At 43.4% G+C, this 144,179-nt stretch overlaps 3 protein-coding genes, 1 non-coding gene and 1 pseudogene across 6 annotated transcripts; 3 read left to right on the top strand and 2 right to left on the bottom strand.

The window, feature by feature from the left end:
• Window positions 1–27,851: 27,851 nt before the first annotated feature.
• On the bottom strand, window positions 27,852–104,888 carry SMC1A (structural maintenance of chromosomes 1A). The gene is made up of 25 exons (XM_056130021.1): window positions 104,694–104,888; window positions 91,961–92,149; window positions 91,736–91,848; window positions 89,054–89,257; window positions 88,724–88,962; window positions 86,965–87,223; window positions 86,705–86,845; window positions 84,164–84,246; window positions 83,810–84,017; window positions 80,831–81,016; window positions 80,560–80,739; window positions 80,312–80,458; window positions 80,080–80,217; window positions 78,876–78,992; window positions 78,660–78,766; window positions 75,485–75,626; window positions 69,394–69,539; window positions 69,152–69,305; window positions 67,905–68,015; window positions 36,491–36,647; window positions 35,974–36,128; window positions 35,706–35,857; window positions 34,511–34,580; window positions 34,116–34,226; window positions 27,852–33,684 (listed from the first exon to the last, which is right to left on the bottom strand). Exons 1-25 carry the CDS (start codon window positions 104,800–104,802, stop codon window positions 33,601–33,603), a joined length of 3,702 nt encoding a protein of 1,233 aa, XP_055985996.1. The 5' UTR covers window positions 104,803–104,888; the 3' UTR covers window positions 27,852–33,600.
• Window positions 77,090–77,222, top strand: LOC130038269 (small nucleolar RNA SNORA36 family). Its single transcript, XR_008794644.1, has one exon. It is a non-coding gene; the product is annotated as a small nucleolar RNA SNORA36 family (small nucleolar RNA).
• On the top strand, window positions 86,348–86,460 carry LOC130038267 (uncharacterized; annotated as a pseudogene).
• Window positions 104,889–104,955: 67 nt separating the features above from the next.
• On the top strand, window positions 104,956–113,951 carry RIBC1 (RIB43A domain with coiled-coils 1). Of its 2 annotated transcripts, none has more exons than XM_056130145.1 (7): window positions 104,956–104,990; window positions 107,920–108,036; window positions 110,520–110,601; window positions 110,803–111,147; window positions 112,790–112,908; window positions 113,286–113,680; window positions 113,800–113,951. In XM_056130145.1, exons 2-7 carry the CDS (start codon window positions 107,920–107,922, stop codon window positions 113,879–113,881), a joined length of 1,140 nt encoding a protein of 379 aa, XP_055986120.1. In that variant the 5' UTR covers window positions 104,956–104,990; the 3' UTR covers window positions 113,882–113,951. The 2 variants fall into 2 exon arrangements, with proteins under 2 accessions (XP_055986120.1, XP_055986119.1); XM_056130144.1 differs by lacking the exon at window positions 104,956–104,990 and adding an exon at window positions 105,063–105,194.
• A 228-nt stretch (window positions 113,952–114,179) lies between these two features.
• Window positions 114,180–116,205, bottom strand: HSD17B10 (hydroxysteroid 17-beta dehydrogenase 10). 2 transcript variants are annotated; one of them, XM_056130123.1, is made up of 6 exons: window positions 116,136–116,205; window positions 115,587–115,751; window positions 115,126–115,290; window positions 114,878–115,006; window positions 114,688–114,796; window positions 114,180–114,507 (listed from the first exon to the last, which is right to left on the bottom strand). In XM_056130123.1, the coding sequence occupies exons 1-6, from the start codon at window positions 116,160–116,162 to the stop codon at window positions 114,317–114,319; spliced, it is 786 nt and encodes a 261-aa protein (XP_055986098.1). In that variant the 5' UTR covers window positions 116,163–116,205; the 3' UTR covers window positions 114,180–114,316. The 2 variants fall into 2 exon arrangements, with proteins under 2 accessions (XP_055986098.1, XP_055986099.1); XM_056130124.1 differs by lacking the exon at window positions 116,136–116,205 and adding an exon at window positions 115,854–115,960.
• Window positions 116,206–144,179: the final 27,974 nt, after the last annotated feature.

Genomic DNA, 144,179 nt, shown 5'->3' with positions numbered 1-144,179 from the left:
TAGTGGTGATAAAATATTTTACCCCTGTATGTAGGGTCTCTTTTTAATTTCAGTTAACATTCCTTTACAGTACATAAGATGTTAATTTAATTTAATCTCATTTGTAATTTTTTGCTTCTGTTTTCTTGGCCATTGGTTTGAGTCACTGAAAATGCCTATAGATTCAATGTCATTAAGGGTTCTCCCTATGATTTCTTCAATATAATTTACGGAGTCAGGTCTGATATCAAAGTGTCTGATCTATTTAAATTGACTTTTGTGTATGGTATGAGATTTGGGTGTGGGTTCATTTGCTTTTGCATATGACTGGCCAATTTTCCCAGCACCATTTGTTGAAGAGACTGTCCTTGTTCCACTTATTACACCTAGATCCTTTGCCAAAGATTAGTTGTCTTTATATATGAGGGTCTGTTTCAGTACTCTCAATTCCATTTCATCGTTCTGAGAGTCTTTATTTCATTACAATGCTTTCTTACAATATTGTCACAGTACAATTTAAAGTTGGGGAAAGAAACATCTCCCATATTCTTTCCCCCTAGAATTATTTTGGCTATTGGAGGTGGGCATTTTTCCATTTAATTTTTTTGCTTTTGGATCACATCCAGTGGTATTCAGGGCTTACTCCTTGCTCTGAACTCAGGGATCACTTGTAGTAGGACTTGGAAGACTATATGGGGTGCAAACAATCTAACCCGAGTTAGATTGTGTGTAAGACAAATGTCCTACCCACTATACTATCAGTTTGGCCCCTACAGCTCATATAAATTTTAATAATATTTGTTCTATGTCCCTAAAAATGCCATAGGGATGCACTAAATCTGTATCGTGCTTTAGGTAAAATGGCCATTTGAACAATATTAATCATTCCAATCCATGACAGGGAATGTGTTTCCATTTCCTTGTGTGTCCTATTTCTTTTACTAGCAACGTATAGTTCTCTATCTTAATACATAAAACTACTTCTTGGGGTCAGAGTGATAGTCCAGTGGAAAGGGTGTTTGCCTTGAACATGGCCAACCCGGGTTCGATCCCCAGCATCCCATATGGTCTGCCAAGCACCACCAGGAGTAATTCCTGAGTGCAGAGCCAGGATTAAGCCTTTATCTCTGTTTTGGGGATTCTAAAAGGTGCCAGGAATTGAACTCAGGTCAGCTGCATTTAAGTACCCTACCTACTTAGTGGGCTGGAGCGATAGCACAGTGTGTAAAGTATTTACCTTGTATACGGCTTACCCGGGTTCAATTCCTTGCCCCTCTGGGAGAGCAAAGCAAGATACCAAGAGTATCCCGCCAGCATGGCAGAGCCTGGCAAGCTCCCCATGGTGTATTTTATATGCCAAAAACAGTAACAAGTCTCACAATGGAGATGTTACTGGTGTCCGCTCGAGCAAATTGATGAACAACAGGAGGACAGTGCTACAGTGCTACCTACTGTACTATAACTCTGGTCCCCATCAGTGGAATATTTTAAGCCACTTATAATTGTAAGTGGGCTGGAGCAATAGCACAGCAGGTAGGGCGTTTGCCTTGCAAGTAGCCAACATGGCCGACCCAAGTTTGATTCCTCCGCCCCTCTTGGAGAGCCCAGCAAGCTACCGAGAGTATCTCACCCACACGGCAAAGTCTGGCAAGCTACCCGTGACATATTTGATATGCCAAACACAGTAACAATTGTTACAATGGAGACGTTACTGGTGCCTGCTTGAGCAAATCGATGAACAACGGGAGGACAGTGACAGTGATATTTGTAAATAATTTAATGGAAAATGTTTGTGGAAATGAAAATGTATAATTGAATATACAGCATTATCTCAAATAATTTATGCCTGGAATAGAGCTTAAATATGTCAGGGTGCTAACACTGTTGTGTTTGGTAGAACTGTGGGTTTTTTGTTTTTTTTTTAAATTTTTATTAGTGAGACACCATGAGGTACAGTTGTAGACTTACAAATTTTTGTGCTTGGGTTTCAATTATACAATGATCAAATACCCATCCCTTCACCAGTGCCCATTTTCCACCACCATGGATCCCAGTATCCCTCCTACCCCCCATCCCCCCCATCCCATCCTGCCTCTGTGGCAGGGCATTCCCCTTTGTTCTCTCTCTCCTATTGGGTGTTGTGGTTTGCAAAAGAGGCAATGGGTATCAATCATGTTTGGTCTATAGTCTACTTTCAGCATGCTTCTCCCATCCTGGGAGGATCCTCCCAACACCCTTTATTTGGTGCTCTCTTCTCTATCTGAGCTCCCTTTTCCCCTAGCATATGTGGCTGGCCTCCAAGCCATGGAGTAAAATTCCTGGTACTAATCTTGGCCATTCTTGGGTGTTAGTCTCCTATTTTGTTACTTTATGTTCCCCATATTTTTTTAACCTTAATTTTTTCTTTATCCATGAATGTGTTAATTTTGAAGGAAGGAACATTTACTTGGTTTGGGGAGTTCCGGGTAAAATATGAGGTTACTCATGCCTTCACATCAAATACATTATCATTAGATCCATTAAGTTTCTTCTCTTAATTGTACATATTTATTCTTCATAATTTACACACCTCACTGTTATTATCCTTCCCTCAAAGATAAACATTTAAATTTTTTTAGTAAGTTCTACTTTCAATATCAGAAAAATTTTACTCTCAAATGAAGAACATTATATATAACAAATATACATATATTAACATCACTATCACTGTCACCGTCCTCCCATTGTTCATTGATTTGCTTGAGCGGGCCCAGTAACATTGTGGGACTTGTTACTGTGTTTGGCATATTGAATATGCCATGGGTAGCTTGCCAGGTTTTGCCGTGCGAGTGAGACACTCTCGGTAGCTTGCCAGGCTCTCCGAGAGGGGTGGAGAAATCGAACTCGGGTCAGCCATGTTGGCAAGGCAAAAGTCATACCCGCTGTGCTATGGCTCCAGCCCATATATTAACACACACACACACACATATGTTCCATGTTAATATGTATAAAAGATGTAAAACTAGTGCCTTTTGAGATCTGACATTCCTTCCAGAGCAGATACACACCAATACCTCCTGCCAGGCAGGCCACTTTTAGTCTGCCCTTCTCGTCCTAGATCCTTGCAGACGTTCCAGGAGCCTGATACTTATTCAAGTCTTGTTCTTGCTGCCTATTAGGTACACAGACTCTCGTAAGTCATTTCCTCTCTAGAAGACTTCATTGTTAAGAAATGAAATGGAGAAAAATTTCTATGCAAAACTACTACTTTAGGTGTTGAAGTTATGTATGTGGAGGTCCTAAACTAAAAGGCAACAGACACTGAATAAATGTTCAAGTCCCACCCACCTCTTCCTACCCCTCTTGGCATTCTCTCGGCACAAGGTCCTAATTAGATAAATTAGAAGATAACTTATTTCCTCTCTTCTTCCTTGACAACTGTTTCTTGGAGACCCAGGTTTGAAGCATAATTCCACCATTAACCACCTCAGATCTGTGGTCAAAAGGGAGTGCTGGAAAGGCAAAGATAATGTAGAAAGTGAATCAGAGTTCATTAGAGTTGGAGACTGAACATGACTTCCTTTAACCTGATGACTTTGGCAAGTCCTCCCCATCTCCGTTCTCCAATAGAGAACTGTTAGAAGAATAGTATTTTTCCTTCCCTTAATATAAAATTATTATGGAAAGGAGATATAATAACACCTACCTCCGTGGGCACCCTCACTCTTCTCTTCCACTACATTTCACCTCAATGCTTATGGCTTGGCTCTCTTTATCAACTGGCCTAAGCCAGGTCCCTTCCCGACAGGGTCCTCTCTCTTCTGGGAGAGTCACAAATGTCAACATGGAATCCCTTTGTATTAGGCATGTGCAGTTATTAGTGATGAACTCCAATTTCATTCCTTATCCAATCTTTTGTGCTCCTGAATCCATATGATGATATTCACAGACCCTTCCTCTGAGACTGGCCATGTGTTGTCCTTTGTTAGAGGCAAAGTCCCTGCTCTCAGGGAACTTCCAGCCTTCTGAAATAGAAGAGAATGCCAGACAGCCATTTCACACAGGAAAGGGTGAAAAATGAAGTTTTGTGGACTATGGAGTCCAGAGAACAGGATAGAACCACCTTGAAAATCTAGGGAGGCTTCAATGTCGTGAAGGGTTTTGCTGACCTTTACTTCAATGTACCTTATGTATTCTGGTCTGATGTTGAGGTCTTTAATCCATTTTGATCTGACTTTTATGCATGGTGTTAGGTAGAGGTCTAAGCCCATTTTTTGCAGATAGCTGTTCAGTTTTCCCAGCACCATTTGTTAAAGGTATCTTCGAAGACAAAACACCACTGACCAAGCAAGTGGAAACAGAGATAAACAAATGGGACTATCTTAAACTAAGAAGCTTCTGCATTTCAAAGAAACGGTGACCAGAATACAAAGTCTATAGAATAGGAAAGGATATTCACCCAATACCCTTCTGATAAGGAGTTAATATCAAAAATATACAAGGCACTAGTTGAACTCTACAAGAAAACATCCAATACCATCAGAAAATGGGGCGATGAAATGAACAGAAACTTTCTCAAAGAAGAAATCTGAATGGCCAAAAGGCACATAAAAATGCTCTTCATCACTAATCATCAGGGAGATGCAGATCAAAACAATAAGATTATCATCCACACCACAGAGACTGGCATACATCCAAAAGCAACTGGTGTTGGCGTGGATGTGGGGAGAAGGGGACTCTCCCTCACTGCTGGTGGTATGCCGACTGGTTCAGCCTTTTTTGAAAACAATATGGACATTTTGCAAAAAACTATAAAGTGAGTTCCCATTTGACACAGCAATATCACTTCTGGGAATATATCCCGGAGATGCAAAAAAATACAGTAGAAATGACTTCTGTACTTGTATGTTTATTGCAGCACTATTTACAATAGCCAGAATTTAAAAAAAAAAAACGAGTGCCAATAACAGATGACTGGTTAAAGAAACTTTGGTACATATACACAAAGTAATACTATGCAGCTGTTAGAAAATATGAAATAATAAAATTTGCATATAAGTGGATCAACATGGAGAGTATCGTGCTAAGTGAAATGAGTCAGAGAGGGGAATAGACATAGAATGACTGCACTCATTTGTGGAATATGAATTAACAATATGGGAGACTAACACCAAAGGATAATATAGATAAGGGCCAGAAGGATAACTCCAGGGCATGGAAGCCTGCCTCACATGCTTGGGGGAAAAGGCATCTAGGATGGAGAAGGGAACACTAAGTGAATGATGCTCGGAGGGCTCGTTCGAGATGGGAGATGCATGCTGAAAGGAGACTACAGACCAAACAAGTGGCCACTTACTACCTGTATTGCAAACCACAATACCCAAAAGGAGAAAGAGAGATAGAAAGTAAAAGGGACTGTGTCTGCCACTGAGGAGGGGCAGGGGGACGGGGGATGGGGGGTTGGAAGGGTTCCTGGGAACATTGGTGGTGGAGAATGGGCACTCATGGAGGCATGGTTACTTGATCATGGTATGACTGAAATGTAATCACGAAAGTATGAAGTCTGCAACTATCTCACAGTGATTCATTACATTTTTTAAAAAAAATTTAAGTTTTAAAAAATAAAGAAAAGAAAAGAAAAAAAGTCTAGGTAGCCTGCTTGGATGAAGTGACACTTGGGGCTGCATTATCAGGTTTGGAGTGCAATGTAAAGGATTTTCCATGGAGAAGATTTTGCAGAATCACCTAGACAAGACAGAGTCTCATACAATTTCGGAACCACATGTATTCAGTTAAGTGACTAAGAGTGACAGGAGATGAGACTTGAGAGGTTTGGCTGGGGTCAGAACTGTGCATGACCTTCATCGCCAAATAACTACAGTTTTTTTGTGTGCGTGTTGATGAGACATTGCTGATTAAAGCAATGTGTTGGCTTTGAGTCAGTACCCTTTCTCTGCTGGTGTGCAAAATGATAGGTTGAAGACAGCCTCTATGGAACCTCAGAGCTAAGGAGGAGATAAGGGGCTTCTCTCATGAGAGCTGTTAAGGTTGGAGCAGAGAAGATGCAGAGGATGAAGTAATAAGGTGAATTTGAGTGACAGAAGGTAGTATCAGAGGCTGGAGCAATAGCACAATGGGTAGGGCATTTGCATTGCACGTGACCAACCCGGGTTTGATTCCCAGCATCCTATATGGTCCCCCGAGCACTGCCAGGAGTAATTCCTGAGTGCATGAGCCAGGAGTAACCCCTGTGAATCACCAGGTGTGACCCAAAAAGAAAAAAAAGTAGTATCAGCTGGACATATACTTCTCTTCCACTATAGTAGAAGAGAAGAGGAGTTGGGGTTATACACAAGGAAGAGAACACAGAGGAAACATATTGCACAAGTGCCAAGGGGATCAAAACAAAGATGATTGCATAAGGAATTCTAAAGCTTAAGTTAATGTAGGAGACAAAGTACAGAAACACCTTCTGGGAGAAGGGGAATTCGGCTAAGACTAGTAGTGAAACCCATTGAACATTCACTTTGCTCCCTCTGTCCTTTAGATTTTCACCTCCAAAACTGTGAGGCAAAGAATGACTTTGAGACATGAATCATATTAAAGAATCCCAGAGGCTAGAGAGATAATTCAACAAACTGCATGCTCTGTTCACAGAAGGACTGGGTTCAATTTCAGCACTGCCAGCAGAAAACCCCAAGCACAGAGTCAGGAGTAGTCACTGATAACTGCCAAGTGTGGCCCCCAAAACTGAAAAAAAAATTTCAGGAGATTCCTAGAACTTGTGTGTGATTTGTAAGGAAAAGGGAGACATGTATAATTGTTCCATGCTGCGATGGGCCCAGAGAACATTCATGTAACAGTATAGCCATTGTCACTGGAAAACATACCTACAGAAGAAAGAGATATGTGGGGAAGAAGTGTGTGAGAGATATATATGCACATTGAATTTGATGAGGTTAAAGGCCAGTCAAGTCCATATTTTCCCAGGATAATCTTGTCAGTTAGCAGTGAGAGGGTTCCTGAATGTTAACTTCCACTCCCAGAGGTCTCTGACTTGTTCTCTACTCAGCATTTAAGTTGCTGTGTTAGTTCTAACCTACCCATAGTCCTAGGTTTCCGATGTAAATAACCAAAGCATGTATATGTTGGTGGAGAGGTGTATGAAATGTTTGCAAAGGTACTGTTTACTGTGTTTCAGCTATGTGGTCCTGAGTCCTTTCATTTTTAAAAACATCTAGTACATCTGTCCACTCCAAATGAACCCCCCGTGGCCACAAACTTCCAGAAGAAAAACCCATATATGTGAGACCAGACACTGAAGACTCCAGGCCACAAGGCGATGGCGGGGATGGGCCACCCCTTCCCATCTCCCCACTTCTCCAGAGTCCTGGCTGTCAGGCCTACAAACTGCCTCCAGGTGCCATTTAAGCACATTGATGGCCTTAATTCAGGGAATCACAAATAAATCTCAAAATGGATTAGCTCCCTACAGAGATCTCTCTGGACCCCAATCATTTACAATTTTAGAATTCCAGGAGCACATGGCAACTTTTGCAGCCACGTGACCTCTCATGATATTCATAAGAAATAGAAAATAAATTATCTAGCATCTGCCTGTGGCAGGCAGGTTGAATGGTGGTGGGAAAATTTGAAATAATAGTGTGGGAAGGTGTAATGGTGGTGAGATTGGTGTTTAAATATTGAATGTAATCAATTAATTTGAACAACCTTATGAATATAAAATTTAAAAATTTAAAAAATATGTCTGGTATAGTCTCTGTCCCCAATTTGCTATCTGATCTTGAGTTTGGTGCAGAGCTTCTCTGGGTCTCTGTTCACAACTGGCATATCAGAAGATGGAGCAGGAGAGTTTCCAGTATCCAATTATTTCCCCTGGAGAATGCTCACTCTTATCTCCAACTAAATAGTTCAGACAAATCAGAGGAAGTGAGGTGCTGATCACAGCCAACCGCCCCCCCCCACACACACACACACCCGCAGCAAATCTTCCATCTTCTCCCACTGCCCTCCCCTTCCTACTGTCAGGAGCTTGCAGCACTGGCTGGCTTGCCAAACTTGTTGCCATGACAACGGGTTACAAATAACTCAGATGCAGAGCAAGATTTTAACTCAAGAGCTGCTGGTCCAAGTGCTTATTGCTCGCTCACCACACCACACTAATTTGGGAGGAACTGAGTCATTACCCTGCTCAAAAATGTGTTAAAAGAACAAGTCCTGGTATTTAAGGTCCTCCTAAAACCTGATCCAACTCTTTCCAATCATATTTCCCACTTCCTCCCATTAGAATGTGATCACATCTAGGTAAGAGAAATAACTCAATGGGATGAGTACATGTTTTGCATGTGGGATGCTGGAACTCGATCCCTGGCATCACATGCTCCCTCTTCAGGTAATGGTCACTAGCACAGAACTGAATAGATTCTGAGTACTGTCAGGTGTGGCTCCAAAACAAAAAATGTGATCACCTCTAATCTTTTTAGAATCCATTGTATGTCTAGCCTGTGTTGGATCCTTTAAATACAGTATCTATGAAAATCTTCTGAGAATTGCAGCAGAGAGACATTATTATTCTCAGTTTGTAAGGGAGAAAATTAAGGTCCACAGAGGTTACTTGAATAAGGAAGTCAAAGAGTCATAACTAAAAGTCAATCTACCAGATTTCCAAAACCCAGGTCTTTTTTTAAATTAATTTTTATTAGTGAAACACCATGAGGCACAGTTGTAGACTTACAAATTTTTGTGCTTGAGTTTCGAGTATACAATGATCAAATACCCATCCCTTCACCAGTGCCCATTTTCCACCACCTGGATCCCAGTATCCCTCCCACACCCATTCCCCCCATCCCACACTGCCTCTGTGGCAGGGCATTACCTTTTGTTCTCTCTCTCCTTTTGGGTGTTGTGGTTTGCAAAAGAGGCATTGAGTGGCAATCATGTTCGGTCCATAGTCTACTTTCAACATGCATCTCCCATCCTGGGAGGATCCTCCAAACACACTTTATTTGGTGCTCCCTTCTCTATCTGAGCTCCCTTTCCCCTAGAATGCCCGGCTGGCCTCTAAGCCATGGAGTAATCCTCCTGGTACTGATCTCGGCTATTCTTGGGTATTAATCTCCTATTTTGTTACTCTATGTCCCCCAGATGAATTCAATCTTTTTATGTCTATCTCTCTCTTTCTGACTCATTTCGCTTAGCATGGTCCGGCCCGGATGGATTCACTAGTGAATTCTTCCAAATCTTTAAAGAGGACTCACTCCCAATCCTCTTTAAGCTTTTCCACGAAATTGAAATATCAAACACACTTCCGAAGTGTTTCTACGAAGCAAACATTACCCTGATACCAAAATCAGACAGAGATACCACAAAGAGAATTACAGGCCGATATCCCTGATGAACACAGATGCAAAGATCCTCAACAAACTACTAGCAAATAGAATCCAACGACTCATCAAAAAGATCATACACCATGACCAAGTAGGATTCATCCCGGGGATGCAAGGATGGTTTAACGTTAGGAAATCAATCAACATAATCCATCATATCAACAAAAGAAAAGATAAAAAGCATATGATCATATCAATAGATGCAGAGAAAGCATTTGACAAGATCCAGCACCCCTTTATGATGAAAACCCTAGCCAAAATGGGTATAGAGGGTACTTTCCTCAATATAGTTAAAGCCATCTACCACAAGCCTACAGCAAGCATCATCCTCAATGGGGAAAAACTGAGAACCTTCCCTCTAAGATCAGGGACCAGACAAGGATGCCCACTCTCTCCACTGCTGTTCAATATAGTACTGGAAGTACTTGCAATAGCGATTAGGCAAGAAAAAGATATTAAGGGCATTCAGGTAGGAAAGGAAGAAATCAAGCTCTCACTATTCGCAAATGATATGATACTATACTTAGAGAACCTTATAACCTCTACCAGGTCTTTTTTATTGCCAGTGGTTCATAAATGTTGTTCTACACATTTAGGGACATAACCAGATAATCTGGAGCATTTAAAATTCAGATTATAGGGTGTGGGGAGATGGCACAGTAGGTACGGCACTTTTCTTGCACATGGCTGACCCAGATTAGACCACTAGCATACCATATAGTTCCCCAAATCTGCCAGGAGTTATTCTTAAGCACAAAGTCAGGAGTCATCCCTGAGCATCACTGGGTGTGGCCCCCAAAGTCAATTTTTTTAAAGTACAAAAGGAATCAAGTGCACAGAACCACAATCTTAAAGAAAATTTGGAAAAGTCCTATGAACAGGGAAAATTGTTCAACAGAGGCTAGAGTGATAGTAACTAGAAAATCAAGGTCTGGAAGGAAGAGGCATAGTCAACACATGGCAGTTGACTGGCGTAGAAAACACTATTCTACCTACAAAATCTTGGTGAGGCTCTGATACAGAACTGGGGATGAGGTGTAGAGCAAAGTTTGGGGGAGAACTGAATTTACGTGTCCCATCATTTTATTTCCCCATTCTCCTTTTGCCCTGTACCATGCTCACATTATATTAGTTAATTCTGCAGCAACAACTTATTTACTAGAATTATGCCATCGGGATAATAAAATAATGAAGGGAGGGAACACAAAGGTGTTTTGTAGACGAAGTTGATGAGGTAAATTGTCTATTAAATGAGATGTTAAGAGATAGTGCTCTGGATGAGGACTGGGTGATGAAAGGAGGTAAAAGTATATACATGGTACCCTATTAGTAACACTATTGTAAACCACAATGCCAAATGAGGGTAGGAAACAATAAAAATTAAAATGGGGAGACAGGTAGGAAGGAAAGTGTGAACACTGGTGGAGGGAAGTGGACAATGGTGATGAGATTGGTGTTGCAACATTATACACCTAAAATTCAATCATGAAAACACTGTCACTTTGTAATTCATAATGATTCAATTAAATAAAATTTTTTTAAAAACTTTTAAACTCTCCTTAGAGTCTGGGAGAGTTTAAGGGACATGAAATGTTTTGCATGCAAAAAGCTGAAGTTCAATAATGCACTGCACAGGCCCCAGAATACCACTGAGAAAAACTCCTGATCAATATTCTGGGAGTAGTCCCTGAGAATCACTGAGTGTGGCCCACAAAGAGAGAGGGAGAGAGAGACTGTCTCCAACTGCAAGAAATAGTAATAGAAGCATATTTTGTAGAAACATAATGATCCATTAGTTAAAAATCCTATCAACTACAAGTAACAAAAAATCCATTGACATGGGTTTATGGCTTAAACACATATGGCATTATTTATTTTGGGGGGAAGTTAATTTATTATTAATGGAAGTGTGGCATTAGTTCAGTTGCTCAATGATGTGATCAAGGAACGAGGCTCTAACTTTTTCTTCCTTAATATGTTGACTTTTCATCTTCATGCCCATTTTATCAGTCACAATAACTGCTGCTGAAGATGCAGGCAGCACAATTATAATCAAGGCAGCACAAAGGAAAGGACAGTGTCAGCCATGTGTATCTAAGGAAAGCAAAAGCTTAGAAAGGCCTTGGCAAACAACTCATGGCATACACAGAGCCATTTCTAGCTGCAAGGAAGGCTAAGAATTTAACTAACTCTTCTGTCTCTGAGTGGTATATGCCAAGGGAGAAGAAGGCTGGGGATTGTAAATGCCAGAAAAAAAAGTCCAAGTAAACAAAAAAGGGCTTAAAATTGTTGCCTCTAAGGAGCAAGACTTACAGTGGGAAGGAGTAGGAAGAATATTGCTGGGTTTTGTTATGAGCTCATTTGCAACTTACACTATGTTGAAAATAAAAATGAGGGGCCAGAGCGAAAGCACAGCAGGTAGGGCATTTGCCTTGCACGCAGCCGACCTGGTTTTGATCCTTGACATCCCATATGGTCCCCCGAGCATCGCCAGGAGTAATTCCTGAGTGCAAAGCCAGAAGTAACCCCTGAGCATCGCCGGGTGTGACCCCAAAAAAACAAAAATAACAACAACAACAAAATAAAAAGGAATAAGATAGTGGACCAGGAAGACACATTAAAGGGCTAGAGTACATGAAGGATAGGATCATTCCTCAGCACTGCATGGTCCCTGGAGTACAGAGCTGGGCGAAGCCCCTGATGTCCCCTGAGTGTGGCCCCAAAAGGAAAAATTTAAGCGTTGGGGCTGGGCAGATAGGAGGGCAGGTAAGGAGTGTACCTTGCATGTGGTCAATCCTGTTTCAATCTTTGGCACCCCATATGGTCCCTTGAGTCCCACCAGGAGTGATTCATGAGTACAGAGCTACAAATAAACACTGAGTACAGTTGGGTATGGTCCCAAAACAAAAAAAAATTAAATGTTACAGCTTCTATAAAAAAATAATTTTTTCTTTGGTTTGAAAGGTCGCAATCCATGGTGCTTAGGGGCTATTCCCAGCTATGACTGGAGATTACTGCAGGCAGTATTTAGGGAATAGTGCAATGCAGAGGATTGAATCTGAAGTTTCTGCATGCAAAGCATGCACTCAGGCCATTGAGCTATCTTTCCAAATATATTTTTTTGAAAAAATGCTTTAGGGGCTGGAGTGATAGTACAGTGGATAAGGTGTTTACTTTGCACGCAGCTGACCTGGGTTCAATTCCCAGCAACCCATATGGTCCCCCGAGCACTGCCAGGAGTAATTCCTGAGTGGAAAGCCAGGAGTAACCCCTGTGCATCGCCGGGTGTGACCCAAAAAGCAAAAAAAAAAAAAAAAAAAAAAAAAAAAAAAGAATGAAAGAAAAAAAAACTTTAAATGTGAAGGTTAGTTTGGGTTTCTTTGTGGTTTTATTGGGAGGAAGACACCTGGAAGTGCTCAGGGGTTATTCCTGGCTCTGCATATATGGGATGCAGGGTATCAAACCCAGGTCAGTCATGTGCAAGGAAAGCGCTCTACTCACTCTACTACTCTGGCCACTGTTTTTGTTTTTCAGAAACCATGATCAGCAGTGCTCAGAGCTCACTCCTGGCTCTTGCTCAGGGATCATTTCTGATGGTGCTCAGGGAACCATATGGAGTTCTGGGGATGAAATCCAGGTCAGCCCCATGCAAGGCAAGCACCTTACCCACTATACTATCATGTCAATCCATAAACAAAAGTTGTTAGTTTTCTGCCTCCAGAGTAAGGGAATTTAATCCATCATTCAAGTGAAATTAACAAAATATTCTTTCACTTACCCGCTCGAGCAAATGAAGATATCTCACTATGCTCTTCACTTGGATGAAAGTGTGGTGACATTTGATCTTAGAGAAAAATGTACTTTCACTTTTAACCTGAACGTAACTGGTGGAAATCACTGCATTTCTATAGTGTTTGAGTTGAGAACTGGTAGACAGTTTTGATGCAATTTCCCACATGTCACTTGTTAGCTCTGTGACCCTGGTCAAGTGACATCTAAGAGCCTTGCTTTATTAAATGAAGTTTATTTAAATACCTGCACACACACAGTAAGCACTGAAACAATATCCACTCTGATTGAAAGTTTAAGTGTTCTGTGTAATGACATAATTGAAGTGTTTTTACACTATAATGCTTCAACTGAATTGATTTTTTATACTAAACATAATTTTGGAATGGAATGTACCTAAAAATATTTTGTTTTGAGGGATATATATGAAAGAAATGTCTTCCCAGGTCTTTGCTCAGAAGATACTCAGTTTGGATCACATCATGAGATGTACAGATTTGGATTGCTATTGATTTCTATAAAGAAAATACTGAAAAGGAACTAGACTGAATTTTTTTTCCTAGTATGAATGTTGTTATTTAACATTTCAAATATCTCAGGGGACAAGGAGATAGCTCAAAGGGGCATAGTAAATGCCAGTCCCACCAAGCCAATCACCAAACTATCTAGCCCACAGAGTATTACTGGGAGAGGCCTTATAAAAATAAACTTAAAAAATCTAGGGAAATGGGAATTAATGGCTTAGAGCAGTGGTCTTCAACCACTGGTCCACAGACTGGGATGAATATTACAGGTGCAATATGGTTGAAAACCACTGGTTTACCACCTCAGTTATAAGTGCCAGTCGGCAGGTTGAAGAACACTGACTTAGAGTACTCTTCTAAGAAAGAGTCTGTGAGTTCTATCCCCAGTTCTGCCATAAGAACTGAATATAGTCCCAATAGCTCTGCTGTTTAAGCCTAGCTGCTCTACTATCTGTGATCCCTAGCACCACAAGAAATTTCCAGGTGGGCATGCACAAGTCCCACAAATAAAGGAATGCAATCTACATGAAGCCCTGCATTTCATTCCTGGAACTGAAAAATCTACTCTGTAAAATGTACTGCTGTATCCTTGACTGCCTTATGGGCCAATGGGAACAGATCACTGTGAGAGGCAGATGTGAAAATGTCCAAGACACAAAATGAGTATGAGTACTGTTATGCTACAAAAGGAAAAATGGTTGGCCTGGGACTGGAGAACAGAACAGTGACCTCCTCCTTCTGATATCAAGGTGAAAGCTAGAGATATGGGCCCCAGATAAAGAGTACATAGCTCTAAACCATAAAATTAATTAATAATCATCTTTTTTATTTGTTTTGGGGCAACATCCAGCAATGCTCAGGGGTTACTCCTGTCTCTGCACTCAGGAATCACTTCTACCAGTCATCAGGAGACCATATAGAGTGCTAAGGATCAAATCCTGATGGGTCACATGCATGGCAAGTACAATCATTTTGGCTCCTGTTTAATAACCATATTCACCACATATGCTATCTGATTAGGGGTATAGACAGGAACACGCCTCTTCAAGAGTAAGCAGTCTCTTCAAGGGGCAAGGCCAATATTTTCTTAGAGAGATAACATCTGGTATTTATTAAAATAGTTCCCTTCTTGTTTTGTAATTGTGTTATCCCCAAGAATTCAATTAAGTTCTGTTAAGTATACAAACACAGAAAATAGTGCATACATTTTTTAAAAAGATGCTATGAAAAACGCACCTTCAGAGAATAAGAATGCCTAAAAATAAAAAAAGACTTCCAAAATAAAGAAATCCAATATAAAGAATATAAAAAAATCACAGAATAATTGCAAAATTATTGAAAATCTGAAAGATAAAGACAATCTTTAACCCCAAATCCAACTAGGGTCCTGGGTACTCAAGGTGCTGGAGCGAACATCTGGCATGCACGTCGTCCAGATTCAATCCCCAGAACTGCATGGCCCGAGAGCACAACTGGATGTATCTTTAGAACTGCTGTGGAGACCCCCAAACACCAGAAACACTACCCGGTGGACTTAGGGACTGCTGTGGAAGCCCACAAACAACAAAATCAAACAAAATTAAACTAACAATTGATCATGAATAGAGAACAGAGAAAATAAAGAAGAGAAAATTAGCAAAAGTAACTGATTTCTCAGAGAGGGACAAGACACAAGATCAAAAGGATCCACCCACCAAATACCCAACAAAAGACACAGGAAAAACATTCTTCTGGCCAGAGCCCTATGATATTTACTCCCCCAACCCTGTCCTTTTCCTGTGTTACAGTATCTGGGGATGACATACATCCCTAGCCCTCTTCATGTCACACTCTTCAGTTACGGTGTTTGCTCACCAGGGAATTAACATCAAGTTGTGGCACTTGCATACTTGGCTTCAGAGCTTACCAAAGTTACAATCCTTTAAATGTAGTGCTGGTCACATGCTCAAAAGGGTTGACTAGTTATGGTGCTCATGCGCATTCTGGTTGTAGTGCTTAAAGAGTGCTACTTTGTGCTTACAAACATGCTGGCAAGAGGCTGTGTATCTTGACTACATTGCTTACACATCTTTTAATGGTATTCACATGCCTTCTGTTGTGTACACACACCTGGCTAGTGACACCAGGGATCCACTGTCAGGATTACAGAGATGGGTACACATGACAACACCAGGAACTAAACTCATGGACTTATGCTTGCAAGCTAGGTATTCTGAGTCTCTGAGCTAACCCCTGGACACCTTGTCATGGTGTTTATTTACTTTATGTAATTTTGTTGCTATTTCTGAGACATGCCTAGCTATGCTCAGGGCTTGCTGCTGGCTCTGTGCTCAGGATCACTCCTGGCTATGCTTGTAGCACCATATGTAGTGCTAGGGATAAAACCAGGGTCAGCCATGTGCAAGGGAAGCACCATACAATCTTTCTGGCTCCTGTTGTGATATTTAAAAACACAAAGTATAAGGGGGGAAATGTAACCTTCCAGTGGTGAGGAAAATAATTAGCCAACAATGTAGTGAGAATAATGGCCCATCTCCATATTAAAAGCAATACTTCCAAAATTCAGTCACAGTCACACAGTGTCACAGGTCCTCCCGTTGTTCATTGATTTGCTCGAGCGGGCCCAGTAACGTCTCCATTGTGAGACTTAATTGTTATTGTGTTTGGCATATCGAATATGTCATGGGTAGCTTGCCAGGCTCTGCCATGCGGGCCAGATACTCTTAGTAGCTTGCTGGGCTCAGAAGACAAATATTTTAAGGGGCTAAGAGATGGCTTAAAGGGCCAGAGTATATGCTTTGCATGCAAGTACCCCTACCATGCAAGTTCAATCCCTGGCACCCAAGCACCACTTCAGTGTGGGCCCAAATATGTATATTGGGCCATACTTGCCAGTGATTGAGGGACCATGTAGTGTTGAGGACCAATGTGGACTTCTTGTATGCAAAGCACATGCTCAGCCTTTGAGCTATTTCTATACCTTTTAAAAACAATTCAAATGCTGATTCAAATATGAAGATACTATATACTTGGACATGCAAAGACACCCAAATTTACCTTTAGTTTGTATTTTGATATCACTGGCTGTTCTCAGAACTTACTCTTGGCTCTGTACTCACAGATGAATTCTGACAATGTTCTAGGGAACATATGCAGTGCTGAGATAGAACTCAGGTTGGCTGTGGGCAAGACAAGAGCCCTATCTACTGTACTCTATCTCCCGAAAATTACTTTTCTTTTTTTTTGTTTCGGTTTGGAGGCCACATCTGGCAGTGTTCCGGGCTTACTCATGGTTGTTTTTTTTTGTTTTGGGGTCATACCAATAATGCTCAGAAGTTACTCCTGACTCTGTGCTCAGGAATCAGTCTTGTGGGCTTGTGGGACCATATGAAGTACTGAAGATCAAACCCCGTGGGCTACATGCCTGACCAACTGTACGAGGCTGTACTCTCCAGCCTAACTCCTGGCTCTCTGATCAGGGATTACTTCTGGCAGATCTTGGGAGATCATATAGGGTACTAGGCATTGAACCTGTGTCGGCTTCATGCATTTTATGGTTTGTTTTTATTATTTTGTAAATTTACCTTTCGGAGAGCCCGGCAAGCTACCGAGAGTATTCGATATGCCAGACACAGTAACAACAAAGTCTCCAATGGAGACGTTACTGGGCCCGCTCGAGTAAATCGACGATCAACGGGAGGGCCTTTACCTTTACCTTTCTTAAGATGTTACTTGCAGACTTGGGAGAGATAACATCAGGTAGGGCACATGTCTCTCACACAGCCAACCCGGATTCCTGGAGTTCCACCAGGAGTAATTCCTGAGTGCAGAACCAGAAGTAACCCCTGAGTATCACTGGGTAAGACCCCAAAACAACAACAAAAGAGGTTACTTGAGGATATTGTTCAACAAAACATGTGATATAGCAGTCAATATTCTTGAACATTAGTAACAGGAACTGCTCATTGTGTAGAAAAAGAATTTATTACAAATTATGTAGCTCACAGAAGTCTGGAGGAGAGGCAGAAAGAGCCACAAAAAGGCAACACAGTGGAAACAGAGGAACAGAATACACTGCTATGGCTATTCCCAGTATGGGCTTCTGGTTGTCTTCCTAACACCAAGTGGCTATAATTGAATTCTAACCATCCTCTTTTCATTCTCATTCACTGGTAGCTAAATTTCAGGATTGTACTAATCATGTTCTTCAATCCAAGGCACATTATTTTCATCAGTCCATTTAACCATTCAAGTCTTCTCTCGTCTTATTTCATTTTTGGCATTTTTGCTGCCAAACCCCATATTCATTTTCTTGCCCACCTTAGTAAACTTAGTAAACTAGCACCATAGAGTGCTGGGATCAAACCGTGGTCAGCTGCATGCAAGACAAGTGCCTTAACCATGTACATGTACTATCTCTTCAGCCTCCTATCACTTAATTATATATTCCTGTTTCCTTTATGTTGCTGACTCTGGATTCAAAGTCATGATCAGAATATTCAGTCATTTTGCCCAGTGGAGCAGAGAAATGAAATTTTAACCACCTTCAATTCCAGCCTTAACTTTAAGACTGATGCAGGAGGAAATACTCTAGAACAAGATGGGAATTTTTATATGCAAGGCAGCTATGAGAGTCCATTGTTTTGGTTTTCTACCACCCGCATATACTCTTCTCCCTATTCTTTAAAAAAGTGCTCCACTTATTATAGTGCTTCATCAAACTAAAAATGTGGTCATTATCCCTCTAAAGCAAAAGAGCAAAAAGTGTAAGTTAAAATATTTTCAAGCACATGCAATTAAAAAAAACCCTCAAACTGGATTAAATGGGGGCTGGAGTGATAGCACAGCAGGTAGTGTTTGCCTTGCATGTGGCCATCCCTGTTTTGATTCCCAATATCCCTTATGGTCCCCCGAGCAGTGCCAGGAGTAATTCCTGAGGGCATGAGCCAGGAGTAACCCCTGTGCATCGCTGGGTGTGACCCCCCAAAAAAACAAAACAAAACAACAACAACTGGATTAAATGATAATTGCAATTTATTGGCTCACTTAATTTGCAGTAGGGCAGATTGTAGGCTTAGCACTGTCAGGAATATAGTTCCATTTTTTCCATGATTCTCTTGGTTCTGCCTCTTTAATTTGTCAGCTACATCTTCTTCCACATCTTCACAAGATTGCTAACATCAACAATCAGACTACATGCTTCTTTGTTCATAACCAAGGGAAGACAAACCATCTCTTACTCATAAACTGAATTAAAGTCTTAAGTCTCAAACTGGGATAATGTCTGAACCATTAATCATTGTAGCAAGGGGCTGAGATCAGTCAGATCAGTGTAAACCAATAAAGTCCTATACCTAGAGCTGGTCGTGAGGTCAATCCCATTCAAATTGCATAGTTGTTATAAAATAAGAAAAGAGTAAAATAGGTGTTGGAGAACAACTACCAAGTCCACTGAAAAGGAATAAAAAAAGAGGAAGATATTAGGGTGAAGGAAAGATTGGGTCCAACCCAGAAGAGTAATGAAGGGACATCGCAGGATGACAGTTGTGTTGCAGGCCTACAGAGCAATCAGACCAAATTGGAACAGGAAGACAAAAGGCTCCAGGAAGAATGGATCTGAGAGAAAGGGGGATTCAAATAATTTTATACTTTCCTTGAGAATGTGGAACAACTTGAGAAGCAGATAAAGTCAGACAACGTAAGGAAAAGTGACAGGCAATTTGAAACTCCAGGAGGAAAAAAATATATAATTAGAAATGAATTAAAAATATATAATTAGTAAATGAATTAGAGCTTTAGGGAACAATATTTATATCACAACAATGTAAACATTTTATTGACTAAACTCATAGAATGACCTGTCAGCAAATTATAGATGACTTAATCAGGGTTACAGAACAGAATGTAAATACTATTAATCATGTTAATATAAAAGGACAAGTGACAGAAGTTGAGGTATTTAAAAAAAGGAGCACAGCTCTGTTTTTTAAAAGTATAAAGGTAAGGAACAGAGGCTTTATCATTAGATGGCCATACTGGGGGTATTAGAGGTAGACAATTGGGTGGTATTTAGCAGGGAGTCAACAGATAATGTCTGGAAATGATTAAGTTGACAAATGTAGGTAAGTTGAAAATATGCCATTAGAGATATGAAGACAGTTACCAGAAAAATATAAAGTTACAAGCAGACTAGTAGATTCCCAGGTCAACATGGTTGACTTACCATATGCTTACCTCCACTCTCACTGAAGACCCTGCTAAAATGATAGCAAAGAAATTTTTTAAGTATAAAATACAATGATGAAGGAAATGAGAGTGGTCGGTCGTTTAGCAAAAGAGAGAATTCCACAAATTAGAAGATAGGAAGTCAAAGGAGGGATGGTGATGAAGCACAGTAGAGGAAGTCATGGCCTGGTGTATGCATGGAGTCAATGCCACTGGGGAAGGAGCTGATGTTTCTCTGTAGAAGTCTGGAGTGTCTGGGGTCTTAACAATACCAGGCATGATGTAAAGTGGGAGTGAGATATAGCACTGAAAGCAGAGAGATTAACCAGAAAGCTGCATATTGAACCACTCCCTTGTCCAGAATTCATAGTAAAGCCATTCAGCAAAAAATCAAAATGTACTTATATAAGTAAAGTGAACAATCTCAGAGAAAATATCTTTGCATTCTGGTATTCAGAGATTTTTCTGCATAGCAGTCAGTTCTTCAATCATTCTAAAAGAAATCCACTAGTCAACTAGTCACAGTCCCCATATACAACAGAGAATCCAATCATATTTTTACTGCTACATTCTTAAATATAAATTAAAAAACATGGCTCACCAGGCATGATGGGGAAAAAAACCCTTCAAAATGAAAAAAGAGGGGGTATGGTGCCGCCAGCAGGTCTATCTGTACCTGTGAGGCAAGTGCATCAGCAGACTGATGGTGCCTTCAGACTTCCAGATACCCCAAAATTGCTGCTGTGCCTTTGGCCAGACCTCAAAAACTTGGGGCAAAGTTTACCAAGAAAGTAAATGGCCAAAAGTTAGGTATGTGGGAAACACACCCACAAACCACCTCCGGCACAGCTATTTACTTGGAGGCATGGCCTCTCTGGTTCCTGATTGAACTACTTAACGGCCATGATCCCAGAGACTCAGAAACAAATTTGAAACCCAACGGCTTTTGGCAGAAATGCGTCTGGTCCCTGCAGTAGGTCACCGGTGCTGGGCCAACCCAGGTGGGAATAGGTTTTGTGCCTTGGCCTGTTCCCCCTGGTGGCCCAGTGGCCGCCATCCTTCAGAGGCCACTCGAAGTCAGGTTTGGGCCCCCAGTGATGAGATATGCAGGGCCTCACGGGATGGGGTGGAGCCGGTCCTGTCCTCCCCACCCCAATGAGACCCCAAGTCATCACCCACAAACACCCTCTCTGGCTCCTGATCAAGCAGTTTAACAGCCATGATCCCAGAGACTCAGAAACAAATCTTGAAACCCAGTGGATTTTCATAGAAATGCGTCTGGACCCCACAGTACGTTACTGTCGCCAGGCCACACCAGGGGGAAAGGGTGTTGTCCCTCCGCCTGCTACCCCTTGGCGGCTCAGTGGCTGTGATCCTCCAGAGGCCATTGGACAGTCAGGTCTGGGCCTGCAGTGACGAAACCTGTTGGGTCTCATGGGATGGGGGTGGAGCCAGGCCTGTCCTCCCCATTCCAACGAGACCCCAAGTCATCACCCATGAACGACCTCTCTGACCCCTGATCAAGCTGCTTAATGGCCATGATCCCAGAGACTCAGAAACAGATCTCAAAACCCAGCGGTTTTTGGCAGAAATGCGTCCAGACCACACAGTAGGTTACTGTCGCAGGGCCACACCAGGGGGGAAAGGGTGCTGTCCCTCCGCCTGCTTCCTCCTGGCGGCTCGGTGGCCATCATCCTCCAGAGGCCATTGGACAGTCAGGCTTGGGCCCACAGTGACGAAACTTGTTGGGCCCCACGGGGTGGAGCCGGGCCTGTCCTCCCCACCCCAACGAGACCCCAAGTCATCGCCCACAAACGGCCTCTCTGACTCCTGATCAAGCTGCTCAACAGCCATGATCCCAGAGACTGAGGAGCAAATCTCGAAACCCAGTGGCTTTTGGCAGAAATCCCTCCAGATTTAAGTGTTAAAATTTTGGAATTTCAAAATCACATGGCCCTACTGCAGCCACGCGACATCATATGTTATTCATAACCAGCAATAGAACACAAATTGTCTACTATTGCCTTTTCAGCAGATCCTAGTGTGGGGGTAAAATCTCAAATAATAATGGTGGGTCTGGTGTCAAAATATTGAATGTGTTCAAAGTAGAGAGAAATGTGGAAATCATCTGCCCCACAGGTAGGGGGAGGGTATGGGATGGGGGTATACTGGGGTTTTTGGTGGTGGAAAATGGGCACTGGTGAAGGTATGGGTGTTTCATTGTATGACCGAAACTTAGACCCAAAAGCTTTGTAACTGCTCTCATGGTGATTCAATAAATAAAATTATTAAAAAAATAAAAAAAAGTAAGGTGAAGTTCATGCACAATTCAATCAGCTAATCAGTGGCTGAAAAAATAGCAGTACTCCTACATTAAAAAAAATGAAAAAAGAGAGACTAAAATAAACAGACAGGAAAATGAATCCCAAAGGAAATAGGTATTTTAAAATAATTATTATTTTCAGAGAGGTTCAATAGTTCACCCATTAAACAAGAACAGGGTGTTAAGAAAGAGAACATGAGTGGAAATTCTAAAATTTTAAAATGCAATTGTCAAAATGAAAACAAATGCAATCAAAGAGTTGTAATACAATGTTAAATCTTACCCAGTAAGTAAACCAAATCAAAAGAGAGGGTGAGAGCTCGGAATGGAGGTTATAGGAAAATCTACTAGGTTTATATATGTGTGTGTGTTATATAAAATCTACAAAAGATCAATTTAGAAGGCATAACGTCCAAATTTAAGGAGTTCTTAGGTGAGAACAAAAAGAAAAGGAGAGGAACACATCAAAGAATAAGGAATTTTCCAGCATTAAATGACGTCAAAATGTAGGGACTTAACAAATGAATGACCAACCCCAAAACCTAAACAGATAATTAAGAGTTTCCAGAACACTGAAGAATAAAATTTTTACAATGACTCTTTAAAGTGAGGGTAGATGGAATAAAATTATTATTCCTACCTGAGTTCGATTCCTCTGCCCCTCTCGGAGCACCTGGCAAGCCACCAAGAGTATCTTGCCCGCACAGCAGAACCTGGCAAGCTATCCGTGATGTATTCGATATGCCAAACACAGTAACAACAAAGTCTCCAATGGAGAGGTTACTGGGCCCGCTCGAGCAAATCGATGAACAATGGGAGAACCGTGACCGTGAATTCCATTCACAGCTAAAATCTTGGGACATCATAAACTACATGTAAATTATGTACTTGTATATAGCATAAAGACTTTGAATGGTAGAATACAAACTTGCTGAGGAACTCAGCAGCAGTAGAGCAACAATATGGTGAGTTCTCTGGGTTTGCTTTTTGTACTCACATACCCCACCCCTAGTCAACTTAATGCTTTAGATGTCAATTAGATAATATCCACTCTACTCCAAACACTACAGAAAAAACAGTGGCCCCACAAGTAAAAGTAAGAGACCTAAACTTCTATCCTCACTAGGTGTAAAGTATCATATCTTTCTCACTGGGCTTACGTTAAAGGTTGGAATGTGGAGCTCTGTACCCTCACTCAGAAATAATGAGGAAACCCTCCCTGAGGAGTCAAGAGAAAACTAAGTGGAGTTCCTGGCTTCCCATTACCAGCTAGCAGTAACAAAGCAGTGCCCATCCTTACAATGCTAGCACAATGTCTGAGGAAGTAAACTAAGCCAGAATATTTAAATAAAATCTAGAATCTTTCTGGGGCTGGGGAGATTAGTGCAGTGGGTAGGGCATTTGCGTTGTATGCAGCCACGCCAGATTTGATCCACAGCATATGGTCCCCCTGAGCACTGCCAGGGGTGATTCCTAAGTGCAGAGCCAAGAGATCACTGGGTGTGGAACAAAAACCACACACACAAAAGATCTAGAGTCTCACAGCACAATATGTGAAACACCTTTTTCAACAAAAAATCATTCACCATACCAAGAAAACTTGAATTAAAAAATTAAAAACCCTTAACTCCAATACCTAGATAAGAGGGATTTTAAAATTATTTGACAAGGGTTTTGAAGGAACCGTTAGAGATGTGTTTCACTGAACAATTAGGAACATGCTTAAAACAAATAGAAATCAGGGGCTGGAGTAATAGCACAGTGGGTAGGGCATTTGCCAACCCGGGTTCAATTCCCAGCATCCCACATGGTCCCCTGAGCACTGCCAGGAGTAATTCCTGAGTGCAGAACCAGGAAGAACCCCTAAGCATCACCGGGTGTGACCCAAAAAGAAAAAAAATAGAAACCATCAACAAAGAAATAGAAGATACAAAGAATTAAATGAAAATTTTAGAACCAAAAAAGACAGTAACTGCAAAATGGAGAGGACAAAGGAAAGAACTGGTGAACTTGAAAATAGACAGAAATTATACAATATGGAAGACAAAAAATAAAATGGGGAAAAACATAAATAGAGCCTTAAGGATCATAACAAGAAATCTAACATTCATGTCACTGAGGTCACACAAAGAGAAGAAAAAGAGACACTATAGAGGAACAAAATTCAGACCATTATCAGATTTATCATCAAAATATCAAAACTGGATGTGAGACAAAAGTGGAACAATATCATCAGAGTTCTGTGGTAAAATGACTTTTTTTAATTTTTATTTTTTTGCTTTTTGGGTCACACCCGGCGATGCACAGGGGTCACTCCTGTCTCTGCACTCAGGAATTATCCCTGGCGGTGCTCAGGGGACCATATGGTATGCTGGGAACCTGCATATGGTATTGAACCTGGGTCGGCCGCGTGCAAGGCAAACGCCCTACCTGCTGTGCTATCACTCCAACCCCGAGAAAATGACTTTTAACCTCTAAACTTTATAGACAAATCTAAGGATATATTACAGATATGCAAAGACTCAGGACTTCTATCTCCTATACAACCCTTCTGTGAAAGGATGTGTGTCATCCAAACAATGGAAATATCAAGCTAAAGTAAGAACTTTAAGAAGCAATAAGTAATGGACTATAACCAAGGAAAGTAGTAAAGGAAAGTCCCCATATGACACCCATGTATCAAGGTTTGGTAGCAACTACTCCAGATTTGAGAAATAGGAAGGGCTCCAGAGAGTGTCTTGAAGGAGTGCGGGATGGTGAAGGGGATGGAATACTTAATGTAATAAAGATTTTGAAAAGAAAAACAAGTGGAATATATGATAAAATAGTGAAATAAAAATAAAAATTTCAAGAAAGAAACATCGCAACAAGGAAAAAACATTATTCACTGACTACTGAACAGTCATATTAACAAAATTGCTCACTGCTTTTCAACTTTTACAATCAAACTACCAAACTATAGGCAAAATATATGCACATAAAATTGTTGTTAACTTTTATGAGTCTTTTGTAAGACTAGATGACATAAGCTGGGAGGCTAACAGATGAGAAAAAAGAAAAATATTTTCTCATTTAACAAAGTTCTGATCAAGAATGAGCCAAGAGATAGCTAAAAGTGCTAGTATGCATGCTTTGCAAGCAACAGGCCTGGGTTCAATTCCTAGCACCACATGGTCTCTCCCCCCCTCCATCCCCCCTATCCCCCCCCCCCGTTCCTCTCTCCTTTTCCCTGTCCAAGCACCATTGAGAAGTCTTGAGCAAGGCACTGGGAGCAATCCCTTAGCACCATGGATTGTGGCCCCCAAACAAACAACACCCCTCCCCCCAAAACAGGCATACTGTTTCTATGAAACAGAAAATAAAGGTATCAGAAAGGTACCTAATGAAGACATTATTAACATCAGGAAGGACAGGAGTTTAATGTTTAAAAAATCTAAATTTTGGGGTCAGGGAGATAGTTTAAAGGATTGTAGCACATAATTTGCATGTGGAAGGCCTGGGGATTGCAGTTCTGATCCCTAGTACTGCATGGTCCAAAGAACTACCAAAAGCAACCACTAAGCTGCTGTGGCCTAAAAACCCAAAACACACAAATAGCTGAGGGACAGTTTAAAGTGTTATGTGCATGTTTTCCAAGCAGGAGGCTATGGTTTGTTTGTTGGCACTGCACATGGTCCCCCAGCACTGCCAGGAGTGATCCACAGCACTGAGCCAGGAGTAATGAGTATCATCAGGTGTGGTCCAGAAACAAAAGCATCTAAATCCCCATCTGTCATAGTAGAACAGGTAATGTCTGAATTTGGTAAAAGATAAATGCTCACATAGCATATTATCTAGGTATCAAAAAATAAACTAAAAGCAGTTGATAAAGTGAGTGTGGGTAGAAGTGTGAGGCAGCACTCTTGCTTTTCATCATGTCCTTTTCTGTCGATTTTTAAGTTCACTGGTGTTTTCTAAATATTGTGTATATGTTACTTATTTTATTATTTTGGGCATTTGAGCCCAAAATACCCAGTGGTGTTCTGGACCCCTCCTAGAGGTGCCAAGGATTAAATCAGGGTCAGCTGCATGTAAACCAAGTGCCTCAAGCCCTGTATTCTCTCTCTTCTATTCTAAAATGAGCATGTTAATTTTTAAAAGCAAACAGTAGGGGGCCTGAGAAATAGTCAAAGGGCTGAACACATGCTTTGCATGTGGGAGCCCTTGGTTCAATCCTCAGCATCACGTGGGTCCTCCATCACAAGAAGCATCCAGCCCAGGGCAGTCTCCAAGCACCACTGGGTGTGCCCCCAAACAAAATAAATAAACAGTAAAGATAATCCTGTTAACCATGTAATAGTTTCCCTCAATTTCCCATCTCTGCAGACCTATCTACTACAGCAGAACATACTTCTGGAAACCTTGCAGTTTCATTCACTTCCTCCTTCTCCTGTACATGCAGTTCTGCTCCAAAGTGGAATATCTGTTAGCCCAAATTTACCATACTGACAGCACCCCCTCCTTGTTTTCATGTCTGCCAGGCTTGGAAAGCCTTCCTCATCTCCACCAGATGGAATCCACCTTCAAGGCTCAGTCAAATTTCACATTCTCAAAGTCTTCCTAAGATCCCCGAACATAACTTTCCCCTCAGGAATTCCTTCATGCCTTTAATTATCCCTTCATGCCCGTATGATACATATAAGTACTTTATCAAAGTAGATTGCTTAAGTTTCATGCCCCCAGTTTTCACACCAGCTCCTTAAGTAAACTTTCTATAATGCCAACCTGCCACTCCCCTCCCTCAAACCTTTCAGGATTGTTTTGGATTGTTCGTGGCCCCACCTGGTGGTGTTCAGGGATCACTCCTGGCACCAGATCAGGAAACCATACGTGGTGCCAGGGATTGAACCCAGATCCACCATGTGTGCAAAACAAATACACTGCTACACTCACTCCAGTTCTCCTCAAACCTTTTCTGAACTTCCCATTGCCCATTGAGTCATAAGTGATCATTCAACTTCTGCCTCTCTCACCTTATGGCAATAATGCCCACTACTCCACAAATCCATTATTTTCAGTTTTCATATGAATTTGTGTAGAGCAGCTTGTCTGCTTGGTTAGTTCCTGGAGTTGAAGTACACTTTATCTTGGGATCAAAGGGATAGTACAAGCAGGTAGATTGCCTGCCTTGCATGCGGTTGACCCAGGTTTGATCCTCAGCACCAGAAACGGTCCCTGAGTACACCGGGAGTGATTTCTCAGTACACAGCTGGGAGTGGCGAAAAAAACAAACAAAAAGGCATACTTTATCTCAGCAACCTAGGACAGGGCCTAGCATACACCAGGATCCCAATGTGTGCTATAAACAAATACACAGAAGTGATGAGTCAGTGAATACAGGAAGAAGCAAATGACCAAATGTTTATATTAATGCATGAATGAATGTTAAAGGTGAAGGATTCATGCCTAGTTGAATAAATGAATGAGAGTAAGTGTCCATGAGAGTGAAGGTATGAGAAATAATGAGTTGAATGAATTCCCACCTTTGTGTCCAGTTCCAACCTACTTGGAATATAGCAGTCTAAAGTGCATATGTACCTCCATATTAACTTCCTTTATATTACAAGGAACAGACACACTCATGTTAATGATGAAGATTTATTGAAGCATTTACAGGGAAATAAGGAAGACAAAAACAGCTACATAGGCAGCCTCATGAAAGAACAGAAACTTGAAAACAGTTCATGATCCAAAAGCAGCTCTAGAGCCTGGTTTATCTTGTCACCCCCTCAGCTGCAGGCATCTGTTGCTCTCCTCTCTAGTGAGTCCCAAAATGGTGACTCAACTTCTTTCTGGCTGTATTTATACTCCTACTGCTGACTACCATTATTTCTGCTCTCCTCTTTCATAGCCAAGCCTTCAGGGCCTCCAGGCTCTTGCAACTTCTTGGCTCTTAGAGAGTCAGTTCCTGTTAATCCAGGTCTTTTGTTACTTCTTTGTACCTTTTCATTCCTGCAGTTTTGATTCCTATAGTCTTTCTACCACATGGTTTCAGCTACCTTGCAGCTCTGCTCTTGCTCATTTCTATCACTTCTCAGATCTTGTCTGTTCAAGTCTTTTGCTGCTTCATGGATCTCAGTTTCAGTTTCCTTTCATGATTTCTGTTCCTTGTGGCTTTTGCTACATTGTGGCTTCTATAGCTTCATGGCTTCTGTGTTTTTGGCCCATTGCTATCTTGTTGCTTCATGGCTTCATGGTACATACATTTCATGGTTTCTACACCTTTCTCCTTGCTTTTGTTGCTTAGTTTCCGGTACCCCTCATTCGCCATTTCTGCCTCACTAAATTCTAATTAACTGCTCATTTCTGAAAAGTATCACATTCAGTCTCCCTAAAAAACAATCTGAGTGTTTTAAATATTTGCCATTTGATACAGGCCATCTCCCTATGACATTCTTACATCAGTCCACCTAATAGGGGCTCACCAGCCTGGAGACTAGCTATCTTTGAATGAGATACAATTCCAATCTAACCATCTGTAGTCAGGATTGAGGTCACTTGGTACAGAGCATAACACGTCATGCTTAAGGAACCCCTAAGAAAGGACTATGGACATGGCAGGTTTTACTGAGGGTATACAGAACAGGGCGGTAACTGACATGCTTTTTGGCCTATCAGTACATCAACCTTCAAGGCTCAACTTGAGTCCCACCTTCTCCCTGGCCACCTCTGTCATTCCTGCTCTGGAATGAGAATTCAAGGCTCTAGGAATAATGTGGAGAAAGGACTTGTTGTTCTAGCTTCAACAATTCCTACTAGTGGAACCTTGGGCAAATTCCTTCCCCCACCAAAAGCCTCCGGAGGGGAAGTTAGACAATGCCTGCAAGTTTCCTTACAGGTCTGATATATGGGTATCTCCCTTTAGGTTATTTATAAAGGATGTAACTCTTAGCTAGGGAAGCCCTCAAAAAATTCTCTAGAGGTAGGAAAAAGGGAGTCAAATACTGGCTTGAGAGAGACTCACTGAATACAGGAGGTACTTAGCCAAGATTATTGAACCGGATGAATAGATCAATGGCCAGGGAAATGGGAGACCACACAACACACACAGAATGTGGAAGGAATTTCAGCTGCTGAAGAGGCTGGAATATTCTTATTGAGAGGGATGAGGAAAAGTGACTGGGATAAGGTAGGAATCTTGGCTATTAATGGGTACTCATTCTATCTTCTCAGTCACCCTCTACATCCAATCAACAGACACCAAGTCTTTAGTTCATCAGTTTTCCTCAACAACTCATAATTTGTGACCTCTAATTATTCCCGCTGCCTCTGTCCTAGAGAAGACCTCCTGGTCTTTATTCAATAGTTTTTACAACTGATCTCCATCTCTAATCTCTCCCTCATAAATGCATTCAGTAAGTTACATTCACTCAAAAACAATTAATTGGCTGCCTATTTTGTTACGCACTATGCTTTTTCCTAGGGGTATACCAGCAGCAAGATAACATCAAGCTCACCCTTCTGGTGCTTACTGCTTATTCAGAGACAAAACAAGCAAATATATAATATAGTAACCTGCTTAACCTACTTCTATAAAGGTAGGCCAGAAAAGAAAGGGTTTGTTGAAATTCATATGTGAGTTTAAAAAGGTGTCTCCCCTGCTTAAAATCATTCTATGGTTCCCCTATTGCCTTCTGGCTATAGTTCTCAAACCTACCTGCACCCTAAAGTCATATGCTGACATTTACAAATTCAAGATCCCAAGGCCCCATCCAAGTTGCAGAAACTGGACCTTTAGAGGCTGGGGACCCAGGATGCCCAGTTTCCTGTGAATAGCTCATTCAGTATTTACATAAAGTAAATCTGAACTTTTTAACTGGTCCCTCAGAACCCCTTCAAAATATGGTCCTTCATCACCTCTCCAGCTTCAGGTTTTGTTGCTCTTCCCACCTCAAGAATACTGGTGTTCAGTATTTCTTAACTGGTTTGGTACATCTGGCCTTCAGGTCTTTGTGCATACTGTTCTCAATACCTGGTAATTCCTGTACCTTACCTAATTCCTTCCAGTTCCTTAAGATTCACCTCCTAGGTGAGATGATGCCTTCCCTGAACTTCTGGCTAAGCAAAAAAGTGATCCTCCTTATTCTGTGCTCCTATCAAAGTGCTGATCACTCTGTATGCTCAATGGCTCTTTAAAGAATGAATTGCCCTCCCAACTAGACAGTGAACTCCTCAAAAGGAAGATAAATATTTGAATTATTTCATGACTCTTGTGTACATGACTCATAGAGTCAGATGCCCAATTAAAGTTATAGATTGTTGGGGCTGAAGCAATAGCACAGCGGGTAGGATGTTTGCCTTGCACACGACCTACCCGGGTTCAATTCCCAGCATCCCATATGGTCCCCCGAGCACCGCCAGGAGTAATTCCTGAGTGCATGAGCCAGAAGTAACCCTGTGCATCGCCAGTTATGACCCAAAAAGCCAAAAAATGATATAGACTTTTCTGGGTATTCTTTGATTACCAAGAGCAAGGTTAATGGTCCAGAGTTTAAGAAAGTCAACCTTAGTGTCTTTCGGCAAACTGAAGATTCTACTTGCTCAGCTTACTTGCAAAAATATACCATAGTGATTGCTTACCTATGAACACAGCCTTCCTTAAATATGTGATGATTCACGGTAGTGTGGCACAAAGGAAATCCAAGATGAAGTCAAAGTTCTGCCACTGAACCACTGGGATATTGATCATCTACGCTCTGATCCTCAAGACCTCAATCACATTCCTATGTGCCATGGCCTTAAGTCCAGATATATAATGTAATCCTTTCCATCCCTGTGAGGTAGGGATTAGTTATTCCAATTACTATCCACACCCACTGAATTAAGATTCCCAGACATGTGACCAGCACAAGGAGAACCAAATCCTTTGGATGCGGGGATGCCACAGAAATTGCTGCTTTTCATTACAAGCCCTTATTTACTATTTTATTCTTTAACCTGTATTTGTATTGCTTTAATTTTTAAAAAAGGAAAAAGAAAATACTTAACAAGCTATTTCTTGGTGCAAAATCAAGATAACTACTTCTTACAGTGGAGAAAGCACATGAATGGAGAGTCTGGGTTCAAACACTCACTGTTTTTCACTATTATCTGATAGTTGGGTCATTTAACTTTCCTAGACCTTATCTGTCAAGTAGGGGGAATAGCAATCACTGCCTTTAAAGCCTCTGATGAGCTAGGTGCCAAATTGCTTCAAACATATTTCATCTGTACTCTTACAAAGTAGGCATATACTATATCCCTTTCTACGTGAGGAAACAAAGTATCTGAGAGGAAGTAATGGGGTTCAAGTTCTTACAGCTAGGATCTGAACCACAGCTGACTCCCAAACTGCTCTTCCATTCATGCCAGCAGTTTTCAAACTATAACCGTGGTGGTATGTGACTTCTTTGGTTGAATATGGACAAGTTTATTTTGTTCTGAGACTTGGGACTTTTACTATATACAAAATACATAATTAGAATATAAAAGCCATGGTTTCACTATAACATTACTTAGGCTAAAACTAAAGTAGACAACAATGGTAGACCTTAGAAATACTAAGAGTACAAGAAGGTAATTTAGAAGTATCTATTAAAAAATATATAATATCCTATGACACCGTGATTCAACTTTTAAGAATGAACTCTAGGAACTCTAAGTAAACTTACATACACATGCATGCACACACATGGTACTCCTGTGTAGTATTCTGTCATACTAAAGTTGAAAAAAGACACTATCACTACTAGAGAAATGGGAAGTAAAATGTAGCAGAATCATATGAAGGTCTTTAAATCTACATTTAGCAACATGCATAGATCTCAAAAACAATAAGAAAGCAAAATCAATTTGTCATTTGCTTTAAACATGATATTTTCAATGATTTCATATATCTGTAAAATTTTTAATTTTAGATGAAAATACAATAAAAAGGAGGAAGAGATTAATAATGAAGCTAGCTTTATCTGTAAAATATAATCTCTAAAGAAAATGAATTTATGTGTTGAATTTTTGGGTAATTAGTATGGATTCAACATTTTAAAAACAAAAATGTAATATACACAATCAGGATAGGGTCTGACAGTATGTCAGTAGGCTGTGCTGCTTCAGTACGGTTCCTACAGCTAATGTGGTTAGTTCCCAAAAGGAACATCACATGCAGTCAGCCAAATGTGGCCCAGGGTACCTCTTCTTTATTTCCTCAAACCCAAGCTGGGGCCCAGGCACCAGTTACCATAATGCTGAAGCTACAGGCTTCCTTAGGCCCTCTATTTATTACCTAAACACCATCAGTGCCCTGGAACCTTTCCAATAATCAAGGCATTGGGCATCTCACAGATTTAGGATCAGAAACCTTCAGGGGTCCAAGCACAAGACGTCATAGATTGAGAGGTTGGCACCTGATGAGCTCCAAGCAGGACTAAGGCCTCCAGTAATGAACTTGACATCATTAAATTCTATGAGGTAGGTAATATTGTTAACCCCATTTTACAGATGAGGAAACTGAGGCACAGAAAGATCAAATGATTTGCCCAATGCCAAGAACCCACAACTGTCTGTCCCACGCTCCCTAGTGCCTGAGCAAATCCTACCAATCTGTCATGGTTCAACTCCAATGTGACCTTTCCCAGGAAGCCTGCAGATTATCATCTCTTCAAAGTACCTATACACATGACATTAATATAACCACAGAAACTCATGAACTCACTGTATCTCTGAGGAAGGTGGAGATAGTGTCTGATTCGGCACTGTATTTCTAGCATAGAGCCTGACAATAGAGCATGTTCAGAACGTGTTTGATGAATACACAAATGAGTGAAAACACAGATTAGTGAATGAGGGTAATTTTCATGTGACTGCCTGTCCCTTAAGAGGTCCTAAATAGCTGTGCCTAAGCTCTGGGGTACTATCATACTAAGCTCTCTTTGAATCAAATTCATCTAGGCTTCTTCTAAAATCAGTCTCCATCATCTTTATTAGTTTTCGAACACATCCACATGCACACATGTGCACACATACATACCCACACACAAGCAATGCAAGTGGGCCCAAGGGACCCATGGCTATGGGTGATTAAGAGGTCTGAAGGGTGAGGAGGGAGAACAGACAGATGGCCCTGTGCAGCTCAGTTCAGCTCAGCACCTTCCAGAGGCCAGGATGCTCCCTGTAGTTCAGAAATTTTGCTCCAGACCTAACATCACCTCTGTTCCTCTTCGTGCTTGATAGCAGTGCTTAAATCCCATACCTAAACCTAACAGGGACAGGAGGTAGGGGAAAGCTGGGAGTCAAATATCCAGAGGGTGAAAGGGGGAGAACATTAGGGATCCAGACAGGGTAGAAGGGCAAATTACTGCTACTGTTCATTGGGGTTGGGGTTGGCATCAGGGTACTTGGTGAGGTCGAAGGTCAGGACTTTGCTGATCACACAGTCCCCTTGCTGAAGGAGGAGGGAGAAAAAGAAAAATAAAATCGTAAGGAGAGAATTAATAGGGATCTAGTGCCCCAGGACTTGGGGCCTCAAACCCGTCATCCTACCTATCTGCCCAAAGCCCAAGCAATGGTTTTTTCTGGGTTTGAGAGCATGTACTTAGTCCCAGGTGCCTTCTCTCCTTGCCTATCTCTGCACTATCCTCCTTTTTTCTCTGCTGTGGCTGCCTCCGCCTGGCCTTTCCAAATGTCACCAAATGCAATGGCAGTGCCCAGCTGGCTGGCTAAGCCTCCGGGGAGGGGCGCTCCAACAAATCCAGATGGCCATTCAAGACCTAAGTTGTGATTCTCCCACCCCCATACCCCTCCACTGTAGTCTACCCTTCCTGCCCTGGGGAGTCAGGCAGAGGTGGGATTGCTACTGAACTAGGTCTGCCCTACCTCAGGGTAGACTCCAATGAGGCTCTCAGCCTTGGTGTAGAACTCCTCCTTAAGAGAGATGACAATGGCCTGGAAGTTGCAAGTTGATTGCTCCTTGATGTAATTCGCCACCTGTGGGAAAGTCCGCAGGGCACTTAGTAGGGCTGAAGATCTCAGACTCCCCCTTGTCTCTTTCAGTCAAAACCAGAAGCAAAGGGAGTGGGCTAGAGGATGGAGGACAGGGCAACAAAAGATGAGAGAACACTAACTAGCATAGTATTGATGGTCCTGGGCCCAGCCTCCCAGGCACAGAGAGCAGGCAGCAGGAACAGCTAAGGCACACTCAGGAATTGCTACCTGAAACCCAGCCCCCACCTGGGGGCCTCCCTCCATAGTCCCACTTTCCTTGCACCCACCTTGCCAATGTTGGTGTTATCCAGGGCAGCATCAATCTCATCCAGGACGAAGAAGGGAGCTGGCTTGTAGCTGAGAGGGAACCAGTAAGTGAGCTGACACTGATGGGGGTGGGGAGGGAAGCAAGGCTGGGCAGGGCAGGGCAGGACAGCCCCAAGGCCCATCATACAGGACAATTTCCCTCTCTACTTCTTCAGAGACTAGGACACCCAGGTATTAATGCTGCCTGAGCCCCTATACACCAACACAACAACTAAGCCTTACTCTGCATCTTCTAGTAGCCTATATAATGAAAAGATATGGCTCTCTCTGGAGCCTTCAGACTGGATGGGGAGTTAAATTTTGTCCTAAATCCTAGCCATACAATTAAGGAGATCCACACCACCCACCCATACTGTCCTATTTCCCTGCATCAGTACAGGCCACACCCTCTACCTGATCTACTCATCCTTTGTGCATCACTGCTTGAGTGCTACTTCCCCTCAAAACCTTTCCTGACAACCCACAGCCTCTTCCAGATTGGGCTAGTTGTCCCCCTTCTGTGTATCCACAGTACCCATGCTCACCCAGCTGCAACAGTTTGTTCACTCTCTATTTACATGTATGGTTTCCACAAAATGATGAGTATCTCAAAGACAGTGATAATGTCTGACTATCTGTGTCCTTAATCCCCCAACATGGTCTCTACAGAGTAACCCTCAAAAAATGCTCACTTCATGACGCTTCACCCTCAAGAAATGCTCACTGCATGACAATGTACAATCAAACACTAAGTATGGAGGTCAAATTCAAGTAATATTGGCGGTCGTGAGGGGGAGATCAGGGTAAGTCACAGTGGTCAATGTGAGTCTCCTAGAAGAACAGGAAGAGAGTAAGATGTGAAGGGATGGAAGGTGACTGTTAAACTATTTGCATAGAAAGGGCTTATTACCCAGCAACTATGTAAGCAAAAGCCTGGTGGCAGGACTGAATACATGCAGAAGTCAATGAAGACATGCTGAGTGGATGTAGATGAATGAGAAAACAGGTTCCAGGAAACCAAGGTCAGCTCTGCTGCAATACAGATTCCAAAAGAACACCTTCATCTCCACAGATCTCCAAATATCCAGGGACTCCAGAGCCACAATTCAGAGGAATCAGTTCAGTATCTCCGCCAACTGTCCTAGGGAGTGGGTAGGACACAGGGTATTGTCTTACCTGTGGATAGCAAACAATAGGGCCAGAGCTGCCACTGTTTTCTCCCCCCCTGACAAGTTATCCATTGGCCGGAAGCGTTTGCCAGGAGCCACACAATTGTAGTTGATACCATCCAAGTAAGGCTCCTCAGGGTTCTCAGGGCCCAAAAATGCCTAGAGGGAAGGTAAATAGGTCAGAATCTGGGTCAGGATGAGGATGGTACAGGAAGCCTAGATGAACGGACATATGAGGATGTTAGGGGCTGACTGAAGAAGGGGCTCCAGCCTACCTGGGCACTGCTGTTGCGGGAGAGGGCCTTGTAGATCTCATCAATGTTGGTAGCCACAGATTCAAAACAAGCATTGAAGCGATCAAAACGCTCCTTCTTGATCTGTTCAAATGCCTGCTTGGCCTTCTTGGCTCGCTTACGAGCAGCCTCAAATTCTGCCACAAGGGAAAGACAGGTGCCCCCTCAATACCCAGACTTGTCAACAGCTGACAGTCTGACGAGAATGACATGAAAATGACAATGCATAGTGGGGACATTGCAGAGGAAGAAGAATGCCTGAGGTGGATCCCACAACCAGCTGTGTCTAACAGGTCAGTCACACCATGCAGAAGGAAAGGCTTGGAGACACATAAAGACACATTCCCTAGGCTCTACCAGCAACCTGCAACTATTATTAGAGCTCTTGGGAATCAAATAATAAAGCTCATAAAACAGGAGTTATTGTGATGTGTAATGAGAAACCCTTAGCATTTCTCTGGTCTTTACCTTAGACCCAAGTAAAAAAGAGGAACTTTACCATCTGAGGTCTCCTGGAACTTGTCTCGGACACTTTCCAGCTTTTCCATGGCCTTCATATTGGGAGCAGCAATACGTTGGAGTACACTCTGCTGCTCATTTAGTTTTTGCTGCAGTGTGTTCATCTCCTGTTTGATCTCCTCCTCAGCCTGAGCATCCTATAAATGCGAGGGCAAGTAACATAAATAGCCAGGACCCTGAGCCCAGGATCTCATAGAGATGCTTGATCAAGTAGCAGCCTGGCTGCCCAATTCTATTCAAACAGGGTCTCTTCCTCAGTTCAACTCCACTTACCAGGTACTGCCCAGAGTACTCATTTCCACCATCCCTGGAAATTACAGCATAATCCCACTTTTCCCAGGCCCTGCCATTTTTTGTCTCACAGGAAGAACAGCTGGTAGTACCCATCTTTGATTCTCAGGCCCAAGCCATATACCAGCATCAATACAAGATAATCTAGAACTCCCAGGGAGGCTGATCTGGACTCAACTTACAGTTTCATAATGAATAAGGTAACTTATGATCACATCACTGTCACTGTCACTGTCCTCCCGTTGTTCATAGATTTGCTCGAGCGGGCCCAGTAATGTCTCCATTGTGAGACTTGTTGTTACTGTGTTTGGCATATCAAAGAAGTCATGGGTAGCTTGCCAGGCTTCGCCGTGAAGGAGAGATACTCTCAGTAGCTTGATGGGCTCTCCAAGAGGGGCAGAGGAATTGAACCCGGGTCGGTCGGGTTGGCTGCATGCAAGGCAAACGCCCTGCCACTGTGCTATCACTCCAGCCCCCCGATATCTGTCTTATTCCTTATACATTGTTATTATCTGTTTTTGGTCCTTGTAGAACTCAGGATTCATAGATGTTGGACATCTGAGGAGGGACAGTGTTATGGACCCTCAGGTGAACCATGAGTGCTGAGCTGCGGCTGAAGGCCTTCCCACAGTCACTGCACTTGTAGGCTTTTCCCCTGTGTGGATTCTCTGATGCTCAATGAGGGAAGAACTCTGTGCAAAGACCTTCAGGCACATCTTACACTGATATGGCTTCTCTCCTGAGTGGTTTCTCAAATGTCGGATGAGTGCTGAGCAGTCACTTAAGGCTCTCTTCAGTGACTTCTCAGATCACATCATCAGAGCAAATTCCACTTGAGTGTGGTTTTATGTCATGCACACTGCAATACATGTCTGGTTTGTGCTTTTCTCCCAATTTTAGTCCACAATGCTTTCTAAGTGCCAGGAACTGGGGGTCTCACATCTTGTGAGCCATGGTTCCTATGCTCACAGAGCACAGACTAACAGAAATGTATATAGGTAAACAGTCTGAACACTGCATGATGAATGCCAAAACAATGATAAGCAGAGACTCTTGGGTTAGTATATGAGGACATTAGACTCAGACTCTGAAACATGGCTTCCAAAAATGTTTTTAAGTTCTAGTTTATATATATATAATAAATTGTGAATACAGAGAGAAAGTACAATCTTCTATGCAGACAGAAGTAACAAGCAAAACAAGGGTAATGCTCATGATTTATTCAAGGAAATGAAGCAATTCAAGAGTAATAGTCTATAATAAACTCCAAAAGTCAAAACTCCTACAAAACCGACAATTCAATATGACAACAGTAACAAATACGTGTACATACATGTACATACACTAAGAGAAGATGAAAGGTGAAAGGCACACAAAGAAGCCCAATGGTAAAAGATCTTTATTACCTTGTTAAAAAGGTTTGGATTTGGGACTAAGTAATAGTACAATCTGTAGAGAGCTTGTCTTGCACATAGCTGACCCAGGTTCAAACCCTGGCACCGCATATGGTGTCACCATCCCCGCCAGGAGTGATCCCTAAGCACAGTCAGGAGCACTGTTAAGTGTAGCTCAAAAACAAACCAAAAAAGATTTGGACTTTAACACAGGGGAGGCGAAGTACCAATGAACAACTTCAGTCCAAAAGGTTCATAACTATTTGAACATTTTAAAAGAGCCCTATTGATGAAGTCATGAAATCTGCATATAAATGGATCAACATGGAGTATCATGCTAAGTGAAATGAGTCAGAAAGAGAGAGACAGACATAGACTGCACTCATTTGTGGAATATAAAGTGACAGAATGGGAGACTAACACCCACGGATAGTAGAGATTAAGGACCAAGAGGATTGCTCCACGGCTTGGAAGCTGGCCTCACATGCTGGGAGAAAAGGCAGCTCAGATAGAGAAGGGACCACCAAGTAAAGGATGGTTGGAGACGGCTAGTGATAACACAGTGGGTAGGGAGTTTGCCTTGCACGCGGCCGACCCAGAATTGATTCCCAGCATCCTATATGGTTCCCTGAGCACCACTAGGAGTAATTCCTGAGTGCACAAGCCAGGAGTAAACCCTGTGCATTGCCAGGTGTGACCCAAAAAGAAGAAAAAAAAAAGGATGCTTGGAGGGCCCGCTAAGGATGGGAAATGTGTGCTGAAAATAAACTGTAAACCGAACATGATGGCCACTTAATACCTGTATTGCAAACCACAACACCAAAAAAAGGAGAGAAAGTAAAAGGGAATGAGCCTGCCACAGAGGTGGGTGGGGGACAGGCAATGGAGGAGGGGGATTGGGAGAGATACTGGGAATATTGGTGATGGTGAATGGGCACTTGTAGAGGGATGGGTGCTTGATCGTTGTATGACTGAAATGTAAGCATAAAAGTTTGTAAGTTTGTAACTGAACCTCATGGTGATTCATTAATAAAAAAAAAGAAGAGCCCTATTGAAGATCTCTACATACTGGTATGGAGGAATGTCCAGGATCTGCTGTAACTGAAATATAGAAAGTGCACACAATGCTTTTTGAGTCACACCCGGTGATACACAGGGGTTATTCCTGGCTTTGAACTCATCAATTACTCCTGGTGGTGCTCAGGGAACCATATGGGATGCTTGGAATCAAATCCGGGTCGGCCGTGTGCAAGGCAAATGCCCTACCCGCTGTACTATCACTCCAGCCCCAAAATGTACAAAATGGAAGGTGATCTTTTCCTAAGAAAGGGTACAAATCTCGGAACCCAGCAGGTTTTGGCACTTGCCTTGTGACCGCATGTTCCAGAGGCCATTGGACAGTCATGTTTGGGCCCGCAGTGACGAGACATGCAGGGCCTCACGGGATGGGGGTACAGCCAGCCCTTTCCTCCCCGCCCGAACAAGACCCCGAGTTGCTGCCCACGAACGGCCTCTCTGGCTCCTGACCAAGCTGCTTAACGGTCATGATCCAAGAGACTCAGGAACAAATCTTGGAACCCAGTACATTTTGGCAGAAATCCCTCCAGATTTAATTGTTAAAATTTCAAAATTCCAAAGTCGTGCAGCCATAGGACATCATATGTTATTCATAACCAGCAACAGAAAACAAATTGTCTATGGTTGCCTTTTTAGCAGATCTGAGTGTTGGGGTAGAATACCAACTAATAATGGTGGGTTTGGTGTCAAAATATTGAATGTAATCAAAGTAGAGAGAGAGAGTAATGTGGAAATCATCTGCCCCAAAGGTAGGGGGAGGGTGTAGGATGGGGGGTATAGTGGGGTTTTTGGGGTGGAAAATGGGCACTGGTGAAGGGATGGGTGTTTCATTGTATGACCGAGACTTATACCCAAAAGCTCTGTAACTGCTCTCACAGTGATCCAATAAATAAAATTATCACAAATCACAAATCATCCTGTTATTCGTCAATTGCCTCGAGCAGGCCCCAGTAAGGACTCTTTCATCCTAGCCCCGAGATTATAATCAAGGCTCTTTAGGAGAATGAGACCCATCATTGTTACTGGTATTTGGCATATTGGGTACGCCACGGGGAGTTTGCCAGACTCTGCCGTGAAATAAAATTATAAAAAAGGGAAAAAAAGTAAGGTGGAGTTCATGCCCAATTCAATCAGCCTAATCAATGGCTGAATAAATAGCAAAACTCCTACATAATAAAACAAAACAAAAAAAAAGAAGTTGAAGACATGGAAAACTACCTCTCAAGACCAAGTTAATTTAACATAAAAATACAAATAGAAATGAAATGCAAAGGGTGAAATCACCAATGAACCCTATTCTCTGTAGCTTCCTTGATTCCAATTTGCATGGGAGAGGTATTATTATCTAACCCACAGACTGGTTCACTGAGATGGTACTGATTTAGGGGCTGAGCAAATGTTTGTGTGGCTTTCTTAAACCAGCTCTTGTAATATCACAGTGTACTGATTATTAGAATAAAGTGACTTTTCTCTCATAAAAAGAAAGTCTACAACAACTCCTTTCAAATGGTTAACCAACAACAAAATTGAGTAGTGTGGAGGGAGGAAAGAAGGGAGAAAGCGAAATCAATAGAGATCAGACCAAATAATATTCACTGGTGAGGTAAAGTGAAATGAGGGGCTGGAGTGATAGCACAGTGGGTAGGGCATTTGCCTTGCACGTGGCCAACCCTGGTTTGATTCCCAGCATCCCATATGGTCCCCCAAGCACTCCCAGGAGTAATTCCTGAGTGCAGAGCCAGGAGTAACCTCGGTGCATCACCGAATGTGAAGGAAAAAATGTTAAATGAATAAAAGGGTTTTTTTTAAGCAGAAAACAAAACAGACACATCAAAAACTACGAGAGCTGAGTAAAAATGGTTCAGAAACCAACCTGAATGAGTTCCCATATAGTTCAGCTACTTATCAATTTGATCAACAAGAAGGTAATAAAATAGAGTGCAACACACCAAATTAAATCCATAAATCCAAAATGATATGTAAACTCAGTGGGTAAATCTTGAAAATGCCAAAAAGTCAACTCATTATTGTATTTATTTTTAAAAGGTAGGAGAGACTCCTCACATGGTGCCCATCTTGTCCCAAACCCAGGTCAGCTCTGCCACTGGTTCTTGATCCCGGGACTTCCATCTCTCCCTTCAAGACCCCAAGCGTCCCCCCAGACACCTGGAGAAAAGCAGTTCTGAGCGTCTGTCCTCCCCTCTTCACTCCTCACGCGACGCCCATCTCGTCCCAAACCCAGGTTTCCGTAGAGGCGTGGCCTCTTCACAAGTGGGCGTGGCCTATTTTCCTGAGGGAGGGCAGGTTGTTTACTCATACTGAGGAATCTAGTCCCCAACCTACTCAGCAATATGAAGGCCCTCCCGTTGTTCATCGATTTGCTGAAGCGGGCCCAGTAACGTCTCCATTGGAGGTTTTGTTGTTACTGTGTTTGGCATATCGAATACATCACAGGTGGCTAGCCAGGCTCTGCCGTGAGGGCGAGATACTCTCGGCAGCTTGCCGGGTTCTCCGAGAGGGGCGGAGGAATCAAACTCGGGTCGGCCATGTTGGCTGCGTGCAAGGCAAATGCCCTACCGCTGTGCTATCGCTCTAGCCCAATATGAAGAAACAAAGAAAATCCCCACCACAAGGGGAGGACAACGAAAACAATCTAGAAGATTCTGTCGATACCACTCACCTAAGGGACCTCTCTGACATAGAATTCAGATACCAAGTCATGAAGATGTTCAATCAACTTAATGAAACAGTCAGACAGCCAGCCAGTAACACCACAGAAAAAAATCGATCAATTACGCGAAGAAATGAGAGCAGAAAAGTCACGAGTAAAAGATTCCATAGATGAAATGAGAAACTCAGTCTCTTCTCTTAAAAATGGAATGACCGCAGCTGAAGAGAGAATCAGTGAGATGGAAGATCAGCTGCACCAAGCCAACATGTAACAACAAACAGTGGCAAGGGACCTCAAAATAGCTCAACAACATTAGAATCATGGAACTACCTGAAGCTCAGGGAAACAATCCCAAGGAAAAAAACACCGTCAAACAAATCATTGCTGAAAAATTCCCAGAGCTCCACAATGCAGCCATTCAGGTTCAAGGAGCCTGAAGGGTGCCAGCTAAAAGAGACCCGAACAAAAACACTCCAAGACATATCATAGTTAGAATGATCGATGCTACCGATAGAGACACAATACTGCAAGCAGCAAGGGCAAAGAAGGAAATCACATACAAAGGAGCACCCCTTCGATTCACAGCAGACCTATCAGAGGAAACCCTCCAAGCCCAAAGGCAGTAGCGAGATATAGTGAAAAAACTCACTGAAATGAATGCTTCACCAAGAATACTCTATCCGGCTAAACTCTCACTCAAAATCGAAGGAACGCTACACTATTTTCTAGATAAACAGCAGCTCAGGAACTTCATAGACTCAAAATCAAACCTAAAACAAGGGCTAAAGGGGCTACTATAAGACAAGACAAACCCTACAACCACAACACACCCTTACAGAAAGATGACACAAAACCCCATAACCATACTCTCTCTCAATGTCAATGGTCTAAATTCACCATTTAAGAGACACAAAGTGGCAAAATGGATACAGAGACAGAACCCAACATTCTGCTGCCTACAAGAAACTCATCTCAACAGTCAGAGCAAACACAGACTCAAAGTCAAAGGATGGAAAACAATCCTACAAGCAAACAGCTCCTTCAAAAAAGCTGGGGTGGCCATACTAGTATTCGACAACATTAATTTCACCTTGAAAAAGATTAGAAGGGACAGTGAAGGCTATTTTTTTTCATCAAGGGATACGTACAACAGGAAGAAATCACACTCTTAAATGTATACGCACCTAATGAGGGAACAGCTAAATATTTAAAACAACTGCTAACAGATTTTAAGGAGGACATTGCTACCAACACAATAGTACTTGGAGACTTCAACATCGCCTTATCACCTCTGGAGAGATCAATAAGAACAAAACCCAGCAAGGAATCATTGGCTTTGAAAGAAGAAATAGAAGAGAAAGTGCTTATAGACCTATACAGGGCTTTACACCCCCAAAAGAAAGAACACACATTCTTCTCCAGTGCGCACGAAAGAATTTTCCAAAATAGACCATGTGCTAGGACATAAAACATACCTCAACTGAATCAGGAAGATAGAAATAGTATCAGTCATCTTTTCAGACCATGATGCACTGAGGATAGAAGTGAATCACACACAGACATGGAGAACCAAATCAAACACCTGGAAATTAAACAACTTGATGCTGAACAACGAGCAGGTCAGGAACAAAGTCAAGGACGAAATCAAAATATACCTGGAAACAAATGAGAATGAAGACACAAACTACCAGAATTTATGGGATGCAGCGAAAGTCGAATCAAGGGGAAAATTTATAGCTCTGCAAGCATATCTTAGGTCTGTAGAAACGATGCACATAAACAACCTGACCTCACAGCTCAAGACCTTAGAAAAGGATCAACAGAAAGAGCCTAAATCAGGCAGAAGGAAAGAGATCATAAAACTTAGAGCAGAAATCAACGACATGGAAAACAAAGAAACAATCCAAAAGATCAATGAAACCAAGAGCTGGTTCTTCGAGAAAATAAATAAGATAGATAAACCACCAGCAACACTCAAAAAGAAACAGAGAGAGAGAGAGCCCTAATAAATCGAATCAGAAATAAGAATGGGGATATCACAACAGAAACTAAAGAAATTCAAGAGATCATCAGAGACTACTTTGAAAGTCTGTATGCCACGAAACAAGAGAATCTAGAAGAAATGGATGAATTCCTGGATTCCTATCATCTCCCAAAGCTGAATCAAGAAGATACAGAGCCCTAATAAATCAAATCAGAAATAGGAATGGAAATATCACAACAGAAACTAAAGAAATTCAAGAGATCATCAGAGACTACTTTGACAGTCTGTATGCCACGAAACAAGAGAACCTAGAAGAAATGCATAAATTCCTGAATTCCCATCATCTCCCAAAGCTGAATCAAGAAGATCTAGAGTACCTGAATAGACATATTAACATCAAGGAAATTGAAACTATAATCAAAAGTCTTCCCAAAAACAAAAGCCCAGGTACGGATGGATTTACTAGCGAATTTTTCCAAACATTTAAAGAGGACCTAATGCCAGTTTTTCTCAAGCTTTTCCAGGAAATTGAAAAAACAGAAACTCTCCCAAGCAGTTTCTATGAAGCCCATATCTCTCTAATACCAAAAGAAAACAAAGACACCACAAGAAAAGAAAACTACAGGCCGATATCCCTGATGAACACGGATGCGAAGATTCTCAACAAAATACTAGCCGATAGAATTCAACAACTCATCAAAAAGATCATACATCATGACCAAGTAGGATTCATCCCAGGGATGCAAGGATGGTTCAACATTCGGAAATCAATCCACATAATCCATCGTATCAACAAAAGAAAAGATAAAAATCATATGATTATATCAATAGATACAGAGAAAGCATTTGACAAGATCCAGCACCCATTCATGATGAAAACCCTTGCCAAAATGGGGATAGAGGGGACTTTCATCAATATAGTTAAAGCCATCTACCACAAACTTACAGCAAACATCATCCTCAATGGGGAAAAACTGAGACCCTTCCCCCTAAGGTCAGGGACGAGACAAGGATGACCACTCTCTCCACTACGGTTCAGTACAGTACTAGAAGTACTTGCAATAGCGATTAGGCAAGAAAAAGGTATTAAAGACATCCAGATAGGAAAAGAAGAAATTAATTTCTCACTATTTGCAGATGATATGATACTATACTTAGAGAACCCTAAAACCTCTACCAAGAAACTCCTAGAAACAATAGGCTTGTATAGTAAAGTGGCAGGCTATAAAATCAATACCCAAAAATCCATGGCTTTCCTATATGCAAATAGTGAAAGAGAAGAAAATGACATGAAGAAAACAATCCCATTCACAATTGTGCCCCAGAAAATCAGGTACCTGGGAATCAGCTTAACTAAGGAAGTAAAGGACCTGTACAAAGAAAACCACAAAACGCTACTTCAGGAAATAAAAGAGGACACGAGGAAATGGAAAAATATCCCCTGTTCATGGATGGGGAGAATCAACCTTGTCAAAATGGCAATAGTTCCCAAAGCACTGTACAAATTCAATGCCATCCCTATAAGGATACCCATGACATTCTTCAAAGAAATGGAGCAAACACTCCTGAAATTTATATGGAACAATAAGCCCCCACGAATAGCTAAAGCAATTCTTGGGGAAAAGAAAATGGGAGGAATCAACCTACCTAACTTCAAGCTCTACTACAAAGCAGTAATAATTAAAACAGCATGGTACTGGAACAAAGGCAGAGCTGCAGACCAATGGAACAGAGTTGAATATACTGACATCTCCTACCAAGCATATAATCATCTAATCTTCGATAAGCGGGCAAGAAAAATGAAATGGAGCAGGGAAAGCCTCTTTAATAAATTGTGCTGGCAAAACTGGACGGCTACATGCAAAAAAGTGGGCTCAGATCTCTGCGTAATGCCATGCACAAAAGTAAGATCAAAATGGATTTATGACCTCAACATCAGACCGTAATCCATAATGTTTATTGAAGACAAAGTTGGCAAAACTCTCCATGATATTGAAGCTAATGGTATCTTCAAAGATATCATGCCACTGGCTGAGCAAGTGAAAACAGAGATAGACAAATGGGACTATCTTAAACTAAGAAGCTTCTGCACCTCCAAAGAAACAGTGACCAAAATACAAAGACAGCCTACAGAATGGGAAAAGTCATTCACCAAATACACATCCAACAAGGGGTTGATATCAAGGATATACAAGGTACTGGTTGAACTCCATAAGAAGAAATCACCCAATCCCATCAAAAAATGGGGCGAGGAAATGAACAGAAACTTTCGCAAAGAAGAAATACGAATGGCAAAAGGCACATGAGAAAATGCTCTACATCAGTAATCATCAGAGAGATGCAGATCAAAACAACAATGAGATATCATTTCACACCACAGAGACTGGCCCACATCCGCAAGAACAAAAGCAACCGGTGCTGGTGTGGATGTGGCGAGAAAGGAACCCTCCTTCACTGCTAGTGGGAATGCTGGCTGGTCCAACCCTTTTGGAAAACAGTATGGATGATTCTCAAAAAATTAGAATTTGATCTCCCATTTGACCCAGCAATACCACTCCTGGGAATATATCCCAGAGAGGCAAAAAAGGTATAGTCAAAGTGACATCTGCAATTGTTTGTTCATTGCAACACTCTTTACAATAGCCAGAATCTGGAAAAAACCCGAGTGCCCGAGAACAGATGACTGGGTAAAGAAACTTTGGTACATTTACACAATGGAGTACTATGTAGCTATTAAAAAAGATGAAGTTATGAAATTTACATACAATTGGTACTACATGGAAAGTATCATGTTAAGCGAAATGAGTCAGAAAGAGATGGACAGACACAGAAAGACTGCATTCACTTGGGAAACATAAAGCAATAAAACGGGAGACTAACACCCAGGAATGGCCATGATTAGTACCAGGAATTTTCCTACATGACTTGAAGGCCAGCCACACGTGGTAGGGGAAAAGGAAGTTCAGATAGAGAAGAGAGCACCAAATAAAGGGTGTTTGGAGGATCCTCCCAGGGTGGGAGAAGCATGCTGTAAGTAGTCTATAGACCAAACATGATTGCCACTCAATGCCTCTCTTGCAAAACACAGTACCCAAAAGAAGAGAGAGAGAATAAGGGGGAATGCCCTGCCACAGAGGTAGGGTGGGATGGGGGTTGGGGGGTGGGAGGGATGTTGGGCCTCATGGTGGTGGAGGATGGGCACTGGTGGAGGGATGGGTGCTTGATCATTGTATAACTGATACCCAAGCACAAAAATTTATAAGTCTATAACTGTACCTCATGGTGTTTCACTAATAAAAAAAATAAATAAAAATAAATAAAAGGTAGGAGAGAGAGATAATATAAAAGGTAAATCACTTGCATTGCATGTGGCTGCCGTGCCCACAGCCCTGGTTCATATCTCTAGCACTACGTACTGTCCCCTGAGCACTGTCAGGGATCATTCCTGCACACAGAGCCAAGAAGAACCCCTGAGCACTCTCAGATGGTGCCCACCTCCTAGAAAAGGTAGAGGGAGCAGATACTTATATTCTGCCCTTCGTATACAAACTATACCTCAGGGCAACCAAAAAAAGAGAGGAAATTTCTTTAAAACATTTCAGAGGAGACACAGTACAGAAGTTAAGGCACTTGCCTAGTTCAATCCCTAGCCTGAGCATTACTGGGAGTGACTCCTTAACCCAGAGCCAGTAGTAGTCATTAAGCACTGCTGGGTGTGGCCCCAAGTGCCCCATAAATTATTTATTCTAACTAGGGATTCAGGAAGATAGTTCAAAGGACTGGAGCATATGCCTTGCATGTACTAGGCCCTGGGTTTAATCCCTGGCACTCCAAGTACTACCAAGTGTAGCTCTGGTGACCCCCAAGAATTTCCCAGGTCCACTGAGGCTAGGAAGCCTCAAAAATAAAACATTTAAGCTAATAAAGAGTAAATGGAAGAATCAATAAGATCATTCTATGGCTCCTCCCAAATTAATTAAGCAAAGATTATCATGGTTGCAAAGTCCTACAACTACGAGACACTACAAAAAATACCCAAAGGAAAATTATAAAAAAATTATAAAAAAGATTTATGAATTAATGACCAAAACAACCCCAAACTTTCATTGTTTAGACATTCGCAGATGTGTTGGAGACCATGTGTTGTTGGGTGTCAAAATCAGGACCCTGCGCCTTTAAAGTCTTTTCAGCTATCTCCCTAGCCCATAAAGCCAAAACTTGAATCTAATCAAATCTTTAGGTCTGAGCTGTTAATTTCAGTAGCTACAAGGTAAAAATAGTTAGTATGACTGAAAAGGTACATTTTATATTTCATCCAATTTTGGCTAATTTTATTATTTGGGAGGGGGGCAGTGGGATTCACACCCTGCTATGCTCAGGGGTTACTCCTGGCTCTGCACTCAGGAATCACTCCTAGAGGTGCTTGAGGGACCATTTGAGGTGTGAAGGAATTGAACCCGGGTTGGCTGCTTGCAAGGCAAGTGCCTTACCCATTGTACTGTCACTCCAACCCCTAATTTTACTTCAAAAACTAAAACTTCCATTACTAGACAATTTTGAAGCATATTCTTTTTCTTTTTTTTTCTTTGTGGGTCACACCCAGCCGATGCTCAGGGGTTACTCCTGGCTCTGCACTCAGGAATCACTCCTGACGGTGCTTGGGGGACCATATGGGATGCTGGGAATCGAACCCGGATCAGCCGCGTGCAAGGCAAACACCCGACCCACTGTGCTATTGCTCCAGCCCCTGAAGCATATTCTTTTTCAATTGTTAATTTTATGATATAAAAAATTTGTTGGTGCTGGAGCAATGATAGCACACCGGGGAGGGCATTGTTTGCCTTGCGTGAGGCTGACCCTGGTTCAATTCCCAGCATCCCATATGATCCCCCGAGCACCGCCAGGAGCGATTCCTGAGTGCATGGGCCAGGAGTAACCCCTGTGCATCGCTGGGTATGACCCAAAAAAAGCAAAAAAAAATTAGTTTTTCTTTGGAATCCGTCAGGCAGTGCTGTGAGGCTACACCTGCTCTGTGCTCAAGGAACCATCTACAGTGCTGGGATTCGAACCAGTGTGCCCACAGTTAAGCACCTTAATCATTTAAGAACCTTAATCATCCCCAGATAAGGAATTTCTGAGGAAAACGTAGCATTCAAATTTATTTAACTTTGGGGCTACACCCAGCGATGCTCAGGAGTTATGCATGGCTTTGCCCTCAGGAATCACTCCTGGTATGGCTTGGGGGACCATATGGGATGCTGGGGATTGAACTGAGGTCAGCTGCATGCAAGACAAGCAACCTACCTATTTTACTATCGCATAGACCAAGCATTCAAATTTAGATGTGCTATAAGTATAAAATATATAATGCACTCTGAACTCAATTAACAAAAAGACTGTTAAATATCTCATCAATTACTTGCATATTGTTTACAAATGAAATAATCCTTTTGGGTAGACTGGGTTAAACTGTAACTTAATCCCACCATTTCAAAATTATACATGTGAGATGTGCAACAGTTTTGCTCACTTGTTTTTGTTTTAGGGTAACACCCAGCAGTACTCAGGGATCACTACTCTAGGGGCTCAGGGGAACATATGAAATGCTAAGGATCAAACCCAGATCACCCACATGCAAGACAAGTGCCCTAACCACTGTACTATCTCTCCAACCTCTTGAATATTTTGTTTTGTTTTGTTGCCACACCTGGCAATGCTCAGGGCTTATTCCTAGCTCTGCACTCAGGAATCACTCCTGGAGGACCATATGGGATGCTGAGGACTGAACTTAGGTCAGCCGAATGCTAGGCAAGCACCCTAACCATACTATCATTTTTGCCTCTGTATGACATATTTTGTCCCTACTGAACAGCACTATTCTACAGAAATAATTGTTTTGACTAGGAATTTAGCTCAATGGTTGACTATATGTGTCACATATGTGTCCTTGTGGGATAACCCCCCCCAAAAAAAGGGAAAGAAAATGAACAAACCCTTTGGCTTTGTTCCAAGAAGAGTACTTTTGAAAAAAATAGCAGGTTAAGGCCAGACAGACAGCACAGTGGGTATGGCACTTGCCCTCCACATGGCCATCTCGGGTTCAATTCCTGGCACTACCAGAAGCGATCCCTGAGCATAGAGCTAGAAGCAACTCTGAGTATGACTGGGTGTGACCCTCAAAAAAAATCACAGGACACAATCAATCTAGGACACAATAGAATGCACTGCATATGGTTCCTTAAGCACCCCCAAGAGTGAACCCTGAATATAGGCAGGAATAAATACTGAGAAACTATACCTATGCCTCCCCCCACATACAAAAGGGACTTGGGGCTGGAGAGAGATGATAGGAGTAAAGGTGCTTGCCTTGCATGCAGGTGAACCTGGTTTGATCCCTGGCACTTCATATCATACCCCCAAGGACCCCTGGAGTGACACCGAGCAACAGAGCCATGAGAAAGCACTGGGCAATGCAGCCCCAAACCCAAAATATAGTAATTAAAAACTTATGACATGTTATTCAAGAACAAAACTGCGTGCATGTGAATTAAAAGTATATACTATTCCTCATATTAATATTGATGAATTATTATATGATTAATATTAAGGATTACTGGTTTTGGTATGAAAATGGTTCTACTAAATATTTTATCTTATAAATATTGGGGTGGGGTGATAGTACAGCAGGTGAGGCATTTGCCTTGCACATGGCTGCCCCGGTTCGATCCCCAACATCCCATATGGTACCCCCAGTACCACCAGAGGTAATTCCTGAGTGCAAAGCCAGGAATAACACCTGAGCACTGCCAGGTGTGGTCAAAAAAACAAAACAAATCTTTTTTTGCTGTGGTTTGCTCTTCAAGCTCATGTTCTCCCTTGAACAGGTATCCTGCTTGCTTGTCACTATGGGTTTTTGCTTACATATTTCCACTTTGCTGAAGACTATGTTCTCTTGAACACACAATTCTCCATTTCCCACCCTTCACATCTTTCTAAATAACTTTCAGTTAAAAACTATCTTGGCCCACCTCCCACAGCCACTACTATGTTGATTCCCCCACGGTCCTGCTCTACAGGTTTCCTACTAAATCTCCCAGGAAGTACATGCCAAGTAGCTAAGATTTATGGAATTGTCTGGCCGGCAGCTGAAAAATTCAGGGCACCGTCAGGAGTGGGCAGGACAAATATTCACCCAGTTGAAGCTTGGCTGCCAAATCCACACTCCACCACTATAGTCAAGCCAAGGACTCAACTCCACCTCTTCAAGAATAACCTCTGCAGAGACACCAAACTGCAAATTATTTCAGGTTCCTGGTGCCCAGGCAGAGAATTCTGGTGTTTTTTTGGAGTTGGGGTGGGCAGCCTCCTTCCAACCGCCCCCATACTTCCAGAAGCCACACCCACCTCCCACAGCTACCACCATGCCAACTCCTTGCCAAAACCATAATTCTGAAATCTCTGGACCATGTGGCCATGTATGACAACTCCTAAAGCAGCAACCAGCTTAATAAATAAATTCTTGGAATTTATATACAAGTGGTACTACATGGAAAGTATCATGCTAAGCAAAATGAGTCAGAGAGGGACAGACATAGAAAGACTGCATTCATCTGGGGAACATAAAGTAACAAAATAGGAAACTAATACCCAAGAATAGTAGAGATAAGTACCAGGAGGTTTACTCCATGGCTTGGAGGCCAGCTGCACACGCTAGGGGAAAAGGCAGCTCAGATAGAGAAGGGAGGATCAAATAAAGGGTGTTGGGAGGATCCTCCCAGAATGGGAGATACATGCTGAGAGTAGACTTTAGACCGAACATGATTGCCACTCAATGACTCTTTTGCAAACCACAGCACCCAAAAGGAGAGAGAGAGACCAAAGGGAAATACCCTGCCACAGAGGCAGGGTGGGATGAGGGGACGGGAGGTGGGAGGGATAATGGGATCATTGGTGGTGGAGAATGGGCACTGGTGGAGGGATGGGTATTCGAACATTGTATAATTGAAACCCAAGCACAAAAATTTGTAAATCTACAACTGTACCTCATGGTGTTTCACTAATAAAAAATCTAAAAAAAAATTCTTGGACAAGGACTTAACAATCCTGTGATCAAAATTTAAATTTTCACATGAACTTATTTTCTACCCTTACTGATTTTAATATTGGAGCTTTGTTACCTAATCAATTTTCATTCTACAATTATATCAACAGTTGTGGCTTTTTCTACATTAAAATTAATCTTATAAAAAAGTTTTAAAAAAGGGCCAAAGCTATAATACAGTGGGGAGGGTGCTTGCCTTGGATGCGGCTGACCCGGGTTCAATCCCATATGATCCCTGAACACTGCTAGGAGTAATTTCTGAGTACTGAGCCAGCAGTAACCCTTGAGCAGGTATGGACCCAAACCCCCAAAAATTTAGTTAAAAAATTAAAATTATTTTGTTTTGAGAACAGAAGTGATGACCAAAAGTGATCCCTGAGCACAAAGCCAAGAATAAGCCCTGAGCCTGGCACAGTGTGTTCCCACCCCCCCAAAAAAATCAAAACTAAAATTGTTGGTTCTTAACAAAAAATAAACTATCTTGTTTCACACAAAAAATAAAAACTTTTGTTTTGGGGCTACATCAACTTTTTCCAGGGATCACTACTGGCTGTGCTCAGGGGAACATATGTGGTACCAGGGATTAAACTGGTAAATCACATGCAAGGTAACCAAGTGCCTTATCCACTGTCTTATCCCTCCACACCCTAAAAAATTTTTTGGTGGGGATTGGATTTGGATATATACCCAGCAGTGCTTAAGGTCTATGAATATCTTTGTGTTCAGAGAATCATTCCCAGAGCTGTCAAGAGACCATGTTAGGAATCAAACCAGGATTGGCTTGGTTCAAAGGAAATGCCACATAGGACAGGTAGGGGCCAAGAGGATAGTATAGAGGTTAAGGCACTTGCCTTACAATGTGGGCAGTACTGGTTCAACTCCCATAACCATATATATTCCAACAAGCACCACTAGGAGTGATTTTTGAGCACAGGACCAGGAGAAAGACCTGAGCACCATCAGGTATGGCCCCAAAACCAACCAAACAAAAAACAATGACTTCAATATAGACTAAAACACACTTTTTTTGATTGATTGATTTTTGGTTTGGGGGCCATACACAGCAATACTCTGGGGATACTCCTGGCTCTAGACTCAAAAATCACTCCTGGCAGTGCTCAGGGGTCCATATAGGGATGTCAGGGATCAAACCCAGATTGGCTGTGTGCAAGGCAAATGCTGTATCTGCTGTACTATCACTCCATCCCCTGAAACACACATTTAAACACTTTCTGTTTTGTTTTAGGGCCACATCTAGTGGTGCTTACAACTTTCTCTTAGCTTAGAGCTCAGGAATCACTCCTGGCAAGATCAGGTGACCATACAAGAACCATATGGGTGCCAGTGATCAAAACCAGGTCAGCCATATGTAAGGCAAGTCCCTATCTGCTGTACTATCTTTCTGGCTTAACACTTTTAAAAATGCTTAATAAATAAGTTAAAAATCTCATTGAGGGGCCTGAGATAGTACAGCGAGTAGGCCATTTGCTTGTACTCCAGCAACCCAGGTTCAATCCCTGGCATCCCATATGGTTCCCCCAAGCACCACCAGGAGTGATTCCTGAGTGCAGAGCCAGGAGTAACCCTTTAGCATCACTGGGTGTGATCCAAAAACAAAAAAGAAAGGAAAATAATCTCATTGAGGGGCCCAAAGCAATAGTACAGGAGGTAGGGTGTTTGCCTTGCACACAGCCAACTGGGTTTGATCCCCAGCTTCCCATATGGTCACCCACACATTGCTAGGAGTAATATTTGAATGCAGAGCCAGGAGTAAGCCGTGAGCATCACCGAGTGTGACCCAATAACCAAAATTTAAAAAAAAACTCTCTAGTTACCTTTACAAGGTACAAGGGCTATAATTCTGCAAACTGTGTTAATAAAGGAAACAAATTATTTATCCTGCCTTTTCTATACTATTTCAAGCAACTAAATAGTTGTTTTAAATAAGTTTTCAGAATTCTAATTATAAAGTGGAAATAAAATGAAAAAAACTGGAAAATTACCACTAACAATTTAGGCAACTATCTAATGATAGTTGCTAAAAGTATCTTACATGAGGACCATGAAAGTGACTCAGTCGCAGAGCACATGCCTTACATGTGTAATGCACTATTACTGGATCCTAGGCAATATCAAAAAAGCAATTCACAAAAGACTAATATGGAACTATAAAAATCAACATGGAGTCAATGTCAGAGAGGTAGTACAGAGGGAGGTGCTTGTCATGCATGCGACCTACCCAATTTGATCCCAGCATATCATATTGTCTCCCAAGAACCAGAAGGAATGACCCCTGTGTGCAGAGCCTGGAGTTAGACTTGAGCACTGCCAGATGTGGCCTCCCAAAAGCAAAAACAACAACAACAACAACAAAAAACCAATGTAGGGCTAAAGGGATGATAAAATAGTGCAGGTTAAGGTACTCGCCTTGCATGAAGGTGTCAATAATGGTATATGAATCCCAGCACTGCATCTGGTCTCCCAGAACACCAGATATATTAGCCCCTGAGTACTCCTGGGTATGCCTTTCCCTGCCAACCAAAATGAGACCCTGATTGTGCCATCAACAGCTAAGCCTAATGACCATGGTTATTTTTAAATTTATATTGTATTGTTTCAAATATAAGTGAAATTGCATATATAATGAATGCACCACCATACCTATTACCCAGCCTCAATAATTACAACTCATCCATGGTTAAAATTCTATCATCTATACTAGATAAATAGCTTAAGAGGCTGAGAGAATGCTTTGCATACATGAGGCCTGGGTTCAATCTCTGGTACCACAAATTCTCCAAGCAACCAACCCCTGAGCAGAGAGCCAGAAGTAGCCCCAAGTACCACTCTTCGTATGGTCCCAAGCTCCCCACCCCCAAAACAACAAAATACTCCACTTCATTATCTTTCATTATCTTTCTAAATTTAATTACTTACAAACACAAATCAGACACAGTAGTTCATCTATACTCCATTATGTATCTCTAACGCAAGGTTTCTAAATCTATGCACTATCGACACTCTGGATTAGCTGATTCACTGCTTTGGGGGCTGTTCTTTATGAGCTACAGGATATTTAGCAGTATCCCTGGGATCTACCACAAGATCAGAGGTTCACAGACTACTTATTTTGGCCTATTACCCCCTCTACAGAAGCGAAATTAATCAATGCCTCCTGGAAAGCTATCTTTTTATAGGCAAAGAGAAAGCATCCCCAAGTGTACCCCCTACATTACTGCTGCCCTCTTGGGCCATTCTAGAGACCTCCTCCCCTATCCAAGGTAGAGTATCACCCATTTTAGAAAACTGTTTTGGTAGTAACCTTGACACAGTTATACCACAGGTGTAACAACAGTTTCCAGACAATACCCAATGCACCCTGGGGAGGCAAAAGTCATGCCACACTGAACTACTGAGAACCCCATACTGACCCAATGAGAATCATAAATGACAAGAACATTTTAAATATAAAACCACAGGGCTAGAGAGATAGTACAGCAGGTAAGGTCTTGCATGCAGTTGACCCAGATTCCATCCTTGGCACCCTAGATGGTCCCCCAAGCCCACCTGGAGTAAGCTCTGAATACCACCAGGTATGGCGCCAAAACCAAAAAATAAAATTTCAAACAAATAACTGTCACTGTCCTCCCGTTGTTCATTGATTTGCTCGAGCGGGCCCAGTAACGTCTCCACGCGAGACTTTGTTGTTACTGTGTTTGGCATATTGAATATGTCACAGGTAGCTTGCCAGGCTTTGCCTTGTGGGAGATACTCTCGGTAGCTTGCCGGGCTCTCTGAGAGGGGCGGAGGAATCGAACTCGGGTAGGCCATGTTGGCTGTGTGCAAGGCAAACGCCCTACCTGCTGTGCTATCACTCCAGCCCATAAAAACCACAGTATCATTGCTACATCTAAAAATAAGTAACAGCAATTCCTAAACATCGTAGATTATCTGGTCAGTGATTTTTCTGATTTAATGTGCTTTTTTGGTTTTTGTTTGGTATTTGGGCCACAACTGGCTATGCTTAAGGATCACTCCTGAAAGGACTCAAGATCACTCCTGGAAGGGTTCAGGGCACCATACTGGAAGGACTCAGGGAACCATATGGAGTGCCAGGAACTGAACCTGGGTCGGCCGTGTGCAAGGAAAGCACCCTACCTGCTATACTCTGTACTCTGGCCCCTCTGATTGTTTTAATTTACTAAATTGCAGGTTTTGTGCTGGAGATATGCGATAAAGGTCAGAACACATACTTTGCATATACGAGCCCTGGGTTTAACCCTCAGCAGCACTGAGCACATGGAGAGTGGCACCAAGCACTGCAGGTTACATTCCCCACCACAAAATATTTTTTTCAGGTTTTTCAAAGTAAGTTTTTTTGTGTTTATTTTTTGTTTTTGAGCAAATTCAGCAGTGCTCAGTGTTTACTTCTGGCTCTATGCTCAGGATTCATTTCTCATAGACTTGGGAGACCATATAGGGTGCCAGGGATCAAACATACCTGCTGTACTATTGCGCCAGACCCCTCAAAACAGGTTTTCTACGGTGAACAAACTGTGACTGACTGATGTGATCTTAAGTCATTAAATTTGTAAGCTCCCCTTCCTCTCTTTGCTTTGCAACAGACTGTTGAGTGCCAAAAATTCAAACTGGTAGATTTGTCTTACAAGTTCTCACTCTAAATCCTTGTACTTATTTATTTATGTAAAACACTAAATCTTCCTGTCCTTTTAGAGCAGTGGTTTTCAACCTCTTTATAACTGTGGACCAGCACAGGTTCACAGACTGGCATTTAAAAAATATGCTAGACCAGTGGTTTTCAATCTTTCATACCTGTGCAAAGGCACCAGCTCGTGGGTCAGCAGTTACAAATGCTGTCTTAGTGTCTTACAATCTAGATTTAGCTAACTGTATCCCTATGCTTTTATTTAACACATTTCTCTGGGACTGGTATGTTATATAACTGATCGATCTAAAATTCTTGCCTGAATTTTTGCAAGAATAGTTCAAAGGTAATGTTCAACACTGATAAATCTTACTCCAAACATACAAAGAATTTAAATTTAGCATCTACCAACGTGATAGAATAGGAAGTTCACAAGTACAATGCACCACCTATGAAACAGTCTTGCCAAAAATAAAAAATAAGCCTGAATCCAGTGAACCCTTATCACTAACTACCAGTTTACAGGAAATACAGGAAATGGAAGAGCTACATTCACAATGCAGAAAATTTTTCAGGACCAACGACCCAGTTTCCTCCATAAGCAGGAGAACAATATTAAAAAGAGATAAAAAAATGTTACAGATTAGAAGAGATTGATTTTAACATATGGACCTCCACTGAATCCTGATTTAAACATACAAATTTGGGGGTTGGAAATATGTTTGAGTAATAGAGCACATGTAGTGCATGTGTAAGGTCTGTTTCATTCCTAGTACCACATGTCCTACCTCCAGCACACCTAGAAAATCATGGAGGTCCCAAGATAGCTGCCACTTGTGGGGGTGGCCCAACAACAACAACAAAAAATTAAAAACTGAACACATGAGTAACATAAATATGCAAAGATGACTATTTCCCACAAGGTTCTGTGCCTGGTTGCCTGATGCTTTGTTTTAAGTTTGGTTGATAGAGGTGATAAGCCTTTCTACCCTGATATCCTAAGATGGATGGAATCTTGTCTGTAAACAGTGATAATCATCTGGAATCCATCTTTTGAGATCATGATTAGACCAACTAAAAAGATACTCTGTGGATACAAAGATAATCTACAGAATGGGAAAGGATATTCACTCAATACCCATCTCATAAGGTGTTGATACCAAGGATATACAAGGCACTGGTTGAACTCTACATGAAGAAAATATCCAACCCCATCTGAAAATAGGGCGATGAAATGAACAGAAACTTTCTCAAAGAAGAAATCAGAATGGCTAAAAGGCACATGAGAAAATGCTCTACATCACTAATCATAAGAGAGATGCAGCAAAACAACAATGATATATCTCACACCACAGAGACTGGCCCACATCCGAAAGAACAAAAGCAACCGGTGTTGGCATGGATGTGATGAGAAAGGTACTCTCCTTCACTGCTGGTGGGAATGCCAACTGGTTCAGCCCTTTTGGAAAACAGTATGGACGATTCTCAAAAAATTAGAAATTGAGCTCCCATTTGACCTCGCAATACCACTTCTGGGAATATATCCCGGAGAGGCAAAAAAGTATAGTAAAAATGATACCTGCACTTGTATGTTCATTGCTGCACTGTTTACAATAGCCAAAATCTGGGGGGAAAAAACGGAGTGCCTGAGAACAGATGACTGGTTCAAGAAACTCTGGTACATCTACACAATGGAATACTATATAGCTGTTCGAAAAGATGAAGTTATGAAATTTTCATATAAGTGGATCAACATGGAAAGTATCATGTTAAGTGAAATGAGTCAGAAAGAGAGGGACAGACATAGAAAGATTGCACTCATCTGTGGAATATAAAGTAACAGAATAGGAGACCAACACCTAAGAATAGTAGAGATAAGGACCAGTAGCTTTGCCCCACGGCTTGGGAGCCGGCCTTACATGCTGGAGGAAAATGCAGCGCAGACAGAGAAAGGAACACCAAGTAAAGGATGCTGGGAAGACCCATTCGGGTTGGGAGATGTGTGCTGAAAGTAGACTATGGACCGAACATGATGGCCACTTCACACCTGCATTGTAACTACAACACCCTAAAGGAGAGAGAGAGTAAAAGGGAATGCCCTCAGAGGCAGGAGTGGGTGGGGGATGAGGTGGGGGTGGTGGGAGGGATACTGGGAACATTGGTGGTGGAGAATGGGCACTGGTGGAGGGATGGGTATTCGATCAATGTATGACTGAAACATAAGCACAAAAGTTTGTAAGTCTGTAACTGTACCTCACAATGATTCATTTAAAAAAAAGAAACAGCTAGAAACACTGAAATTAAGAAAAAAGATATTCTGGGGCCTGGAGCAATAACATAGTGGGTAGGTCTTTTACCTTGCACACAGACGATCCGGGTTGGATTCTCAGCATCCCTTATGATCCCTCAAGCACCGCGAGGAGTAATTACTGAGTGCAGAACCCGGAGTGTGCATCGCCTGTGCATAGCTGAGTGTGACCCAAAAACAACAACAGCAACAAAAACATACTCCGCAGGGGCCCGAGAGGATAGTACAGGAGGGTAGAGTGCTTCCCTTGCATGCAGTTGACCCAGGTCCTATCCCTCGCATCCCATTTGGTCCCCTGATCCTGCCAGGAGTGTTTCCTGGGTATAGATCCAGAAGTAAGCCCTCAGTACCACCATAAGTGGCCCCAAAACAAAAACAAAATATTTTCTGCATGCAGACATATGCTTTTGAGAAGAGCTATTGGCATTTATAGGTTTTAGCAGGTCACAAAATGGATACCACTAAATCTTTTACAGCAACACTCCAGAACCCATCATAAAGATAACAGCTTTCAGATCAAAACAACAACGAGATATCATTTCACACCACAGAGACTGGCCCACATCCACAAGAACAAAAGCAACCAGTGCTGGTGCGGATGTGGCAAGAAAGGGACCCTCCTTCACTGTTGGTGGGAATGCCGACTGGTTCAGCCCTTTTGGAAAACAGTATGGACGATTCTCAAAAAATTAGAATTTGATCTCCCATTTGACCCAGCAATACCACTCCTGGGAATATATCCCAGAGAGGTAAAAAAATATAGTCGAAGTGACATCTGCAATTGTTTGTTCATTGCAGCACTCTTTACAATAGCCAGAATCTGGAAAAAAAACCTGAGTGCCCGAGAACAGATGACTGGTTAAAGAAGTTTTGGTACATTTACACAATGGAGTACTATGTAGCTGTTAGAAAAGATGAAGTCATGAAATTTACATACAAGTGGTACTACATGGAAAGTATCATGTTAAGCGAAATGAGTCAGAAAGAGATGGATAGACACAGAAAGATTGCATTCATCTGGGGAACATAAAGCAACAAAATGGGAGAATAACACCCAGGAGTGGCTGAGATTAGTACCAGGAATTTTGCTCCATGACTTGGAGGCCAGCCACACGTGGTAGGGGAAAAGGAAGCTCAGATAGAGAAGAGAGCACCAAATAAAGAGTATTGGGAGGATCCTCCCACGGTGGGAGAAGCATGCTGAAAGTAGACTATAAACCAAACATGACTGCCACTCAATGCCTCTCTTGCAAAACACAGGACCCAAAAGAAGAGAGAGAACAAGGGGGAATGTCCTGCCAGAGGCAGGGTGGGATGGGGGGACGGAGGGGAGGGGCAGGAGGGATGCTGGGACCCGTGGTGGTGGAGGATGGGCACTGGTGGAGGGATGGGTACTTGATCATTGTATAACTGAAACCCAAGCACAAAAATTTGTAAGTCTATAACTGTACCTCATGGCGTTTAACTAATAAAAAAAATTTTTACAAAAGTAACAGCTTTCATCCACTAAAACAATTCTGAGCAATCATTAGTTGCGCTTCAGCTACTAAAAATCTTCCTTTAGCCTGGCATCTCTATAACCTACCTTCTCCATCATCTTCTCTGCAAGCTACTTCCATATCTCCCTAATCTCTGATTGCTCCTCCAACCCTCCAGGAGGATAATCTGACTTCTCCAGAGCCTTTATGGAACCAGAAGTGGATTCTAATGCTAGAGCATTAGTACAGTGGGTAGGGTGCCTGCCTTGCACACAGTCAACCCAGACTTGATCCCCAGCATCCCATATACTCCTCTGAGCCCTCCAGGAGTGATCCCTATGCACAGAGCCAGAAAGTCCTGGGAACCGACATGTGTGGCCCAGAAGACAAGGGGAAAAAAAAGAGTTCCCACCATTTCAGCCTCCATTCCAGCTCTCTTCATCATGCCTCACATAATTCAACTTCTATTTCCTGTCACTCGGTGAAGTCAGGTAGGGAAGGAACCTAATCCCTCAGTTAGCCTCACCGATGAGGTCAAATATAAAGATTCACCCTCAGCAAAATAGGAACATAGCAAACACATATGAGATGATGTGTAGAATCTGACCAAGTGCAATGAGTGAAAATAATAATCCTACCGGTACCAACCAGCTCTGTAAACTCTCAGACAGCAACTTTAGTGATACTATATTGCGGATGCTTAATGTGCTCAAAGAAACCATGTAACAGGAAAAGAACATGATGCCACCAAATCTTCCCAAGTTGAACAGCCCAGGCTGAAATCTCTGGGGACTTCTCAGAACAGGGATGCGCAGATTTCCCTTTCTGCCTGAAGGCACAGCAGCCCGAAGCAACACAAGACATCTTCCAACATAGAAAGGACCCAGCTGTTCTACAACTGACCCTCATCAAGCTTCCAAGCCACCAAACTGCAACTGTGCAACACCTCCAAATTTCACAGTACTGTCATCCCAGTAGTATCATAAGAAAATCTAATGGAAAAGTTGTGTAGAAAACAAGCTCAACAAGTGAAAACGATAACAAAGACGGCTCAAAGAGCAGCAACTAGCCCAGTATATTCTCAGACAATAACTTCACCCTTGTGAGATGTAACATTTACCATAAACTAACTTTTATTGACCTAAGTTTTGATAATTACATTTGCCTTTGTGTTGAAAAAATGTGAAGTAAATTGGTTTGTGCCCACTACAGGGGCAGGCAGGCTGGGTGTGGGTGGGAAACTGGGGACATTGGTGGAGGGAAGGTCACACTGGTGAAGGGACTGGTGTTTGAATATTTAATGCCTAAAACAACTGTATTATGAACAAGTGGGTAAATCATGGTGTCAACTAATAATTTTTTTGAATAAAAATAAAAATGCCTCGAAAACTGCTATCAGATTTAATTACATGGAACTGAAGGAATTAATAGACTGATAGATTTTTTTTCAAAAAAAAGAAAAAGAAACAACGGCACAGGAATTCAGCAGAGCACAAGAAAATGTGAGAACAGAAATGAGAAAACTGCATTCAGAAGTATAGAAATGAGTATGGTTCATGATATAAAAAATTTAATAGAGGGTCTGAGCAACAGAGTAACAGCAGCTGAGGAAAAGATCATGAAGTTCCAAAATGAGATGCAGGAAATATCTAGAAAACAACACAAGATGGAAAAAATTGAAAGAAAATGAACAGCACACCAGAGAACTATGAGATGAAGTCAAGAGGAACAATATATAAGAATCATTGCAATCCTAGCACAGGGAGATAGTACAGAGGCAGGGAGTTTGTCTTGCATGCATCTGACATGGGTTCAATTCCCGGCCCCATATGGTTCCCAAACACCAGTATCAATTTCTGGCATAGAGCACTCTAGCACTGCTGAGTGTGGCCCAAAACCTTCAAAAAATCATATCATCGGAGTTCCAAAGGAACAGAAAGACGAATTTGATGGAAAAACCAATAAAGAAATCATTGCTTAACATTTCCCAGAATTGAGGAGTGCAGGCACCAAGATCCAAGAGGGCCCCAGACCCAAGTATAAGTACTCCAAGACATTATGAATGAAATGATCAAAATGATGAAAGCCAAAGACAGAGAACAATTAAAGAACTTACAAAAAGGAAAAATTACATAAAAGGTTCACAACATATCTATCAAATGAAACTCTACAAGCCTTAAGCAGAAGGTGGAATAGAGTAAAACACACATACACACATATACAACCTAACAATTCAATGAAATGAACATCGCAACAATCATCTAACTTGATTATTATTTAAGATCTGAAGGAATGATACGGAGCTTTATGAACAGGCAACAGCTTAGGGAATTCATAGCCTTGAAAACAGTTTTGCAAGAGTTAGGAGTTTCTGTAAAAGACAAGACAAACTTCTGGGCATCTTGCCACAGAGTATGGCATTCACTAATATGCTTTTGGTTTCCCTCACAAATTTAAGGTCTGCTTATTCCTAGCTTGCTAAGGGATTTTATACTTTTTAAATAATGAATTAATTTTTCATTTATACTGAATGTTCTATGTCTACTTCTGTGATTTTTTTGGTTTTGGGTCGCACCCAGCAGTGCTCAGGGTTTACTTCTGGCACTGTGTTGAGGAATCACTGCTGGCAGTGCTTGGGGAACCATATGGAATGATGGGGATTGAAACCGAATTGGATACTTGCAAGACAAGCTCCCTGTTCACTGTGCTCTCTCGTGACCCTATTCAGGTGATTTTGTAGAATCTATAGATTTTTGTTACAATTTTGTACTTATTAATGCAGATACTTAAACATTTACAACATATTATTTTCTTTTTTTTGACAGTATCATATTTTTTCTTTCACTCAACTTTTATTATAATTATCTATTTTTATTTCCAAATAAGTGATCAAGGGGACTGGGTAAAATTGTGCACTAGTATGCCAGCCATCACACATTAAAAATCAACACTTCGCCTTGACTTGAAATGCTTTCTTTCCAAGTCCACAAAACCATGTTTTCCAAATCACCCTTTTCATAAGTATATCCTTTGGTTGTAGCCTCCAAAGACTGTCTGGTGGTCCGGCATCAGCAGTTTCCCCACAGAGTCACTGGCACAGACATCAGGTTTGACTCAAGTGGCTTTTCAACCCTTCTCTCTCCCCAAATTCTGCGGTTCTCCCTTTGCACCCGAACATCCCAGGCGACAGCTCCACTCCGGCATCGGGAGCCACCATCCCCCGCGAGCCATGTCTCAGTCTGCCCCTGCAGCAGCCGACCCTCACAGCGCCCCCTGGGTCCGGCCCTGTAGCTCGGGTGCCACTCAGGCCCTCGGCCGCCGCAAAAGGCGACAGTATCATATTTTTAAAAAATTTTTATTAGTGAAACACCATGAGGTACAGTTGTAGACTTACAAATTTTTGTGCTTGGGTTTCAGTTATACAATGATCAAGTACCCATCCCTCTAATAGTGCCCATTCTCCACCACCACTAATCCCAGTATCCCTCCCAGCCCCCCACCCTCCTATCCCACCCCACCTCTGTGGCAGGGCATTCCCTTTTGTTCTCTCTCTCCTTTTGGGTGTTGTGGTTTGCAAAAGAGGCATTGAGTGGCAATCATGCTTGGTCTATAGTCTACTTTCAGCATGCATCTCCCATCCTGGGAGGATCCTCCCAACACCCTTTACTTGGTGCTCCCTTCTATATCTGAGCTGCCTTTTCCCCTAGCGTGTGTGGCTGGCCTCCAAGTCATGAAGTAAACCTCCTGGTACTTATTTCGGCTGTTCTTGGGTGTTAGTCTCCTATTTTGTTACTTTATATTCCCCAGATGAATGCAATCGTTCTATGTAACATATTATTTTCTAACATAAATTCTATATTCCCTTTTTAGGGAAAAAAACTTTCATATACTATTCATATTTTCCCTTAAATTTTTCTTATTTCTCGTTACAGCATTATTTTGGGGGGAAGGGCCACACTCAGCAGTGATCAGGGCTTACTCCAGGCTCTGTACTCAGGGGTCATTCCTAGAGGGGCTCTTTATGGGATGTCAGGAATTGAACTCAAGTATGCTGTGTGCAAGCAAGTGTCCTACTGATTGCACTATCACTCCAGTCACTACTATTATTCTTGAATTGAACTGAGTAATTTTTTCTTTTTTGGGGTCACACCCAGAAATGCACTGGGGTTACTCCTAGCTCTGCATTAGGAATTACCCCTGGCGGTGCTATGGGGACCATATGGGATGCTGAAAATCTAACCCGGGTTGGTCATGTGCAAGGCAAATGCCCTACCTGCTGTGCTATTGCTCCAGCCCTGAATTGAGTATTTGTAGGATTCGTCTATTTCCTTTAGATGTAGGATTTATTTATCTATTTCATTTAGATGTCACTGACACATACTACTGATTTTTTATCTAACTATAAAAAGATAAAATTGTTTTTCAACAAGTGATTTACAATGTTATTAAATTTCAACTTATGGGACATTCATGATAAATCTAAATATCTGTGAATATTTGATATATATTTAAATACAGTTGCTATTATCATCTTAGTTTTAGGGCATTTGCCTTGCATGCGGCTGGCCCGGCTGACCGGGTTTGATTCCTCTCCCCTCTCGGAAAGCCCGGCAAGCTACCAAGAGTATCTCGCCCACACGGCAAAGCCTGGCAAGTTACCGTGACGTATTCGATATGCCAAACACAGTAACAAATTTCACAATGGAGACGTTACTGGTGCCCACTCAAGGAAATCGATGAACAACAAGAGGACAGTGCTATAGTACAGTGCTATAGTTGCTATTAAAATGTGAGGGGTATGATGCTGTATACTTTTCTAAGAGTCCTTATAGTCTATACTAAGGATGTGGCTCAGTGTATGGTTAAGACTTGGATTTGATCCCAAGCACCATGATATTTTTTTAAATGCTAGCATCTAAAGAAATATATGCTAGGATTTATCTGGAATTTGAATGTACTGAAAAGAATTTGATTTAAAACATTCTAATTGGGATAGAGACAAGTATAAAAACAAGATTGACCATAATGTCGCTTTGGTTTTTGGGCTACACCCGGTTCCTGGCTCTGTGCTCTGTAATCACTCCTAGCGGGGCTCGGGCATCATATAGCATGCTGGAAATTTAACCGGGCTTGGCTGTGTGCAAGCAGTGCAAGTGCACTACTCAATCTACTATCTGTTCGGTCACTCATATGTCATACATTGTTCAAGCTGGGTTTTGGGTACCTGGGGTTATTCTATCACACTCTATTTCTGTGTTTGAAATTTCAACAATAGAGCATTTTTCAAAATGTAATGTCCTCACTATAATTATGGATAGGAAAGTATCAGAAACTATTGAGGGGGGCAGAAGTATAGCTCAGCAGCCCTGTGAAGCCCTGAGACAGACCCCCAGAACCACAAAGAAAGAAAAAACTATTTAGGAATCTCCTGCAGTCATCCATGTAAGAGGTAAATAAAGTCGCACTAGAGACAACAAAACAGAACTCAGCAACTATTCAGGAGGAAGGAAGAATAGTGCTTAGTAACTCTTCAACTATGCAAAGTGAGAAAAGTCCAGGATAAAGCTCAGATTCTGAAGTCAAGGATAAATTTCAAATTATGAACCTAGGGATAGCAGTGAGAAGGGACAAAAGGAGAAAAGGCTGGTGTCTGAGGTGAGGTAGCTGATCCTCACCTTCAGTGGAGTCCAGCACAAAGAGAGCAACTGAAGCCAAGGAGAAAAAGAGGTACCCAGGATGAGGAAATGCCATGAAAAGTGTACATAGAGAGGGTATGTATGGTGCCGCCTAGCTGGTCAACCTGTACCTGCATCAGCAGCCTGGTGGTGCCTTCAGACTCCCTGATATCTCAAAATTGCTGCTGTGCCTTTGGCCGAACCCTAACAATTTGGGACCAAGTTTATCAAGAAATTAAACAGCCAAAAATTAGGTATGTGAGAGCCATGCCCACAAACCACCTCCAGCTCAGCTATACAAAGCTCATTTATCAGCCTTGTTTCAGAGACCAATAAATAAATCTCCAAAGAGATCAAAAGCTTCAGTTAATCTCATACCTGCGAATGGCTGAACAAACCAGGGTAAATCAGAGGGGGGCAGGTTAGTCTGGTGCCCACCCAAGCAGAGTGAGTCCCTGGCAACTGTTTGCTTCCACAACCCAAAATTGCCACTATATTCCCAATTTGACTCCACCATCTCAGGCCAAACCTCACCAAGTTATAATCTGCTGAAAATTCGGGTATGTGGGTTTTGCGAGTGAAATCTTCAGGCTTTCTTGTAGTTGGGATGGGCTACCTCCCCTCACTTCCCAATACTCTGGAAAGTACTGGCAGTCACCCCCACGAACCAACCCCAGCACCACCATATCAGCTCTTCTATCAGCGTTGTTCCAGAGCCCCATAAATAAATTTCAAAAGAGATCAAAAGCCACAGTTAATCTAGAACTCATGCATGGCTGAACAGACCAAGTTAAATCGGGGGGGGGGGGGGGCAGTTGAGCCTGGTGTCTTTGTAAGCAGAGCCCCTGGCAACCACTTGCTTCCACAATCCAAAATCACCACCATAGCCCCGGGCTGATTCCACAGTGTCAGGACGAACCTTACCAAGATATAATCTGCTGAAAATTCTGTTATGTGGGTTTTGTGACTGAAATCTCCAGGCTTTCTTGGGGTCAGAATGGGCTACCTGCCCCCACTTCCTGTACTTCCTGAAGCTTTGGCAGTCACATCCACACCCCCAAACTGCCACCCAGTTAAAAACCTACTCCAGCCTACCGTCCCGATAAAAATACTGAATGCCCTGAACAAACACTATAACCTCTTAGTTCCTGTACTGCAAACCATAATGCACAAAAGGAAAGGAGAGAGAGCAAGAAGGGGGTGGAGGGTGGGGTGTTGGAGGATGGTGGGAGGGAAACAGGGGACACTGGTGGTGGTAAATGTACACTGATGGAGGGATGGGTGCTGGATGGTATGACTGAAAACCAATTCTGAACAGCTTTGTAATTGTCTATCTCATGGATATTCTATTAAAAACATTTTAAAAACAGTAATGTGAAGTTTATGCCCACTTCAATCAGCTTATTCAGTGGCTGAATAGTACTCCTACATCTTAAAATAAATAAATTAATAAAAGTATGCATAGAACAGAATTCAGAGGAATACAATAGGTCTATTATTTGCTGCAAAGGAGTCCACTTTCCCTGTGTATCTGGGATGAGACATGTGTAGCAGGAACTAGGGGTGGAGAGCCTGTGTCAATGTGTGCCTATGGAAAAAAACCCTAGATTACAACTCAATTCCCTGTCCCATGCCAGCTCTCCCTTCTTTCTAACCCTGGTATCCAGAGGGCCCCCCAAGGCTGACCCCCTCTTAGAACAACAAGGAAGATTTTCCTACCCCACCACCGCCCCAGCAGCTGATCCTCACCTTCAGATCCTCACACAGGTCGCCATAGTCGATCTCAATGAGGGCCTCTCGTGCATAGATACTTGATGTTCGCTGGGAACCACTCACTGAATCTTCTCCCTGGGAACTACCCTGTAGTGGCAAGATGGGGAGTCTAAGTAAGCAGACTAGCCATGCCAGCACCCTTCTAAGATGGGGGCTGCAAACTGCTTTGTAGCCTTCAATGTCTTTGAGAAAAGCCCCTTAAAGAAAACACTTATGACAGAACAGCGGCTTTGAAGCTATAAAATATCTGAGATGAAAACTGGGTTCTATTGCTCACTAATGGCATGGTCCAGGGCAAGCCAGGTTGTCAGATCCAGGGTTCCCCCATCTGTAACATGAGCTGATAACTGAATGACAAAACTGTGATCAAGATTAGGAATAATTCATTACACCACATGCTACCTAGCAGTTTTGCTGTTAAATTTTTTTGTAAAATTAAACTGAAATACTATTTAGGGAGGGGAAGGAAATGTGGATTAAGATTAACTGCGAACCTGTCATGTGACATGTGGATTAAGATTAACTGAAAAGGGACTGGAGCACTAGCACAGCAGGTAGGGCATTTGCCTTGCACACGGCTGACCCGGGTTCGATTCCTAGCATCCCATATGGTCCCCTGAGCACTGCCAGGAGTAACTCCTGAGTGCAGAGCCAGGAGTAACTCCTGTGCATCGCCAGGTGTGACCCAAAAAGAAAAAAAAAGATTAACTGTAAACCTGTCAGTTAATATTCCCCCACATTCCACTACAAATCTCCACTTCCAGTTGATAAGATGTCAACTCCTCTATTAGCCAGTGTCCCTCTCTTTCTTATAACTAAGCATTTTTACCTCTATATCGCTCAACTGTCTCCTAGCCAACCTCCCTCATTGCAGCTATCATCTCTTCAGTTCCTGTCTTCCTTTTCTCTTGGACTAATGTCCCTCAATTCCCACTCCTACCAATAGCCACTAATACCTGCCAGAGCTAACATAATTCAAATCCCTAAGCTTAATAAGTAATTTCCTGTTCTCGTTTACATCTGTCACCACTTAATGACAAACAACTCTATCCACAATTCAATTTCCCTTTCACAAAACCTGTCTACATCCTGCCTTATGTCTCCTATATCCCTTCAGGCCCTCACTATCCCCTGCTACACCATCTTCTTTTCTAGACAATTTTAGCCCCTATCTGCAGTTAAAGTTGTTCTCAAATCACCCCAATACCAGCCATAATACTCACCTCCTCCTGACTAATATCATCCATGGTACCCTTAGACAGTGGCAGCTTAATGTCTTGCATCTTGCAGGCCTGCAGCAGGTTGTGGCGGTCACTGCGCTTCTGTTCAAGCTTGGTCTCAATAGCTGTCACCTCCTTCTGTAAATGGGTCATTTCCCTAAGATGCAAGGAACCAAGTAAGATACAAATCCAGAAGACTGCCTATTGTACCCACTTCCCCCAACCCTAGGTTTGAGTCCACTCACTTGTTGGCGCCCCCCAGTTTCTTACGAATCTCCTCCATTTCATGATTCTTGTCATTCACCTCTGACTTCTTGGCCAGGTGCTGATTCTTCAGGTCTTGTAGCTGGGCCATGGTCTCATCTATGATCTTCATGTGTCTTTGCTCCTCCTGGTCCCAGCAAGGGGAACAGGATGAGGTGAAGAGTTTGCCCATCTCACAGATCTCCACATACCCCACCACCCTTTCCATAAAGCAGCTTGCTGTAGCCTCTCTTAAATGAGCCTGTTTTTACAAATCCCCACCACCCTTTAAGCTTCATTCAACCTGCAAGCTGCAACCTTCAAGATTCATTCAACCTTTTCGAAATTACATGATTGTCATCCACAGCACATACCCATTATAAAAGTTGTCTACTGGGCCTGGAGAGATAGTAGCATGGGTAGGGTGTGTTCCTTAGACACAGCAGACCCAGGTTCAAACTTTGCCACATATGGTCGCCCAAGAGTTAAGAAGTGAGTTCTGAACAGAGAGCCAGGAAACCCTTGAGTACTGCTGTGTGTGGTCCAAAAACAAACAAACAAAAGCTGTCTGCTATAGAAAAAGTATAAACCAGGCGATGTGGGGCAGAATCACTCAGTATTTCATCAGATATAAGCAATTAACATTTTAGCCTATTTTCCCCTGGTACTACTTATCAACACTTCTACAAAAAGAAGACTGGACTGCAAACTATAGATTTGGTGAAGGGATACTGGTACTTTGGTGATGGATGTGATACACTGTATATAAAAGCATAAACATTAATACTATTACAAACCATATTACCTTAATAACAACAAAAATAATGTAGTTGGACATGTAGTTCAGTGGTAAAGCATTTGCCTTGCATGTGTGAGGCCCTGGGTTCAATCCCCAACACCAAGAAAATTAAAAGTAGGGGCTAGAGAGATAGCACAGCGGGTAGGGCATTTGCCTTGCACATGGCTGACCCAGGTTCGATTCCCAGCATCCCATATAGTCCCCTGAGCACCGCTAGGAGTAACACCTGAATGCAGAGCATAGAGTAACCCCTGTGCATCACCGGGTATGACCCAAAGGAGCAAAAAAAAAAAAAAAGAAAATTAAAAGTATATTACCACACCACACACATAGGCAAAATATAACCTCTACATGCTGATTTTGGGCTGGAGCGATAGCACAGCAGGTAGGGCATTTGCCTTGCATGCAGCCAACCCGAGTTCGATTCCTCCACCCCTCTTGGAGAGCCTGACAAGCTACCGAGAGTATCTTGCACACATGGCAAAGCCTGACAAGCTACCTGTGACATATTCGATATGCAAAAACAGTGACTACAAGTCTCACAATTTGTTGTGAGATGTTACTGGTGCCCGCTCAAGCAAATTGATAAACAACGGGAGGACAGTGCTACAATGCTACTTTCTGTTTTGTGATATTTTAGCACCTTTTCTACATTGACTCTACTTTCATGAGCAATATAATTTTTAAAACTTTAGAGCCACTAATGTGGTTCAGTATATCCTGAAAGCATGAAATCTGGGTTTGATCCCTGAAACTTCAAAAAAATTTAGCCCACACAGTGCTGAAGAGATAATTCAAACTCAAAGGGCTGGATGCACAAAAGCCTAGGTTTGATTCCTAGTACCATAGGCCCCAGATAAAAGCAAAACAGCACAAATACTACTATTTTTTAGGAATACACATAAAGTATAAAAGTATTTTATTCTTCTAGAACAAGATCTGGAAAAAATACACAGTACATGGAATTAGTGCTTGAAAGAGTAAGGAAACTAAAACCAAGAGTAGTCACTCAAAGGGGATTGTAGTCTTATTTTTAATATTCTAACTTTTAAAGAATTCTTTGCTTTCACTTTGTTTTTAAAGTACCATAAAGGGGATATATCTAGCCACTCACAAATTAAAGGATCAAGAAGATTGCTCAAAAAATTGAAGCATATGCATCCATGTATGCATGCAAAGAGTCCTAGGATCAACATGCATGGTCCCCTGAGCACTGCCAGGCACAAGGTGTGCCTCCTTCAAAAACGGATAAAGATGGGCCACACCGCTCTCCACAGGCTCAGACAAACCTCACCTATGGGGGAACCTGCAGAAAAACCTAGGTATGCTGGACCTGTGACTGAGATCTTAGAGCTTGCTTGGAATGGGACTGGGCCTTGTACCCCCAACTCCCCAGTTTTCCAGAAGCTTCGCAGTCACACCCACAAACTGCCTCTGGCGCCATATAATCTCATCAATGGCCAAGATCCAGAGACTATGACATAAAGTTCCCGGAAGAGTGACACAGAATGTCCTGGAGCATGTGGCCACATGTGCAGTCGCAGGACCTCTTACACTCTAGCCACTACTACCAAAAGTAGCACACATTTGTTTGGGTTTTAACATATATGTTTGTAATTGCTTATACAAAGGCTTAAATGGCTCCTGGATGAAATACAACAATCTTCACACACTTTCCTCTTATGGTGGTGGGAAGGTGCACGGTGATGGGATTGGAGTTTGAATATTATCTGTATTGTGAACAACTTTATAAAAATTTTTTTAAAAGATGGGCCACAGAGATAACACAGAGGATGGGGGCTTGCCTTTCATGTGGCTGACCTGAATTCAATCCCTGGCATGACATATGGTCCCCCGGGCACCACCAGGAGTAAATCCTGAGTGCAGAACCAAGAGAAATCCCTGGACATCCACCAGGTATGGCCCAAAAGCCAAAAATAAATAAATGCATGAAGAATATAAAACTAAGAACATTAACATATAGGACCCGAGAGATAGTACAGCATGTAGGGCACTTTTCTTCCATGCAGCCACCCCGGGTTCAATCCCCAGCATCCCATATAGTTCCCTGAGTACCACCAGGAATAATTCCTGGGTGCAGAGCCAGGAATAAGCCCTGAGCATTGCCAGGTGTTGCCCCCAAACAATAAAACCAAAAAATAAATGCAACAATCAATTTTGTATCAGTGATCGGCAGATGAAGTTCTTAGTACTACTCTTACAACTTAGTGTTACGTTTAAAATGATTTTAAAAAAGGAAAAATCATAAATATAATTCTGAATTCTAACTATCTACACCAAGCACTGCCCAAAATGATCTGTACTTGCATTTAAGATCCCAGTGATACCTTACTCAACAGAGCCTAACAGGAGAAAAACCCACACCTATCAACATTATAAGCAGGCATATATAATCTCATCAACGGCCATGATCCTGATCTCTCATTATAAATCTCTCCAAAGAAAGCACAACACAAGATGCCATAGCCATGCCGCCAGACCTTGCGCCAGGCTGATTTATTCAGGGTAACCCAGAGGGAGGCAGGTGAGGTCCCTCCCCACCCCAACATAACCTGCCCCTGCAGCCGAAAACTTCCAGAACTCAAGCACCACCATACTCATGGCCGCTCTCCACAAGCTCAGATCTAGCCTTACCCACGAGTGAACCTATTCCTGGATCATGCAGCTGCATTTGCAACCACACAACATCCCATACCTCACACCACTAATATTCCAAGAATAGCACACCACATTTGATGGGGTTTAAAGTAGAAGGCAACCAATCTTTGGGGAAAATATATTTTTACAGATACACACACATATGTGTGTGTAAACATGTATATGTAAGCAAACAAGTATCAACCTTTAATAAAATGTTAGTAGTCTGTTATAGAAGGGCTTAATGGCTCCTGGGTTAAATACAACAACCCTCACACAATTTTCCTCTAAGAAACCTTTTTTGGATCATTTTCAGCAGATTACTCATAACAAACAATACAAAATAAATTATTTCGGTTCTGCTTTGGGGCAAGGGTTGACATTCAGGATGGAAACATCCGAAATACGGTGGTGGGAAGGTGTAATGGTGATAGGACTGGTGTTCAAATATTAAATGCAATCAAATATTGTGAACTACTTTATAAAAAAATAAAATATAAGGAGACTTAAAAATCAAGTTCTCTGTTCAAATCAAGTGAAGACCAAATCTCAGGAGGGATGCTATGATAAATAGGCTTCATTACAATTTAAGGAAAAGGGATGTGGGACACTAAATCATCAAATACCCAGTGATATAGAGGTACCTGACCTGATACTCAAAACCAGAACTGTCAAAAACACAGGTGCAGGGCCTTGAGACATTATGGTAGTTAAGGTAATTGCCTTACACTCAACTGACCTGGGTTCAATCCCCACCACTGCATACGATGCCAAGTCCTACCAGGAATGATCCTTGAGCACTGAGCCAGAATAAACCCTGAGCACACTCAGGTGTGGTCCAAAACAACAAGAAGAGCACAGGTACACTGTAAAATGAATTTGTTTTCAGCAAAACATCACGGTCTGAGGCTAAAAAGATGGCTCAAATGAGCTTGGAGCATACTCTGTATGATGGAGGTCCAGATTAAACCCTAAGACCATATGGTTCCCCCCCAAACACTGAGCTGGGATCTGAGGGTGTGCCCTTCTCCCTAAAAACAAACAAACAAACAAACAAAAAACAAAAAAAAAACCCACCATGGTCTGCCGCACTAAATTAACATGGTTAATTACAAATTTCAATTTGTAATTTTTTTTTGGCACCTAGGTCCTAATTTGTAACACAGTTTTGCTTTTTGGTTTCAAAGTACATATTTGCATATGCCATACTAAGAATTTTTTAAACACAGGAGATTTAATACACACACATATATGTATACATATGTTCTTGGACAACAACCAGCAGTTCTCAGGGATTATTTCTGGCAGGGCTCAGAAGACCATATGGGGTGCCAGAGATTACTACCCAGGGCAGACGGGTACAATGTCCTACATACTATACTGTCATTCCAGTTTCAGGAATATTATTTCTTTAAAAAGGGGAGGGCCGGGTGATAGAACAGTCAATAGGGCTTTTGTCTTGCATGTGGCTAACTCCAATTTGATCCCTGGCACCACTGATATAGCCCCAGAAGACCGCCAGGAATGATCCCTGAGTAAGCCCTGAATACTCTAAGTGTGGCCCCAAAACAATAGACATCACTGTAGCACTGTCCTCCCGTTGTTTATCAATTTGCTCCAGCGGGTACCAGAAACGTTTCCACTGTGAAACTTGTTACTGTTTTGGCATATTGAACATGCCACAGGGAGCTTGCCATGTGGGCGGGATACTCTCGGTAGCTTGCCGGGCTCTCCGAGAGGGGCAGAGAAATCGAACCCGGGTCAGCCGCATGCAAGGCAAATGCCTTACCCTCTGTGCTATCACTCCAGCCCTATCTACGTATCTATCAAAATAACAGACAGATAAATAAGTAAATAATGTTTAGGGGGCCTGAGTGATAGTATAAGCAGGGCACTTGCATTGCACATGCCTAACCCAGGTTCAATCCCCGGAATCCCAGATATTCTCTAAACCCCTCTAGGAATGATCCCTGAATTCAGAGTCAGGAGTAAGTCCTGAGCACTACTGGATTTGACCAAAAAACAAATAGCAGTCAGGGGTCAGGGAGATAGCTCAAAAGCCTGGAGTACAGGCATCATTAAGTGAGTATCCAACATTATAAAGATTTCCTTATAAAGCTGGAATATCTTACACAAGGTCCACCAAGCATTGCCAGGTGTAGACCAACACAAAATACGACAAAAAAGGGTTTCATGTCATTACTAAAATTTAAGGACCAGTAAATTATATAAATATTTGTATAAATTTAACGTAAATTGCTAAACTCCAATTCCACAGGGTACTGGATACTTTCAAATTTAGAACTGCAATGACTGGAATAAACATCAACTGTGTGCACAAACTGCCAACATAGGTGCTTAGGTGAGCACATGTCTTGCATTTCTGTGGCCCTGGGTTATCACTAGCATCACACACACACACAAAATTCTTTGATTTCTAGTAAGGCTAAATTATGTGTATGTTGTGGGCTAGTTGATTCTCTTAAACTATTTGTCACTTACTTTTTTTCCTATTTAGGTTTGTGATTTTTTATTATTTTGATAAGAGCTTTATAAATTACTACTATCCTATTTGTCCTCACTTCAAATTTTGTCCTCCAGGTTTTAAACTGTCTTTTCATGTTATCCTTCCTTACCTTCTTAAGTTTTTCTATCTCATTTTCATCCTTTTTCACAGTCTGCTCCCACATGTGTACTTTATCCTGGTCTTCTTTCAATTGGTTCTTTTCAAAATCCAACTGGATGCCCAAGCGAGTTTTCTGATTTTCAAACTCCAAACTGTGGGAAGAAAGAATAACTAGATCCAGGGTACAGGGGCCCAAGCAAAATTTCAGTCACTACTCAGCTCATTCACCCAGATCCACATAAACTGTCCCCTGAACTTAGAGAACTAAGTTCTCAGCCCAATTTTGTATATATGGAACAAGGCAGGAGAGGTGAGGAAAAACTCCATAATCCCCTGGTAAACACTGGCATACTTCAGACTTCCTAGAATGAAACACAAAAGGCCCATCTGAACCCACCAGCTATGATAATTTCTACTTATTAAGCTTTTACATACTTAGCATACATTACCTCTAATCCGCTAATCAATAGCTTCTCAAGCAAGTATTATTATCCTAATTTTACAAAGGAGAAAAATTAAACCAAAAGGTAAATACCTTGCTCAAAGTCACACAGCTAGTAAAATGTAAATGTGAGGCTGGAACCCAAACGTTCTAACTCCCAAATTTGGGTTCCAGTAATGAATTAATAGCAAAGGTATTCCAACTTTGCAATTTGCTAGTAATATAATCTCAGGCAAATTAATTCAGGCCTCCATTTTCTCATCATATAAAGTCCTTAGAATCATACAAGGCACACAAAGTATTCGATTTCTAATTGTCATCATAATCTCACCATTGTCATCATCATCATCATCAGACATACTGTGATTAGCTCTTATTTGTCCATGGACTTTAAGTCTTCCCAACTACCCCTACCTCATACTTACCCTACCCTAAGATTCCAGAAGCCTTAAGAGGCACAATTTGGAAAATACAGCAAGGTGGAGAAAATTAACTAAATTCCCATTATTGCCCTCCTTCCGATCTCTTCAGAGACTCAAGAGTGCACAGACTCTAGTAGCAGGAGGTCAGGAAAGGCTAACTTTCCCCAACCCACATGTGACAGATGCAGCCAGACATAATTTTAGCAGCTTAAACCTATTAGTCATTACAATACAAATGGAAAGAAATTAATGCCATAATTTGAAGATAAGCAATTTTAAGTCCAATCTCCTAATCATGACTCATAAAGCCCTCTGATCTGGCCCCTGCCAACCTTTCTACCACCCCTTGCTTTCTTTCTGACCCAATTTTATGCTCCAGATACTCAAACCTACTCATTTCCAGAACAAGGAGTACTTTCTCACACCTCCAAACATGCTGTTATCACTGCCTGGAATCCTCTTCTGTCTGCTGCCTGGCAGAATAAAGCCTACTCACTTTACAGGTCTCTGGCTCAGTTTATCATTTCTATTCTATAAAACCTCTCCTGTTGGTTGTGAAAAGTTTCTTGGTTTCTATTACTTTGTCGGCCTCTTCCTGAATTCAGTCAATCATATCCCACAATTTCTAACACATTTATGTGGATGTGGTTCAGTGATAAAGAGCAAGTCTCATAGGTGTAAGGCCCTAGGTTGAATCCTCAGCAATACACACACACACACACACACACACACACACACAAAGACATAACACAACTAAAGTGCTGAGTCTAGTTCAGGGCTTCTTCTCTTTCTGGTAATTAAGTTTGGGGACATTAAGACATGAGCTGGGGGATATGATTGGGTAGATGGTATTTCCCTATTCATTTCCCTTCCATCTTACAAAAAATGAAAAAAGAAGAAAAAAGTCAAAGAAGACATAACACACTTATGAGCACTGTCTGATGCAAGATCCTTCCTTTGTTACCTTTGTTTCAAAGCATGATTTTAATTTTTAATTTCCCCAAAATGAGTGCACTCCAAGGTGTGTCTGTATGTGTGTCTCACAAATACTTACAGCCTAAAAATGTACATCCTTGTAAAATGTTTAAATTTATGATTATGCCTGGTAAATTTACCAAATTACTGCCTATAAATATAGTTAATACTTGAACTGCTACGATCTATACATTCACTACAAAGTGACATGTTCCCTCAGTGATGACATCTATGATGCCACCAATATCCCACTAACATACATTATACTAAGATGAACACTGAATATGTCTCTTTGCAAGCCATAAGCAAAACTCCCTATGATATCTATCTAGCACTAGCTTTACTACCCCATAGTGCTTCTGTAGACTTGTTTTTACCAAGTACTGCTAATTTGTTTTAATTTGTCTATCTCTGAATAGGAATGAGATCAAACCTCAATTCACATAGTTGTCAGATATGTGAGCTTTTCTTTTCACGAAATACTAGTATATCATTTGTCCATTTTCCTACTGTATTTCATTTCATTTTTCCCTCATTGATTTTTAGTTCCCTGAAAATTTCCTCTGCATTTTGTATATACCTCAAGTACAAAATCAACCACACTGTTCTGAAATCGTTGACTTAGTTATTTATTTCTCCCACTACTCCACAACTCCAAAAAGGGATAGTCTTTGATTCAATTTCTATAGCCCTTAAGCATCTAATTTTGTATAAATGAACCCCAACCCACCAATATCTAGCAAAGAACAACTTGGCAGAATAAAGAAATTATAGATGAATAAAGTGGAAAAAAGGAGAAACTGTTACTCTGCTCTTACTACTCTTCCAATCTAGAATTTTTGTCCTCATTGCCACCCTTGCCCAATAGGACATAGTAAGAAAAGCAAATAGAAAGTAATTTATGGACGAGAGAGACAGCTCAATAGTCTGAGTGCATGCTTTGCATGTAGGAGACCTGGGTTCAAGACGCAGGTTTGATCTCCAGTAATACATATGAACCCCCAGATACTGTCAGATGCAACCCCTGAGGCAACAAGTTGGAGTAGTACTTAAGCCCTGCCAGATATAGATAAAAAGGAGAAGAAAAGAAAGAAAATTGGAGCTTAGAGGTTTTTACTGCCCTTGATAAATTGTGGAGCTATGTTTTAATTTTGGTAAACTATCTTCAAACTGGCAGTCTCAACCACTATACTACTCCACATTTCTCCCTATCGTAGGTAGACCTACTTACAACAAATTCTAATCATTCTACAATCTGGTTCCTGCCTTATGATGACATCTGAATTTCTACAATATCATAATGAAAGTTCAAGGGAATCCCAGTTTCTACTCCCTATTCCACCTACCGCTTCTTGGCAATTTCATTCTGTCGCTTCACCTTCTCTTCCTCAAACTCTCGGATGTTGCGTACACCTATCTCCCGACAAAACTCTTCAAAAACTTCATCTTCTACCTGAAGGAAGAAATGAGGAAGTAAGGGAGGTAGCAAAGGAAAGGTCCTTGCGTATAAGCCCTGATTTTAATTAGGATACACATTCTAGCATGGCTCATCTCTTACCAACCTGATTCATCTTTTCCTTCAAGTCTTTCATTTCCCTCTCTCGGCTCTGGATAATCCTCTTGATATCATTGATGCGAGGCCCAAAGTTGGCTAGTTCACTCTCCAGCTTGGATTTTTCCTGCAGAATGCAATTGTGAGAGCAAAAGAAACCAAGCTCTTTGGAGGCCAAGAGTCCACTGATCCCAAGGTCAGGAAGGGCTAGCTCTCCACACCCTAAAAGCACCTGATCTGGGCTGGAGCAATAGCACAGCGGGTAGGGCATTTGCCTTGCACGCGGACAACCCGGGTTCGATTCCCAGCATCCCATATGGTCCCCTGAGCACTGCCAGGGGTAATTCCTGAATGCAGAGCCAGGTGTGACCCAAAAAGTCAAAAAAAAGGACCTGACCTAGCAATGCCCCTGTCAAAGCTTTCTATCCTCCCATTTGTAATCTCACTTGGCTTGTTCCCTGACTCCCAGGTCAGCAAGCTTCAAACCACAGGCTGAGAACGTAGTAAACAATGTAACTTACAAATTCATATTCTCTTATTCATAACCCTTGGGATCAGATTCAAAAGTTAGAATTCTTTATTCTCTAACTCCCATTTTACAGATAAAGATAAAAATCTGACAAAGAAAGGTCAAGAAACTTGCTTAACTGCAAGCCTATGATCACAGTTCAAATCCTGTGTCCACATACATAGGATGCAATCCTGGCAGTTCTGCTAGCAGTGCTCACTGCACCATAAATGAATTTCTGCTGTCCTGCAGCTAGGTGACTGTAAGCACTACAATGGGGTACAACCCTAGCAAGTATCACAACAAAAAAAGACTAAGTGAGCTCAACTCCTAGTGAAAACATGTCTGAATACTACAGTGACCCACTGCAAGCACAATAACCAGAACAACCATGAGTGCCGCAAATAAAAATTATGACCCCCTGTAAGTACATGTACAAGCACCTCAATTTAAGAGGTGCAGACACTGGTGGACATTGCAGCGTGCTACAAAACCAAGTTATTACAAAATCAACAAAAACAAAAAAATAAAGGTGGAAGGAATTTTTAAAAAGCACAAATCTGAACCCTTGTCTATGCCAGTACAGATTTCCTAAAACAGGCTGAAAAAGAGGGGGAACTGAGATAAGCTCCCCACCTCCAGGGAAATAGAGACTAGGAATATATGGAGGAATGTTTGGAGGATAGAGTTGAAGGTTAAGGCCCACCTGCAGATTGAGGGCTAGATGCCGTGTCTTGGTCTGTTCCAGGTCACTCTGTGAATACTTGAGCCGCATCTGCAGTCCATGGGCCTGAGACTGCACTTGACGTAGTTCTGCTTCTTTTCGCTTTGCCTTCATCTGCTCCTGGAGTGGATAAGAAAAAGAGCTAAGTTTTACGACTGTGACTGGCCTAGATTTAGCAGTCCTACTCCTAGAGGCAGTGTTGCCAATGGCTTACTTTTAGCTCCTCTGTCAATCTCTCCTTCTTCTCTTTCAATTTGTCTACAGCTTTCTCATCCCAACGCCTTGCCTTGGCCTTCAGATCACTGGCCCCGCCAGAGATCACTCCAGATTTCTGGAACAGTGTACCATCTAGTGCCACTGTCTATAAATAATTGGGGGAAGAATAGAGAGAGGAAGAAAATGAACAGGAGAATCTTCAGTACTAAGTGTGTGCAATTCCAGTCCAGGCAAAGGAATCCATACCTTGTGACGCTGGTGTCCGCCAAAAGCAATGCGGCGGGCATCCTCTACATTATCACAGACAAGGGCATTTCCACAAGCATATTGCAAGGCCTTTTTAATATGAGGTGGCTCATAGCGAATCACATCAATCACCAGCTTGGCCCCCTTCAGCTCTCGGAGTTTCTCATCTGTAGGTTTCACCTATGGGAGAAGTTTGGTAAGTGGCAGAACATGGAGAGCTAGGAAGAGAGGCACTCTCACAATGTTCTGCTCCATTCCCTACCAGGCTCACCTCCAGATAGTCAAGAGGCAAGAAGGTCTCAGGTTCCCCACGCTGTTCCTTGATATACTGAATACAGTCACGGCCTGTCTTCTCTGAATCCACAATAATGGCATCCATGTTCTTGCCCAAAACCTTGGTTACTGCAATCTGATACTTCTTTTGTGTGGGTTGGCAGAGGTCAATGAGGCGCCCATACTGAGTAAAGTCGGAAAAGAAAAATAAAGCATGAAGTTTTGAGAAGCTGTGGGAGAATCCCCAGTATGAAAATCCCCAATCCCCAGGATGAAACCTGGGGAAAGGCCAGAATCTTTATCCGGAACACAATACGGTATGGAGGAAAAGCATACTCAGCTCACCCCTACCCCCATACAAAAATGAAACCAGGCCATCGTGTCTGAATCCAAAATCATCTTTCTAAACCTCACCATTACTGTTTCCCAGATTACTGCCTCTAGCTGATATGCCAGAAACCTTAAATGTATTACCTCAATTTCTCATAAGCACCCAGTCAAAAGAAGAAGTTCCCGTTTTTCTAGTTTACTTTTCCATATCCCCATATCCAAACCAACCATAGATCCTTAAGAACTATCAGATACACATTAAGATCTTCAAGGATAGGGATGGAGAGAAAGGACAGAGGATATAGCACTTGTCTTGCAAGTGGTCAACTCAAGTTCAATTTTTAGCACTGTATAGTTACCAAGTACTGTCATGCCCCCCGCCCCCATTACCACTGGGTATGGTCCAAAAGAAACAAATTATCTTCAAGGACAGAGACTGAGGCTAATTCATCCTTATAAACTCCTCAGTAGTATCTAGAGGAAAGATCAGGAAATATTTGTGAAAACAAATGAAGTTCAACCCAGGAAGATTACCAAAAATAGTTAATATTTAAGGAACTTGGGAACTCTGTATTTAGTTCAAGAGGACAATAGATCCAATAAAATCTAAGCTATCCCCCCAAAATGAGCCAGTTGGTACATGTTAAGAGATCTCATACCAAAATGTGCACAGAATGATTTCCTGGGAGACTTATTCCCTGCCCCATGGATCTTCCCATTTCCAAAGGCCTCTCCAGTTACCCCCATCTTCTACAGAAGAGTGAACACAAGACAAAATGTTGAAGAAGAGGTGAAAAGGATGAAAAGATGAAAAGAATAAGTTAAGATTCAGAGAGGCTGGAGAGATAGTACAGCAGGTAGGGTGTTTGCCTTGCCCAGTCAAACCAGGTTCAATCCCCAGCATCCTATATGGTCCCCCAAGCACTGCCAGGAGTAATTCCTGAGAGAAGAATTAGAAGTAACTGAACATCGTTAGCTGAGGCCAAATTCCCCAAAGAAAAATCTAAAGTGCCTGCCCTGCAGGTATTTGGTTATGATTTTCAAGCCACTAGTATTCCATGTGTGCTGACCAGGGTACAGGCAGACCTAGTTTTTAATCCTACTGCCTTAGCTTAACTGTCTGCACTGTAGCACTGACCTCCCGTTGTTCATAGATTTGCTCGAGTGGGCACCAGTAACGTCTCCATTGTGAGACTTGTTACTGTTTTTGGCATATCGAATATGCCACGGGGAGCTTGCCAGGCTCTGCCATGCGGGCGGGATACTCTTGGTAGCTTGCTGGGTTCGCTGAGAGGGATTAAGTAATTGAACTCAGGTTGGCCGTGTGCAAGGCAAATGCACTACCCGCTGTGCTATTGCTCCAGCCTTAGCTTACCAACACGACAAAAATTTCCATGCATGGGGCTGGAGCAATAGCACAGCGGGTACGGCGTTTGCCTTGCATGCGGACAACCCAGGTTCGATTCCCAGCATCCCATATGGTCCCGTGAGCATGGCCGGGGTAATTCCTGAGTGCAGAGCCAGGAGTAACCTTGCACATCTCCAGGTGTGACCCAAAAAAGCAAAAAAAAAAAAAATTCCATCCATACCAGCCAGAAACGTATGAGCAACACAAAAAAGGTTGCCACCCCTGGTGAATTCTAAAACTAAGTGATGAGTTGGCACCAAGCCTGATGTACAGCTACCACAAATAGACATGCATGAGCCAGGAAAGGCAAACTCAGCAACTGCTAGTGCTACCAATGTGATGCCGCACTAGCAACACAATCATAACCATAAATTGAGAGCTTCGATTAGATTGTGATCCCTCGCAAGCACATGGGTAAACACCACAACTAAAGGAGTGCAACACACAATGAACACCCATGGCTAAACATGCAAGCACCACGACCAGACATGTAAGCCCCATCAAGCATAGCTAAAAATGTGAGCTCTACAGTCACAATGACAATTAAAAGGGAAGGTGTGGGCAGGGCATTAAAAAAAGAAAAATCATGCCTTTTGGAACAAACTAGATGAAACCTGAAGTGACTGAGGTAAGTGAAGTAAGTACAGAAGTGAAGGATAGGAGTAAGGGCAATAGTAGAGCAGGTGGGTAGGGTGTTTGCCTTGCATGCAGCCGACCCAGGTTTGATAGCTGCCATCCCATATGGTCCCCTGAGCCCGCCAGGAGCCAGCCCTGAGCACCGCTAGATGTGTCTCCAAAACCAACCAAACAAGTAAAACAAGAAGTGAAGGATAATACTACAGTGTGAAATATGAATAACAAATTAATAAACAACTAACAAAAAACAACTGAACTGGGAAATGTACACTGGTGAAGAGACAGGTATTGAAGCATTATGACTGAAACCCAACATGAATAACTTTACAACTGTATCTCACTGTGATTCAATTAAAAATTTTTTTAAATTTTAAAAATAACTGAACTCTCTCCAAGTTTGGTGAAAATTATGAAAAGAGGAATGAGGGGTCTAAAGGACAAAGTAGTCTTTCTGGTAAGGGATGACACTGAAACTTGGTGATGAGGTAAGTCTTATACACATAAGTTACACCATCGGGGTTCTATTGTATTGTTAGACAATGATAAATCAATTTTTTTAGAAAAATAAATTGCTCAGGAAATTAATTCCCTTTCCACTCTTACCACAGAACCAGGATACAGGCGCTTGATGCTTTCCATAATCTCTGCCTTTCGCTGCTGGCGGCTGCTCTCCTGGCGGTCAATGCGGGCATCCCCCAGCTGCTCCATCACCTGGTTCAACTCCTTATTGATCTCATCAATACGCCGCTTCGCCATCTCCACCTCCTCTGTCAGTTCCCCCTCAAGCTTCTTCTGCTCCTCCAGGGACTGTCTAGATAGTGGAGGATACATGGATTTATTCTGGCTGTACAGAAAATACTCCTGCCTGAAAGGAACTCTGGGGTCTTGCCATGGACAGCCAAGATAAGTAGGGTTCATGAGAACAGGCTAAAAGGGGAAGATTGCACAATCGCATACTTGCTAGTCGTGATGTATTCCTCCAGTTTCTCAATTCGCTTCTGGTTCTCTTCAATCTCCCGCAGTTTTTGCTTGATCTTAGCCTAGCAAAGAAACAAATATATATCATCACCAGAAGCTGAGTAAGTTAATTACAAGACCTGGCTTATACCCTCCGACAGGCCCACTCATCCAAATTCCCAGCAGTCCAGGACAATCTGTCACTAATGCAGGAGCCCTACTAAACACAGACATATAGGGCAGGAGACGTGGCTCAGCGGTATAAAGCACATTGTTCATATATGTCAAATCCTGAGTTCAGTCCCCAGAATCTCCTTCCTGGCCCACTGCCTCCCCCTCCCATACACATACATAAAAATAACATATGTATAAGACAGTGTCTCTGTAACAGATAAAGTTTCTCGGATCAATTAGGGAGGCTCAATATAATGCAAATAAAGCTTCAGAAGTCTTTCTGGACCTGTTTTCTCATCTATTATACAAATAGACAAACTCCAATTCAAAGAAAAATGTTTCCAAAATGAGTGATACCACCCCCTGGAGGTTGCTGGAACACCGGCGGGGGGGGGGGGGGGGGGCGGGTGTTGGCTATAGTGGGTGCAACTGGGTGGGTACCAACATATTTTTATTTGTTATTTGGGCCACAATGGGGTGTTAAGAAGCTACTATTGGTTCAGTATTCTGAGATTGCTCCAAGCAGTACTGAGTTCTGAGATTGCTTCCGGCAGACCATGTGGTGCTGGGGATCTAAACCAGATTTCCTGCATGTTAAGCATGCACTCACCCATTGAGCTAGCTCCCTGAAGGGGCACTTTCTGTTTGCTTAAAGAAGGCAGATTTTCAGGGGGCAGAGATGAGTAAATGTTTCTGAAAAGGGGTTAGAAAGCAAATGACTTTGGGAAAGTGATGAAATTTACATTAACTGCACAGCACAGGGGCCGGAAAGATAGTACAGTAGGTAGGGCAATTTCCTTGCATGTGGTTGACCCCAAGTTCAATCCCCCACATCTCTATGTGGTCCCAAGTTCTGCTGAGAATGAACTTTGACTGCAGAGCCAAGGGTAAGTCCTGAGCAGAGCCAAGTGTGGCCAAAAATGCAAAAATTAATAAATAAATTAAGTGCACAACAAAGTAGCTATTGGGCTCAGCTCCCCCCCCCAAGCCTGTAGTCTTTACCTTTTCTTTTTCTTCCATCCCTCCTTCCTTCCTCCCTCCCTCCTCAATCCTGCCTCTCTCAGTTGCTAGCACTCTCTCTCACACATTTCTCTAAGTACTGTTTTGTTTGTTTTTAGGTCATACCCAGCAATGCCCAGGGCTTACTCCTGACTCTGTGTTCAGAAACTACTCCTGGCAGGGCTTGGGAGACTATACATCATGGATTGAACCCAGATTGACTGCACCCAAGACAAGTGCCCTACCTACAGTACTACCTCACCAACCCCTCTCTTAAAGTAAATTTCCTTAAATAAAAAATATTTTACTTCACTGGGGGTTGGAGTGATAGCACAGCGGGTAGGGCATCTGCCTTGCACGTGGTCGACCCAGGTTCGATTCCCAGCATCCCATATTGTCTCCCAAGTACCGCCAGGAGTAATTTCTGAGTGCATGAGCCAGGAGTAACCCCTGTGCATCACCGGGTGTGACCCAAAAAGAAAAAAAATTTACTTCACTGAAAATAAATAAATGAGCCTAACACCGTCTTTTAAATAGTTAAGTCAGAGAAATAGTACAGCAGGTAGGGCGCTTGCCGTGCACATGACTTATCTGGGTTCAATCCCCAGCACCAATATGATACCCCAAGCACTGCCAGGATTGATCCCTGAGGAAAAAGTCAAGAGTAAGCCCTGAGCAACACTAGGTGTGAACCCCCAAATTCAAAAAACAAAAAAGAGAGCCTGAGAGATGGTACATGTAAGGCTTACATGTGACTGATCCAGGTCTGATCCCCAGCACTACATATGGTCTAAGTGATCTCTGAGCACAGAGCCAGGAGTATACCCTGTGCACAGCCAGGTATGATAAAAAAAAACAAAGTAAGAGCAAAATAAAACACATCCTATTTCTTCTACTTAATAATGATGTGGCTATATGATCTAGGGAAGTTGCTCAGAAGTAAGAGCATTTGTCTTGCATGTGGGGCCTTGGTTTCAATCCTTGGGACACCAAAAAATATTTAAAATTATGGTGTTCGCTGAGGCAACACATACACAACAACTGGAATGATACAGAGATAGAGAAGATTAGCACAGCACCTGAGCACCGATGACATGCAAATTCATGAAGCACTCCATATATTAAAATTTAAAAAAACTTTAAAATACAAGTAAATACAACTTTAAAATACAACTAGGCAAATCACTTCACTTCTTTATTGTAGTTTTCTCATTTGGAAAATGAGAATTAAATTAGTGAACACATATACAGCATGACGCCTAACACAGAATACAGCAAGCACTCACTGTTGGCTATAGTCATAACTGTTAAGACTATCATTATCTCCTTTACTCTGGTTCATCGTTCTACCTTTTAACACATGCCTACCTCTGTTTCCACTTTCTTCCTCTCTTCCAGATCCAGCCGGTCCTGGTCCGCTTTCTGGTCTCGATTGAACTTCTCAAGCTCCTGAGCCAGGGTAGCTGCTCTCTTGCTGGCCTCTTCTTTCAACCGATGGTATTTCTTTACCTGTGTTAGGGACAGGACAGGAGAACAAAGGTGATCAAATTAGCCCAAGTCAGCCCAGTGACCTCTTCATACTAACCCTTCCTCCTACCACCACCACCAATAGCTCTCCTAAAGCTTACCTGATTCTCCTCTAAGGTCAAGTCTCTACCCTGACTCTGGCTCTCCTCTTCCATCCGTTCCTCAAATTCTTGCCGGGCTTTTTCTACAGAGAGCATCTCCTTTTCTAACTCATCCATGTCACCTTTACGCTTCTTGAAATGCTTCTGAGCATTCTGTAGTGACTTCTTGGCTGCTTCTAACTTCTTGATTTTGTGGGAGGTATTTTCCTTGGCTTTGATGTACTGAGGCCGCTTCTGATTCAGTTCTGAGTCCTTCTCCCTTTTGTAGAGGATGAGGGGAAAATTAGTTATCCCTGCAGAAGGCAGGGTTCCCACAGTTTTCACCCAAAGAATGAGGGGGCAATCCGAGCACTCAAGTCAGCCTCACAGAATTATCTAAAAATGACTTGATGTTGGGGCAGAGGGTAGGTAATATAGAGAAGAGACCAATATGACAATAATACTTGGAAATGATCATGCTGGGCAAGAACTGTATGTTAGAAGTAGGTAAAGGGATATACACGACAACATTTCAGTATCAGTATTGCAAATCACAATGCCCAAAAGGTGGGGGGAAGAAAGAGGGATACCTACCATAGAGGCAAGCTGGGGGGGGGGGGTGATGGGAGGAAAATTGGGGACACTGGTACTGGAAAATGTACACAGTGGAGGGTTGGGGTTGGAATACTGTATGACTGAAACCTAATCATGAACAGCTTTGTAAGGGTCTATTTCACAGTGATTCAATTAAAAAAATTGAAAAGAATAAGTAGTCAAGTCACGGGTCAAGTCACGGTCCTCCCGTTGTTCATCGATTTGCTCGAGCGGGCCCAGTAACGTCTCCTTCATGAGACTTGTTGTTACTGTATTTAGCATACTGAATACGTCACGGGGAGCTTGCCAGGCTGGCCGGGCGGGCGAGATACTCTCGGTAGCTTGCCGGGCTCTCCGAGAGGGGCGGAGGAATCAAACTTGGGTCGGCCATATTGCAGCCAACATGGCCGACCCGAGTTCGATTTCTCCGCCCCTCTCGGAGAGCCCGGCAAGCTACCGAGAGTATCTCGCCCGCACGGCAGAGCCTGGCAGCTCCCCGTGACGTATTCAATATGCCAGACACAGTAACAAAAAAGTCTCCAACGGAGACGTTACTGGGCCCGCTCGAGCAAATTGATGAACAATGGGAGGACCGTGACCGGACCGTGAAAAGAATAAATTAATTTAATTTAAAAATATTAAATGACTCATGTCCATAGACCCCACTGTAACAAATCCCAAGGACACCATGTGTTCACCTAGTTCTTTTCCATCTGAAGTAAACTTGTTAAATCCCTGTCCTTTAACCTTGGTGCCTTAGTTTTCCTCTTCTAAAAATGGAGTTCTCTGCTTGCCTTGCACACAACTCACTTAGGTTCCATCCCTGGCATCCATTGTTCCCTGAGACCCTCCACCACAGGAGTAATCCCTCCGTAAGTGTAGAACCAGGAGGAAGCCCTGAGCACTGTCTGATGTGCCCCCTCCAAAATAGTTCTGCACTACTTCAGTGGCTGGGGTCTCCATCACTTCTCTTGTGGCAAGACCACTTTCTATCTTTAAGTTTTCTATTTGTCTAAATGCAAGTCAAGTGATATACCTGGTTCTAGCCAAAACACATCAAGGTGAAGTTAGAGAAACTAGCACAGAGACTGAACATAGAGACTGAACTGAACTGGCATAGAGGAACCCTAGAGAATAGCACAACTTCTTGATTTTCCACAATTTGGAGGCACTCATGTGCTCTTACTTGATCTCCTTTTCAATCTGCTGCTGCTCCCGCATCATTTTGCCCAGCTCCTTCTTCTTCTCCTTTAGCTCATCCTCTACCTTGTCCATACGTTTCTTGTCCTTCTCAATCTCCTTGTTCTTAGAGGCGAGTTCCTTATTGAGTTTCTCAATTTCCACTTCATTATGATAAAGCTTAAAAAGCTGCAGCTGTACCTGAGCACGAACTACCTCATCCTTTAGGCGCTGGTAGCGGTCAGCCTGTGCAAATGGAGAAAAGGAGGCCGTTACATAAGTAAGGCACTGACTCCATCCTAACCCTTCAGAATCCAAAGGAGGCCTGGCCACCTACCTCTTCTTTCTCCTGTTTGGCCTCCTTGCGTTCAGCCGCAATATTTTTTTTGCGATGGTAATTAAATTGTGTGTCCTCTTCAGCCTTCACCATTTCTTTTTTTCGTTTGTCATACTCCTGGGCCAGCTCCCCGGAGCGACTGATTTCTTCAAACAGAGCTGTTCTCTCTTTGGGGTTCTTCATGGCAATAGACTCTACAGCACCCTAGGAAAGGTCAAAACACTCTCCCTATTTAAAACCCAACCAGCCTATTCCTCTCTACCCACTCCCACTCATTTACTAAGATAAAATAAACTCACTAATTCCCTCTTCTCAGAATATCACTTTTCACAGTGAACTTTGAGGAAACATTCCTTGCTTTTCAAGGCACACAGTGAAGAAAAAATAGACAGAAGCAAAGGCAATACAATGTGTTAAGTGCAATAATATAAGAATGGAAAAGACTATATGAAGCTTAGAGGTTGAAGATTAGTAGGGGTATCTGTCTGGAAAGAGATCCTAAGGATGACAACTAAGCTGAATTTGGAAGATGGGAAAGAAGGAACCAAAAAAGAAGAGTTCATCCCATACAAAGGTCTGTGAGGCAAGTAAAGCAGGTAATTCTGGGGAAATGTAAATGGTTTCATTAGGAAAAAGAGTGGGGCTGGAGGGGCAGCATATTGGCAAGTGGAGCTGGAGAGATAGTTCAGGGGGTAAGGTACCTGACTCGCATGCAGATGACCCCAGTTCTCATGCCTAATACAGAAAATGGTCCCCTGAGTACAATGAGTAATCCATTAAGTACAAAGAGGAAAAAGCCCTGAGCACTGCAGGGTGTTTTCTTTTTAAAAAAACAAACAAAGCAGGGCTGGAGCAATAGCACAGCGGGTAGGGCATTTGCCTTGCATGCTGGGTTCGATTCCCAGCATCCCATATGGTCCCCCGAGCACTGCCAGGAGTAATTTCTGAGTGCATGAGCCAGGAGTAACCCCTGTGCATCAGCGGGTGTGACCCAAAAAGAAAAAAAAAGTAGGTGTTTCCTGAATTTGAATTTCATGCTAAGACAATGGTTCTCAAACGGTTCTCAAACTTCAGGGGTGGTGCTTGAACCCCTGTGGCCTTTGGATCTCCAAAGCGGTGCCCCCCTGGCATCACAGGCTTGGCCTGAGTCCTCCTTGCTGCTTCCTGGCCAGCTTCTGAAGTGGACCAAATAACAAATAAAGCTTTTGAAGCAACTGATTATGTGTATGTGTGTGGTGTGGTAGGGCACTCGCCGTGCACAAGGCCAACCCACAATCTATCCTCATCACCTCATTTGGTCCCCTGAGCACCAAACCAGTAATAAGCCCTGAACACAATTGCGTGTGGCTTATTCCTTCCCAGTCAAAAAAATTTCAGCATACAACCTAGAGATTTTGGTAAAAGAAAAATTGCTGGAACCTGCTTCAATCCCTGGCACACCATATGTTTATGGTCCCCAGATTCCCTCCAAGAGTGAGCACTGAGCAGAGAACCAGGAGTAAGCCCTGAGCACCACCATGTGTAGCCCACAAAAATAAAATTAATTACTAGTTAGCGATAATTTTTTTCAAAAAAGGAGGAAATGTGTTTCGAACAAATATATCCCCATGTGATACTGATGCAGAGACAGCATATGAGAATCACTATTGAAAGGCAATGAGAAATCACTGAAATTTTTTTTGGTTTTTTTTTAACCTTTTGGGTCACACCTGGTGGTGCTCAGGAACACCTGGTGGTGCTCACGGGACCATATGGGATGCTGGGGATCAAACTCGGGTAGGCTGTGTGCAGGGCGAATACCCTCCCCGCTGTACTATCACTCTGGCCTCACTGAAATGTTTTTATTTTAGTGCCACACCTGGTTATTGTGTTCAGGGGAACCTCCAGTGCCAGTGTTCAAACCCTGGCCTCCTACATGCAAAGTATGTGCTCCAGTCTGCTGAGCTAGCTCTCAGCTCAGAAATGTCTAACAAGACTATGGAAAGAGGAGTTGTAAGGTGGAGATATTATGAAGCCAATAGAGAGAACAGGCCCAGTAGGCAATAGGAAAAGAGCTGGAAAAAAGCAAATAGACAAAACTTACTTTAAATCCCCAGCTGGAAGCTGTGGGGCAGAGAGATAGAAGAGTGGGTAGGGTGCTTGCCTTGCACATGGCCGATCCAAGTTCAATCCCCAATCTAGGTTCAATCCCTGGCATTCTATATGGTCCCCTGAGGCCCGCCAGGAATGATCCCTGAGCACAGAGCCAGAAGTAAACCCTGAGCACTACAGGGTATGGCCCCCAACCCAAAACAAAATAAAATAAAAATAAAATCCCCACCTGTGGCCAGAGAGATAATTCAACAGGCTGGAGTACATGTTTTGCATACAGGAGGCCTGGAGATTCAATCCAAGTTAAGCCCCCCAGGCAACACCGGGAGTGGCCTTTGAGTACTGTGCTGTAAGAGGCACCTGAGTATTGCTGGGCGTTGCCAAAAAATGAAATAATTAAAATAAAACACCCACCTGGAAAACTTACAGTGGTTACCAAAGGGAAGGGAGTAGGGTAGAATGAGTAGAGAAGTCTTTGGTGATGGGATGGAACTAAAAATTTGGTGGTAGGTGTGGTATCACACACATATGCAGAGCTATACAGTGAAACCTCTGATAGTCCAAAACATAAACCAATAGATAAAAGCCCACCTGAAAGACGAGGAAGTTACGAGCCTTGATGAGAATGCCCAATTTCTCTAATTCCTCACTGTACTCATGTAGCTGGACCACTTTGTTGTTGATCTTATACTCAGAGGAACCCCCTACAAGACAAAAAATGTAAGTCAGTCAATGGTCAAGTCTTTGTTCTGTCCCAGTAAATTAATCTAGCCATCTCTCAGCACCCAAGAGACCCTTTTGAACAGCCTCACCCACCAACAATGACACGGGCAAAGGTGCGATCCTCGGCACCCTCTTCAGAGTAGACCATGCTGACAAAAGCCCGGTTGGCCGCTGGCTTGCCCACAGGAGCTCCGTGGATTAGGTCCCTCAGAGTCTTCACCCGCAAGTTGCTGGTTTTTTCACCCAATACAAAGCTGATGGCATCCATGAGATTTGACTTACCTAAGGGAGAAGAGACAGAGCAGAGGAGGTCAAGTTAGGAGGGAAGAGGAAAAGGAAAAAAGAGACAATGAGAACAAGCATCTTCGCTAAGCTAAGCATTCAGTGCTCAGACTAATGGAAGGAGAAAATACTGTTCTGCCCCCCATAAAGACTGCCCAGAAGCCCATGGCTTAACAAACTTGCTCTCCAAGGTAAGTCTATGTTCGAATCCCTGGTGTTGCCACATGCATTGAACATGCCCCTGGAAGCTCTGCTGGTTGAGCATCTATTCTGTCTGCAATGTCCAGCACAAGTGATTCTTATGAGCATATGCATGAGCACCCCAGTGCCTCACTGACAGCATTACAACCAGAATATGCATGCCTCAATTAAAGAGTGCAAGCTCTGGCGAACCACAACTCAAGATGTATATGTACCACAATTCAAGATATGACCTGATTCATGAATATCACAACTAAAAAAATGTGCGAACACCATGGCTAGACACGTGTTCCAGCAACTATCACCATCACCATAATAATAGTCAAGGGAAGGAAAAGGGAAGACAAATTTTTTAAAGGACCAGAATGAATGATAGCTCAATCTTAAGCATATGCTTTACATGCAAGAGGCCCAGGTTCCATTCCCAGCATCACATGGCTCCCAAGCATCAGGAATAACTCTGAAACACTGAACCCAGAGAAGCCCCTAAGCTCTACTTAGTGCCAGGTGTGGCCCCCAAACAAAAAAAATATATAATTTTTCTTTGCAGTATTTTTTTCTTTGCAGTTATTACAACAGTCAAAAACGCCCTGTTCATTCTCTACCCTAGAGACTGCCTCGCATCTCAACCTGAAATCTTAAGAATGTATTCTTTCTTAAACATGTCTCTGTCCATCTCTCTCCCACCCCCTCATATTCCTCTAAGCAAATTTTTAAAAATAAAATTATTTTACTTAACTACTTTGTCTCTTCCTGAAATTCTTTTCTGTAAGGAAAGGTGGCATTTCTGGAAAACCAGAGCAGAGGTTAGAACTACCTTTCCTTTTCCTGCAAAGAGCAATCCCTTGCTCCAGTCTAAGTCTATAGTTTTCCAGGTTGTAGGGACCAGTTCCGGCACTATGCAGACCAAGTAGACTTTAGGCACAGCTTTACAGCTGCCTTGTAGAATTGGTGGGATGCTAGTGTCTATGCGGTATAGGTGGTTGTAGCATACTTTACCGATTAGTCCTAACCCATGCCAGGTTTTTCCATGAGCGACCTCCATGGATCAAGAAGAGAGATGGAAACAGTTTTCTTAAGGCTACCTACTGCTCACTCCCCACTTCACTCATCACCTGTAACATATCCATCATCCTTTTATTCATCAGTTTGTTCATTATACAGTAAAGGTCAGGAGCAAAAACAAAACAAGAAAACAAATGAGTGCCCCTATAGAAATTATATATTCACAGAATTAATTTTTCTATATCCTGCAAGATATATATATATATATATATATATATATATCTTATATATAGATATAAGATCTCCAAGCCTGCACGGTTTGGGACTGGACCTGTCAGTAGCTAGACAGTTACACCCTCCAACTGCCGTGTAACCCCAACAACGGCCAGGATCCAGAGATTATCACAACAAGCTCCCGGGAGCGCGCGGCCGCAAATGCGGCCGCGTGGCTATTTATTTACTTTTCTCTAAGTTTTCAGGGTACCTTAAATATCCAACCCGCACGGCAGAGCCTGGCAAGCTATCCGTGGTCTATGCCAAATAGACCAAATTGATATGCCAAATCCAGTAATAAATGGATCTCATTTCCCTAACCCTGAATATGCAGAGTCGAGAAGGATATGGAAGGAGAGGCTGATAAAACACCAAGGCAGACATAGGCTGCCAAAACGCAGAAAAACAAAAATGATTGTCTGTACTTTTAATGCACGTATGCTGGCATCTGCTGCATCCATTGAAGACCTTATGGTACAAGCGCGAAAGATCAAGTACGACATCATTGGTCTGACCGAAAAGAGAAGACATCAATCCCATCATGCTGTTTTCGACACTGGAGAAGAACTGTTCCTTGGAACATGTGATAAAAGAGGCGTCGGTGGTGTCGGTATCCTTGTCAACACAAACTTAGTCACGAGCATTGATTCATTCCAATGCCTAACAACCCGAATCGGACGATTACACTTTAATAAATGTGGCTCACTACCGGCAGTTTCTATCTTTGTTGTCTATGCACCAACATCCAGTCATGGTGAAAGAGAAACTGAGAAATTCTACATGGAGCTGGAGAAGTTCTATAAAGAAGATCACACCTTCTACAAGATCATTGTCGGTGATTTTAATGCCAAGATAGGACCAAGAAGATTAGTCAATGAACTCCACATCGGAATCCATGGCCTGGAATGGAACGAACAGGGTGACAGACTGTCTGAGTTCATCATGTCAACCAAAACCTTCCATGGTAACTCACAATTCCAAAAGGCTGAATCTAAACGTTGGACATGGGAGTCTCCCGATGGACGGTTCCACAATGAAATAGACCACATCATATTCAATCGGCGGTTTTGCCTAACCGATGTTGCTGTTGTCCCAAAATTCCAAACGGGATCAGACCACCGTCTTCTTCATGCAAAATTCTACCTCACAGAACGAGGAGAAAAGAATGCAAGGTTTAAGAAGAGGACTCCCAGAACAACCACCAACTGGGAGCTCTTTGGCTCTATTGCGGCAACATGGGAAGATGCCGTCATTGACAACATTGATGAGGAATACGATCGAATGATTCAGCACCTCCATGATTGTGCAAGGAATGCCAAGAGAGAGATAACCACAAAAAACCGTCTTTCTTCGAACACTCTTGAACTTATTCGCCAACGTGGCTTGGCACATGCCTCAGGCAACCACAAGCGAACATCCGAACTGGCAAAACAGTGCAGAGAAGCCATCAAGGATGACCTCAAAAACAGGAGAGCAGCAGTACTGGTAGATGCAGCAGAAGCTGGGAAAAACATTCGTAATGCCCACCTGACCTTCACCAACTACAAAACCAAGATGACTGCCCTCCGACATCATGATGGATCTATCACATCTTCCAGAAGGGCAACGGAGAAGATTATTCATGACTTCTACTCAGATCTCTTTAATAGCCACATCCACTTGCCCACATACCACATACCACATGATGGATATGTCGTTCCCAATGTTCTCCCTTCCGAAATCCAACATGCCATCTCGTCGGTAAAGAAACAAAGAGCACCTGGCCCAGACAAGATCAGACCTGAACACCTGAAGAACTTACCATCAGTACTCATCAATACATTGGCTCGACTCTTCACATGCTACCTGTCTGAATGCAAGGTTCCATCCCAATGGAAAACCAGCAGGACTGTACTACTATACAAGAAAGGAGACATCCACAACATTGGCAACTATCGCCCAATCTGCCTATTGTCTGTCATCTACAAACTATTCACTCGAGTCATCCTGAATAGGATTAGCAGAACACTAGATGAAGGACAACCATGTGAACAAGCTGGATTCCGAAAAGTATTCAGTACCATCGACCATATCCACACAATAACCAAGCTCATTGAGGTATCTCGGGAGTTCAAGATGCCGCTCTGTCTAACGTTCATTGATTTAACGAAGGCCTTTGATTCTGTTGAGACGGAAGCAGTCATGGAAGCCCTAGCCAATCAGGGCGTACAAACTCAATACATCAGGATCCTTCGTGAGCTCTATTGCGGATTCACTACCAAGATCTCAGCATTCTACAAAGAAGTAATCATCCATATCAAGAGAGGGGTTCGGCAGGGTGATACCATTTCACCGAAACTCTTCAGTGCCACCCTCGAGAACATCATGCAACGACTGGAATGGGAAAACATGGGAGTGAAGATAGGTGGTTGGCAACTACACCACCTCCGCTTTGCTGATGACATCGTTCTAATAACACCAAACATCAGCCAAGTGGCACAAATGCTGAACGACTTTGACCGTGAATGTGGAAAGGTCGGACTACAGCTGAATCTTACGAAGACAATGTTTATGAGAAACAGCCTTGTTCCTGACGCTCCATTCACTCTCAACGGAACCACCATTTCCGAATGCAACAGCTATATATACCTAGGTCGAGAAATCAACATGATGAATGACCTGGCACCTGAGTTGCGCAGGAGGAAGAGAGCGGCTTGGAATGCCTTCAAGAGCATGAAGAAATAACTAAAAGGACAAAGAACCTCCAGCTACGAGCACATCTCTTTGATTCCACTATTCTTCCTGCATTAACATATGCCTCAGAGACCTGGACCCTACGAAAACAGGATGAGAACGCTATTCAGGTCTCTCAAAGAGGACTCGAAAGAACTATGCTTGGAATATCACGATTCACTCAAATGAGAGATAGAATCCGGAGTTCTGATCTTCGTCAACGCTCAAGAATCAGGGACGCTGTCTCATCTGCCAAGACATCAAAAATCAGATGGGCTGGACACGTAATGAGGTTTACAGACAACCGCTGGACTAGAGCCATTACTGATTGGATTCCACGGGACATCAAAAGATCACGTGGACGCCCACCTATAAGATGGTCAGACTTCTTCGTCAAGACCCTAAATGATCGGTTTGAGGCTCTGCATGTTCCTAGGACGAACAGATACCATTGGGCTACACTAGCAAGCAACCGGGATGAATGGAGACGTTACTGGCACCCGCTCGAATAAATCGATGAATAACGGGGATTAAGTGATTAAGTGATAAGTGATATCCTTTCATGACCTGGGAAAATATCCATAGTAGGAGAAATACGCAAGATGAAAAATTCATAACCAACCCAGTTATAAAAACAAAAAAGTGAGTGGAGACTGGTGAAACAGCTCAGTAGTTAGGGCCCATGCCTAGCATAACATAACCAACCAGGATTGAATTCCTGGTATCACAGAGCTGGTCACCTGAACAATGGTTGGAAGAACCCCCCAAAAGGGAACTGAGAAGAAATGAGAAGCTACTGCTTAATGGACACAGTTTTGGGTTTTCTATTGGTCTTTTTGGGGAGAGGGTGTTGGACCACAACCTGGAAGTGTGGTGCTGGGGAGCAAATTGCAATCAATCATAAGCAAAGCAAATGCATTAACCCTTGCACTATCTCTCTAGTTCCAAGAATTTTAGTTTTGCAAAATGAAAAGGTTCAGATCAGCTGCACAACAATGAACTGTTCTTTTCATTACCTCACCTGGAAAATGAAATATTTAACACTACTAAGATACATACTTAAAATAATTAATTAAAATGGTAAATAAAACCTGGAGTTGGAGAGATAGGACATCAGGCAAGGATAATTGCCTTGCATGTGGCTGACCCAGTTTTGATCCCCAGTATCCCACATGATCCCCTGAGTACTGCCAGGAGTAATTTCTTAGTGCACAGTCAGGAGTAACCCCCGAGTATTACCAGGTGTGGTCCAAACACAAAAATAAAAGCAAAGATAAGAAAGAACTATCTTGCTTCACATTAGGAGCCCAAGCTATAGTGCAGTGGGTAGGGCTCTTGCTTTGGACAAGCTTACCCTGGTTTGACCTCTGGCACTCCATATGGTCCCCTGAGCCCACCAGGGGTGTGATCTAAAAAACAATAAAGAAGTCTATTCTTCATCTTTGGCAGGGTAGGGGAAATATGGGTATCACACCCCAGCAGTGCTTAGGACTTACTCCTGGCACTGTGCTCAGGGAGCCAACCATATGTGGTACCAGAGATCAAACAGTTGGTTGTCTTAACCCCTGTACCATCTCTCCAGCTCCACTAAAAGACATGTCTTATTTTGATGCAATATGAAGCACAGAACATCATGTAATACACAGAGTCAGTATATTACCAAATACATTTAACCTGAATATAAACAGGCCTTCCATTTTACAGGATCTATAGCAGTTAGAGGAACTTATGTGTAAATGACAACCTGAGGACAACTTTGCACACAGAATGGGGATGGGGGACAGGGTCATTCTACAACATAACTAGCATACCCAGTCTTTTTAAAAAAATCTACATCCTGGGACCAGAGAAATAGTACAGTGGATAGGGCACTTGCCCTACACACAGCTGACTCAGGTTCAAACCCCATATAGTGCCTCAAGTCCTGCCAGGAGTGATCACTGAGCACATCGCCAAGAATATGCCAGAAACACAGTCAGGTATGTGCTCCGCAAAACAAAAAACAACAACAAAAACAACACAACTATATCTTATTACTGAGACACAGCCAACGCTGTAAACTAACTTTCATTGCTTCTGGTTCCCCGTGCCCCCCCGCCCCCCCCCACACACACAACAAAAAGACATTTTGGAATCAACTAGGGAAGCTTTAGTATGAATTTGGTAGTTGATAACATGAAAGTCAATGTTCTTACGTATGATAATAGTACTGGTAGTAAAGAATGTTTTTAGCAGATGAATGCTGAACCCATTAGGGATGATGTATCAGTAAGTCTTCAACTGACTTAAATTAAGCAACATTACAATGCATGGAATTTTTTCATAAAAAATGTTGAATAAATGTGTGAAAATGCACAGTGTAACTGTTACCAGAGGAGAGTAGGTAACAAAGAAGGGAGGGAAACTTTTACTACATATATATTTTTGGAGGGGTTAAAACAATTTTTATGTCATATTAAGATTTTAACATTAGTTTCAATTATACAATGATCAAATACCCAAGCACAAAAATTTGTAAGTCTACAACTGTAAATTCATTGTCTCACTAATAAAAATTAAAAAATAAATAAATAAATAAATAAATAAAATACCCCATGGACCTTTTAAAAAAAGTTTTTAACATTAGTGTAGTCATCTTTCTTTGGGGAGTAAGTTATATATGATGGTATTCAGGAGACCATCTGCAGCACTGGGGAACTAACAGGGGTTGGTGCATGCAACCCCTGCACTATCTCTATCGTCCCCTAGTATAGTCCCTTATCAGTAGTAGAGATAATTTTTTATTTCCTCATTTTATTTTTTTTAATTTTATTGAATCACTGTGAGGTACAGTTACAAAGCGTTCACGTTTGAGATTCAGCCATACTATGATCGAACACCCATCCTCCACCAGTGCACATTTTCCACCACCAATGTCCCCCGTATCCCCCCTGCATTCCAGTCCTCACCCTGTCTCTATGGCAGACAATTTCTTCAATACTCACTCTCTCTACTTTTGGGCATTATAAGGTAAAGGCAAAGGTAAAGGCCCTCCCGTTGATCATCGATTTGCTCGAGCGATAGCACAGCGGGTAGGGCGTTCGCCTTACAAGCGGCCAACATGGCCGACCCGAGTTCGATTCCTCCGCCCCTCTCGGAGAGCCCGGCAAGCTACTGAGAGTATTCAGTATGCCAGACACAGTAACAACAAAGTCTCCAATGGAGACGTTACTTGGGCATTATGTTTTTCCCAAATTTTCTCACCACCATTCAAGCCTGCCAGCTAGGAGCAGACACTAGATAATTTATTTTCCATTGCTCATTTTGAGTAACATGAGAGTTAACGCAGGCGCACTTCTTGGATTCTAGGTTGTAGATGGTTGGGTTCCAGAGATATCTTTGTAGGGCACCAATCTCTTTTGGGATTCAATTGGGAGTCTCTGGACCAAGGTTGTTGGTGCACCAAGATGGCCCCCAGCAGAAGCTTGTGGGCATGACACTTAGGCCAAGGAGCGGGATGCCTGGTGCCTCTGCAGCCATGCAGGCTGGAGATTTAGTCCTGGTACCCACATAAGTGGGCCCTGCTTGTGGAAGCTCTTGGACGCCAGGGTTCCATCTGGAGTAGGCGAGGAGACAGTACCTGCTCCATCTGGGGTGGCCTGGCAAATTAGCTCAGTATGGGGCCCAGAGGCTATTTCCTCATGTGAAACTCAGGAAAAAAATTAGTTTTGACAGAAGTTGGAGGTTGATGGAACAGATTAATCTCTACAAGCCCCATCTCAAAAATCTACTCTGGGGGCCAAAGCAATAGTACAACAGGTAGGGCAGGGCATTTGCCCTGAACAGGGCCAAACTGGGTTCAATCCCTGGCACCCCATATGGTCCCCTGAATAGCACCAGAAGAGAACCCTAAGCACATAGCCAGGAGTAAGCCCTGAGCCCTGATGGTTGTGCCCCCCCCGCAAAAAAAATGTCATTAAAAAATCAAGATTGTACTCTAACACATTATATGAGCTTGAAATGAGGACTTGATTTCTACCATCTTTCTACCCAGGTCAAAGACAGCACGTGGCCAGGATAGGGCACTCACCTTGCATGTAAGAGTTAATAGAGACAACCCAGATACTCTGGTTGGTATGTGTGATGCCGTGTATATTTCTGAAACGTTAAATATTAAGAGTCTGGAGATAAAACAGAGGACAGATGTCTCCCTATTAGCATGTGGCCAAATCGTTAAAATTCCCAGCATAGCATATAGTCCCCTATGCACCCAGGAATAGCCACTGGCCACTACTAGGTGTGAGAGAGAAAGAAAGGGAGGGAGGGAGGGAAGGAGGGAAGGAGGGAGGGAAGGAGGGAAGGAGGGAAGGAGGGAAGGAAGGAAGGGAGGGAGGGAGGGAGGGAGGGAGGGAGGGAGGGAAAAAAGCTGCACTTTTAAAGTGCAGCTCAGAGGTTTGGGAGACAGCTTAAGGGGCTTTGCATTCAGGAAGTTCAATTCAACCCCCTATGTACATGGTGCCCGCCAACACTTGAATATCCCTGGGAATAGACGATAAGCACTGAAGGCGTGGCCCCAAACAAAAGAAAGATAACTATTATAAGTTTGAGCACTTATCCAACAGACTGGTCTCTGAGTTTCACTATTTCTTAGATGAACTTTCATTCCCTCTCTTAGAAAATCTGAAAAGCTGAGTCAAAGAGATAGCTCAACAGGCTAAACACATGTTCTGCCCATGAAAAGCTCAACTTTTCCCAGCATCTCAAGGCTCTCCAGTATACTGAGAACATCAGCCACTGCCCCAGGCAAGATCGGATGGGGGGGGGGGGGGATCCAGGTGCTAGATAAAACGCAGGGACTTTTCCTGGTATGCAGCTGACCCAGGTTCGATCCCTGAAAACCCATATGGTCTCCTGAGCCCCAACAGTTGAGATCCCTGAGTGTAGAGTGCAGAGTAATAAGCTGTGAGCACAATTAGGTGTGCCCCCCCCCCACAAAAAAGGGGAGGAGGAGATAGCAGCCTCAGGTGCAACTGGGGATGCTTTCTATTTGCTTAAAGAAAGTACATTTTCAGGGCGGGGTGCGGAGTAATTTTTTTTTTGCATTTTATTTTTTAATTGAACCACCATGAAATACAGTTACAAGGTTTTTCATGATTGGGTTTCAGTCATACAATATTCCACTACTCATCCCTTCACCAGGGTACATTTCCCACTACCAATGTTCCCAGTTTCCCTCCCATCATCCTCCTGACCTGCTCTCCCACCCCAGCCTGCTACCAGGCTGAATAATTATATTTTTTGCTTTTTGAGTCACACCCAGAACTGCACAGGGATTACTCCTGGCTCATGCACTCAGGAATTACTCCTGGTGGTGCTTGGGGCACCATATGGGATGCTGGGAATCAAACTCAGTTTGGCCACATGCAAGGCAAATGCCCTACCCACTGTGCTATCGCTCTAGCCCTGAATAATTTTCTAAGGGGGAAATAGGCAAATAACTTTCAGAACCTCTGACCTAAAGCAATGCTTAGCAAAAAGTACCACAGGGTTGGGTTCTGACCCTGACTCTGAGAACTGGTGCATGCAATTCTTAGTGTCTTAATTCCTCATGTATGACAAAGTCTCTGGGTGTTAATGTGAGAATTGACATGTAATGGGTCTAAATCCATAAAGTACTTGACACACACAAGAAAGGTACGGGAGAAAGCTGCAGCTCTCGTTATCCTAACAACACATGTGCACTGTTAGCTTCCTCCCTTATCACAGCAATACTAATACATGACAGAGGCCACAAATTAGTCTTTGAAGGCAACCATTTCCAACCCCTGAGCTCCTCCTACAATCTCTAGGACAGTAAGAACATCTCACAACCAAAGGCCTCCCTCCCTACTCAGGATTGCTCACTACTGCAAACGTTCTTTTAACATATAGTTTGAGCTGAACACTGATAAAATGTTTCAAGGAATGTGTTCTTTGGTGCACTCAGAGACCACTAATGAAAATACAAGAAGACTCAGAGACCACCAATGAAAAACAATGCTAATGTTTATCATGCGTCTACAAGGTGCAAGCGGAACAGTAATTAGCTAAGGGTAATGTGGGCATTGAATGGCAGTCAACCTAAGAGCCTTTTAGGAATAGTTGGATATACAAATATACCCATCACAAGAGCCACCACACCAAAATCCAAAGAAACTGAAGTGGAACCCTAAGCTCTTTAGACCAGAATTTCTTAAAACTTTTCCCACCAGTGACCCCATTTCTTAAAAAACGCAACATGGGCAAGCTCTGCCAGAAACTCCTTAGATTCGTAATACACAGTTAATATTGAATTTTTGGTATTTTTGTGTTCAAAAAACTCTTCCAGTTACAAAATGTTTAGCAACCCCACATCCAGTTATTCAATCACAATCCCAGAGTTTAAGAACAGGAAATGTAGAAGACTTCATGGAGACTGAAGAAATAATACAGAAGGCAGAGCGTTTCCCTTGCACGCAGCTGACCCAGGTTTGATCCCAGGCACCCATATGATCCCTGAGCCCAAAGCCAGAAGACTTGAGCACTACTGGGTGTGGACCAAAAACAAACAAAAAAGACTGGAGAGATAATATAACAGGTAAGACGCTTGTGTTGCATTCAGTCGACTAGGGCTCAATCTCCAGCACCCCCATATGGTCCCCTGAGCTCAGCCAGAAGTGATCCCTGAGTGTAGAGCCAGGAGTAAGCCCTCAGTACTGTTGGCGATAGCTCCAAAACCAAAGTCAAAACCAAAATTATATATAATTAAAAAAATTAAAAGACATTCCAGGGAATGTCCTAATCCTGAGCTACATGTTTATGAGCTACACAGCCTCTCAAATAGAAAGTTATACAGTCAGGCCACCTCTGACGTGGAAGAACACAGAAAAACTCCAAATAAACCACCCATTGAGATGAATGGTAGGTATACCATTAAAATAATAATAATAATAGTCCTCCCGTTGTTCATCGATTTGCTCAAGCGGGCCCAGTAACGTCTCCATTGGAGACCTTGTTGTTACTGTGTTTGGCATATCGAATACATCACAGGTAGCTTGCCAGGCTCTGCCCTGGGGGCGAGATACTCTTGGTAGCTTGCTGGGTTCTCCGAGAGGGGGGGAGGAATCGAACTTGGGTCAACCATGTTGGCTTCGTGCAAGGCAAACACCCTACTGCTGTGCTATCGCTCCAGCCCTTGCGAGTTAAAATATATAAGGCCTTAACTAAGCACACTATTTTTCTTTCTTGCAGCCCTCTGTTTTTATTAAGATATAATTGACATAAAACTTCTATTAGTATATGGCCTTCTATACATATATATCCCAAAATGATCACCACAATTTAATTAGCATCTCTCACCTCACATGGTTACATTTTTTCTTATGATGGGAACTTAAAAGATCTACTCTTGGACTGGAGAAATAGTTCAAAGGGCTGGGAATATGCTTTGCAGTCTCCAGAGCACCACCAGGAGTAGTGGCTGAGGTGTAGCTCCAAACCTCTCCCCCTCCCCAAATCTACCCTCTTAGCAACGTTCAAATCAAGCACCAACCAATCTATAGGTAAACGCTACTCCACTATCTCAACAACTTGTCTAAGTTCCTACATAAGTACCCATAAGTACTGTGTGTACTATGGGTACTTATGGCAGCCAAAAATTATCTTCTCATATCTTATGTCTGGCTTACGTCTATTCTCCGTGGTTTCCCTAACACCTTGAATAACTCCTTATAAAACCGTACTCAAATTTGGTAGCAAATGAGTTCCAGTTTTTCAGTGGTCAGAAAGGTTGAACTGGAAGCACCCCCAACTCTGAGATGGGAGGAGTCTAGCACTTCTGACACTCTACAGAATCGAGCAAAGGGTCCCAAATTCAAAAGTGCCGCCGCCTTCTGAACATCCTTTTAAAGAAGTCTTGGAGTGTACCAATGCAAAACGGGAGGAGGCGCTGAGCTGAGTCTGAAGTGTACCAGTTCGGACCAGTAGCCACGAGAAAACCTGTAGCCACACCACTACTTCCGGAGGACTGAAACAAGGCGGGTGAGCCGGATGCAGGTGGCCGGCGGGAAACTGTGAGGCCAGCGGCTGGCAATCAGCTCCGTACGCGCCACTTTTGGAGGGCGGGGGCAGTGGCCAGGATCACTTACACTTAGGCCAGTACCGCTCCGGCCAGAGTGGGAGCCGCGCAAAGAGGAGGCAGCTGGCATCTAAATTTGGGGAGAACCCCGTCAAAGAGTGCAAGAACCTGTTAGGATTCGAGTCATAGCAGGAAGCACAGGATCGGCTGTACTACTCTACAGCCGGACAAGGGGTCCAGGCTGGGTCGTAAGCAGGGCCGCAGCCGGGTTTATCTCACCAGAGCCATTGGGTCCAATGATGGCGGTGAACCTCTGAAATGGTCCGATAATCTGTCGACCCTTGTAAGACTTAAAGTTCTCGATCTCAATCAATTTCAGGAAACCCATGACGGCTGCGGCGCCGGCGGCGGTACGAAAGGCCGCGCCGTACGCCCAGGAACTGGGGTGACACGCGCGGGAAACACCGCAGTGCAGGCCGGACAGTAGGCAAACCTCGCGAGAATAAGGCTTAAAGGAACGGGCTTTCCCACTTCCGGCGCGAGCGAGAACCAGGGTTTTGTTGATCCGTTGCCAAGGTGCGAGATTATGACAGCCATTTCACCCCGCCCCTCTGTTCTTGTTGCTTAACAACGCAAAGGAATTTTGAGGCTGTGTCCCTAGGAGAGGTGGTGCAGGGAGCACAGCAGCTTCAGGGGTCGAGAAAGAGGGTGGGGCCAGAGCCCACCCTTGCTGAGGCGTGTCAGAAGTCACAGCAGTGTGATGCCCTCCAGTGCAAGAAGGTGGGAACTCGGCGCAAGCTGCTGGTTTTAAGGTTCAACATACAACGAGGTGGGACGTGGGGTGGGGCGCAGAGGCGGGGGCGGGGGGGGGAGATGGAAGGATGAGTGAGGTAGAGGGCTATAGGGAACGGAGGCAGCGGGAAGACCTTGCTGAGGATGGAGTGCTGTAGGATTGGAGGTAGGATGGTGTATGAATGGGATGAAGTACTCAGAAGTGATATGAATATGGGTTGAGGACTGTCCAGTCCTCTGTCTCCCACTGGTTCCACCAACAGACTACCTCTGTGATTCTAGTCTTGGATCTAAGTCGCTTGTTGACTTCTTGAATCTAATCTTGGAACTTCAAAATTAGGACTTTTTTTTTTATTTTCATTCTCTTCATCTGTTTTGCTTCATACCTAATCCCCAACCCAGTGTCTGTTCTCCATCACATCCAGCTCCTTTCCTTGCTTTCAGGATCCTCTTCTCTCTCTGCTCTCTATCCTCCACTGCTGACCTCCAACCTGTTACTCTCTTTCCATTTCTGTCCCTCCCCCTTTCCCTACTCTTTCTTTTTTATCCCTCTCCTCCGTACCATCATCACCCCTACCTTACTTGCTAAACCAATGACCAAAAGAATTCAAGAAACTATAATGTCTGCCAGATCTTTCCCTCAGCATCCTTATATTTCGGTGAATCATAGAATGGGTAAACCAGGGTGGGTGCTTAGACTTAGAAACAGGAAAAGTCTGAAGGTTGCCATAGCCATTCCTATAATTTTTTGTTGCTTTTCTTGGCCACACCCGGCTCAGGGTTTACTCCTGTCTCTATTTTTAGGGATCACTTCTGGAAGTTCTTGAGGTGCTAGGGATTGAACCTGGGTTGGCTGCATGCAAGAGAAGCACCCTAACCACAGTAGTATTACTCCAGCCCTGTTGTAATTATTTTTAAATGATGGCTAAACTGGAAAGAGTCTTAAAGTTTTAGGATAAGTGCAGGAAATTAAGAAACCTTGGTTGATGGAATCTAATATAGAAGCCATAAATCAGGTTCAATTGCAAGAAGCAAGAGGAGGTAAAAGTATCAACAGACAACAATGCTAGAAACAGGGAAGATAGTTTACTCCTGACCCTGTTTTCAGGGATCAGTCCTCAAGGACCTTATATGATACTTGGGCTTAAACTTGGGTTGGCCTTGTGCAAGGCAAGCACCTGAGCACTGCCAGGCCCAAAAATAAAAGAGTACTGATGATCATCTATTTTCTGGGTGCTTCTTGTGGAAGATTAACAGGTATTAATTTTGCTGTGATTTTAACATACAGGTGTTGACTACATTACTTTGTATGTATCAGTTGTTAAACAAAATATTAAGATAAAAAGATAATCCACAAATTGCAGGTTTGTCACATTTATTTAGGTCTGGGGACTCAGCTTTTCCACTGACTCACATACCCAGCTGTTTACTATATTTTAAAATTTATTTTAATCCACACCTGCCAGTGTTCAAGACTTACTCTTGGTTCTGCACTCCTAGCAAGGTTTGGGGGATTATATGAGTTCTAGGGTTTGAATCTGGGTTGGCCACATGCAACACAAGCTTGCTACCTACTGTACTATCTCTCCAGCCTGTTTGCCACATGTACATAAAGAAATGGGGCTGGAGAGATAGTCCATGGATTAAAGTACTTGTCTTCTATGTGACAGACTCCAGTTTGATACCCTGCACTGCATATGGTCCCCTGCGCACTGCCAGATTAGCCACACAAAATAGACTCCCCTGTGGAAAAGAAAAATAATCAAACAGCGTTTAGACTACATAATTTGTGTGATTCCCTTTAAGGCCAATGCATTTATTGTCCCCTCTACCTAGAGTGCTCTCCTAGACAGCTGGGGCTACATTTTGCTTATTTTCTTTTGGGGGCACATGGTGGCTGTGCTTGGGGGCTACTCCTGGCTAGGTACTTGGGAGTCACTCCTGGAAGTGTTCCATGGACCATGCAATGCTGGGGGTCAAACCCAAGTCTTGGACTTATAAACACTGGGAGCCATTCACTTTAAAGCTGAATTTAGGGGCCAGAGTAATAATATAGTGGGTAGGGCCTTTGCTAACCCTAATTCAATCCCCAGTGCCCCATAGCCCTGCCAGAAATGAGTCCTGAGAACTGCTGGGTGTGTTCCAAAAAATGAGTTTATTTTGGGTGAGGGCTCCCAAGCAGTTTGCAGCAATTCTTACTTGGACCAGCATTTCAGTGATCAGAGACTATGTGGTGCAAAAGATAGAACCTGGGTCAGCTATATGCAAGGCATATGCCTTAATCCCTGTATTATCTCTCCAGTCCTTAAAGCTTATTTTGAAGATTTTAAGCAAAAGCCTGCCATGGTCAGAATCAATGCTTTGAGAATGACTCTGATAACTAGAGAAAGAACTCAAAAAGGTAAGATTATAGAAAGGCCAATAATGTTTCTGTCTGGTACCTGATTTTGAGCCTGAATTAGGTAATAACAGAGGTTGAAAGACACAGATATAAAAGATATCAGGAACTAAAAAAGGGAATCAGTAAGTACTGAGATACTATGGGGAAAGAAAATTGAATAGGGTTTGAATCTGGGTTGGCCACATGCAACACAAGCTTGCTACCTACTGTACTATCTCTCCAGCCTGTTTGCCACATGTACATAAAGAAATGGGATGATTATAGTAAAGGATGATAATCAGCACTGCCTACTCTACTTTACTCTGGCTACAGATGTATAGGCTAAACCTGCCACAAGATCCCAAGGAGGTGGCAGCTATTGAGGCTAGACGACACCGAGAAAAGGAGCGACAGGCCCGATTCCTCAATGTGCGGACCCGAGTCATTGGGGTGAGTAGATAGCAGACTTTCTCAGGATCACCTGGCTCTTGCACCTAGAGAAGAACTTAGCAGTGTGTGTTATAGCACTTCTCCCTGATTTGGACAGTCACTAGAGCAAGAAGGAAGAAGGCACCTATCCTGAGGCATGGGAAGGGACTAAGGGTGCAGGGGAAGGTACTGGGGAAGAGGACCTAGTCAGTTTACTCTTCTCTGATCAGGAATGACCCAACTGGCCTGAATCTGTTTTGGGTTTGTTTTGGAATGACACCCTAGTGGTACTCTTGGCTTTTTTCTGTCTCTACACTCAGGAATCACTCCTGGTGGTACTCAGGGGACCATATGGGGTGCTGGCAATCAAATCTAGATTGGCCACATACAAAGCAAGCTCTCTGCCTGCTCACTCTGGCCCCTAGTTCTTTTTTGTGGGGGTTGTGGCATCTTAGGCCGTATCAGGTAAAAATTGGGGTCTACTCCTATTCAGTGCTGTAGAGACTATATGGTGCTAGCAATCTAGTCCAGGGCTCCCACACACAAAGCACATAATTCAGTCCTTTGCACCATCTCCCCAATTTGGAGTGGACTTACTCCTAACAGACAAACAACAGGGAGCCAAAAGAAGTCATAGAAATAATTTGTTGGGGTTGGAGTGATAGCACAGCGGGTAGGGTGTTTGCCTTGCACGCAGTCAACCTGGGTTCGATTCCCAGCATCCCATATGGTCCACTGAACACCGCTAGGAGTAATTCCTGAGTGCATAAGCCAAGAGTAACCCCTGTGATTCGCTGGGTATGACCCAAAGAGCAATAAATTAAAATAAAATAATTTGTTATTGTAGATGCCTACATACTCTCTGGAAGGCTACATAAAAATGGTAACAGAACTATGGCGAGAGTTGGGAGGATACTTACTTTTCTGTAGTCCCTTTCACATTATTTTGAGATATTTCAAAGAATTGTCAAAATAAATAAAGAGACTAAATGGATGACTTAAGAAAATTAGATTTCTGATCTAAGAAGATAGCTCAAGACAGGATTACATGCCTGTCATTCACAAGGCCCTTGGCTCTGTCCCCAGCATTGTAGGGCCTTCTGAGCACTGCTAGGTAGTAAGCACTGGCACCACTGTGGAGACCTCCCAAGGAAATAATTTGTAATCTCCGAGTTCCAGACTCCTCTGTAAACTGAGGCAAAATAAAGGAAGTGTTGAGATTAGTATTAACATATGGTGGCAGCTCTGGAAACCAGACCATAGTGCCTGACACAAGTAAGTAGGTGGCTGAGGGGTAAGTGGATAATTGAGATTCTATTGGCAAGTATTTTCTCAAGGTATGCTTTCTGCCATGCATTGAATTTGGCAATAGGGACAGATACAAGGCTGACTAAAGCCAGTTTCTTCCCTCAATATGTTCAGAGTCTGGTGGAGGAGATAATTTATAGAGGTAAACTTCAATATAAAGTTTAGGGCTGGAACAGTAATGCAGTGGATAGGGTGCTTGCCTTGCACGCAGCTGGCCTGGGCTCAGTCTTGGTACCATATATGGTCTCCCCATCCCTTTCAGGAATGGTCCCTAAGTGCAGAGCCAGGAGTAAGCCCTGAGCACCACTAGGTGTGGCCCAAAACCAGTAAGCATGTGTGTGTAATTCTATGGGAATAGCACTAACATAAGTTTCAGATGAAGAGAGAAGGCAGAGCAAAGGCTCTCAGTTCAAAGAAGTCAAAGCTCTGTGGGTACTGTTAACTCATAGCTGCTGAGGGTAGGACAGAAGAGGGTACTGAGATGAGGCTGGAGAAGGAGACAGAGGCTAAACCAGAGGTTCACAGACTCATTTGGTCTACTCACCTTTTTTTTGTTTTTGGGGTCCCACCTGGAGCTGTTCAGGGGCATTCAGAGGACTATCAGTGCCAGAGATTGAACCCAGGCCTCAGCATGCAAAGCATATGCTTAGCCCATTGAGCTATCTCTCTAGCCCCTGGCCTACAACCCCCTTTTGAGAAACAGTTACTCACCAACCTCTTAGATATCTAGGTTCTCAAAGGGAACAAAGAGAAAGTGCCCCCACCCCTACCAGTTGCACCAGAGGTTACTACAACCAATGTGAATTATTCCAGTACCCACTGGGGAGGCAGTATCACTTTCAGAAACACTGGGCTAGACAACTGAGGTCCAAAACAAAGCTTATTGATGGAACATTGCCAAGTAGGTATGTGGGATCTTGGAGAGTATTTTAGGGGTCACACCTAACTATACTCAGGTGTTACCCCTGGCTCTGCACTCAGGAATCACTCCTGGTGGTGCGCGGGAGAATATATGGGATGCCAGGGATCTAACCAGGTTGGCCTAGTATAAGGCAAGCACCCTACCCACTGTAGTTTTGCTCTGGCCACTGAAAGAGGATTTTGAAGCAGGATTTTAAATTCTGAGCTGTTTGCAAGACTATCAAGAGCTTCTTTCAGAACTTCTACACTAACTTAAGTCCTTTCTTTGGCACCAGGTGGACATTGATGCCCTGAATAAACAGGTAGAAGAGAAAAAGCATCAGGAGGCAAGGGAGCAAAGCAAGGAGGCAGCTTATGGTAAAAGAGGCTCAAGGACAGGGCCTAAAGGGGTGAAAAGTAAAGGCCTAAAGGGGTGAGGGAGGACTGTTGTGCCTCAGAGTGGGACCCAAGAACTGGGATGTGATGGGATAAACCAGATGAACCTAAAAGCAGAGGCTATGCCAAGTGGGCTCTATTCTTCCTTTGGTGCTTCCTCAAAGTACCTTCCCACCACCCCAGCTAACAACCAGGTGAAGTATGATATGGTAGCCCAGATGCTAGAGAAAGAACAAGCAGAACGGACACGCCGGCTGGCCAAGAAAATCCAGGACTTTCGGGAGCAGAAGCAGCAGCTCAGGAACCAGCGTGAATTTGACCTATGGGATCCAAACCAACTCAAAAAGGAGTTTCCAGCCCGTGTAGGTGATTATGATCCCCGTTGTGGCCCATCTAGCCTTCAGTGCTTCTCTGGAGAGGACCTGGACAGGGCCACACGTCTGAGAGTGCAACAAGAGCAGTTGAGATACAACCTGGAGAACCAGCTCCAAGAGCAAAACCAAGCGAGAGCTGAGGAAAAATGTGCAGGTAAGCAGCCAGGCTATTTAGGCTCAGAGACCTGTTGCCTGTTGGGTATTAGGCTAGAGCCAGTCACAGCACCTAAGTCAAAACTGTGTGGGGAGTTGCACTTACCCATAGGTGAATGATGAAAAAGGTAGGACAGCTGAGACTACCAGTGCCTGAGAACAACTGGTTAAAGAATCTATGGTGCATCTATACAGTAGAATACTGTGCAGCTGTTAGAAAAGATAAAGTCATGAAAATTTATTACAAATGGATGGCCATGGAGAGTATCATGTTAAGTGAAATGAGTCAGAGAGGGAAAGACATAGAATAACTGCACTCATTTGTGGAATATAAAATAACATGAGACTAACATCCAAGGACTGTAGAGACAAGGGCCAGGAGGATCACTCCATGGTGCTGGGGAGAAGGCAGTTGGGATGGAGAAGGGACCACTAAGTCAATAATGATTGGAGGGATCACTCGGAATGGGAGACCTGTGCTGAAAGAAGACTAAGGACCAAATATGATGGCCTCTCAGTACCTGTATTGCAAACCATGATGACCAAAAGTAGAGAGATTAAGAAGGAAGGTGCCTGCCACAGAGGCAGGAGTTAGAATGGGGTGGGGGTAGCAGAAGGGATACTGGTGACATTGGCGGTGGAAAATGTACACTGGTAGAGGGATGGGTGTTCGATCACTGTATGAGTGAAAATCATAAAAGCTTTGTAACTGTATCTCATGGTGATGCAATAAAAAATTTTAAAAGACAGTTGGGGTTACTCTTAAGACACTTAGGGCTACTCCTGACTCTATGCATTGCCATTCCTAGTGGTGATAGAAATCATAAAATCCAGGCCTCTGGCATGCAAAGCATATTCTCCATCCCTTTGAGCTGTCTGCCCGGCCCCATGTTACTACTTTCCTGTCTTACTTCCCTCAAACATTATAGTCTCAGTAAGACCTTACTTTTTTGTCTTACCTAAGCTCACTACCTACCCCTAAACATTTATCTCTGCCCTGATTTATATTTTTCCCTAGCATTTGACATACCATCAAAAATTCTCTACATTTTGCTTATTTTTTTGTTTTTTGGGATCCACACCCAGAAGTACTCAGGGGTTACTCCTGACTCTGAGCTCAGGTATCACTCCTGGCAGTATTTAGGGGGTCATATGTGCTACTCGGGATTGAACATGGATTGGCCATTTGTAAGGTGAGCACCTTAGCCACTGTACTATTGCTCTGATCCTGCTTAATTATTTTGTCTATTGTTTTTCTCCTACCTAGAAAGTATCCTTTGTGAGGACAGGGATTTATTTTTGTGGTGGAGGACACACTGGGAGATTCTTGGGGGTTACTCCTGGGTCTGCATTCAAGAATTACTCCTGATGGTGCTCAGGGGACCATATGGCAACAGTCACCATTGAGATCCAGATTCACTGGAGGTATCTTTCAGTTAGGCTCTTAACAAATCATTGTTGCTATTTTAGCTTCCCGTAGTCCCAAAGAGTTCCTTCTACATCCCTACAATTAGGACATTAGGCACACCCAACCCCTGCAAACATACTTGCTCACATAGCCACAAAGCTTATTGAGCAAATAGGTAAATGGATCAGGAAGAAGCAGGCCAGTACAGTGTTCCAGTTCATATTTTTCTATATAGATATACTCAGTGACCAGCTGCGCCTAGCCATGGACATGCAAGCTACCCATATGGCCAGGCTGGAGGAATCCTGTCGCATAGCCATGATGACTGCTATGGCCAACGCCAACAAAGCCCAGGTACTGAAATACCATGTGGACTGGGCTCTCCTGCATCCCTTGAACCAATTCCTAGAGTAAATCCAGCCACATCTTAACTCCCTTCAGGAAGGTTATACCTTCTTGAATCAATAATAGCCCTTTCACCTATCTTAGGCTCCCCAACTTCACCTACAGGACAGAAACCTTTCTTCACCTCCAGATTCAGGACCTTGAGAATAGAACACAGGCCTCCCTTCCCCAGCCTCTAAGTCTGTTGGCTTCTAGATGACAAGCCAATACCTGCTGACTACCTTAGGTCTGTTTTTCTATCCCTGACATAGAGAATAGGGACATGTCTCTCCCTCCCCCTCATAACTGAGTATTCCCTAAGATGGGGTATTTGGTCACTCCACCAGGCAGCTGAGGTAGCTGAGAGGCGGCGCCATGAGCATCAGCACCAAAAGGCAGCCAACCTCTCAGAGATCCAGAAACATGTCACCAGTGACCTTCTTACTGAGAACCCACAGGTTGCCCAGCATCCTACGGATCCCAATCGGGTCCTGCCTTATTGCTGGAAAGGCATGACTGCAGAGCAGCGCGCTGCCATCAGAAAAGTCCAGGAGAGACAACGCCATGAAAAGGAGATGCAGCGCCAGGTTGACCACGCAAGGGAGAGAGATTGGGATAGGCAGGCTGTATGCTTGGCTCAGGCAGCAATGGAGCTAGAAGAGCAGGAGAAGGAACTGTGTGATGAATTTCGGAGAGGCCTAGGCTCCTTCAACAAGCATATGGCTAAGGAACAAAAAGCCCAGTGAGTTCTAGGGGATGGGTGGCAGTAAGAATGAATGCCAAGGGGGAGGGTGTGGGAGGACAATGAGGGCTTGGGCAGGGGAAAGTTCACTAACTAAAACCTCTGAACTTCTTTCACAGGCAGAATTATCTTAATTCAATTGTCCACACCAATAAGCCTGCAGCCCAGTATTTCCTACAGTCCCACATGAGCAACCATTAAATTTGGATACCCATCTCTCCCTTCTCCTACAATAAGCTCATAGAGTGTGAAGCATCAGATAAGAATACCCCATTCCCAAATCCATTTCCCAAGGGAGAGAGCTGACCCCCTATCCCTACCTTTGATATTAACAATAAAACTATTCATTAAAATCAAGGACATGTGCTGTAATAGGCCATAAAAGATGCAAAGTACACTCTTTCCCACCAAAACCAGGGGTTCCGAGCACCCAACCCTTTAATCTTTACCATTCACTTTTATTCCCCCCTCCAGCATTCCCAGACACAACACTGCCCACTCCCTGTGATGAATAGAAACTTTATTAGGCACAGAGGGTGACTGTTGGGGTACTGCTGGGCTTCCACCCAAGCTAGAGTGTAGTAGCCCATGGAAAGGACAGGCAGAGGATCATGTTTTTTTCTCTGCCTTCCCCCTTCAAGGCTGCATTCGGATGGCCCCATCTAGACGGATGACTTCTCCATTGATGAATGGGTTCTCGATGATGGCCTGTACCATATGAGCATATTCAGCAGGGTCGCCCAGTCGACTGGGGAAGGGCACCTGGCTGGCCAAAAAGTTGCGAACTTTCTCTGGGAGGCTGGTCAACAGTGGGGTGCCAAACAGGCCTAAAGAAGATAGCTAGAGTCAGAGCCTTGCCTTTATATTTACCTAGTTACTTCTCACCATAGTACTTCCCTATGGCTTAGAGATGGAGGGCTACTGCTACTGAGATAGTGAATACTCTCCCCTCTGAATTGCCTATGGACCCCAGATAATCCCAGTAGTGGCAAGGAGCAGACGTCTACCTGGAGCAATAGTCATCACCCGGATGCCCATGGGAGCCAGATCTCGAGCAATGGGCAGAGTCATTCCCACTATGCCTCCCTTGGAAGCAGAATATGCAGCTTGTCCAACCTGCAGAATAAGTGGTAGTTTTAGGTAGGAGACCCCCAACAAGTGACTGTGGAGGCATAAGCCTTGCCTTTGCCTACACACCTGGCCCTCGAAGGCAGCCACACTGGCAGTATTGATGATGACCCCACGTTGTCCTCCCTGGTCCGGTTCATTCTGGCCCATCTCACCAGCCACCAAGCGGATCACATTGAAAGTGCCTATCAGATTCACCTGGAGGACCAGTAGAAATATCGTGTAGGGCTTGAGACACGAACATTTTGTCCCCTAAAAACTCTGGAGGCACAATCATATAACTATTACTCCTACCATAAAGTTCCTCTTAGGCTTACATTGAGAACTCGCTGGAAGTCCTCCAAAGTATGAGCCTGGCTTCTCTTTGAATTGTATGTCTTTATGGCGACTGCAATGCCTGCACAGTTGACTGCCACATCCACACGGCCAAATTTTTCTTTTGCTAGAGTCAGGGCTGCCTGCACGTCCTTCTCTGAGGTCACCTTCAAAGGGAGAAGTAGATATTCATCTTCCAGCACACAGACACTGCCAATAAGCCTGGAGGAGGGAGGGCAGGCCTAGAGCTTGAAAGACAACAGAACTGTGTAAGCAAGGGAGGAGCCTAGAGAGAAATATCAAGAGTGGGACAAAGGTGAAAAATGAAGGCTTAGGCCACAAGGAGAAGGAGATGATTTCAACCCCCACAAAAATGGCACGGGTATTGGTGGAGTCCCATGGATTCCCAGACACATGTATGGGGCATCATGAACTTTTGAAGAGGTGAGGTAACCCCACTTACATCGGTTGGAGAAAAGGCACAGCTCTTCCCTAATTTCTTGGCTTGGGCCTCCCCATCTGAGTTGGGCAGGTCCAGAAGCATGGCAGAGGCACCTTGCCCCACCAGTCGCTCTGCAGTGGCCAGACCTAGGCCTGAAGCTCCTCCCGTTATTACAGCGACCAGGCCCTACGAAAAGGGGCATGGTCAGGGTACTACGGCCCACCCTCACCGTTCCTCAGTTCGTTCTTTGGCTTCTTCAAGAGGCTCCGGTCACACCTGCGGTCGCACCTGTGATCCACAGGCACCTGCGGTGTGACGTAGGTGTGCCTCTCCTCTCTTTACCGATGAGACCTCTGGGTGTCTCTCTCCCTGTCAGCAAGTCCAGTTACCCTACAAACAAGTGTTGCAGAGCTGACCTTGACGTCCTGAGACCAACCACTGCAAAATACCATGCCTGTATAAAGCATAACCCTTTCTCCAAGCACAGATCTCTTTCCCCTAGATCCACGGCCATGCCGTCCCGCCCGGTGCAGCTGGGTAAATAGAAAGGGCAAAAATCCAGAGAGATACCTTCACACTCCGACACGCCGCAGCCATCTTACCACAGTCTCACGCAAGCGCTGCTTCTGGACGCTCTCTGATTGGCCACGATGGAGGCGGGGCGAGATTGCGGAAGTGGGCGGGACGTAAAATCGCTTGTCAGCGGCTTGCATCTTCCCACTGCGCACAGTACTTCCCAGAGTTACTTCACTGAAGGAAGTAGCAGCAGCACAGTAAATAAATAAATAAACAACCCTCAGCGCTGCACATCAACTTGGAGCAAGTGGCTCTCTCTAGGGCGGGTAGAGGGGAAGGGAAATTTAAGAGCGTGTTCCTTATTACTCTGAAAAAAGGCTTCATATAGTCATACCTGAGAGTTGTCTATATATAAAGTTCTGTGTGTGGCTCTGTAGATACCCAGAGGAATAAAAAACATCATGTCTTAACGTGAGACTGACACCCAAGGACAGTAGATACAAGGGTCTGGAAGATCGCTCCATAGTTGAAAGCCTGCCTCATGGTGTGTGTGGGGGGGGGGGGGCGGGGGGGGGGCGGGCAGCTGGAATAGAGAAGAGATCACTAAGAAAATGATGGCTGGGGAATTGGTCGGCATAGGAGATGTGTGCTGAAAGTAGATAAATGACCAAACATGATAACTTCTCAGTATCTGTATTACAAACCATAATGCCTGAAAGTAGAGAGAAAGTATGGGGAATATTGTCTGCCATGGAAGCAGTGGGAGAGTGGGAAAGGCGGGGAGTTATACTGGGGGTATTGGTAGTGGGGAATGTGCACTGGTGGAGGCATGTGTGTTTGATCATTGTGTGATTGTGACTCAAACATGAAAGCTTATAACTTTCACGGTGATTCAAAAAAAAATTCATGTCTTCCAGGAGGGTACAGTACAAATGGGAGAAGAGATAATTACAGTAAGGACAGAAACAAAGGAAGGAAAAAGAGACTCAGAATCTAGGACTCAGACATGGCTATTATCCAGAAATGGAGATTCTGAAAGCCATATAAAGAAAAATAAATGTTTGGCCAACTCAGGTTCGATCCTCTGCACCCCATATGGTCGGTCCTCTGAGCCTATCAGGAATAAGGCCTGAGCACTGCCGGATATGACCCCAAAACAAAAACAAATAAAAAAGAATCACTAAGATTGTTTATATATTTTTTAAAAAAAGAAATATGGGACTAGAGCGATAGTACAGAGGAGAGGGTGCTTGCTTTGCATGCAACTGAGTAGGGTTTCAGTTCGTGTCTTCCCATATGGTCCCCAGAGCCAGCCAGGAGTGATGACTGAGTGTAGAGCCAGTGGTGACCCCTGAGCATCATCAGGTGTGGCCCCCCAAAAAAACAAAAGTGATGTTGAGGCAGTGATGACAGGAACAGAGACACCCACAAGGATCACAAAGATATGAATGTGAAAAGTCACTGAGAAACAAATGCTAGGAGGCCAGAGTGATAGTATAGTACAACTGGTAGGGCATATGTCTTGTATGTGGCCAAACCGCATTGGATCCTCAGCATTCCACAGCTCCCCCAAGCACTGCCAGAACAATCCCCAACTGCAGAGCCAGGAGTAATCCCTGTGTACTGCCGGTGTGGCTCAAAAACAAACAAAAACAAAAAATAAAGCAAAGAGAAGGAGGAGGAGAAAAGAAGAAACAGGTGTTGGAGAGATAGTACAGTGGGTAGGGCGCCTATCTTACACATGACAGATCCAAGTTTGATCCTGATCCCCACAGAGACTTATCTTGAGCACAGATCCAGAAGCAAGCCCTGAGCACCACTGGAAGTCATGCAAAACCAGAAAAAAGAAAAGAAACATATTAGGAGTCAGGCATTCTAAGGCAGTCTGCTGAGAAACACAAACCCAAAGAGGCATAATGAGAAAAGAAAAATGTCGTTTTAAAATTTATTTTATTGCATCACTGTAAATTGAAAAGTTAAAAAGATATTTATGGTTGACTTTCTGGTGTATACTGTTCCAATACCAATCCCTTCCCTGTGGGCCATTACCCCCCCATCAATGTCCCTCTCATGCCATTCTGCCTCTGTGGCAGGCACTTTTGAGGGGGATTTGCGGCTATTCCCTGCAATTCTAGGGGCTACTCCTGGCTCTGCACTCAGTGTTTGTTGTTTTTTCAGGGGTGGATGGCAGGTGTATACCTGGCTGTGTTCAGGGGCTACTGCTAGCTTTGTGTTTCCGGATCACTCCTGGTTGTGCTCTGGGGAAATCAGATGTTGTACCAGGGATTGAACCTGGGTTAGCTGCATGCAAGGTGAGGGCCATACTTACTGTACTTTACTGGCCCCCAAAAGCATCCTTTATCAATCTGGCCTAATCTACTGTTATCTAATTGATTAACAAAACCAAAAGGGGTGGGGCGGGAGGACACATAGAACAGGGTTAAGGTGTTGTCTTGCATGCAGCTGTGACCTAGAACCTGGTTCAAATCCGTGGCGCCATATATGGTCCCCTGAGTATCACCAGGCATGACTCCTGAGCTCTGCCAGGTGTACTGCCCCCCCAAATAATTTTTTTTGCTTTTTGGGTCACACCCGGCGATGCACAGGAGTTACTCCTGGTTCATGCACTCAGGAATTACTCCTGGCAGTGCTCGAGGGACCATATGGGATGCTGGGAATTGAACCCGGGTCGGCCACGTGCAAGGCAAACGCCCTACCCGCTGTGCTTTCGCTCCAGCCCCCAAAATAATTTTTTAAATGACCAAAAAGGCCAGGTGGCTAGAGAGAGACAGCTCAAAAAGCTGGAGTGCAGGTTTTGCATGTAGGAGGCAGTGCTCCATGTCTCCAAGAACTGTATAGCTCCCAAATAAAAATATTCACATTTTATCATGCTATTCCTTGCTTTAAGTCCCTATAATGGTCCCCCTTCATTTGTAAGGATCCCCATAATTTGCTACCCACTGACTATCTGGCTTTAGTCTGTATAACACTGTACTTTTTATTTGAAAAATTGTTTTACTCACCGTGAATTATAAAATTACAGAGTCACTCATAATTGAGTTTCAGGCATATAATGTTCCACTACCAATCCCTTCACTTATGTTTACTTCTCTTCACCAATGTACCCAGTTTCCCTCCTGTCCTCCAGCCTACCTCTATGGTAGGCAATTTTTCTTTCCTTTTTCCTGCTTTTAGACACTGTGGTTAATAATACTGTTACTGATATGGTATCATGAATATCACTTTACCTCCTTTCAGCACCCAATCCTCATCCAGAGGGACCACTTTCCTCTCACTGTCATAGTGGTCCCTTCCCTGACCTATTCTCCCTCACCCCTCAGTGGCAAGCCTCCTATTAAGGACCAATTCTCTTACTTTTTGTTTCTATAGCCTTTGGGCATTAGTTATTCCCCTACTTTGTTTCTTTATATCCTGCGTATGAGTGAGATCATTCTGTGCCTGTCTCTGACTCATTTCACTCAGCATGATATTCTTCATGTCCATTCATGTGTCAGCAAATTGCATGACTTCATCTTTTCTTACATCTGAGTAGTGTACTACTATGTATATGCATCATAGCTTCTTTACCCAACACTGTATTTATTTAGCAACAATGCACAAATTGATACTCCCGACAGTAGTGCTCCAGATAAGATACAATAATTACATTTGAATTTCATATATAGGGTTTTTTTGTTTGAGGGCCACACTTGGCAATGCTTAAGGGTTACTCCTGGCTCTGCATTCAGGAATCACTCCTGCAAGTGCTCCAGAGACCATAGGGGATGCCAGGGATCGAAACTGGGTCAGCTGTATGCAAGACAAATGCCTTATCTGCTGTTACTATCTTTCCACCTCACAAATTCACAAATAAAATTCTTTCAGTGTAAGCATCTTCCATGCTTTATTTGGGACATTCTTATACTTTAAAATTATTTTTATTTACCTGAATTAATATGTGAGTGTACATCTTCCAAGTTTCTATATGTTAAATCTGTTATGTATGTATATACATATACATAAATACACATATATTTGGTTTTTTTGGGATCATACCCAGTGATACTCAGGGGTTACTCCTGGCTCTGTGCTCAGGGCTCATGAATTACTCCTGGCTTACTTGAGGAACCATTTGGAGTGCCGGGGATTGAACCTAGGTTGGCCACATGTAAGACAAGAATGCAGCCAGCCACTATACTGTGACTTTGACCCCAAAATCTGTTAAATCTTTAACGTGTTAAATAGAACCCATAGATAACTCCCATGATGGTTAGGTGCTTCTCCTTAGGTTCCAACAGCTCTGTAGAACCATCTTTCTGGTTTGGGGGTCCTGCCTGGTGATATTGTATGTGTGAGGTGGAGTGGGGATCTCTACTCCTGTCCCAGGGTAGTCCTGGTTTTGCAAAGGGAACCATGTAGTGCTGGATTTCAAACCAGGTCTGAAAGCAAAACAGTCTCTCTTTTGAACCAATATTCATCCTCTTGAGAGATTAGGGATCTTGTATAATCTCTGTAATCCTTGGCATGCCATACAGGGTCTGACACAGAATAGTTGGCAATCATTGCTTAGTGAATGAATTAATGCATATGTGTGACATCACAATAAATCCAAATCCTTTGGTGAAATAAATGTTTTGTGATCAGTACACAACATTAGGTACACTAGTATGCAGCTTGCCTTCACAATCTTGGAAGAATTTGTACATCCACCCAGCAAGAGAGCTAGAAAGCTGGGAGCCATCTAGAAGCTTATAGAATTTTTAGTTGGTATATTTAAATTATTATTATTATTATTATTATTATTATAGTTTAGGTAATATGTTTACAATAGCAATAATGTTTACGGGTTCATATATATACATTTTTATATATATATATATATAGCTTTTGGGGTCACACCCAGCAATGCGCAGGGGTTACTCCTGGCTTTGCACTCAGGAATTACTCCTGGCCATGGTAGGGGGACCATATGGGATGCTGGGAATCGTACCCGGGTTGGCCTCGTGCAAGGCAAATGCCCTACACGTTGTGCTATCACTCCAGCCCCCAGGTTCTTTTCAAAATAAAAGTTTTATTTGGAGAAATGTAAGGGGAGAGAGCAAGAGAGAAAGAGAGAGAGAGAGAGGAGAGAGAGAAAGAGAGAGCACATTTCAGGTTGTGATGTGAGTATGCACCACATTCACAGTTTTTTTTAAATGTAGGAGTACTGCTATTTATTCAGCCACTGATTAGCTGATTGAATTGTGCATGAACTCCACCTTACTTTTTTTCCCATTTTTTATAATTTTATTTATTGAATCACCGTGAGAGAAGTTACAAAGCTTTTAGGTCTAAGTCTCGGTCATACCACAAAACACCTGTACCTTCACCAGTGCCCATTCTCCACCCCCAACAACCCCAGTATACCCCCTTTCCACACCCTCCCCCTACCTGTGGGGCAGATGATTTCACATTACTCTCTCCACTTTGATCACATTCAATATTTTAACACCAGACTCACCATTATTATTTGAGATTTTACCCCAACACTCAGATCTGCTGAAAAGGCAACAGTAGAAAATTTGTTTTCTATTGCTGGTTCTGAATAACATATGTCACGTGGCTTCAGTAGTGGCTGCGCGATTTTGAAATTCTGAAATTTTAACACTTAAATCTGGAGGGATTTCTGCCAAAACGTGCTGGGTTCTGAGATTTGCTCCTGAGTCTCTGGGATCATGGCCATTAAGGAGCTTGATCAGGAGCCAGAAAGGCCATTGTGGGCGATGACTTGGGATCTCGTTGGGGTGGGCTCCAACCGGCTCCACCCCCATCCTTTGAGGTCCAAAATGTCTCATCACTATGGGCCCAAACCTGACTATCCAATGGCCTCTGGAGGATGACGGCCACCGAGTCGCCAAGGGGGAGCAGGCGGAGGGACAACACCCTTTCCCTCCTGGGGTGACCCAGCGACAGTAACCTACTGTGGGATCCGGACACATTTCTGCCAAAAGCCACTGGGTTTCAAGATTTGTTTCTGAGTCTCTGGGATCATGGCCATTAAGCAGCTTGATCAGGAGCCAGAGAGGGCGTTCGTGGGCGATGACTTGGGGTCTCATTGGGGTGGGGAGGACAGGACCAGCTCCACCCCCATCCAATGATGCCCTGCGTGTCTCGTCACTGCGGGCCCAAACCTGATTGTCCAGTGGCATCTGGAGGATGGTGGCCACCGGGCCGCCATGGGGAACAGACCAAGGCACAAAACCTATTCCCACCTGGGTTGACCCAGCACCGGTAACCTACTGCAGGGACTAGACGCATTTCTGCCAAAAGCTGCTGCAGATTCGTTTCTGAGATTTGTTTCTGAGTCTCTGGGATCATGGCCTTTAAGCAGTTCAGTCAGGAACCAGAGAGGCCATGCCTCCAATTATATAGCTGAGCCAGAAGTGGTTTGTGGGTGTGTTTCCCACATACCTAACTTTTGGCCGTTTACTTTCTTGGTAAACTTTGCCCCAAGTTTTTGGGGTCTGGCCAAAAGCACAGCAGCAATTTTGGGGTATATGGAAGTCTGAAGGCGCCATTAGGCTGCTGATGTACTCGCCTCACAGGTACAGATTGACCATTGGCGGCACCATACCCCCCACATTCACAGTTTTTATGTCTAGTTATCACACTTTAAGTCCCTCCAGCAATGGCCTCTGTTACCTCTAGTAGAATTCGGGTGCGGGAGGAGGGAATTGAGTAATGAAAAGGATGACAACTGTGTTTTGATGTTATAGAGGTTGAAGAAGAAAAAAGAGGACAGAAGCAAGGGAGGAAGAGGGGGAGGATGGGTTGTGGAAAACCCTTAGGAAGGCAGGAAAACCAGCAGATAAGAATGAAGGTAAACAGCACCCAAAAAGAGAAAGAGAACAAAAGGGAATGCCCTGCCACAGAGGCAGGGTGGGATGGGAGGGATGGGAGGTGGGAGGGTTACTGGATCGGTGGTGGTAGAAAATGGGCACTGGTGGAGGATGGGTACTCAGACATTGTATAATTGTAACTGAAGCACAAAAATTTGTAAGTCTACAATTGTACCTCATGGTGTTTTGCTAATAAAAATTTTTAAAAAAGAATGAAGGTAAGGGGCTGGAGTGATAGTACAGCCGGTAGCTGGTTTGCCTTGCACGTGGCCTACCCGGGTTCGATTCCTAGCATCCCTTATGGTCCCCTGATTCCTAGCATCCCATATGGTCCCCTGAGCATTGCCAGGAGTAATTCCTGAGTGTAAAGCCGGGAGTAACCCCTGTGCATCCCCGGGTGTGACCCAAAAAGAAAAAAAAATAGAATGAAAGTAAAACTCTCAGAGCCAACTGGCACTACCTGGAGGAGTTACAGCTGCCCTGGTCATGGGTAGGAGCCAAGAGAAGAACGCCATGAAAGCGGGTGTAACTATTGCTCCCCTAAATGAGGGAGCATTGAGGACTCCACTCTGCCTGCTCTGTAATGTTTGTGGTCAAAAGCCAATGCACATCCAGCGATTTGGTATCCTAGTTCTCCAGCATATGCCTTAGACTGTTTTCTTTAAACTCTGATAATCTCTTCCTCTCGCACCCGCCTAGATGGAGTTAGGAAAGACTGTGGGGAGATGAATCTGCCCAGGCCGGGCAGAAGCACCTAGTGAAACCCCGGCCAGTAAGACTGGGTAGCACCCAGAGATGGCAGGCCAAAGGGTTGGGGTGCCCATTCCCTGTGCAAGGCTTTACAGGCTGTGTGCATCGTAAATCTTGGTCACTCCCCCACTATAGGGGCAATGATGGCACCAGGGTTAAGCGGTCCTAGTCTCCCAGCCCCAGTTTCTTCTGTGAATAAGCAAGAAAATGAAAGTCGTTTGATCCCAGTGATTTTTTTTTTCTTTTTGGGTCATACACAGCGATTCTAAGGGGTTACTCCTGGCTCTGGACTCAGTAATTACTACTGGTGGTGCGTGGGGAACCATATGGGATACTGGGGATTGAACCCAGATCCACTGCATGCAAGGCAAACGCCATACCGGCTGTACTATCGCTCCAGCCCTATGCTAGTTTTTTTTTTATCTGCCATAAAAATCGGTCAGTCACGGGGCTGGAGCGATAGTACAGCACGTAAGGCAGTACTACTGGCGGCTGCACAACGCCTTGCACACTACCGATCACGTTTAGATTCGCCTCCCCACCCCCCACGCCGGCACTGACAGGAGTAATTCTGAGAGCAGAGCCAGGAGTAGACCCTGAGCATCACCGGGTGTGGTCCTCAAACAAAAACAGTAAAAGAGACGGTCAATCAATAGTTACAGCTATTTTCCGGTATATACCCTCCACCTTATGCTTCATAAAGCAAAGTGAAACTCTCCCGTGACTTGCGTATGTGTGTGTGATGGTGGGGTTGTTGGAACAGTGGGGAGACCCTGCACAGGAAGCAGCACCACTTTCAAGCGGAGAAGGAAGGCACTTCAAGGCGTGGGTTTTTGTTTTGTTTGCTTTGTTTCCCAGCGCGCTGCAGCTGAGCCACATGCCTGGCTCTGGAGCCAAGGATTGGACGGCGATGTAATGGCAACACCCGGTCTAAGCAAAGTCACCTTGGATTTCTCTATCGGAGGGGACCTGTGACTAAACTGAAAAATTCACATTAACTCAAAAGGGCTGTCCCATAGACCTGAGTGAGTGTGGGAAGGCGAGACATAGCGAGAAAGAAAGAGAGCTGCAGCGAAGTCCAGATCCATGAATCCAGCCTCCAGTTACCATCTTCTCGCCCAGTCGGCCCTACAGAGCTATAAGAATCTGCACATGCGTCCTCCGCCTGCGCTCGATTCTCTGGTGGGACTCTCGGTAACAGCGGAGGTGCTTTCCACGCATGCGTGCGCTGCTTACGTCTCACTCTCAGTTCCGGGTGCAGAAACTGGCGTTATGCTGGAGAGCGGGAAAGCGGTACATCCCGCAGCAGTGGCATTTAGGAAATAAAGGCAAACGGCAGGTTACACCGATAGTCACGGAAGAAAGAGAATAATCGAGACCACCTGGGTGGTTTAGGCTGAGATGGAGTTATCCGGCTGTTGTGTTTGCTGGTTTTTTCCGGTATTGCGGTCCCCTGGGAAAGCGAAACCCAGAGGATGGAAGGGAGTCACAGCCAGACAAAAACCCCTTTTGATCCTGTCCTCACATCTCAATGCCCCAGAAGCGTTGGGACAAGAGCCCGGCTCTTGGGGCAAAGCGCAGAAGAATTTATCAACGCTCTGAATACCCAGTGAGTTTATTTAAAGGAGAGGGACACTCCACAGAATGTCTGTAGTAGCAGTGGAGGACAGACTGTCCCGAATGGCCCTAGGGGACTAGCTCATATTCCCACTGTAATGAAGAGACGGAATACTTGTTTCAAGGGGTGAGTTGTAGGTGGTCTTTTTCTGTGGAAAGTTCAAGAGCTTTGAAAAGGGGGTGGTGTTTCTGGAGAGCTAATATAGTGGATAAGGCACTTGCTTTGTATGGGGATGATCCGAGTTCATTCCTGGCACCCCATATGATCCTGAGCCCAGTCAGGAGTGATCCCTGAGCATCACTGGGTGTGCCCCACTCCGCAGACGAAAAGGGGCGTTGTGCGTCCATGCCAATCGGGATTGGCATGGCAACCTTTTGGATGGTACAGGTTAAAGTGAGTACTAGTCCGAAAATGGGAGCTGGAGCTGGAGCTAATTAATGGTTTCATGTGGATAAGGGAGTTGGGACAGGGACTGGGATGTAGCTGTGCAGTGAAGCACTGTGTCCCTTGCGTATGTAAGGCCCTAGGTACAGTCCCCACTGAGCTCAACAAAAAGAAAATAAACTTCAGTTAGCTGCCCTGTAAAATGGTACTTTTTTTTGCTGGCGATATGAAAAGTTGGAGCCTCTTCATACCTAAATGCTTAACGATTTTTGAGCTGGTTAGGCTTCTAATCCCGGTTGATCGCATGCAAGGCAAGTGCCTTACCTGGCTGTACTATCACTGTGGCCCTTCATTAGGACCCCTTAGAGGTACAGTTGACCCTAGATCACCCCGGCCCAATATAAGTTAAATTTTTTTGTTTTGTTTGGGGGCCACACCCAGTGGTGCTCAGGGCTTACTCCTGGCTCTGTGCTCAGGGATCATTCTTGGTGGGTTCAGAGAACCATATGGGATGCAGGAATTGAATCTATCTTATTTCCCTGCAATCCCTATCCACTGTACTATAGCTCCAGCTCCAAGACAAGCTTAATTTGAACAGCAGGGGTCTGGAGCAATATTACAGGGGTATGGTGTTTGCCTTACACACACAGCCAGGTTGAGTTTGATCCCCTACTTCACATGTGGTTTGCTGATCCCCACCAGGAGTGATTCCTGAGCATAGATCTAGGAGTATGCTGAGTACTGCCTGTGTGGGCCCCCCAAACTGTTTTATTAAAAATTTGAACAGAAGCCATGCCACATCTCTGTCCCAGTCTTCTAGTTAGTTCCAAGGGTCCACTCCAAACACTATATAGATATAGTGATATAGATCTATGCAACAAGCACATGCTTTGCACACTGGAGGCCTGGGTTCAGTACATGGCTTTTACATGGTCTCCTGAGCACCTCCTGGTGTGCCCCCACCCATAAAAGGACCCCAACGTGGGGTCTCACGAGGCAGAGTAGATTGAAAGACCTGCCATAGTCTGTCTCTGTGGTCTGGCACTGAGGAAGCCCATCAGAGTAATATATGACACCATGAGGTTGGGCTATTTAGTGACTGACCTCAGACCCCTGTTCTCAATGCATTTTCTCCTTTCTTCCTTCCCCTATTCTTGAGAGGGGTCACACCTGGCCATACTCAGGGCTTTGTCCTCATTCTGTGCTCAGGGATCACTCCAGGAGGGTTCAGGGGACCATATGGATTGCCAGGGATCGAACCTGGGTTGGCTGTGTGCAGACCAAGCACCCTATCCACTGTACTACCTCTCCAGTTCCTTCTCTATTTTTTGGTGCTGGGTATCAAACTCAGGGCCTCACACAAGCAAGCAAATGCTCTGCCACCAAGCTACAACTCTAGCTATCTATGGTTTCCTCTCACTGCAAGTGTGAAATCATAGAATCTTCAGGGACCTTAAAGCCCAGTATTTCTTTTGAATGAAGCTCTCAAGGCCTAATCAGACTATTGAATGCTTATATGTGACTTGTCGGGTTCTGTTGTCTGTGAAATTATTCTATTAATCCTAATAACTCTATAAGGTAGTCCTTATAATCATCACCAGTTTATAAATAAAATACCGAAAAGTGATATAACTTAGTAAAGAGAAAAGCGGGGCCTCAAACTCAGGCACTCTGGCCTCAAAGTACACAAATTCTACTCATTCATTCATTCATTCATCATCCTGTTATTCGTCGATTGCCTCGAGCAGGCCCCAGTAACGTCTCTTTCATCCTAGCCCTGAGATTATATTCAAGGCTCTTTAGGAGAATGAGACCCATCATTGTTACTGGTATTTGGCATATTGGGTACGCCACGGGGAGTTTGCCAGACTCTGCCCTGTGGGCAGGCTATATTCGATAGCCTGCAAGTTTTTCCAAAGTAGGAATGAGATAATAAGATATCATAAAAAGATGTCCTGATAAGATGTCCGCGCGGTTCCGGGAGCTGGATTTTATAGTCTCTGAGTCTTGGCCGTTGATGGGATTACACGGCGCCAGAAAAATTATTCTGGAAAAATTAGATTAGATTAAAAAAGAAAAAAATCAGAAAGGGAGAGGAGAGATAGTACAGTGGGTTTGAGAGTATGCTTTGCATGCAGGAGGCCCAGGTTCTATCCCTGGCACCACCTTGTTTCCCAAGAACAATCAGGAGCAACCTCTGATCATCAAGCAACTCCCTGATCAAGGAGCTGGGAATAGAATCCTGAGAACCACCAGGAGGGGCCCAAAATCAAAATATAAGAAAAACCCAGTAAAATATGATGATTTGTATGCATTTCCTGTGCACTTTCCCTCACATTCTGTTTCTCTCACACTTCCTAACAACATAGTTGCTGAGGGAGGAATTTTTGAGACAAGTGAAAATAGAGACAGGTTTAGGGCTGGAATGATAGTACAGAAGATAAAGTGCATGCCTTTTATGCACCTAACTCTGATTTGACGCCATATGTAGCGTATGATTCCCTAGCCCTTCCAGGGGTCACTGTGAGCAAGAGCCAGGTATTGCCCTTGAACACCACTGAGTATGGCCCCAAAACAAAATACAACAAAACATTTCAGGATAAGAAAATATATCAAAGGGGCTGAAAATATATCAAAGGGGCTGGAGTGATAGTACAGCATGTAGGGCATTTGCATTGCACGCGGCCGACCCAGGTTCGATTCCCAGCATCCAATATGGTCCCCTGAGCACCGCCAGGAGTAATTCCTGAACGAAAAGCCAGGAGTAATGCCTGAGCATCGTGGGGTGTGACCGAAAAAAGCAAAAAAAAAAAAAGAAAGAAAAGATAGTAAAATACATTTTGTTTGTTTGGCTGCCTGACCCAACTGTATTTTCTAATTTTAAAAAAAATTTTAATAGAGAAGGGAGCACCAAGTAAAGGGTGTTGGGAGGATCCTCTCAGGATGGGAGATGCATGCTGAAAGTAGACTATAGACGAACATGATTGCCACTCAATGCCTCTTTTGCAAACCACAGCACCCAAAAGGAGAGAGAATAAAAGGGAATGTCCTGACGCAGAGGTATGGTGGGATGGGGGGAATGGGGGGATGGGAGGGATACTGGGATCATTGGTGGTGGAGAATGGGCACTGGTGGAGGGTGGGTACTCGATCATTATATAACTGAAACCCAAGCATAAAAATTTGTAAGTCTACAGCTGTACCTCATGGTGTTTCACTGATAAAATTTTTTTAAATTTTTAAAATTAGTTTATTTTTGGTCTGATGTTGAGGTCTTCATTCTATTTTGATCTTACTTTTGTACATGGTGTTGGGCAGAGATCTGAGCCCACTTTTTTGCATGTAGCCGTCCAGTTTTACCAGCACAATTTGTTAAAGAGACTTTCCTTGCTCCACTTCACTTTTCTTGCCCCCCCCTTATCAAAGATTAGATGATCATATGCTTGGGGGGAATCCATAAGGTACATTGAAGACAAAGTTGACAAAACCCTCCATGACATTGAAGCTAATGGTATCTTCAAAGATGTCACGCCACTGGCCGAGCAAGTGAAAACAGATAGACAAATGGGACTATCTTAAAAACTAAGAAGCTTCTGCACCTCAAAAGAAACAGTTACCCGGGGATATGGTGCCACCAGCAGGTCAATCTGTGCCTGTGAGGTGAGTGCATCAGCAGCCTGATGGCACCTTCAGACTTCCAGATACCACAAAATTGCTGCTGTGCTTTTGGCCAGACCCCAAAAACTTGGGGCAAAGTTTACCAAGAAAGTAAATAGCCAAAAGTTAGGTATGTGGGAAACACACCCACAAACCACCTCCGGCTCAGCTATATAATTGGAGGCATGGCCTCTCTGGTTCCTGATTGAACTGCTTAATGGTCACGATCCCAGAGACACAGAAACAAATCTCAGAAACGAATCTGCAGCAGCTTTTGGCAGAAATGCGTCTAGTCCCTGCAGTAGGTTACCGGTGCTGGGTCAACCCAGGTGGGAATAGGTTTCGTGCCTTGGCCTGTTCCCCCTGGCGGCCCAGTGGCCACCATCCTCCAGAGGCCACTGGACAGGTTTGGGCCCACAGTGACGAGACACGCAGGGCATCATTGGATGGGGGTGGAGCCGGTCCTTTCCTCCCCATCCCAACGAGACACCAAGTCATCGCCCACAAACGGCCCCTGGCTCCTGATCAAGCTGATTAATGGCCATGATCCCAGAGACTCAGAAACAAATCTTGAAACCCAGTGGCTTTTGGCAGAAATATGTCTGGATCCCACAGTAGGTTACTGTCGCTGGGCCACCCCAGGAGGGAAAGGGTGTTGTCCCTCCGCCTGCTCCCCCTTGGGCTCGGTGGCCGTCATCCTCCAGGAGCCATTGGACAGTCAGGCTTGGGCCCGCAGTGACGAGACATGTTGAGCCTCACGGGATGGGTGTGGAGCCGGTCCTGTTCTCCCCACTCCAACGAGACCCCAAGTCATCGCCCACGAATGGCCTCTCTGGCTCCTGATCAAGCTGCTTAATGGCCATGATCCCGGAGACTCAAGAGCAAATCTCGGAACCCAGCAGGTTTTGGCAGAAATCCCTCCAGATATAAGTGTTAAAATTTCAGAATTTCAAAATCGTGCAGACACTAATGCAGCCATGCAACATCATATGTTATTCATAACCAGCAATAGAAAACAAATTTTCTACTGTTGCCTTTTCAGTAGATCTGAGTGTTGGGGTAAAATCTCAAATAATAATGGTGGGTCTGGTGTCAAAATATTGAATGTGATCAAAGTAGAGGAGAGTAATGTGGAAATCATCTGCCCCAAAGGTAGGGGGAGGGTGTGGGAAGGGGGTATACTGGGGTTGTTGGGGGTGGAGAATGGGCACTGGTGAAGGTACAGGTGTTTCATGGTATGACCGAGACTTAGACCCAAAAGCTTTGTAACTGTTCTTATGGTGATTCAATAAATAAAATTATAAAAAAATGAAAATAAAAGTATGGTGGAGTTCATGCACAATTCAGTTAATCGGTGGCTGAATAAATAGCAATACTCCTACATTAAAAAAAAAAGAAACAGTGACCAAAATACAAAGACAGTCTACAGAATGGGAAAGGATATTCACCCAATACACATCCAACAAGGGGTTGATATCAAGGATATACAAAGTACTGGTTGAACTCCACAAGAAGAAAACACCCAACCCCATCAAAAACTGGGCGACGAAATGAGCAGAAACTTTCTCAAAGAGGAAATCTGAACGGCTAAAAGGCACATGAGAAAATGCTCTGCATCATTAATTGCCAGGGAGATACAGATCAAAACAACACTGAGATATCATTTCACACCACAGAGACTGACCCACATCCAAAAGAACAAAAGCAACCTGTTTGGTGTGGACGTGGCGAGAAAGGGACCCTCCTTCACTGCTGGTGGGAATGTCGACTGGTTCAGCCCTTTTGGAAAACACTATGGACGATCCTCAAAAAATTAGAAATTGAGCTCCCATTTGACCCGGCAATACCACTCCTGGGAATATACCCCGGAGAGGCAAAAAAGTATAGTCAAAGTGACATCTGCACTTGTTTGTTCATTGCAGCACTCTTTACAATAGCCAGAATCTGGAAAAAACCTGAGTGCCCAAGAACACATGACTGGTAAAGAAACTTGGTACAGCTACACAATAGAGTACTATATAGCTGTTAGAAAAGATGAAGTCATGAAATTTACATACAAGTGGAAAAAACCTGAGTGCCCAAGAACAGATGACTGGTAAAGAAACTTGGTACATCTACACAATGGAGTACTATATAGCTGTTAGAAAACATAAAGTCATGAAATTTACATGCAAGTGATACTACATGGAAAGTATCATGTTAAGCGAAATGAGTCAGAAAGAGAGGGATAGACACAGAAAGATTGCATTCATCTGGGGAACATAAAGTAACAAAATGGGAGACTAACACCCAAAAGTGGCCGAGATTAGTACCAGGAGGTTTGCTCCATGGCTTGGAGGCCAGCCACACATGCTAGGGGAAAAGGGAGCTCAGATAGAGAAGGGATAACCAAATAAAGGGCATTGAGAGGATCCTCCCAGGATGGGAGAAGCATGCTGAAATAGACTATAGACCAAACATGATTGCCACTCAATGCCTCTTTTGCAAACCACAACATCCAAAAGGAGAGCGAGAACAAAAGAGAATGCCCTGCCACAGAGGTAGGGTGGGATGGGGAGGGGATTGGGGGTGGGAGGGATACTGGGACCCGTGGTGGTGGAAAATGGGCACTGGTGGAGGGATGGGTATTTGATCATTGTATAATTGAAACCCAAGCACAAAAATTTTTTTTAATTTTTTTAATTTATTTTTTCTTTTTTTATTAGTGAAACACCATGAGGTACAGTTATAGGCTTACAAATTTTGTGCTTGGGTTTCAGTTATACAATGATCAAATGCCCATCCCTCCACCAGTGCCCATCATCCATCACCACGGGTCCCAGCATCCCCCCCCACCCCCCATCCCCCCCGTCCCATCCTGCCTCTGTGGCAGGGTATTCCCCCTTGTTCTCTCTCTCTTCTTTTGGGTACTGTGTTTTGCAAGATAGGCTTTGAGTGGCAATCATGTTTGGTCTATAGACTACTTTTAGCATGCTTCTCCCACCCTGGGAGGGTCCTCACAACACCCTTCATTTGGTGCTCTCTTCTCTATCTGAGCTTCTTTTCACCTAGAACGTGTGGCTGGCCTTCCATTCATGGAGCAAAATTCCTGGTACTAATCTCAGCCATTCCTGGGTGTTAATCTCCCTTTTTGTTGCTTTATGTTCCCCAGATGAATGCAATCTTTCTGTGTCTATCCCGCTCTTTCTGACTCATTTCGCTTAACATGATACTTTCCATGTAGTACCACTTGTATGTAAATTTCATAACTTCATCTTTTCTAACAGCTACATAGTGCTCCATTGTGTAAATGTACCAAAGTTTCTTTAACCAGTCATCTGTTCTTGGGCACTCAGGTTTTTTCCAGATTCTGGCTATTATAAAGAGTGCTGCAATGAACAAACAATTGCAGATATCACTTCGACTATACCTTTTTGCCTCTCTGGGATATATTCCCAGGAGTGGTATTGCTGGGTCAAATGGCAGATCAAATTCTAATTTTTTGAGAGTAGTCCATACTGTTTTCCAAAAGGGTTGGACCAGCCGGCATTCCCACCAGCAGTGAAGGAGGGTCCCTTTCTCGCCACATCCACGCCATCACCAGTTGCTTTTGTTCTTGTGGATGTGGGCCAGTCTCTGTGGTGTGAAATGATATCTCATTGTGGTTTTGATCTGCATCTCTCTGATGGTTAGTGATGTAGAGCATTTTCTCATGTGCCTTTTTGCCATTCGAATTTCTTCTTTGCGAAAGTTTCTGTTCATTTCGTCACCCCAATTTTTGATGGGGTTGGGTGATTTCTTCTTGTGGAGTTTAACCAGTACCTTGTATATCCTTGATATCAACCCCTTGTCGGATGTGTACTTGGTGAATATCCTTTCCCATTCTCTAGGCTGTCTTTGTATTTTGGTCACTGTTTCTTTTGAGGTGCAGAAGCTTCTTAGTTTAAGATAGTCCCATTTGTCTAGCTCTGTTTTCACTTGCTCGGCCAGTGGCGTGACATCTTTGAAGATACCATTAGCTTCAATATCATGGAGAGTTTTGCCGACTTTGTCTTCAATAAACATTATGGATTCTGGTCTGATGTTGAGGTCATAAATCCATTTTGATCTTACTTTTGAAGCACAAAAATTTTTAAGTCTACAACTGTACCTCATGGTTTTTCACTAATAAAGTTTTTTTAAATTAATTTATTTTTTTCCAACTGTATTCAGGGCTTATTACTGGCTCCTTTGGTAATGGTTAACGCCTTACAGGGCTTAGCAGACAATATGTGGTGCTAGAGATTGAACCCAGGTTGATCACATGTAAGGCATGTGTGCCACACAGTATTTATTAAGTTTAGGAAATAAGAATGAAGGGTGAGAGAATTCTATAAAGTAAAAGAAAGTAATTATACATTCAAAGTTTGGATCTGGGTGACAGAATTGTAATGTGCTTTGCTTGCTTTTAATTTATTTAGGTTTTGGGGCCACACCTGGCAGTGTTTAGGGGTCTATATGGTGCCAGGGATTGAACCAGGGAATTCAAGGCAAGCTCCTTAGTTTTTCTACTACCTCTGTGCTATCTCTTTCATACCAGTTTGATTTTTCAATGTTAGGTATTGTTTTATAGCGGCAGGGTGAGGGAGATTGAGTCATATGCTGCAGTGTTCAGGAATCACTCTTGGTGGTGCTTGGACAGCCATATGTGGTACTGGGGATCAAACTGGGGATCAGCCACATGTAAGGTCTTAATCTCTATTATCTCTTGATCTATCTCTGGGTTTTTTTTTGGCTTTTTGGGGTCACACCATGATGCGAAAGGGTTATTGGCTCTGCACTCAGAAATTACTCCTGGCGGTACTCAGAGGACCATATAGGATGCTGGGGATCAAACCAGGGTTGACCATGTTCAGGGCAAGTGCCCTACGTGCTGTACTATCGCTCCAACCCTTCTGTTGGTTTTTATGGGTTTTTCCCAAACTGCCCAGGCTTGCGGACTTTCTATGTAGCCAAGAATACTTCTTTAGGGCTTTGTCAAGGAAGAGGACTTTAAATGTTTGTTGGTTCCCCCCCCCCCCCCCATTATCACCAGGGCCAATTGTTCCTGCTGAAAGTTTTCCTTTCCTGAGGATATCCCTTGGGTTTGGCATGATTCAAAGCCTTATCAGGCCTCAATTCCTAGTAAATCATCTCCAAAGAGGGTCAAGTCTTCTTGCTTTTGGTCTGGCCAAAAGGTTGGTATCAGAGTAATTTTTTTTACTGCTTCCTACAATTCATTGCTAAAGGTGGCCCCTACATGACTCCCTACTTCTAAAACAAACCCTTAGACTTTGACAACAAAGTGAGGCTAACAAGGGTTGGGATTCTAGAAAGGAAGAGGACTGAAGGTGACATAAGGACTGTGGTGAAAGGTCTTGGCACTTTAGTGGTGATGAGGGTACAATAACTTTGTAAATCAAAAGAATTAGCATTAACCAGATTACCTCAACTATACTAATATATTTAGTTTTATTTGTATGAGGAGGAGCACACCTGACAGTGTTCAGGGGTTACTCCCCGGCTCTGTGCTTGGGGGTCATTTCCAGAATAATTCTGGGTACTCTCTAGTGCATATCGAATACTCTCGGTAGCTTGCCGGGCTCTCCGAGAGGGGCGGAGGAATCGAACTCGGGTCGGCCATGTTGGCCGCATGTAAGGCGAACGCCCTACTGCTGTGATATGCCAGACACAGTAACAACAAAGTCTCCAATGGAGACGTTACTGGGCCCGCTTGAGCAAATCGACGATCAACGGGAGGGCCTTTACCTTTACCTTTACCTTTACTCTCTAGTGCAAGGGATTGAACCTACCTTCCCACACAAGTAAGTTATTTTTAAAAAAGACTTTCAAGGGTTGGGGATATAGCTCAGTGGTCTTGGATGCGTGAGGCTCTGCATGTACTGAGTTTAATTCCTGGTATTACAAATACAAGTAAATAAAGTGTTTTAAGGCCCAGCAACTAAAAAGCCAAAAGAAAACCCCAAGTCATCGCCCACGAATGGCCTCTCTGGCTCCTCATCAAGCTGCTCAACGGCCTTGATCCCAGAGACTCAGAAACAAGTCTCGAAACCCAGCGGCTTTTGGCAGAAATGTGTCCGGACCCCGCAGTAGGTTACTGTCGCCGGGTCACCCCAGAGGGGAATGGGTGCTGTCCCTCCGCCTGCTCCCTCTTGGCGACTTGGTGGCTGTCATCCTCCAGAGGCCATTGGACAGTCAGGCTTGGGCCCGAAGTGACGAAACTTGTTGGGCCTCACGGGATGGGGGGTGGGGAGCCGGGCCTGTCCTCCCCACCCCAACGAGACCCCAAGTCATCGCGCACGAACGGCCTCTCTGGCTCCTCATCAAGCTGCTCAACGGCCATGATCCCAGAGACTCAGGAGCAGATCTCTAAACCCAGTGGCTTTTGGCAGAAATCCCTCCAGATTTAAGTGTTAAAATTTCGGAATTTCAAAACCACATGGCCCTACTGCAGCCACACGACATCATATGTTATTCATAACCAGCAATAGAACACAAATTGTCTATTGTTGCCTTTTCAGCAGATCTGAGTGTTGGGGTAAAATCTCAAATAATGGTGGGTATGGTGTCGAACTAGTGAATGTGATCAAAGTAGAGAGAGAATAATGTGGAAATCATCTGCCCCACAGGCAGGGGGAGGGTGTGGGATGGGGGTATACTGGGATTTTTGGTGGTGGAGAATGGGCACTGGTGAAGGTACGGGTGTTTCATTGTATGACTGAGACTTAGACCCAAAAGCTTTGTAACTGCTCTCACGGTGATTCAATAAATAAAATTATAAAAAATGGAAAAAAAAGTAAGGTGGAGTTCATGCACAATTCAATCAGCTAATCAGTGGCTGAATAAATAGCAGTACTCCTACAAAAAAATAAAATAAAATAAAATAAAAAGGAAAGAAAAAAGGCCAAGGGATACCTCAGTGGTAGAGCATCAATCTTGCAGTTTGAACCCTGGCACCACACCATATTCCAAGTGTGATCTCACTTCAGTGGCTTAGGAGTTTGGAATCCCCAGCACCACAAAAAGTATGAGATTTCTGGTACACAGAAATCAAATGTGCAAGTTTCACAACTAAAGCATGTGACCCCTGACAAGCTCAACAACTAAAATGTTGGAACATCACAACCAATTGTTTGTGACCCCAGTTACGGAAACAACAACAAAAGGGAATGGGAAGCGACTCAAGAAATAATTAACAAATAGCAGTACTCCTACATTTAAAAAAAAGAGAAAGGAATAATTAAGAGTTCTATAGTCAATTCCTGGTATGCTCGGCCCCTGCTATGTTTTTCCAGGGATGTGGCTTAGCAATCGGGTGCTTGCTTTGTATGGATTTGATCCCTGGAACTTCAAATAAAAGTAAAAAATGAATTAAAAAGGGCTTCATAGGTTAGAGAGATAGTATAGCAGGTAGTGCACTCGCCTCTCACATGGCCAACATGGATTCAAATGTTGGCAACCCATATGGTCCCCTGAGTCCCGCCTGGAGTGTTTCCTGAGCACAGAGCCAGGAATAAGCTCTTAAACACTGCCAGGTTTGGCTCTGAAACAAAACGAAAATGATTCAATTGGGTGGTGAGGGCTGAAACTAATGCTTTGTATGAGGGAGTCCTGGGTTCAATCCTTGGCACCAGGTGTATGGTTCCTTGAGCACCAATGGGCATGTCCCTGCCCTCAAAGAGCTCTAAGAACAATGAATTTTTTTTTACCTTATTACAGGACTCACAGTGGTTGTGCAAAAGGTGTATTCGACCACCCCATGGAGAAACTACCATGACACTGAACAAAGAAGAGTATACTATGCCCTAGTTTTCAGTGCTACTCGATCATGACTTGATTCAGATGAATAAACCCCTTTCCTTACATGCCCTTCCCTCTCCCACTTCAGGCTCTCCCTGTATCTCTGTCTTATTCTTTTTGTTACCTTTAATGGAATACTTGTGCTTTGTTGTAAGTAGTACATGCAAAAAATGTCCTCAGTGACATTTCCAAAATCAGAGGTGAGTGGCTGGAGCGATAGCACAGCAGGGAGGGCGTTTGCCTTGCTCGCGGCCGACCCAGGTTCGTTTCCCAGCATCCCATGTAGTCCGCCGAGCACCGCCAGGAGTAATTACTGAGTGAAGAGCCAGGAGTAACCTTTTTACCAGGAGTGAAAAAAATAACCAAAAAAAATCAGAGGTGAAGGACAAGTATTTTTAAAACTTTGAGTTATTGATTTATATATCTCTCTCTTTTAATTTTTTTTTTTTTTGCTTTTTGGGTCACACCCGGCCATGCACAGGGGTTACTCCTGGCTCATGCACTCAGGAATTACTCCTGGAAGTGCTCGGGGGACCATATGGGATGCTGGGAATCGAACCCTAGTCAGCCACATGCAAATCAAATGCCCTACCCGCTGTGCTATCGCTCCATCCCTACATGTCTCTCTCTTACAAGAGGAATTTGAAACATTTACGACTTGTCATTTCCTGGCACTGTAATGGGGTGAACAATAGAACAAAGCTAGAGCAAGGCTAAAAGGATCCTTTTTATTTTGCTTTAAACATGTTTATCTTACATATTGATATCGTACATAGGATCTTTTATTATCTTTCAAGTGATGAAAAATAATGTTTAATATTTCATTTTTTTTTCATTTCATCTTCCTGTTATTCGTTGATTGCCTCGAGCAGGCCCCAGTAACGTCTCTTTCATCCTAGCCCTGAGATTATATTCAAGGCTCTTTAGGAGAATGAGACCCATCATTGTTACTGGTATTTGGCATATTTGGTACGCCACGGGGAGTTTGCCAGACTCTGCCCTGTGGGCAGGCTACATTCGATAGCCTGCAAGTTTGTCCAAAGTAGGAATGAGATAATAAGATGTCATAAAAAAAGATGTCCTGATAAGATGTCCGCGCGGTTCCGGGAGTTGGATTTTATAGTCTCTGAGTCTTGGCCGCTGATGGGATTACACGGCGCCAGGGGGTCAAGTGGTGGGTGTGACCCCCGCCTACTGGAATTTGGAGGATCTGGGTGGAGGATGCTCAACTCCAATCCGAGTAGGCTTGGAGATCTCGGCCCCGGAACCCGTGTGGATTTGTCCCTCTGCCAGTACCTTCATGTGTGCGGAGAGTGGTCTCAGCATGGTGTTGGCTGGTCCTGGAGGTCTTCGGCTGCTGGAGCCCTGGTCGGGGCGGGGAGGAAAGCTCAACCCGCTCCCCTCCAAGGGGCCCCCGCGAGGAACAGTCAGGCGCGGGGGCAGGAGACTGCCAATGTTTAATATAGTGCTCTATTTTATTTTTATTTTGGGGTTCACACCTGGTGGTTTGTGTATTCAAAAAATAAGTAAGTGTTGGCACAGACTCTCTCCTACCACGTGCGTTCCATGGCCATGAGGCACTTCCCTGCTGCCACCACCAACAGACACATGAAGAAGAAAACAGAAGAGCCAGGCTGATTGGTGATCAGTTGCAGTTTATTTCAATCTCATCTTCCTCTGCCTATTTCCAGTCTCACCCATTCCAGTATTCCTCCTGTTCCCCATGCTCATCTCTCCGTGTTCCCTCTCTCCTTAGTTTAGAGCCCAGTCTCCCTGCATTGGGTGGTAGTAACTAGACCTAGATCAGATAGTAGATCAATGTATGTAAAGCTCTTCCTTTTGGGAAGCTCTTCTAAAACAAAGATCTCCTCCTGCTAAGAGATCCGCTCAAGGGAAGAATTTCATCTAAGTACATACTTCTCCTTTCCTTAGTCCATAAGCAATCATCTTAGATTTACTTCTTAATTTTTCTAGTCATTTTGTATGGACACAGTAAGAGATATATTAATCTTATAGGGTGACTCTCCTGGGGACATCTCGCAATAGATCCCAGACCACAGTTTTCAGGCCAGATTAGTCCTTCCTAATCCCTGCAGGGTCCTTGTTCAGTCCCTTCTCTTTGGGTCATGACAGAATTTGTCCATGACTGTGCTCTTAACTTATAAGTGTTATGGCACTTGGCCTGTCCTGTTTTGATGCCAGGGTAGCTTACCGCTTGCCTTGGGTTCATCCAATCCCTTCTTTTTGGGGGTGCTAGGAACTAAGGGCAACTGAGGCTTAAATCAAGTACATATGACAGATGCCCAGGAGTAAATATTGTTCAGAGTCAAATAAATCCCAAGTTACAAAAGCATAGCATCAACTGTTTTCCTGTGTCTATACATAAAGGACATTGCTCTGAAGTAAAGTATGCCAAGGACATAAGGGAAGAAGAAAAGTGATATTTCATTTACAAATACAGAATTCAAAATCCTTAGAAGAATCTGACCTTACAAGTTACGCGGTCTGATTTGGGGATAAAGGTAAAGGCCCTCCCGTTGATCGTCGATTTGCTCGAGCGGGCCCAGTAACGTCTCCATTGGAGACTTTGTTGTTACTGTGTCTGGCATATCGAATACTCTCGGTAGCTTGCCGGGCTCTCCGAGAGGGGCGGAGGAATCGAACTCGGGTCGGCCATGTTGGCCGCTTGTAAGGCGAATGCCCTACCCGCTGTGCTATAAAGGTGATTAACTGGTTTGGGTAGCAGAACACAGAAACGAGGTTAAAGATAAACACAGAGGAATGGGAATGCCTCAGGAGCACTGTGATGGGTGTAATTCAATAACCTAAGCTTCCTGAGGCAAGGGCTAAAGGACAAACCAATGTTGTTCTACAGTGGTACTTGGGACTGCTCCTAGCTCTGTGGTCAGAGGTTGCTCCTGGTGGTACTCAGGGAACTATTTTGTACTGGGGATGGAATCTGGGCCTCCTGGTAAAGCAACGCATGTGCTCTAACCCTCTGATCCCTTTTCCTGACTCCTTTATTTTTAATTTTTTAATTAAAAAAATTAAAATTTTTATATATATTTTTAAAATAAATTTATTTATTGAATCACCGTGAGAACAGTTACAAAGCTTTTGGGTTTAAGTCTCAGTCATACAATGATGAAACGCCCGTCCCTTCACCAGTGCACATTTTCCACCACCAAAATCCCCAATTACCCCCCATCCCACACCCTCCTCCTACCTGTGTGTCAGATGATTTCCACATTACTCTCTCTCTCTCTACTTTGATTACATTAAATATTTCGATACCAAACCCACCACTATTATTTGGGATTTTCCCCCAACACTCAGACCTGCTGAAAAGGCAACATTAGACAATTTGTTTTCTATTGCCGATTATGAATAGCATATGATGTCGCGCAGCCACAATAGCAGCTGCACGATTTTGGAATTCTAAAATTTTAATAATTAAGTCTGGAGGAATTTCTGCCAAAAGCCGCTGGGTTCCAAGATTCGTTTGTTTGTCTCTGGGACCATGGTCGTTAAGCAGCTTAATCAGTAGCTTGTGGTGCAGTTCCTGGGCAGCGACTTGGGGTCTCGCTGGGGCATGTGAAGACAAGGGCTGGCTCCACTCCCATCCCATGAGGCCCCTCATCTCTCATCACTGCTGGCCCATACCTGACTGTCCAATGGCCTCTGGAAGATGGCGGCCACCGAGCCGCCAGGGGGAATAGGCAGAAGGACTACATCTTTTCCCATCTGGGGTGGCCCAGTGCTGGTAACCTAATATGAAGTGTGAATGCATTTCTGCCAAAAGCCATTCAACTTTAAAGACATTCAACTTTATCTGAATGTCTACGAAAATGTTTCATAGTATTTCATGGTTTTGTTTTGGGTGGGTGGTATTAACACAGTATTGTTAATACCTCTCATTTGATTTTTAAATTTTTTTGCTCTTTGGGTAACACCCGGCGATGCATAGGGGTTACTCCTGGATCTACACTCAGGAATTACCCCTGGCGGTGCTCAGGGGACCATATGGGATGCTGGGAATCGAACCCGGGTCGGTCGCATGCAAGGCAAACACCCTACCCGCTGTGCTATTGCTCCAGCCCCCTGGATTATTTTTTATCATTCACATTGCTTGTTTTGGTAGTACCACTCTAGGTATCCACTGTATCTGTACAATACTATCCAGTATACCTTGGATTTTAGAGTTCATTGTTTCTTATGATCCTCACACATGCCTATTACGTAGACAGACCAAGTATTTTCCTCATGTAACTCAAGAAAAAACAAAGGTTCAGAGATTGAGGGGATATACTGCAAGACCACAATGAGGCAAAGGACCAAACTTTGGAGTGCAATAGTTTCTACTACTTAGTTGAGATCTGGGCAACCTGCGAGTTGATTGTTGCGACTAGTGTGAGTGAAGAGCAGGTAAGAAAGGAAAAGAGGAGCGTAGGGGTAAGGCTATAAAGGAAGGCCATACAGAAGAAAAAATAAAGGGCAGAACCACTGGAGGGAGCTGTATAGCTTTAAATCAACCTTTGACTTTCAACCTTTGCTCCTCTTGAGAAATGCAACCATTGCCTTTGAAAACATTGATGCCTGGGACCCACCTTCAGATATTCTGTGATTCACCTGCAGGAACAAGTGGGAAGGAGAGCGAGAAGCAGGAAGAGAAAAAAGCTCCCAAGCTGATGTTGAATTTATGTATAACCAAGGTTGTGAACCATTGACTAAAAGTAATTTGTTAGGCAGTGAATTGGTTGAGGGGGTGGTACTCAAAGACTGGCTTGTTAACATTAATAAGATCTTAAACCTCAAAGATTGGCCTGATAATGCAATGTAAACAAAGTATTGACATCTAAGCCCTAGATTCTATGGACAGAAATAAACTAAATTGAACATGTGATAATTCTGTAGACTCAGTACTGTTCATATTAGTGTTACATTATTGTGTTCAGTTACGGGCTTTAACTTGAAGGAGAGAGCAGCAATTATCACAATTAATACCTATAAATCCCTACAGAGTGATAGACTTCGGCATTCTCTAAGTACTTCCTTTATATTCAGGGCCTGAGCTGCAGGGAAATAAAAGATGGAAAAGTCATAATCTTTGTCTTAAACATCTCAGACTAACAGGCAGCACAAATAAATATACAGTTAACACACTATGCTTCCTGCCAGGAGATAAGTTCAAAGGGCGAGAGAACACCTATTTGGGGAACTGGCAGAGAACCCTGGAGTGGGCTGCATAGAACTGAGTTTTTAAATTTTTTAAAAAATTGTATTTATTTACTAATCCATTTTGGTTTGGGGGACATACCTGGCCATATGCCCGCAAGCCAGATGAGGCTTGCCTCAGACTGACATTACTGGGCTTACTCTGCAATGAGCAGCAGGGCCTTTCCCTACTGACTAGGTCCCAGCAGCCTCCACATGCAACCTATGTAATATTAAGGGCCCATACCACAGCTCCTTTCTTACCTTCTTTATTTTTTGTTTTTGTTTTTGTGCCACACTTGGTGATACTCAGGGGTTACTACTGGCTCTGGACTCAGGAATTATTCTTGGTAGTGTGCAGGGGACCATATGGGATGCTGGGGACTGACCCCAACTTGGCCACATATAAGGCAAGGCAAGCACACTACCCACTATATTATCTCCCCAGTCCCACTTTCCACTTTCTACTCTACCATCTCAGGTAAGGCCTGCCTCTGACTGACATCACTGGACCTACTCCAGAATGGGAGGTGTGCGTGGTTGTACAGTAGATCTACTTATCAAATTACAGACTGTTCCCTTTATGCTTCCTGTTGGTGAAAAGTCTGTAAGATGGGCAGTGAAGAAAGAGACCAATCTCCAGACTAATCCCTCAACATCTTCCAGGGGGTCTAACTATAAAGAGTCACCCCAGAACAGTAAGAACACTAGAAAAACAATGGAGAAAATATGTAGAAGCACATCAAGTTCAATAGATAGAAGTATTATCACCAAAGACACAAACAGCACAAACCAGCTCAGTAAATCCTCAGACAATGTCTTTAATGACACTATGATTAGGATGTTCAATAAAGTTAAAGAAACTATGGCATGGATAGTCAGCAAAGCACAAGTATAAGAGTTGAAATAAAACCATTTCTGCAATCAGAAATTACAGAAATAAAGAGCATGGTAGGTGATATAAAAATTAACAGAATCTCTGAGTAGCAGAATAACAGTAGCTGAGCAAAAGATCAAGGAGCAACAAGATGCGGAGGAAACCACTAGAAAATAGCAGAAAGTAGAAAATAATCTGAAAAGGAAGAGCATACCAGAGAACTATGGGATGAGTTTAAGAGGAAAAATATTAGAATCACTGGAGATGATCCAAGAGGCCTGAAGGGTTCCAGTGAAAATAGATCAAACTAGGAAAATAATCTGAGACACATTGTACTTAAAATGACAAAATCCAAAGAGACATAAGATTGATAGCAGCAAGATCAAAAAGGAGCTTACATAAAAAAGGAAAGCCCTTAATACTGATCAAATGTTAAATCATTTACAACAGATTTATGAAATGAGACTCTGCAAAGAATAGGACAGAATGGAGTAATATAGCACAAAAACTCAGTGAAATAAACAGCTCACCAAGAATACTCTTGTGTGGGACTGGAGCAATAGCTCAGCGGGTAGGGCGTTTGCCTTGCATGCAGCTACCCAGGTTCGATTCCCAGCGTCCCACATGGTCCCCTGAGCACCGCCAGGAGTAATTCCCGAGTGCAGAGCTAGGAGTAACCCCTGTGCATCGCTGGGTGTGACCCAAAAAGAAAAAATTACTCTTATATAGCTAGATTATTATTCAGGTTTGAAGGAATGATACAGAGCTTCATGGACAGGCAATAGCTTAGGTAATTCATATCCTTGATACCAGTTTTGCAAGAAACGTTAGAGGTTGAGTTCCTTTAAAGGACAGGAGACACTTCCTAACATAAGGCATGCAGTATGGAACTCACTAATGGTG

The sequence above is a fragment of the Sorex fumeus genome, unplaced genomic scaffold, assembly GCF_029834395.1.
Source record: "Sorex fumeus unplaced genomic scaffold, SorFum_2.1 ptg000073l, whole genome shotgun sequence".
Lineage (NCBI taxonomy): Eukaryota > Metazoa > Chordata > Mammalia > Eulipotyphla > Soricidae > Sorex > Sorex fumeus.
This window is presented reverse-complemented; position numbering and strand designations above follow the sequence as displayed.

What these genes read in the sequence shown, in the direction of transcription:
- HSD17B10 (XM_056130123.1), bottom strand. Translation starts at nt 116,162, where the DNA reads ATGGCTGCGGCGTGTCGGAGTGTGAAG. An exon ending in CGGCGTGTCGGAGTGTGAAG is followed by an intron (nt 115,752 to 116,135) that starts GTATCTCTCTGG and finishes CCCTTTTCGTAG; the next exon opens with GGCCTGGTCGCTGTAATAAC. An exon ending in ACTTCCAGCGAGTTCTCAAT is followed by an intron (nt 115,007 to 115,125) that starts GTAAGCCTAAGA and finishes CTGGTCCTCCAG; the next exon opens with GTGAATCTGATAGGCACTTT.
- RIBC1 (XM_056130145.1), top strand. Translation starts at nt 107,920, where the DNA reads ATGTATAGGCTAAACCTGCCACAAGATCCCAAGGAGGTGGCAGCTATT. An exon ending in TGCGGACCCGAGTCATTGGG is followed by an intron (nt 108,037 to 110,519) that starts GTGAGTAGATAG and finishes CTTTGGCACCAG; the next exon opens with GTGGACATTGATGCCCTGAA. An exon ending in AGCTGAGGAAAAATGTGCAG is followed by an intron (nt 111,148 to 112,789) that starts GTAAGCAGCCAG and finishes TTTTCTATATAG; the next exon opens with ATATACTCAGTGACCAGCTG.
- SMC1A (XM_056130021.1), bottom strand. Translation starts at nt 104,802, where the DNA reads ATGGGTTTCCTGAAATTGATTGAGATCGAGAACTTTAAGTCTTACAAG. An exon ending in CATTGGACCCAATGGCTCTG is followed by an intron (nt 92,150 to 104,693) that starts GTGAGATAAACC and finishes CTTCTCCCTTAG; the next exon opens with GTAAGTCAAATCTCATGGAT. An exon ending in CAGATTGAAAAGGAGATCAA is followed by an intron (nt 87,224 to 88,723) that starts GTAAGAGCACAT and finishes CCTCTACAAAAG; the next exon opens with GGAGAAGGACTCAGAACTGA.